General features: G+C 35.5%; 20 protein-coding genes and 2 non-coding genes across 34 annotated transcripts; 9 read left to right on the top strand and 13 right to left on the bottom strand.

Annotated features, from left to right (window-relative positions):
- Positions 1-11,363: 11,363 nt before the first annotated feature.
- Positions 11,364-14,326, top strand: LOC149381962 (UPSTREAM OF FLC protein (DUF966)). The gene is made up of 4 exons (XM_089602110.1): positions 11,364-11,714; positions 11,812-11,881; positions 11,962-12,771; positions 13,759-14,326. Exons 1-4 carry the CDS (start codon positions 11,471-11,473, stop codon positions 13,895-13,897), a joined length of 1,263 nt encoding a protein of 420 aa, XP_089458236.1. The 5' UTR covers positions 11,364-11,470; the 3' UTR covers positions 13,898-14,326.
- A 7,568-nt stretch (positions 14,327-21,894) lies between these two features.
- Positions 21,895-22,745, top strand: LOC149381961 (uncharacterized). Its single transcript, XM_089601782.1, has 2 exons — positions 21,895-22,609; positions 22,717-22,745. Exons 1-2 carry the CDS (start codon positions 21,910-21,912, stop codon positions 22,743-22,745), a joined length of 729 nt encoding a protein of 242 aa, XP_089457908.1. The 5' UTR covers positions 21,895-21,909.
- An 8,064-nt stretch (positions 22,746-30,809) lies between these two features.
- MBD7 (methyl-CPG-binding domain 7) lies at positions 30,810-33,749 on the bottom strand. The gene is made up of 9 exons (XM_089600669.1): positions 33,368-33,749; positions 33,060-33,188; positions 32,858-32,959; positions 32,640-32,726; positions 32,407-32,490; positions 31,787-31,894; positions 31,569-31,700; positions 31,363-31,500; positions 30,810-31,245 (listed from the first exon to the last, which is right to left on the bottom strand). The coding sequence occupies exons 1-9, from the start codon at positions 33,500-33,502 to the stop codon at positions 31,024-31,026; spliced, it is 1,137 nt and encodes a 378-aa protein (XP_089456795.1). The 5' UTR covers positions 33,503-33,749; the 3' UTR covers positions 30,810-31,023.
- Positions 33,750-41,779: 8,030 nt separating this feature from the next.
- On the bottom strand, positions 41,780-42,756 carry LOC149381959 (uncharacterized). Its single transcript, XM_089601722.1, has 2 exons — positions 42,472-42,756; positions 41,780-42,402 (listed from the first exon to the last, which is right to left on the bottom strand). Exons 1-2 carry the CDS (start codon positions 42,754-42,756, stop codon positions 41,839-41,841), a joined length of 849 nt encoding a protein of 282 aa, XP_089457848.1. The 3' UTR covers positions 41,780-41,838.
- A 436-nt stretch (positions 42,757-43,192) lies between these two features.
- Positions 43,193-43,982, top strand: LOC149381958 (uncharacterized). The gene is made up of 2 exons (XM_089601447.1): positions 43,193-43,711; positions 43,956-43,982. Exons 1-2 carry the CDS (start codon positions 43,193-43,195, stop codon positions 43,980-43,982), a joined length of 546 nt encoding a protein of 181 aa, XP_089457573.1.
- Positions 43,983-48,634: 4,652 nt separating this feature from the next.
- Positions 48,635-49,381, top strand: LOC149381957 (zinc finger protein ZAT12-like). Its single transcript, XM_089601723.1, has one exon. It carries the CDS (start codon positions 48,754-48,756, stop codon positions 49,246-49,248), a length of 495 nt encoding a protein of 164 aa, XP_089457849.1. The 5' UTR covers positions 48,635-48,753; the 3' UTR covers positions 49,249-49,381.
- A 6,215-nt stretch (positions 49,382-55,596) lies between these two features.
- LOC149381956 (DNA-binding protein) lies at positions 55,597-58,622 on the top strand. Of its 2 annotated transcripts, none has more exons than XM_089601907.1 (6): positions 55,597-55,832; positions 56,024-56,112; positions 56,798-57,784; positions 57,926-57,991; positions 58,092-58,290; positions 58,378-58,622. In XM_089601907.1, the coding sequence occupies exons 2-6, from the start codon at positions 56,110-56,112 to the stop codon at positions 58,440-58,442; spliced, it is 1,320 nt and encodes a 439-aa protein (XP_089458033.1). In that variant the 5' UTR covers positions 55,597-55,832; positions 56,024-56,109; the 3' UTR covers positions 58,443-58,622. The 2 variants fall into 2 exon arrangements, with proteins under 2 accessions (XP_089458033.1, XP_089458032.1); XM_089601906.1 differs by having other exon boundaries at positions 55,597-55,934.
- Positions 58,623-61,076: 2,454 nt separating this feature from the next.
- LOC149381955 (histone H2B.1) lies at positions 61,077-61,785 on the bottom strand. The gene has a single exon (XM_089629698.1). It carries the CDS (start codon positions 61,675-61,677, stop codon positions 61,237-61,239), a length of 441 nt encoding a protein of 146 aa, XP_089485824.1. The 5' UTR covers positions 61,678-61,785; the 3' UTR covers positions 61,077-61,236.
- Positions 61,786-65,311: 3,526 nt separating this feature from the next.
- Positions 65,312-65,953, bottom strand: LOC149381954 (histone H2B.1). Its single transcript, XM_089629697.1, has one exon. It carries the CDS (start codon positions 65,861-65,863, stop codon positions 65,423-65,425), a length of 441 nt encoding a protein of 146 aa, XP_089485823.1. The 5' UTR covers positions 65,864-65,953; the 3' UTR covers positions 65,312-65,422.
- A 12,051-nt stretch (positions 65,954-78,004) lies between these two features.
- On the bottom strand, positions 78,005-78,675 carry LOC149381953 (histone H2B.1). The gene has a single exon (XM_089630721.1). It carries the CDS (start codon positions 78,570-78,572, stop codon positions 78,132-78,134), a length of 441 nt encoding a protein of 146 aa, XP_089486847.1. The 5' UTR covers positions 78,573-78,675; the 3' UTR covers positions 78,005-78,131.
- A 5,682-nt stretch (positions 78,676-84,357) lies between these two features.
- LOC149381952 (ras-related protein RABE1c-like) lies at positions 84,358-87,233 on the bottom strand. 4 transcript variants are annotated; one of them, XM_089630144.1, is made up of 9 exons: positions 87,212-87,233; positions 86,783-86,887; positions 85,820-85,892; positions 85,627-85,727; positions 85,427-85,492; positions 85,082-85,179; positions 84,915-84,977; positions 84,716-84,808; positions 84,358-84,633 (listed from the first exon to the last, which is right to left on the bottom strand). In XM_089630144.1, the coding sequence occupies exons 2-9, from the start codon at positions 86,853-86,855 to the stop codon at positions 84,556-84,558; spliced, it is 645 nt and encodes a 214-aa protein (XP_089486270.1). In that variant the 5' UTR covers positions 86,856-86,887; positions 87,212-87,233; the 3' UTR covers positions 84,358-84,555. The 4 variants fall into 4 exon arrangements, with proteins under 4 accessions (XP_089486270.1, XP_089486269.1, XP_089486266.1 ...); XM_089630143.1 differs by lacking the exon at positions 87,212-87,233 and adding an exon at positions 87,080-87,183; XM_089630140.1 differs by lacking the exon at positions 87,212-87,233 and adding an exon at positions 87,080-87,179 and having other exon boundaries at positions 86,783-86,918.
- Positions 87,234-93,423: 6,190 nt separating this feature from the next.
- On the bottom strand, positions 93,424-96,471 carry LOC149381951 (glycine-rich RNA-binding protein 4, mitochondrial-like). 8 transcript variants are annotated; one of them, XR_016301985.1, is made up of 6 exons: positions 96,034-96,282; positions 95,512-95,580; positions 95,323-95,429; positions 94,897-94,956; positions 94,599-94,707; positions 93,424-93,817 (listed from the first exon to the last, which is right to left on the bottom strand). XR_016301985.1 is itself a non-coding variant. In XM_089629868.1 (5 exons), the coding sequence occupies exons 1-4, from the start codon at positions 96,188-96,190 to the stop codon at positions 94,909-94,911; spliced, it is 381 nt and encodes a 126-aa protein (XP_089485994.1). In that variant the 5' UTR covers positions 96,191-96,282; the 3' UTR covers positions 93,424-93,817; positions 94,897-94,908. The 8 variants fall into 8 exon arrangements, 5 of the variants coding, with proteins under 5 accessions (XP_089485994.1, XP_089485996.1, XP_089485997.1 ...); XR_016301986.1 differs by having other exon boundaries at positions 94,599-94,655; XR_016301984.1 differs by having other exon boundaries at positions 94,599-94,956.
- A 2,265-nt stretch (positions 96,472-98,736) lies between these two features.
- LOC149381950 (histone H2A) lies at positions 98,737-99,633 on the bottom strand. The gene is made up of 2 exons (XM_089630274.1): positions 99,284-99,633; positions 98,737-99,171 (listed from the first exon to the last, which is right to left on the bottom strand). The coding sequence occupies exons 1-2, from the start codon at positions 99,491-99,493 to the stop codon at positions 98,932-98,934; spliced, it is 450 nt and encodes a 149-aa protein (XP_089486400.1). The 5' UTR covers positions 99,494-99,633; the 3' UTR covers positions 98,737-98,931.
- Positions 99,634-107,053: 7,420 nt separating this feature from the next.
- Positions 107,054-107,721, top strand: LOC149381949 (uncharacterized). The gene has a single exon (XM_089601923.1). The coding sequence runs from the start codon at positions 107,112-107,114 to the stop codon at positions 107,439-107,441; it is 330 nt and encodes a 109-aa protein (XP_089458049.1). The 5' UTR covers positions 107,054-107,111; the 3' UTR covers positions 107,442-107,721.
- Positions 107,722-107,959: 238 nt separating this feature from the next.
- Positions 107,960-108,031, top strand: TRNAC-GCA (transfer RNA cysteine (anticodon GCA)). Its single transcript has one exon. It is a non-coding gene; the product is annotated as a tRNA-Cys (tRNA).
- A 75-nt stretch (positions 108,032-108,106) lies between these two features.
- Positions 108,107-108,180, bottom strand: TRNAV-AAC (transfer RNA valine (anticodon AAC)). Its single transcript has one exon. It is a non-coding gene; the product is annotated as a tRNA-Val (tRNA).
- Positions 108,181-108,256: 76 nt separating this feature from the next.
- On the top strand, positions 108,257-110,501 carry LOC149381946 (RNA-binding (RRM/RBD/RNP motifs) family protein). Its single transcript, XM_089629866.1, has 5 exons — positions 108,257-108,600; positions 108,698-108,847; positions 109,140-109,208; positions 109,318-109,517; positions 110,054-110,501. The coding sequence occupies exons 1-5, from the start codon at positions 108,427-108,429 to the stop codon at positions 110,241-110,243; spliced, it is 783 nt and encodes a 260-aa protein (XP_089485992.1). The 5' UTR covers positions 108,257-108,426; the 3' UTR covers positions 110,244-110,501.
- Positions 110,502-111,969: 1,468 nt separating this feature from the next.
- Positions 111,970-115,451, bottom strand: LOC149381945 (K-stimulated pyrophosphate-energized sodium pump protein). Its single transcript, XM_089629865.1, has 11 exons — positions 115,065-115,451; positions 114,845-114,929; positions 114,426-114,625; positions 114,038-114,120; positions 113,362-113,407; positions 113,230-113,286; positions 113,030-113,084; positions 112,853-112,956; positions 112,718-112,781; positions 112,509-112,642; positions 111,970-112,369 (listed from the first exon to the last, which is right to left on the bottom strand). Exons 1-11 carry the CDS (start codon positions 115,164-115,166, stop codon positions 112,196-112,198), a joined length of 1,104 nt encoding a protein of 367 aa, XP_089485991.1. The 5' UTR covers positions 115,167-115,451; the 3' UTR covers positions 111,970-112,195.
- Positions 115,452-116,324: 873 nt separating this feature from the next.
- On the bottom strand, positions 116,325-119,536 carry LOC149381944 (Pentatricopeptide repeat (PPR) superfamily protein). The gene has a single exon (XM_089601668.1). It carries the CDS (start codon positions 119,157-119,159, stop codon positions 116,472-116,474), a length of 2,688 nt encoding a protein of 895 aa, XP_089457794.1. The 5' UTR covers positions 119,160-119,536; the 3' UTR covers positions 116,325-116,471.
- A 563-nt stretch (positions 119,537-120,099) lies between these two features.
- Positions 120,100-123,319, bottom strand: LOC149381943 (ACT domain-containing protein ACR9-like). The gene is made up of 6 exons (XM_089601984.1): positions 123,037-123,319; positions 122,658-122,873; positions 122,456-122,561; positions 121,153-121,504; positions 120,563-120,844; positions 120,100-120,452 (listed from the first exon to the last, which is right to left on the bottom strand). The coding sequence occupies exons 1-6, from the start codon at positions 123,188-123,190 to the stop codon at positions 120,306-120,308; spliced, it is 1,257 nt and encodes a 418-aa protein (XP_089458110.1). The 5' UTR covers positions 123,191-123,319; the 3' UTR covers positions 120,100-120,305.
- A 4,918-nt stretch (positions 123,320-128,237) lies between these two features.
- Positions 128,238-131,088, top strand: LOC149381942 (ubiquitin-conjugating enzyme E2 7). 2 transcript variants are annotated; one of them, XM_089630799.1, is made up of 6 exons: positions 128,238-128,393; positions 128,485-128,587; positions 129,011-129,108; positions 129,190-129,290; positions 130,342-130,419; positions 130,658-131,088. In XM_089630799.1, exons 1-6 carry the CDS (start codon positions 128,351-128,353, stop codon positions 130,733-130,735), a joined length of 501 nt encoding a protein of 166 aa, XP_089486925.1. In that variant the 5' UTR covers positions 128,238-128,350; the 3' UTR covers positions 130,736-131,088. The 2 variants fall into 2 exon arrangements, with proteins under 2 accessions (XP_089486925.1, XP_089486926.1); XM_089630800.1 differs by having other exon boundaries at positions 128,256-128,393; positions 129,004-129,108.
- A 3-nt stretch (positions 131,089-131,091) lies between these two features.
- Positions 131,092-131,877, bottom strand: DSI-1VOC (dessication-induced 1VOC superfamily protein). Its single transcript, XM_089630801.1, has 3 exons — positions 131,673-131,877; positions 131,427-131,589; positions 131,092-131,341 (listed from the first exon to the last, which is right to left on the bottom strand). The coding sequence occupies exons 1-3, from the start codon at positions 131,798-131,800 to the stop codon at positions 131,204-131,206; spliced, it is 429 nt and encodes a 142-aa protein (XP_089486927.1). The 5' UTR covers positions 131,801-131,877; the 3' UTR covers positions 131,092-131,203.
- Positions 131,878-139,542: the final 7,665 nt, after the last annotated feature.

The following is a 139,542-nucleotide window of genomic DNA, read 5'->3' as shown; positions in this document are numbered from 1 at the left end:
AATGCCGACGGAAATAGTGTTGCATAATTCTTAATATAATAAATAAATTAGTTTCATACACAAACATAATAACTTTAAACTCCAAATTCAAGTTTCCAACACACGTAATAATTTCGTACATCATAAAAAAACCATAAACAAAAGGTCCAAAACACTTAATAAGTTCAAAAACAAAGATAAGTTCAAAACAATACTTAGTTCAACATAGATAAAAAAAGACTCAATTGTAGGTTAAGTGACGGTGGGGTTGATAGTAATCCCCGGTTCGTGCTTGGAGATCACAGTAGTCAGCACATTAAAATAAATTTGGATTCTATCAAAAACAACAAGAAATTCTAACTTTGAAATCTAAATCTCAAACATGAAATAAATTCGGGTTCTATAAAAAACAAAAATAAATTCTAACTTTGAAATCTAAGTCTCAAATATCAAATAAATTTGGATTATATTAAAAAAAATTAGAAAAACATATGTGAACCACACAACATAAATACACATATTTCATTCAGCAAGATTTTTCCAAAAAAATCAAAACGATTCGATTTCATCACAAACTCAAACTGTCGGCACAAAACAGTGGGAATAACACGGGAATTTCGGCGACATTCCTAAGAAATGATGGAAATATTGTTGATTTTGCAAAGAAGGCGTGGAAATAATGTAGGCACGGTCGAAATTCCTGGGGATGTCGATGAAATAAAGTGGCGAAACGACAAAATGTCATTTTTGTGCCGGAATCTCAAAAATAACGAAATTTTCACGCAATTTCTCGAGATACCCCGAAATTTTAAACATTGATGCAAATAAGTCTAAAAACTATCATCTAGCAAAAAAAAAGTATAAAAACTATCATTATAAAATAGGTTTCTTTTTTGTATCAATGACTTTGAATTGTTTGTCGGATAATTGAACTTTAATACGTATCCTATTTTGTTAAATGGTTTTCATATCTACTTAAACTGTTAATTTTCAATTCTAATTAATCCATGGAAAATTTTCATTGATATTTTCATCTAACGGCATGAGATGTTTTAGATTGAGCAAATATTAGATAATTGCGCTTTTTATATACATATATATAGGTCAGTTTTATGGTTTTCAAATCATACTTGGTATCAAGAAAACTATACGGTTCTCTTATACACCAACTATTCACATGTAATATTAAATTGAATTAGTACTGTGGCAGATATTATATTTTTTAAAGAATGTGTGTGAGGTAGTCAAATATATATCCTCGTTATCTAATCATTTAAATATTAAATAATATCCTAGTTCATGTAAACGTCTCTATAGCGTATATATGCATCTTATATTAAGTTTGAGTTATTTTCTTAATTTTTAGGTAATTTGGCTAAATTTTTAATGTAAGAGATTCAAATGAAGTATATATCTAATTTCTCACATATATATATAATATAATATTCCAAACAATAGATATATATATAAAATAATAATAATAATAATATCATAGAATATTCATATTCCGAAAAATAAAAAAATAAACTCTACACACAGTACATAAATTTGTTATAATCGAAAGAAAATTAACTTGAAAGTCACGGTTGAATTTTAATTTGTTCAGTAAAATTAGTTATAATAATCGAAAGAAATTCAACTTTAAACTCACGGTTGAATTTTAATTTGTTGAAATTAATTTTTGTTTGATTCACGGGTAAAATAAATTGATTTATTTTGCTTAATTAATCATGTAACATGAAGAAAAGCTCAAGTAGAAAATATATAATATTTGAACAAATAGTGGATGCCGAATTCCATTCCAAGCTTTCGCGAATATATGGAAAGAAAAAAAGGTTAAGACTGTTATGTCCAAACCATACACACGTCGAATGTCACAGACTCACATCCATCATGGAAACTAGTTGAAAAGTTGTGAGAGATTCGAACTGATCATGAACATGCATATGTATACCCGATTCATGTATGTATGCTTTAGCTTTATAATGCTAATGATATAGAGCCGAATATCCAAATATCTGTCTTCTCGACAGCTCTTTCAATTTCCGCAAATAGAACGCATCTTTGCAACATATATATGTAATCTCACGTCACGCTTGGTTAGGACCACTAAATTAGATTATCGAAGAACCTTCCTCTTCATAATGTGCATAATATATATAGCAATAGCATATATGTGCATTACACATACAATATATTTGTGTGCGCGAGCGCGTTATAGCGTAGCGATAAGGTGCACATACGTGCCTTGCTTTTGCTTCTTAGATGCCAAGTATATCTTACATGCACTTTGTAAATGATATAATATATATATATATATAAGGGGTCAATGGCTTTTGCTTTTAATACCCAATCAGTTACGTCCATATTGGACTGCATGGGGTCCCAATTATTGTCCTCTTCTTGTCATTTACGGACTCCATCTTTAGAGGTAATTTATCGCGCGGGAGTTGAATTATATATTATATACTCTCTTTTTCATAGAGTGTAACGACTACAAAATGAGATCTATAATATATTAGGAGGTGAAAAGTTACTGGTTTTTGTTCTGTGTGCATCCGTTTTAATTTATTCAAGTTGTTATAATGATACGAGATATTTGTAGCCAGAAACAGTATGTTGCTGTTATATTTGAGAGAGAGAGAGCTAGCCTAAATGGTTTATACTTTACAAATTGCGTAAATGGGAGAGAATGAATAGTAAGATTTTTTGTACGTGGAACATGGTTTAGAATCCATATCCTCTATCCTTCTTTTGTTGTCTTTTTTTTTTTGTTCCATAGTTTAGCCTAGCAATTACAACTCGTGATCTTACATTTAGAGGAGTTCACCACTTGAATTACCTAACACATAATTATGAAGAAAGTACTTATAAATAGTAAAAATGAGTCAATTCTTAAAAAAAAAAAAAATGATAAACTCTTATAGTTGTTGAGCAAATGACGAGTAGTATTTTGTATCTCATACATTATGGTATAAAAAAAACAACAACAAAAAAAAACAAAAAAACAAAAACAAACAAAAAACCCTTCGGTTTTATGTTTATGATTTTAAAATCCGTATGATCAAATTTTTTTATACAACCCATAATCTCAAAATTTGTGGACTTTATACGTAAAATAATTTTTAAAATGGCCAAATTAATGGTATAAACCTTATAAATAAGACAAGCACTAGATTTGTCATCATGAATAATTGTAGTACTTATAAAATCAAGCACCTTCTAATTTATCATAATTGCTTATATGTTAAATATATGAGTATAAAAGTTTCAAAGTTGATGGTTGTTAACCACACAAAAATTAAGATTTTTTTTAATGATAAATTGTAAAAAACTATTAAAATTGTACAATATTATACATTTATTATGTTTACTTGTGTTTTCTCTGATCATGAAAATTCAGATATTCTTGATCATAGAAACAATCCGTATCTGCATAATTTCTCTGATCAAATTACACGTATTTACTTATGTTTTCCATTAGTATAACACGTCGTTCAAAATTTAACCCGAAAGTAGTTGTTTAAATTTACAGGAGAAATTTCACAAATATGCAACTGACAAGAATACCTATAACATTTCACATTTTCAAACCTTCTTTAAAATGCATCGTATTTTTTATTTTCAGACGATTTTTCCTATATTATAAATTAAACTATTAAAACAAAACAATATAATTGTAGTAAAATAAACTAATCTAAATAAAACCTCAAATTAAGTTTGACAAGAGGATATTCCGGTTAATTTCCTAAATTGATAGACCATAGGCTGAGCACATGAGGCCCAAAACCTAGTATCTACAAAACGTCCATTGTCATCAATACTTTTTTTTTTTTTTTTTTTTTTTGAATCATTACGGGTTTCTTTGACGCCCGCGCTGAATGAATACTTTTATATTTCATTTGTTTGTAAAATAAAGGGCTAGCTATCTAGCTTATATTTTTTTTTTTTTTAGAATTGCACAAAGCTTTCATTAAAAAACGGGTAGAATACTCATCGATACAGACGAATAACATCTTAGACACGACACAGACTTAGATCGGAATGAATCTAACACTAAGTACAGGTGTTCGCTCATATTGTGCATACTTCCGATAAAAGGAAGAAAAAAGAACACACTCAAAATCGAGCACACATTTGGCTCTTTCGATAAACCCACAATGGTTGATGGAAAGATCCAAACGACCGCGGTCCGATGACCATGAAGAAGATGACTCTTCAACCTGCATAGACACGAATCTAACAGGAGATCCACACTGGGATGGTGAAGGACGACTATTCCGCCGACGGAATAGTCTTAAAAAACAGTAAACTAAACAACCAAAAATACAATTGGAAAACAACTTTGGTATCTCGTGACGACTCTCTCAGTACCACCGACGACAAAAGCATTCCCCGATGGGTGAGCACGAGTCTGTCCCGCTACTCCGAGAGAGAACCCGACCGACCACCGCCTGAGACCGCGACCGCCCGAGAGCTCCCCGACGCGCGACCACTGGAGCCCACTCAGAACAGAGAACACGGCGCTTGGACTTCAGAGAAGTTCAGATCTGAGGCTCGTCCCGACTCCAGAGAGGCCCTACAACCGGAATCCGAGCTTCGTCAAGGTAAGACACCACCGGATCTGAGTCGCGACTGCGCTCGAACAACGCCCTCCCCCCCCCCCCCCCCCCCCGGATATGAGTCCGTTAACGACGTCCGTGACCCAAGGGGGTCGGCGGCGGCGTCCAACTAGGTTTTCTCCAGTAGAGAGAAAAAATAGGGTTTTAGATCTATCTTTTAAAATAACTGCTCAACTATAAGTTTAATCGATTAAATAATTCAAACTCATACCCAACAATATAATATTTCAATTTTACCCTTCATAATTAATCCGATTAACATTCGCAGTTATTCGAATTAACTATTACAATCAATACGCAAAACTCGACTCGCGACGTTTAAACAGTCGGATCGGCGCAGTCGCGGGACTCGCTGATGTTCGAGATTGTTTTTGCAGAAGGATAATCACAGCTAATACGCAGAACTAGACTTGCGACCTTTAAACGGCCAGATCAACGCAACCGCGAGACTCGCCGATGTTCAAAATTGTTTTCAGAAAAAATTTGTCACTGTTAATCGGATTAAATGTCGCCGAACTGTTACGAACGCTGATCCTGAGACACCACTACTTCACCACAATCATCTGTCACGCCTCGCTCTAAAGCGCACTCGCGAGTCTCTTATCCACAAAGCTAAGTAGTCAAACCCTATCAAAAACCGCACTTCACGAGCTCTTCCTCGGCGTCATCTCAGGAGACGAAGGCTCGTTGATCATCGCCGCGTCAAGGGAAGATCTAAAAGTCGCGGCGGAGGAGGTCGATCGAGTCGGCGGCGAAGATGTAGTGATTGGTTCAAACTTGCAGAACTCCGATTTCCTTGATCGTCTGGACCGACCGCTCTGACTCAAGATTCTCGCCCCAAACCTTGTCATGGCGGTGATGCGATGATCGTCTCCGGCGGTGGCAAAGATGTGGGATTCTGATTTGGTCGGTTTTAGAGATGGCGTTAGTGGTCGTTGGCGATCCGGCGGCGACGATTGGGATAACCGGCGGTAAAGCGGTGATCGTTTTCGGCGGCAGCAAGGAAGAGCAAGAAGTTTTATTCCTTCTTGACAGAAGGACCTAATCCCATGTGGACATCGGTCCACATCCTCCGTTGCACTCCAACGTTAGAAAATCTCACAGCCTTCAGTGCCTCCCTTAAGTACGTCTTCTTCTTCGACGATCTCTCTCAGCGTTCACTTTAAAACAACGACGACAACGATCACCATAGTTGTCATCATCTAGATCGCCTAATTCGATCGCCTAGGATCGTTGTTCCGTCGGAGCAGAAGTAACGACAAGGATGAGGAAGAAAAACGCTTCTGATGATAGGGCTTTTTTTCGCAATTGGAAATTTTGATTTTGTTCGGGTAATCGATTCAGCAAAAAGGGCATTGTTGGAGATCTAATTAATGTTGACTATTTGCCTAAATACATTCATAGTTTGGTTAATATTTTAATCTCCCTCATTTAAAAAGGTTAGATACGAACAAATCTCTAAAATAAAATAATTACCAGATAAAAATTAATATAAATTAACAACTAATTCTAAAAAATAAATTAAAAGTTTTCAAAATAATAAATAATTAGAAGAAAAATATTAAATAATATAAGTGGCAATTAGACTAGTAGTTCAATAAGTCACCTTCTTTAAAAAAATTTATAAAATAGTAGATCAGGCCCCCAGTAAATTAATTAATCAAATAATAAATTAAATTTACATTTTAGTTAGTTAATTTACTGCGGTCCCGATGAGTTTTTTTTTTCTTTTTAATAAAATGAAACTTTGCCTAAATCTTAAAAAAAAAAAAGGAAAATGAATAATTGCAATAAGTTCTTGATATTATAAATAGGGTGATGTAGGCATGTAGCTAAATAGCCAATTTAAAGTTATGAATTTATAAAATAACCAAGGTTTGTCTTAATTTAGTGAAATAACCAAAATGTGCAGCAATCTGGTTTCAAAAAAAAAAAAAACTTGACCCCAAAGATTATTTTTTTTTAAGTTATAAATTGCTTATAATAATCGAAAAAAATTTAATTTTGTATGTCAATTTTTTTTTTAAAACGTGAATTTGGCTATTTTGCTGAAAAGTTGAAACTTTGGTTATTTTCCTAATCGATAAATTTCGAATGACTATTTTGTACAAATTTTCCATATAAATAAGAAAATAATTTTAGATATATTGTTCCTTAAAATCCGGAGATGAATTATTACATTGACCTCGCTATTGTAAATAGATTAGAGTTTTCCTATAAATCAACTATACTGCAAAGGTCTCAATTTGGAGATGGTAGAGAATTATATTTTATTTATAATAATAGCTCGAGACTTTGAATGTTTCATAAATAATTGATTTTCTTAATTTTTAAATGATTTTGTTGTTATTTAAAATAAAACGATAAACAACCTAAAAATAGAAGCTGTAAACATCTTAAACATTCAATGAAACTGTGAATAGTGAAAGCAGTCAAATAACAATGCAAAGAACAATAAAAAAAAAAAAAAAATTAAATAAAAAAAAAAAAGTTGTATAACAAAATATATACTCGGAATAGTAATAAAGTTTTACATATTTTCGGATAAACGTTTTAAAAGAGTATAGTCGAGTAATTGTTTTCACGAGCGTCATCTCTGGGCCATAAAAACAATTCTCATAGGCCCAAATCTGAGTCGGTGTTGTGAGTCTCATCACGTGGCAACCATAGTCAACATGCATGGGAAATATAGTTTGAATTTTGTGCGCATTTTGGGAGATTACGTGGACCTACCGGCCATAGTTTGACTCTAGTTGATTTATTGTCTGCTGTTTTCTCTTCTAAATTAATCATACAATTGAAATTGCCCTCTTCGGTTCCCTAAGTTTGACGTATGATAGTTCTTCTACGCAATTTCAAATTTAAGGGCATAGAACTCGAAAATCATTAAACAAAACATTTGAAAATGATGAATTCACACGCACACATATATTAATATATAGGGATATATATAGCTACATTATAAGCTGCTTACATTTCATAGCTATAGCAAGAGAAAACTAGCCAGCTATGTATAAAGCTCACCAACTATTTATCAGAAACATATTCTGATAATTATAAAACCGGCTCACCAAATATTTTGCCAGTGCAAACAAATTATTAATAAAATAAATAAAATAAAGATCACGAGCACTACAAGACAACCCCTGAAAATATTTCACAGCATCCAATTGCAGATCTGACCGTACAGAATTGCGTTTATCGTCTTTCGATCTGAACCGTAAACGTTGCCCAATCCAACGACTATTATTAAAGTTTATACGGAGTTGTTCGCGGATATAACATCAACGACTATGGTTTGATGGATGGGATTTGTGATTATAAGACTATTTAAGTCAACGACTTGCTGTTACTCTAATGATATATTTCCGACGTGTAACGTATTGGGGTCCACTTTTGGTTTTGCTTTTATCATAAAGATTTGTTTTTTTATTCTGATTTTAAACTTCCTATATAAAAGAACTTTGCGAAGGCAACGGATTATGGAACAACCGAGTCAAAGGTTAGGTAAGAAATTACAGCTAAAGAATTATTTATTAGTCAACTCAACTTATATTATTTGAAAAAAAAAAGAAGATCATAAAGTGGGAACAAGCTGAAATAATTTCAAAATATTACCTCTTATTTGAATATTGGTATCCATAACCTGCATGCATTGGTTTGGCAACGATAAACATATTTGACTATTTCGGTTTGTTAATTATTTCCATATGAATAGATGTACGATTGCATAAATTAATTAGTAAATGAGTTTGGATGATAGGTTTCACTCTGTGTATTATTTTATTATTGTTATGTAATTAATTTATCGATGAACACGGACAGGACTGATCGGATGTATTATGTATATGCATGTATTCACATTAGATACTCAATATTGTTTCATTGATGCCGTATTTGTTTATCAGTTGTAACAAACAAACAAAAAAAGTTAAATGAACAAATTTTACAATAATATATAAGTTCATCCATTCCTATAACATGACGGTAGTCTCTTTTATCTAATCCAAGAACTATCTGGCTGCTGAAGTTGGTTTGATAATGATTATTAAGATTTTTGTTTTTGTCAATGAATTTGTTGATTTTGAGACAAAGATTATTTTCCTCTAAATTTTGTGATACTGCTGCCCATAAACTTGGGTTCTATATATGTATTGATGTTTCCGTTGTTTTGGCGAAAATACGTAAACAATGAAATTCTGTGCAGTTGTTTGAGATTCCGCGTGATTTTTTGCAAGCCGTGGAAGTTCTGTAAAACGCGCGCACAAACTATAAAAGTGGGTACAAATCACAAAAATTGTGAAAAAAAACAATTTAATTTATCTACATTACATATATGTATATATATACATGCAAACTTTTTATGCGATACGCAGTTTACAAGTAACATTTTAGTTGCGACGTGGTAAAGTAATCAATTACACTATCGTTGGTGCATACTACGTTTTAAAAATTAAATTTATTCACCCTATTTGTTTATTATTTAAACATTTTTTTTAATTAAGTCAATAGATTTCAAAAGTGATGTATAAGGTATCAAACTATCAATTAATGTTACAAAAGAAAGTGTAAAAAAAACATTTAAAAAAAAAAAAGCATTGTTGACGAAAAACAGGCTTGTGGATGGAAATGCTGATTTAAAAAGATATTGGTGTGTTTTCATTTTAAATTTTTTTCTAGAGACTTAAGTTATAGTAATATTTTTTTATGTATAACTTATAAGATATGTAATCTTTGGTTGTAAATTGTACCCAATGTCTGATTTTGTTAATTTATTAATATTAAAAAATAATGCATCTGATTTGATCTGATAGAACCCTACGAAACATCAGGAATATATTATACTTTTTGTCCACTTAAAGTTGGTATCCCTAAAATTAGCAAACTTTTTTATATTCCTTACTTGCAGATGTAGATAACACGAAAAAAAAATCAGAGATAATAACGTGGGTTTTCAAATCGTATCACGACATAGTAGGACATACCATACCACATATATTGCTAATATTGTAGACGTGTGTTTCTAGTATATATTTTGACGTTAAAACGGTCGAGCAAAACTTATATTCAGATTTGGATACCACATATCCCGATTCACTAAAGATCTAGTTGTTACATTCTATTTTGAAACTAATGTGTTTAGTAGTAAAATTTAACATATATATATAAGCACATGTGCATTCACACACGATCAATACAAAATTATCTCACTTCAATACTAGGTATAGATCCGAGGAAAATTTGCATATGTAATAACATATATCTGTAAGATAAGGAGTGTCCTACATTTCTCTCTCTTTATTCCAAACAGAGCTTTCTAGATCTAGGGTTTCTTACACCTCCCTCAGTCGGCACTCCCCCCGGAGCCGCCGGACTTTTGCCCTGGTCCGACCAGCGGTGAAACTCCGGCCGAGGGGAGACCCATCATTTACCTTTGCTTTTAGCTTACCCGTTTTCCCTCCAATGGCTTTTCTCTTCCCTTGCCTTCCTCCCCTTTTGGTGTTCTTCGGTGAGCTCCGTCGGAGCCTCCACTTCTTGTCTTTTATTTCAAGTCGGCATGGTGGTTCTCCTTCAGATCTTGGGCAGGTTGACGTCGTCCTTTGCGTGTGGACCTCGGCCGTGAGATCCGTAGCCTTTGGAGGAGGTTGCAACCGCGGAATTGCTGTGTGGCTTTTCTCGGTGGTGGTGGTGGTGGTGGTGGACCCCATAGACCTATACTTTGTTTTGTTATCCGGCGGCGCCGTGTGGGTGGTGGTAGTTTGTATGGGGCTGAGAGAGTATAATTTGGATGTTTACCTGTTTTTCGTGTGTTTAGTTTGTTAAATCTTGTTGTCACTGGTTTATTTTCCTGTCTTTTCGTGAGAGGGTATTATGCTTGTTTTATTTTGGTTTGTTTTGGATTCGGATAAGCCGTAGTCTCATCTCCCGTAGTGGATTTCCTGTTAGGTTTTTATCTATGCAGGTTGAAGAGCCACCCTATTCGTGGTTATCGGACCGAGTTTGGTTGGATTTTTCCATCGCCAATCTTTGAGTTTTTTAACGAGCCTCTTGTGTGCTCTATTGATGCTTGTAATTCTTTCTGTTGTCGGAAGTTTGCACATATCGTACTTTTACCGGATTTTAGTGTTAGATTCACCTCGACTTATTAGGTCTTGATAATCCATGTATTATGGTGTTATTCTCCTGTATTGATGGGTTTTTTTACCAAATTTTAATGGAAAATTCGTACTATTCAAAAAATACTAGTATAGATCCATTACTCCGTTTTAATCCTTGATCATCACAACAGAAAATAGACTATTTTAGTCTAACCATTTTGCGCCAACTTGTTTTCTACTATAATCTTTCAGAAAAAAATTGTTTTCTACTGTTAAAACTCCCCAGATTTTTTTATTTTATTTGAATAAAGTATCAGAACACGAGTTTTCTATTTGTTTTGTTTAGTCAGTGCACAGATACTTGTATTCTGTTCCTTACTAAGCCACACCAACATATTTTATTCAGTATAATACCCAAAAATAAATAATAAAAAATAAAATAGCGACAGTAAATAATAGCATTAATTAAAATCTCAAACAGCCTTGGTTTGTTTCGTAGCTGTTTGTCTCAGCATCCCCAATTTGAATATTAGTCCAAACTCTTTCCCTCTCTCTCTCCGAAGTCTTACCTTTCACACACTCCTTTCTCATTTGTTTCCCATTTTACCCTTTCGGAATTAAATAGACATCACAGACTCCTTTCTCCAAAGTCCAAAGACTTTAAGTTCTTTATTTATTATATATATATATAGCTGCCTGTACGTAGTTCTCTTCTTCCATCTATTATCTCTCGCGTATTTTTTGGGTGACAGAGAAGAAAAGGAAAAAGAAATGGCGGTGGTGATGAGAGGACAAGGAACAGAAGTCCAAAACCATCACAAGCGATGGAAAGAGAGAGCGGCAGAGATTAGCCCGGAGAGAGAGAGGACAAGAGTTTGGACCGAACCGGCAAAGCTCAAGCCCAGCGCCGACAGAAAAGTCGCTGTCGTTTACTATCTCGCTCGGAACGGTCAACTCGAACACCCTCACTTCATGGAAGTCCCTCTTTCTTCCTCAGATGGCCTCTTTCTCAAAGGCACGTCAAACCATTCTCTTCTTCTCTTCTTTCTTAAAAAAAAAAAAAAAAACTCAGTTTCTAACGTTTTGGCTCTTCTTTTTTTAATACTGATCAGATGTTATAAATCGTTTGAACGCGCTTCGAGGCAAAGGAATGGCTACCATGTACTCTTGGTCTTCGAAACGGTTAGTCTTATTCTCCGTTTAACGTTTGTTGTTTTTAAATACCTTATGTAACTTAAAAAAAAAAAAAAATTAATGATCAGGAGTTACAAGAATGGGTTTGTTTGGCACGACTTGTCCGAGGACGACTTCATACACCCGGCTCAGGGCAGCGAGTACGTCCTCAAAGGCTCGGAGCTTCTTAATTCCGACCCGGCTTGTTACGACCCGAAGGTTCTAGAATCTTCGTCTTCGCGCTCTCTCAAGCCTCCGCCGGAGCTGCAGAGCCGCGACTTCCCGGAAATTTCGCGGCGGCGTAACCAGTCGTGGAGCTCAATCGACCTCCACGAGTACAAGGTCTACAAAGCGGACTCGATCGGAGACGCCGCCGGAAAATCCTCCGCCTGCTCCGTCGCCGCGGCCGACGCTTCGACTCAGACCGACGACAGACGGAGCCGGAGAAAGCCGGCGAAGGCGAAGGAGGATCCGACGGCGAGCACGGAGCTGAGCCGCGACGAGATCTCGCCTCCGCCGTCGGATTCGAGCCCCGAGACTTTGGAGTCGCTGATGAAGGCCGATCCGAGGCTGGTGATCTGTTCCGGCGCGGACGGAGGGGCTTCGGATCCGACGGTGGAGGTTTGTCCGGTTGGCGGTAGGGCGGGGAGGGCATCGACGGTTCTGATGCAGCTGCTTTCGTGCGGTTCGGTGTCGTTTAAGAACTGTGGGCCCAGTCTGGTGAAGGATCACGGGCTGTCGTTGATCGGGTCGTACGGAAGCAAGGGGAGGCTGACACGTGGCGGAGGAGGGGTGAAATTGGAAGAGAAGGAGTATTTTAGCGGGAGCCTTGTGGAGACTAAGAAAGACGACGGTTTTGCTCCTTCGCTGCAAAGGTCAACTTCTTGCAATGCTGATAGGTCAGTTTGACTTTCTTTTTCCTTCTCTATTTTAAAATATTTATGTTCATCAATGGCACATGTTTATCAGTAATGATTTTTTTACTTGAACCATTAGTATTTAACGAGACTCATACATAGTGGCCGCAAATCATTGAGACATTTGTAGAGAAGTCCATATAACCCTTTATGGGAAATTTATAATATAACTAGGTTCTCAGTTGCAAATGTAATGTGGTCGTGAAATGATTAAAAACTTTGTATATCTGATAAATAAATAAATAAAAAATGGTATATAATATTTTCTTATTTTTTTTCCCGTAGCTTAACTTCATTCTGTTTAGTGTAGACTTTTTTTATTTTTTAGGAATACAGTAAAAAAAAAGTATTAAATGAATATAAACTATAAAGTTACCACGGAGTAATATTTGAAGTACTTTTTAATGACCTGATGGGGTAAATGTTATTCCTACGAAAGCTCAGCATCAGAGTACTTTGGCATCAGAAAGAGAAGAGGAACATGATATATCTCTTTGGTTTTGCCCAGCTGCTCTTCCTCTGGATTTGGGCCAGAAAATAAAAATAAAAACAAAAAAAATTATTTTGATTCACTGATAGCCCTTTTGCCGTAGTATTGATTTGAATGCGAGATTCGTACGAAAGCCAGCTTGTATAATATACAAATACAGCTTTAAATTAAATTCCTACTTTCTCATTGATTATCATATTCATTGCTTCGCCGAGTCCTCAGAAAACCAATCCCCGGAAATAATTTCCTTTCTTATCACGTGGGCCTCCCAGAAATTAATCCTATAAAATTACCGGCAATGGAGTAAAAAAAAAAAAAAAACTAAAAAGGAAAAGGGCGGTAAGTGAAAAGAAAAGAAAAGAAGAAGAGAGTTGACTTGTTCTATAGACAATGATGATATAGATTGCTTTTTGCTTTTAATTATCTTCTTTTTAGGTTAATCTTACACTCGTAAAAGTTAAAAGTGCCTCGATTCGCAGGAGTTCTCGGTTGGAGATGAGCGAGGAAGAACTTGGGGTTCGCACAAAATGCATACCAAGGAAGCCAAAGGGATTGCCAGCCAAGAAAGAGAGCAACATTTTCACAACTTGTGACACTACTTACCAAGGAGCCGCATAAAGTCAAAATATTGTAAATTTTAAGTATTCTATAGTTAATTTGTAGCTGAAAAACACATATGAAGTGACACAAGGAAGAAGAAAAAAAAAAGTATATCTATAATTTATTAGTATGTGGTTCAGTTTCAAGTCACGGCTCTAGAACTAGAAGACAATATGGCACGTAAATTAAGGAGGGCCGGTTTTAGAAGAATGTGGGATGGAATATCATTGTTTAGATGGAATATCATTGTTTAGAGCTCTCTCTCTCCTTTTTGTTGAAACTTGAAACTAGATTTAGACCTTTGACTGATTGTACATTTCATGAGCTTATAAAGTTAGCCGAGTTTTCGGGCCTAATATTTTGGCGTATTGGTGTTAGTGGGGGTTGATTTTCATGTTTTCCTCGCTTAGCGTCTTTCTTCTATAAAATAATAATCACGAGATCTTTATAGCCAAACGCCTTTGACTTTGACTTTTTAAGTACATAAAAAATGGAATAGAAAAGAACTATGTCGTCTCGTCATTGTCATTTTGTAGTATCGTCGTTTTCCCAACTATACACGTGAAGATGCTGGTTTCTGAGCCGGATTGTTATGGAGATTTGGGAATTGGGAGGCACTAATTAAAGGCTAAATTTTTTGTTCTACTTTCGATGTGTTTTCTAGGTCCTCTCAAGTATTTATTTTCGTCTCTAGAATATTGTCTCTATACTAAAGTCTAAACCCTATACCGTCGTACTTATATCCAAAAATATGCATTCTCATCGCTGTATGTATTTATATATAATATCCAATACTGCGCTTGTAAATTGTAATACAAGACGCGTTCCTTTTTGCCAGCGGTGTTATTAAGTTCATTGTTGAACTTCAATCAAATAATTGGTAAAACTAAAATTTCACATGCCTATGTGGTCAACGTCAATTAATATATACTAGAAAAAAAAATCAGACTTGGAAAATATAATCTGAAATTTAATAACGATTAATTATACTATTCGTTAAAAGCATAAATTTCGTTTATAATAAAATTACTCACCAAACACTTGGTGAACATAAGTTAGCCTAAAAATTACTTGCATATATAATTAGGTATCGTTTGTGCGAAAATATGTAAATACATGCATTTATATTGATTTCGAGGGACACATTTGTCTCATTGAAATCAGCCTCTAAATATCAAGGGACTTTTGCAACAGTGTAGTCCTAGCCATTGTCCCTTGAAATAATTGTAAACCATATTTGGTTTTTCAATTCTTTTGCAAGTTCTACGTTCATAGTCTGGATTCTCAGTGTATAGCTTCCAAATATCTACACATTCTTTTATATTGGAATTACAAACACTTACATAATAATTAGTGCATGGAAACTCGAGAAAACAATCAAATAGCGAAGGAATAGATGAATCTTCAGTGTGTATACTCTGTACCAACATACACAACCACCAATATTATTAAGTTCCATTGACTATACATAAGTCAAAACAACCATAGATGCATTTGAGACTTTATTTTCTTTCCATAGCTTCAAAACAAGGTGCAAAAGAGATTACATGATTCAAAATTCCTATTGCAACATATACAATTCAAGTCTTAAAGTTAATTTGTATACCGTAAATTCAGTCGGCGAAATAAAATTCATTGGAAATGAAGACTTAAACGACGAGCAGAGCTTGAATTTTTTACTAAAAAAAAAAAAATCCATTTATATTTCAAAACAATTTCTTTCTCTATCTCTCTCCCCTTAAACATAAACCCTAGAAAATCGAAAACGATAAAGAAATTGGAATGTTGAGTGATCTCGATCGTTAGTATACAAGTTACACAAAATTTTCGTTTAACATGCTAAAGCTGTTTAGACGGTTCCAATAATATATTTGATCGTGGGTGTCTTTTCAATGGTGTGCACTTGCAAACCTTCTTCCATCGACCAAAATGAGATTCTGAATAAAAATCAAAGTTGATTGGGGGGGTTTCATAATCGAACAAAAATAAAAACAACTCAAGAAGAAGAGAAACGAAAAAAAAAAAAAAAAAAAGGAAAGGGAACAAAATTGAAACCAGGTGGGTGGTTCTAAGATGAACAGCCAATAGCACGGGCTATGCCGACGTGAAAACGGAGAAACAAGAAAAATAGTGTTTTTTTTAGATTTATTTGTATCTAGCCTCTATTAAGATGAGAGATTAAAATAATAATCAAATTATCAATTTATTTTATAAGATAATCAACATTGATTAAAGTCTAAAAAATATCATTTTTTCCCATACCCAAACATTCAAACACCATACTCAAACACCCAAACACCACACCCACACCCACACCCACACCCACACCCACATCCAAACACCACACCACAATCTTCCTCTGCGATCCACCGGATCTTCGCCGGAGACTCGCCGTCGTCGGCGCCGAAGAAGGAGCTTCGGACTCGATTGCCACCGCCTCATGTCCCTTCCGGAGAAGCTCGCACCGGTTCTCCTCACCGGTGATTCCGATGTTGTGTCCGACGTGGTTGTCGCTCGGGTCGTCGAATTCAGAGTTAAATCGCGTGTCCAACTTGAAGGCACGGAGGCGGGGCCGACGCACACGGCGGTAGAGGTGCGATTTCAGATTCTAGTATTTTTCGTTCGACAATTAATCAGATTAACCGTCACAGTTAATCAGATTAACTGTCACAAGTTCGAACATCGACAAACTGTTCGAAGGTCGCAAGTTCAGTTACTATGAAGGTTAATTCGATTAACTATGACGATCCTCTTCCGGAAACGATCTCGAACATCAGCGAGTTCTGCGGCTGCACAGATCCGATCGTTTGAAGGTAAGGTTGAGATTTCGTCGTTTGAAACTTTGATGAAAACTCGGATTCCGGCGCCGGAGATGACGGAGATGAAAGTTAATAAGATTTATTGTTGTTCTTATTACAGTTAATATAATTTATTATTGTTCTTGTTACGGGTAATGAGATTTAAGATTTTTCTTGTTACCGTTAATATTATTTACTCTGAAGTTAATAATAATAACTCTTCAAGGTATTATTGAAATATTTGAACGTTATTATAACAAATTGGCTACTTTCTTAAATATATTAATAGTTGGTCTATAATTTTAAAATAAGAGGTTGTTTTGGCTAGATACCTAGTCCATCCATATCTTTATAAATTTATTTGCATGAGATAAGAAAAGTAGAGTCGAATAGAGTAAAAGAACAAAATGCAAGGTTTGATTAAAAAATGGAAGAAAAAAAATATAAAGTGAAAGTATTTAAATTAACTAGCTTTAGATTAGAAACAACTCGGCTAAGAAGCTTTAGAAACCAACATGGCACAAATTTTTATTTTTTATTATTTTGTCTCAAAGATTTTTTTAGTCAAAATAAAAAAAGACAATAGATTTGTTTTATAGTTAGCTGATAAGTACATATAAAAATTTATTATAATGAAATTGAAAAAATATTGGACAATCAAATACTAGATAAAATTTATATTTCTATTTTTAATTGGTTCATAATCATTTATTAATGTTTTTATTAAGTCTAATGATTATTTTATTTTTATGTTTGTCTATTTTTTATTAAACATTATTTTACTTTGTCAAATCAAACACAATAATGTCACATTCTCGTGGTAGCTAGCTTTGTCTAATGGTAATCTCACACATATCTTGACAGAGAGGTCATGACTCAAGCTCCTATGAGATGCAGAAATCCATGCCCCTAAGATTTATTATAAATTATGTAATCTTTAACAATAGTGCCACATGCGCTTTACACTGCTAATATATCATATAATCTTGACCTATAGTGCAATTTCTAAAAAAAAAACGTCACATTTTCATGAATCTACTTAAAATATTAATTTTAGAATCAAATATTATAATCTTACATTTTTGCTTTATTTTCAACCAAACACACCTTTAATATTATTAGAAGGATACCCTCCAAGTAAGCATAGGCGTTTGTATTTTGAAAAATCAATCTGAGAATTATTTTTGTAGTATTTTCTCTTCTTCTTTCTTTCTGTTTTCTGTTGTTACCCCAAACTCTCTCTTGTCTGTTGTATATATACTTAAATTGATCTTTTGCCACCTTTATATCTATTCCTTGCGACGAAAGCATACAAATATGGAAAAGGGTACAATTATGAAACACTTTAGATATTGTAATGTCGCTTTGTAAATATATTATCACTGCGATTTTTTTTTTCTTTTCTTTTTGATAGATCATAGTTTCACTTTGATAATTATATACATGAAATAATATAATGTCATCACGATATGCTCGAATTTTATTGGGTGTAAGTGAATCTGAATATGAATTATCACATAAAGTAATTACATTGACCTTCTCATATCATTGCCTCTCTAACCATATCGCTGCCACTCGACAACAAATACAAGAAAAAAAAATTAGAATTTCAAAGAGAGAGAGAGAGTAAAACGTAACTGAACAGCGAAAGCTCAATCGACTATCCATAATTTTCTTTTTCTTTCAATGTGGACAAGTATGGACCTGGTTCTAGGCCATGTCAAAGCCCCGCTTTTTTCCATGGTTGGGCCTAGAAACAGAGTGCCTTCTCAGTGAAACTTTCCCATGATAACCGTTTTTCGTACTTTATCAAAAATATAGCATATTTAAACTGTTTACTACGAAATTAACTTTTTATAAGTTCTAAACAGTCATGAAATATTTGATGATGTTTAAATTCTTTTTTTACAAATTTATTTATTTAATGGGGGTTACATATAACTTTATTTTTGTTAACTTTTCATAATATTATTTATAAGGAAAATAATTGTTTATCGAGATTAGTTTTAAAATAGTTGTTATTTAAAAAATAGTTAATAGCGATAAAAATACTTTATATTTTCTAAAAATCATACTTATACTTTTTTTTTCAGCGAAAAATATATAATATTACGTATTAGTTGCACCGTAAATACATAGACCGTTAAGTTGGATGAAAACACACGTCTCAGCCTCATATTAATGATATAATTTTATAATACGCCTTTTAGTAGTTCTCTTAAAACTAATTAAATACTAGTTATATCCTTTTATGATATAATTTTTTAATATTTTTTTATAAAATAATTAAACATTAAATTTATCATTTATAATACAAAAATTTAATAATAATTTTTCATTAAAAGAATTAAACATTAATTTTGCATCATTTTATTACACAACATTATTTATCACTACTTTGTCTTAAAAAAATTAAACTTTATTAGTAATTTTATAATTTCTTATATATTATAAAATCTAAATTGATATAATTAATTTTTCTTTACTTTTAATAAAAAAAATTAATGATTTTTGTAAGATAAAGTTTTTTATTTTTTATTTTTTTGTATTATCAAATTATATAATTAATATTTAATTAATTTTTTTGAAAATATTAATTTTTCATTAAATCTGAGACCGTCACGTGTTTTTCTATCGAATTTAACGGTCTAAGTACCTACGGTGCAACTAAAATGTAACATTAATTATTTTTTCTGTAAAAAAAAAAAAGAAATTGAATATATAAATATGATTTTAAAAAAACGTTAAATATTTTTACCGCTATAAATTCTTTAAAAAATATTACATTTAAAAAAACGTTATTTTTATGATTTTCCCGTCCTCTTATCCCTCACTCTTTGAAAACCCCTCTAAAGACTGACGAGCATTGGACCCACTTTGCCGATGACGACTAGGGCTGTTCAAAATCAAGCAATTGATCTTGTAGTTTTTATTTACGATTATGGCCTTCTTTATGTAAAGTCTAGAGCATTGCATATTATGATTTTTCCAGATAATGTTTTTGGTTTCCATCGTCACCAGGCGTCACTCACTCTAGATGTAAAGACAACAATGATCACCGATTAAATAGCTCACGAATATCCTTTTCCACAAAACTTAATTCGTCGTGTAGAAGACTTAAATTTCTACCCAAGCAAAACTAATTGGACAATTCCAGCTAAACATTGGAAGAAAGTAAATGGCCTTTGGAATAGAATCTAATTAATAACATCATTGTAAAATAAAATCGAGTATGCTAATATCATTACATAGAAGTTAATGAATTAACTAAAAATATGTAAGAATTATTTTAAGGGACCTTAAAAATTGATAAATAGCCAGAGTTTTATAAATATTAAGTAAATAGCCAGCAATAATTAATTATCCGTCCAAATTTACTAAAATGCCCAAATTTACACTCATAACCGCTCACCTCCATTATCTCTCGGTTAAGAAAAAAAAAAGCTCTAAAAAAAAAGACATTTGGTCTCTTCCTCGATGAAAACCTGTCCAACATCTCTGACGAACGATTTCGGCGGCAACAAGTATTGTTGGAATAATTTTGGGACTACTAATGTCATTAAATAAATATGTTGGGTCATTATTAATTAAGTCAAAATTGATGTGGTCTAATTTAGAATAAAGTTTGTGACTTAAGGACATATATGTCATGAAGTTATTATGTGGTTACCATAAGTGCTAATCTAATTTGATGAGGGGCCAAATTAGAAATAAACAATAGTTATTAGTAACTGTCTGACAGTTATTCATAACATGGTAGGTCCCTGATTGCAGTACGTACGATAATTTTCTTGTATCCCCATCAACAAGAATTCTCCAGACTCAGGCAAACTGCAATCAGAAGACCATCCAATTCTTTATGTTTACAATCTATGGATTCAGAGCAATTGGCATTAGGATTACTTTTAGGATTTAAAATCCTAACAATTGGCATCAGAGCAAACTAATTTAAATTGTTGACAATTTTGGTTTTGGTTTTCAATTGCGTTGATGTCTGGTGTTGTGATTCGGCATTGATCTGTGCGTAGCATACTTGTGTTTGGCTATTTGCGGTATCTGTTTGGCACTTATTTTTTTTTAATGGCACCGTGGGTTTATGATAATCGCACTATGTGCTTATATCTTTTTTTTTTATTGCGATTCTGGTGTTTGGCGATTTACACAATCTTATTAATGTCAATCTATCGCATGTGATTTAGTGGATTTTGTTACTCTGGTTTCTCTTTGATTGCTATCATTCATGACATTTGGTTATACGTAACAATTATTTTAGTGTATAGCATATTTAAGGAAATATTTTGTTCCTTTGAATATTTGGTGGATTCCAATTTGATCTTTTGCTTCAGTGAGTGCACGCGTGTCGCATATGAACTGCGGCTGTTACTTGACTAATATCAATATTACATTGATATTGAATATGGCATTCTCAGCATATATATATATATATATATATATATATATATATATATATATATATATATATATTTTTTTTTTCTTTTGACCATTCAACCGTGTATCTATACTTAGCCTTTTTTCTATTAGAAATAAGTGCATATTGATACATACATTCTTATGCATGGAAGTAGAACTTCGGTTGTCAGTGCATTATTTTTTTTTTATTCATATATAATTAATGCATATATGACATTAAGCATATTAAGCTTATGTAATTCAAATTAATGGTATATTATACATAAAAGTGTCTATTATTCCTAATAAAGAGTCGAAACAAAAATGTCGCCAAAGTGACCTCTCTTGCCTAGATTATTTATGAAGAATTTTAGATGTTGTGTATGTGTTAATTTATGCGGATACTAGTCGGCCCAAAGGAAGATTAGTGACTGGCCAAATTACATATACATATTTGTGATGATAAACATGTAAAAATTGTAAAGTTTTACTTGTGAATAATTAATCGATCCAAAGATAGGTTACTTTTTTTACGAGTCTTATTGTTAGTGTTTGATCATTACAACAAGATTACCGTTAGCAGTTAATATTATTGTCCAAAGACTTGATATTGATGTTGCATTAGGTATCTTGGGATGAGATTTACCATTATTTGAATTTTATTGCTTATTAAGGTTAAATTTTTGTGTATATATGTTTATGTGATTGTATTGTTCTATTTCAGTTGTTGCTACTGTATCTGCTAATCTCAATTCGGTTCCGGTCCTTAATGGTAACAATTTTAAGGATTGGAAGGAGAACATGATGATTGTTCTTGGCTGCATGGATCTTGACTTATCGCTTAGAATGGATAAACCGGCTTCTCTTACGGATGCTAGTTCCGTCGATGATAGGCGGATCTATGAGAAGTGGGACCGTTCTAACCGAATGAGTCTTATGATCATCAAGCGCGGTATACCTGAAGCTTTTAGGGGTGCGGTGTCTGAACAGATCACCAATGCCAAAGATTTTCTTGCCGAAATCGAAAAGCGCTTTGAAACGAGCGATAAGGCTGAAACGAGCACTCTTTTAAAGAAGCTTATTTCAATGAAGTTCAAGGGCAATGAAAACATATGGGAGTACATTATGGAAATGTCTCATATTGCTTCAAAGTTGAAAGGACTCAAACTTGAGTTATCGGATGACTTGCTTGTCCATTTGGTCCTTATATCTCTCCCTCCTGAATTCAGTCAATTTCAGGTCAGTTATAACTGCCAGAAAGAGAAATGGTCTCTTAACGAGCTCATTTCATTTTGTGTTCAAGAGGAGGAAAGATTGAAGCAAGATAAGACTGAAAGTGCTCATTTCGCAAGTACCTCTAAAAGTAAAAATCTCAAGAAGAAAAATGAGGCTGCTAAAGATAAAGGTCCGGCACTAAAGAATCAATCCCGAGAGGAGCTTCCAGAGGGTTGTTTCTTTTGCAAGAAGCATGGACACGAGAAGAAGGAATGTCCTAAGTATCGCATATGGCGTAAAAAGAAAGGTACATTCCTTGCTTTAGTCTGTTCTAAGGTTAATTTGGCTTCTGTACCTAGAAACACTTGGTGGTTAGATTCTAGTGCTACTTCTAACATAAGTGTTTCGATGCAGGGTTGCCTGAGCTACCGAAGGCCAAGTGATGCCGAAAGACGCATCTATGTTGATGATGGCAAGTCAGTAGATGTGGAAGCAATTAGGCATTTTAGATTGTTATTAAGTACTGGTTATTATTTGGATTTAATAGATACTTTTGTTGTACCGTCGTTTAGATGGAATTTGGTTTCTGTTTCTTATTTGGACAAATTAGGATATTGTTGTTCATTTCAAGACAGTAAGTTCAGTTTATCTATTAATTCTAAAGTTGTTGAGACCGGTTCACTTCTTGTTTATGACAATCTTTATATGCTTGAAACTGTTGCTTCTTATAATGAAACCTTGAATGTGGAATCACGTGGTACTAAGCGCAAATTAAGCAAGGAGAATTCAAGTTCTTTATGGCACAAGCGATTAGGTCACATTTCTAGAAATAGAATTGAAATGCTTGTTTCCGAAGGAATTTTGGATCAAATTGATTTTTCAGACTTTGATGTATGTGTTGCATGTATCAAAGGAAAACAGACTCTTATAGCTTCATCCACCATGGCAGCAGAATTCGTAGCATGTTATGAGGCATTTAACCATGGTATATGGCTGATGAATTTTGTCACGGGGCTGCGTATTGTGGAATGAATTGAAAGGCCGCCTAAGTTATATTGTGACAATAAATCAGCCATAATGTATTCCAACAACAACAGGAGCTCGACGAAGTCGAAATATATCGACATCAAGTTCTTAGTTGTTAAGGAAATAGTACAAAGTGGACAGATTTACATAGAGCATTTAGGAACAAACTCCATGATAGCGGACCCTCTTACAAAGGGTCTACCACCGAAGGTCTTTCACGAACACACTTCTCATATGGGTGTTGTAGAGCTCAGGATATCTAGATTCGGTGGGAGTTTGTTTATTTGTTTTATTTATGTTGTGTGCTTTATGTTTGCTTGTGTTGTTTGTAAACACACATATTTATTGTTTCTGATCAGATTTATGGTATTAGTTTATGACACTTTGCATATTCAAGATATAACTTGATCTCTTTGAAGTAGGATCTGATAAAATTGATATGAATAGATCACCTTGCATATAATTTTATCTACCACATATTCATGATTGATCTAGGTCATTTGATTATATTGATGTATGTGACCATTGACGTGTTTAGTTGTGATTGATACAACGAAAACAACTTTGATCCTATATTGATATAATTGATGGACGAGATTGTAATATGTCACATCATGATAATGACAAACATTTTATGCGCGCTAAGGGTGACACATTTATTTTATACATGTGTAGTCCAGTGGGAGATTGTTGGAATAATTTTGGGACTACTAATGTCATTAAATAAATATGTTGGGTCATTATTAATTAAGTCAAAATTGATGTGGTCTAATTTAGAATAAAGTTTGTGACTTAAGGACATATATGTCATGAAGTTATTATGTGGTTACCATAAGTGCTAATCTAATTTGATGAGGGGCCAAATTAGAAATAAGCAATAGTTATTAGTAACTGCCTGGCAGTTATTAATAACATGGTAGGTCCCTGATTGCAGTACGTACGATAATTTTCTTGTATCCCCATCAACAAGAATTCTCCAGACTCAGGCAAACTGCAATCAGAAGACCATCCAATTCTTTATGTTTACAATCTATGGATTCAGGTACGCTTCCGCTATTAAGATCTATGGTTTGGTTTCTCTTGAATTGAATTAGGATTACTTTTAGGATTTAAAATCCTAACAAGTATATCTGGTATGCAAATGTAGATTTTCTTGCTATTTTAACTAGTGTTTACTAATTTTCAACAAAGATTTACACAAAATGGAAAGATAAATCTGGGTTTTTGGGTTCGATTTTTGGAAAACATGGATTTTGCGTTAGTCATCTTCCTCTGGAATAAAGATTCGTGTATTGTTAATAGTTGTTAATATTCGTGTATAGCTTATTCATAATCCTAGATTTTTGCCTTCAACCCTAGAAATTTTCAGACGAGATTTGAGAGTTCGGGTTTTAAATAGCTTGATGTGTATATCTTGTTATGACGCCTTCATATCAATAATAGATGTATTGTTCAAGGTTTGGTATTGTGTTAGGGTGTTGTGAATGGCGTTGGAAAATTGACGATTTTGATGTGTGTTTGTGTGTGTGTGTGTGTGTGTGTATTTACTGCATAATATGTCAATGACTTGTGTATATTTACTAGTGGACGAGTTATACATGGCTTGTGGTCTAATTAAAAGGAAAAATGTGTGCATGTAGATGTCAATAACTTAGGTGTGATGTTGTTGAAAAGGAATATGATGTCTAGGTATTTTAGATGTTATTGTTTCTTTGTTAAAACATGTATTTACTGCCGAAAATGTCAATTAAAAAGTTGCGACGAAGATATTTTCATGTATTTACTGCTGAATATGTCAAGTTATGAATTTGTTATATCTAATGAAATTGGAATATTAACACGTATTTACTGCAAACAGGGTCAACAAGGCTCAACCATGATGGCGAGAACAAAAATAACTGCCATGAGAAATAAGGCGCTCGCAATAACGCCGTCTACCGAAAATAGTTCGTAAATCATTTTGATTACATTATGTATTTACACCACCTGACAATGGATTATGGTTTTCTAGCCATTGACGCTCAAAAAGCTTAACTGCTACATAACAGTGACAGTAAATATACGTAAATACAATAGTAATTTTATGTAAAACGGTGCAAAATTCCAGACATCTTGTGGATCAGTGATATCTCAGACGTTTGAATAATATATGAGCGCTGAAAAATAAAGATAAAAGAAGATAAATATAATAGTCAAGAAATAATCAAAACAGTAAATAAGAAATAATATAAAAAATATAAGGAAACAAATAACAATACAAAGCCACGTTAAAACAGTTCCTACATATAAGGAAATAATTAACTTCGATTACTCCAGTTCACACTTAAAATCTGGAAATTCAAATTCAAAATTTCAGGTTGGCTAAATAATTCAAATTTCAAATAATTTCATACTCCAAAACTCAAAAAGGACAAATTTCGGAAACGAAAAAAAATAAAATTGGGCCACGTCATCTGAGTGGCTATTTACTTAATAATTACAAAACTTTGGCTATATAGCAAATCCCAACGTTTGAGTTTACTATTTTGTTAACTTTTTGTTCTTTTAATTACAAAAGGGTATAAATTATCTTTTAAGGGCAACACTCAAGAGCACACATATCGATAAGAAGAACTATAAATATCACAAGCACCAAATAATTGTCTATTTATTTTTTGGTACGTAGCCATAAAAGGACGAACAAGAAAAGCCGAGATTGAGAATTTTTAAGAAAGACAATAAAAATAATAGGTGATCAATAAAAATAACTGTATTTACTTAAGTCAAATTTCGTACAAATATACACTCCAACTCTAATGTCTTGGGTTTTAATCCAGCATCACAGCATTGTATTTTAGTTCACCGTATTTTAAAAATATTGGACTACGCATGTAATAAGATTCGAACTATCGACATTTTTATAGTATTTCTATTGTGCTAACACTTACAATGGTACATTTATGCTCTGAGTATTTTATATAATATACAAAATGGATTCGAATTTTAGCAAGCCAGATAATTTATTTTCAATATCGATTTTAAAAACTAGATAATGGTTTTAGAAAATTAGATAACCAAATTTTGGTTATGTACTAAATCTGTCCGGATTTTTGACCGAAAATTTAGATTAAGTTATTAAAAAGGGTCAAATCAAAGAGAATCGATCCAATTTCAACCCTATTTTTTAAACACAAATTGAAAAATAGAACAGATGTTAGTACAGCCCACTCATACTCTTTAAGAATTAGAAGTAAAAGCAAATACATGTACGGTAAAGAAAAAAAATACTTGTATTGACATGAATTTGATTTTTAGGTGGAATTTTACAAGTGACTATAAATCCAAGAAAAGTGTTAACATAATTGAGTAACATCCGTCTTGGATAAGTGTTAACATGCATCGTATCGCATGGGTTTTATTTTATTTCTTAGCAATTCTAAATTAGGAACGCCATTGTTTCTCAGTTTTTCATTTAGACAAAAATCCAAATTAATCAACCGCTTATGCTTCACCACAAAGTGAAGAAAATATATACCAATGCTTGAAATTTAGATAGAGAGGAACCGAATAATATCTAGTTGATAAAAAGCTAATTGCTTTTCATTTAAGTATTTGATATGAACCAATATATATACATGTATATAATATAGTTGAATTAGTACTATATTTGAATCAAAAAGTCTTTTTTTATGTTTTCAGTTTAGATATTTAAAAAAAAAAAAAAAAAAAAAAAAAAAAAAACCTTATGTGTCGTAAACATTCTTTTTTACCTGACACACCAAAACTATCACACTATTTATGGAATAACCCTTGGCACCAAAAATAGTTCAACTACAATGATGAAATATCTGAAACGCACACAACGAGCAAAACGCTTTTATGTTTTTGCTTGATTCTGAGGAAAAGTCCAAATGCTCTCTCTCTCTCTCTATCTCTCTCTCACTCAATCTAAAATGATAGTGAGATAGAGATAATAAGTGCTCGCTAGAGTATATCGATGTTCATATATCTAACTTCAATTTGCCACATTGTCCTAAAAATAAAAATAAAAATAAAAACATCCCAACGAATACACATTCTTTCACTAACCCTCATGGCCTATATGTGTCTATAGTCTATACACCAAACATCTCTTTCCTTTGCATGTTTGAGACACCAAACAAAGCACACCAACGATCTTCTTTTTTCTCTTGCATGTCGTGAGTCACAGACAGCCCTGTTCATTATTCTCTCATGATCTTCATGTCTGTGCTGTAAATTTTAATTAATCATAAATGGGTATTTATTGTCTATGTAATTCTAACACTGTTTTGCTAAACTCTGGTTTTTATTTTATATGAAGCCTTTAGATTGCTGGGTTTTGGCTCGATTGAATTGACTTGACGGTTATGGCTCCATTGAGAGGGACGAGGAAGAAGAGGAAGACTGAGAAGAGGCCTGAAGAGAATGCTTATCGTGATTTCTCTGGGTCTTCGGAGAAAGATGGTCCGCTTGATTGGTGGGAAGAGTTATTAAGAAGAATTAACGGTATGTTTAATTACTGAATATGTTTTTTTTCCGTTGACGTTAGTTATTGCTTTACTTTATGTGGTTTGCATGATTTCGCTGCTTGTTTTTTAGTTTTTGTTAATCTGCTAATGCTTGATTGATGCTCTCTGTGGATGAACTGTCATGTTCTGATAGGTTTTCTGATTCCTTTTTTCTTCTTCTGTATTTGATAAAATTTCTTGTTGATGGGTTGAGTTCAGCTTTGTTTTAATCAAGTAGTTTTTGCTAAATGTTTTCTCATTTAATTTGATTTTATTGGTCAATTTATTGTATACTAGCTTTTGGCTGATAAATACTAGCTTAGCATACATTTATGAGAAATCCCTAATCTTTTATTTTTATGATATTTTTTTAGTTTTTGGCTGATAAATAAAACCTCAAGTTTCTTTGCTTAGAATGATTTAGAAGACAATGACACTATGTCATTGTGTGAGTTTTGGATGAGAATAACTTTTTGATCATCGATAGAATCATGTTACTTCAGAAGAATAAGTTTTTATCATTTCCGTATGATATGCAAAATCCGAATGCGATTTTTTATTCCAAAGAAAGTGAAATTGGAACTAGATTAGAACCTTGTACGGTATAAGTTTTCTTTTAAGCTTTTGGATATAAATCCTATATTATTCAGTTATTTTTTCTGGCATTTGACATTGCTGTAAAACACCATTTAATTCCATGAATGCTATAAAAAGAAACAGAAAAAAAAAAAATCGACGAACTAGCGTCATTTGATTTAGTTTCACAGACCACAAACTTGTGTTACTAGTTCTGATCTGAAGATGCAGAGTAAATGTATGACCTTGTGTAAATGTTTTCGATGTCCTCGGTACTTCTTTTGCGGCTCTGTTCACTTTAACCTGTGATAGGTTTTCAATCACTTCCGAAAAGGATTATTACCCTGTGTATTCTTCGAAGTTTTATTCTTTACTCAAATTTAATGCTAAGATAATATTTTTTTTGCTCTTTCATAATACTGATTTTAGTTTCTGTTTCTCGGTTGGTTCTTTCGGAATGTTTTACTTATTCTAAACATGGTATATCAAGATTTAGGAATTCCTTCTGATATCAAACTTGACGCGTAACATATCTAAGGCTCATTAGCACAGAAATGTATTCATTTGCTTATAATCTCGGTTTCGTAGAAAAAAAAAAACAAACTTTGAGAATCTGAAGCAGGCTGAGAAGATCAAGGACTTCTGTTTATATTATTGTCCTCAATTTGTAACATCTTATGCTTCGAATGCGATATAATATCAATTTTTTTTTTTTTGTAATGTATGGCAGGTGTTCAGTGCCCACCCAAGGGCGTAGATGAGGAGTTCGAGTCGGCTTTCAAGATGTGTCGAAAGACGTTCGAGTACGTCTGCTCGCTGGTGAGGGAAGACTTGGAGGGCAAGTCATCGTCCCACTTGACGTTCACGAGCGGGAAGGCGATGTCGACGGAAGACCAGGTGGCGGTGGCCCTGAGGAGGCTGAGCTCCGGCGACTCCCTGGTGGCGATCGGAGAGCTGTTCGGGGTGAGCCACTCGACGGTCTCGCAGGTGACGTGGCGGTTCGTGGAGTCGATGGAGGTGCGGGCCCTCCACCACCTGCGGTGGCCGGCCTCGGAGGCGGAGATGTCGGAGGTCAAGGCCGGGTTCGAGCGCCTCCGCGGACTCCCCAACTGCTGCGGCGCCCTCGACGCCACCCGCGTCCTCATGTGCCTCCCGGCCGCGGACCCCGCCGGAGACCTCTGGCTCGACGCCCACCACAACCACAGCATGGTCCTCCAGGCCGTGGTCGACCCCGACACCAGGTTCCGCGACGTCGTCACCGGCTGGCCCGGAAACATGAACGACTCCTCCGTCTTCCAGACCTCCAGCCTCAACAGGTAAAATGCTTAAGCGCTTAAACCTTTTAACCATTTGAAATTACCCGTTAGATTCTCGGAATTGCTGGTTAGCCAACCTTCAGTAAATATTAGGTAAATAGCCACGAGTTGTTGTTGCAGTTAAACTTTTTGAACGTGTAGATAATGGCTTATGGCTAAATAGCAAACCAGATATGTAAATAAGACTATATATGTAATGGACCCATATTTTGTATTCATGGTGATGGGTTAAAATGGGCACCTTTATGAACAGGCTGTGCGGGCGGGGAGAGAGGCTGAACGGGAAGAGGGTGGAGATCGGGGAAGAGGTAGAGATCGGAGAGTACATGGTGGGAGACTCGGGCTACCCTCTGCTTCCGTACCTGGTGGTCCCTTACGATGGGAAAGATCTGACGGAGGAATGGAGGGAGGAGTTCAACGAACGGCACTGCGCCACCCGGGCGGTGGCCCACCGGGCCTTGGCCAGGCTCAAGGACACCTGGCGGATCATTCGGGGCTCCATGTGGCGCCCCGATAAGCACAGGCTGCCCAGGATCATCCTCGTCTGCTGTTTGCTTCACAATATTGGAGTCGACGTCGGAGAAGACCAGCTTCGTGGTGGTGGCGGTGATGACGTGGCGCTGTCTCGCGACCACGACTCCGGTTACTGCCAAGAGGTCTGTGGGACCGCCGAGCCCGCCGGCGTGGCTCTCAGGGACACGCTGGCGCTCTACTTGTCTGGGAGACTACCACACTAGAGGGTTGTCAGTCTCAAAGACACAGGTCAAAGAGTAGAAAATTGGATGTGTCTCGTTGACTAGTTCGGAATGAAATTCCGAACTGTTTATCTTTGCATTTTGTTGAACAAAAGAATACATCTGTATTTTGCATGGCCGTGTGGTTTGCATTTATGTAAGGAAAACGATAATTGCTGTTGTTGGGACTCCGATCACATCTTTAATCGTTACTAATTTAGCTCAAGATGACTGGTTGGTTGATTTTTTTTTTCTTTTTCCTTCCTTCTAAAGCAACATCTCTAGCTCATGATCAAATCAAAACCTCAAAGCTATAGCACAACGTGAATTCCACTGTCATTTCCAAATCCAAATAAACATGATGAGGATCTTCATTTCTTGCTCAGAGTTTTACCTAGTTCATTGCTTTCATCAGAAGAAATTATAGGAGACATTAACTTACAAGTACAACTGGATTTAAACCTAATCCCATTAAAACAGATTGAAGCTAGACAACTCGGAATCCGATGGCAAGAGTATATTTCATACATCTTTTTGACAGAGCGTCGAATATTCCAACTTTTACTTGTCCTCTTGGTTGAGAGACGAAATGAACTTTTCTGACCACTTTTGCTTTGTAGATTCGGGTACAACAAGCTCGTCGAGCTGTGGGTTCCACGTATCGCCGGCAGGACCAGCCAGAACCCAGTTCACACTCGATGGCGGGCTTCCAAAATCGTCCTTTGGGCCTTCAGTTTCCTCCACAGTTTCAGTTTTTTCCGGGGTAGAATATTGCTCCAGTGGCTAGTAAAGACACAAATTAAAATCAGAAGAAAAAAAAAACCATAGACTTGCGTTCTTGCTTTGGTCACGAAACAGAAAAAAGAAATTAAAATAATCCACAAGCTCCTAAACTTTTACCCCAGAATCATCGTCTGGTGAGACTTCCTTTGGGGTAGTCGGATTTTCCTCCGATTTTTCAGGGAGGTCATCAGGAATTTCTTGGCAACTCGTCTCCTCAGACGCAGTTGTACTCTTAGAACTCGATCTACTTGAAGTCTGAGAGTAAAGCATATCAGTGTACAGAATCGAATAAGTCATATAATTTGTGCTTCAAATGAACCTACCGAACGGCGTTTTTTGGGACATTTGAAATCCATGAGTCGCATCTCTAACTCATTATCCTCTTTCTGGTTTAGGTGTCTTTCGACAGATACCAAGGAGCGGAATCGCCTACCTGTCTCTGGCTCGATATAGTACTGCAAATTAAGTCAACCTGTAAACTTCACTAGTATCTAGAAGCAAGGTTTGCGTAGGAGCTAAAAATAAATATAGAACAAAATACCTTGTCAATTACGTGGGACTTTTCTCTAGTGTGTTTCTCAACTGCCCAATCATCTGGCAGTACAAAGTTTGCGGAGCAATAGGTGCTGTGAGGAGTATGGCTCTCTACCTGTAACAGGATCGATTTTGTCATTGAAGCTTAAATCGTTTTAAGACAATCAATTGCAACTTGTGTGACTATGTAGAAACCCCGAAATACCTCTCAAGGGCAGTAGATGTTTAAACTTTTCATCGTGTTCCCAAACTACAGATGCCGATATACAGTAAAAATTTCTAGACACTAGTTTATTTTTTTCAAAGTTACTGAACGATAGTTTCTATGGAAATCTCTTGGGTATTGGTTATGTGCATAAAACCTGTGTCGACACAGCAAATTTAAGAGATCGATTCAGAATGTTGCCTGTTATAGAGTTAATGAAATGGTTGAATGATATTAGAAGATATGCAAGCAGATATAGTTAAACCAGTTTAGATTATAGTGTTTAGCATGTAGTGTGATTTTCGTAGAAAGACATCTGTAAGTAAAATAATACAAAGTAACAGAATATAATGCTTTTTTTAATGATTGAATCACTCTAAAAATTCATTGAACTAAATGATAATTCTCAGCTAAATCCTTACAGCAGATATGCTTGCTTCATTTTTGTCGCCCTTGACAGAAACTGCGAAACTTGATTTCCTCCGGGTCTTGGGTTCATTGTCCCTCTTCAAAATAATTTACGAGCAAAAATAAATTGACCAACCCATAAAAACTCGACGACTCAGCAAAAACGTCACAGTAGTTTCATAAAAAAAACAGCCAAATTTTTCTTTCCAACATGGAACCAATTTGAATAATTCCATAACACACTTACAGCATATTCATGGCCTGCTTCACTCAGGTGTCTCTTAACAGCTAGTAGAGAACGAAACTTCTTTCCCGTCTCCGCTTCAATGTAATACTGAATTGAATCAACCAAAGAATTGGCAAAATATATGATCATTTCAGCAATAAATAACAATAATAAGATAAGACCAGAGTTTCATTTTATCTCCATTCCAGATTCATCTTTATTAGTCATATTTCGGAAACCTTGTCGACGGTATCAGAGTTGGATCGCCGATTCGCCTCAACGATCCAACCATCGGGAAGCACAAAGTCCGAGCCACGAGGTGTCGAGGGAGTGATTTGCATCTGAAACATGTAAAGAATTTTCCTTCGATCACTAAACCTAAAAATTCCACACATATAACAGCCAAATTGAAGAACACACAAACCAAATTCGATTCCTTACATTAGGTTTTTTCTCCGGAGTTCGTTTTGGCCGCTTTGGCGAGGAAACAATGCTTTGTTTCCCCTCCAAGTATTGCTCAACAGCTGGGATCGATCGGAAAGTCTTTCCAGTGCTCGATTCAACGTATATCTGCAACAAATTCTCAGCATAAACGCAGAAAAAAATCATCTCTTCTGTTTTTCTAAACCACAATTCAATCCTCAGAAAGACGAATTCATCGAAGCATTTCCACATGCATACAAAATTCGGTCTCAGAAATGGGTTTCAGAAAGATATAGAGAATTCGAGAGAGAGTGAGAAGAACAGACCTTGTCGATTCTGCCAGGCCTGGAAGAGGAATTAGGGCGAGGCTTCTCCTCGACGAACCAGCCCTCCGGAAGCTCCATTGTCGGCGTGGGACCCGCTTCAACGCTGCTTCGCCGTACCGGCAATTTCTCCTTCATCGATCACTGTTCTGTTCCCAAGGTTTTTTTTTTCTTTTTCTTTTTGTTAAATAATATTTGAGCCTTTTTATGAGATAATTCGGCTTAGGTGCGTATAATTCGGAATAATATATAGACTGAATTACATCTTTTAGTTCGGGAATAGATGAGAGATTCCCGGTGAGAGAGAGAGAGAGAGAGAGTGGAGTAGAGCAAAGCTTGCACAAAATGTCACACCAAACCTAACTCCTGTGAGCCAAATGGACCTGGATTTGGAATTAACTCTCACATTATAAAATGAAAAGTTAATAGTAATTTATGGTAATTAAATAAAATAAAAAATTATTTTTTATTATTATTTTTTCATTCATATATTTCATATATTTAATTACATATGAAAAAAAAATTCATAATTTTGGAGTTTTCCTTAACTATGTTTTCAATAAATCAGGAGTTACTGAAAGTTTTATCAACGACAATTGTTTTTTATGCGGAACCAGATAAGTTGTCTGGCAATGTAGCTATAAAATATGAAATTAAATCAAATGCAGCCTAAAATTTATGTAATAAAAGTAAAAATCACAGTTTGAGTTTTTAATTTACGAATTATAAGCTCTCCATGAGAGGAATAAGTAAGCGTACATCAATTCTCTTTTAGAATAAAGCTCATAAGCTAAAGTTATAAAAGAGATAATATGTTTGTACATGAATTCTCGTGTAAAGCTTTCCCTTTAAAATCTTGAAACGCCAATTACGAGACTTTAAAATATGATAATATTTATTAAATAATAATAACTTATCACGAAAGTTTCTAGCTATAGTTCTTTTAGCTATGTATCTTATCTTAAAGGATCATAGTGTTACTGTTACTGTTGCTTTTAGGTCATCACTTAAACCACAAGTGACGATGATAGATTCACCATAAATTTCATGTGTATTGCGTTAATTTTCATTTTCATATAAATTTTCTCAAGAACGTTGGAGTGCTCGATCAATCTATGTTTTCACTTAAGACACTCAAAAAGATATATACTACTTGAGGATCTTATATAGGATGTAACAAGTATCATCAAGAGAGATATTTTACATGGTTGTCCCATTTTTTTCCAGAACATAGCTTTTTTAGATTTTTTCACTTATAAAAGAAAGGAAAACGAGTTATGGCGGTGAGATTTTCTATAATGCAAGCTACGTTGCTCAACATTAATTCGATTAATGTGAATTTGAGAGTTTTTAGTTTGTCTATAGTTTTTAGAGAGAGAGAGAGAGTTTAGAGTTTAGAGAGTCTAACCGACTTTTGAAAAATAGCTTATAATGTATATTACAAAGGATGTGCCTCGGCAGTGAAAATGAGGTATGAATCTTCGGTGGATTGAGGATCAAGGGTTTTAAAAGTCGATAGTTGTGAGGGATCGGAGTCATCTCACCGGGATCTCCTAGAGACACGCACACTATTCTCTTGGTGCCATAGGTGCCAAAACCCATCAATTACTTCTATATGACTATTTATTGACAAAATTATCATTAAATAACTTTGTTTATTGGCAAACATGTCAATAAACAACGTTGTTTATTGACAAGCTTTATCATAATTTTGGAATTAAAAGCAATTGATGGAAATTTTTTTTTAATAATTATAGTTTTGGAATTATCTTTTCCTCTTTTGTAACTAGCTTAATTTTTATTTTTTTGCTTGTAGAAAACTAGCTTTGTAATTGGGCTCCTTACTAGATTCAAGCCCAACTTCTATGAAGAGCGAAGCCTGGTCCGTATTAAAAAAAAAAAAAAAAAAAAAAAAAAAAAAAACCCAGATGTCTTCTTTCTTTTCCTTTTTTTTTTTCCTTGAATGACAATGAACATATTTGAAATTTACTCGCGACAACAAAAGCATGAAATTTGAAGATGCAGAACCTTCGTAAGCAAACCCATTAGCATGAACAATGAAGACGTCATCTTAGAAGTTATTCACTTGTTCATCTTAGACGTCATCTTAGAAGTTGGAACATGTACATTTTTTTTAAGGACACCTGTCGCAACAAGTCACTTGCTAAGCTATATCCATAGTTCACCCATATTTATTATGAGGTTGATATTCAGTCCTTTTTTCAGAGAGAGAAAAGCTTGTGCATTGGAACATGTACATTTTTTTTAAGGACATTCGAAAATGTATATGAATGAGTATTTTGATGGTAAAACACAAAATCATGTATTTTTTTATAGTTCAATTTATTAGGAAAAATTAAAATTAATATAGAAAAAGTACAGGTAACAAACTTAAAAATAACATTAATGTAGCCTAACATAAAAATAATATAAAATATTGTAATACTATAAAATACTAGATGCTTTAATCACTTTTGATTTGGAATGATTTCGTTCTAATTTCAAAAGGATGATTCATTAGATACCTAACTATACAGGGTGTTATAACTAATAGTAGATTTTAAAAAAATTAAGAGTTGTGTTATATTACTAAAATAAAAACTACAAAAATGTCAAATAACAGGTTTCAATAATTGTTTGTCTGTGTGAATTTGTCAATGAAAGTATAAAAAAAACATATATGGCAATATAAATTTCACTAAATTTATAAAATTTGATAGTATTGTGACCTCGCCTTGCTCTCCATGGTTCTCAATGCACTTTTCATCGACCCCGGACGAAAATAGAAAGGTGACTTGTTATGGATTCAATTCGTTGTTCTGGAGAATTAGGAAATGATATTTGATTTTAATTTTTCTTTTATTTATTTGCGATGTTGGATTTTCAATTCTGAGGCGTTTGATGATGTAGGTTGACACCAATGAAATGAAGAGTTTAGTAATCTCAGTAGAGTATAAGAGTCCACAGTTAATTACTATCATGTCAAAATTAATCACTATCATGTCATGTGAAGTTACAACTATATGATTGATATATTTAATTTAGTTAAGACTTAAAATAATTTCTTTAAAATCTCTTTGTTTCTTCTCGAATAAGAGTATTCATTTTTAAATCTAAATGTATAGCGTAGAGGTGTAAATTTATAATAGATGTAAGATAGAGTGGTTTTCTCAAAAGATATCTACCACGTGCGTAGCACGTGGTGCTCCTCCAAGTGTGTATATATATATATACTTTTTTAGAAATCGTGTCGCATAAATTTGCATAAAAAGTTCTGCATTTTATACGATAATATAACGTATGGATTTTACACAATTTGTCACTAGATTACGCCTTTATTTATTTGAAGAGTTCGAAGCCTATCCCAGAAGTGTGATAATTTCTTGTACTGATTATGGATATTTGTTTTAACTTTTAAGTATATCTTGCCACAGGTAGAAGAAAAAAAAAATACAAGTAAGAAGGAAATAAAAAACATTAGAAAGACATTACACATCGAAGAGTAATGTACTTATCTGCTGTCATCTCATATAATCTTCCCGGCAATGATTGAAAAATCTTATTCAACAAGGCAAATTTATTTATTTATGTATTGCATATTCCAATTCCAATGGTCAAGTAGTACTTTCGTATGTTTTGCATGAAAGAAACTAGCCACATCATGCATGACTTGCTTCTTGAGTTCGTCAAAAGAATATGATTTTTTATAAAACCAACAAATCAGCAGTTGGATTAGAGTGCTTGACTTGGCTCGAATCCGGTCGCAAGACTTGTAGAAGTTTCAACATACTTTACGTAACGCCTTTGCCAAGAAGCAAATCTTTTCTATGAAACAAGATTGAAGATCAAAGTCTCTAGTATGGCGTGCACATAAAAGTAACCCCAAAAGTATATATATGTGGGTGTCAGGTGTGAACACAGCCACTTATTTAGAGTAAATCTCCAACATGGATATATAATTAGCGCCACGTTAGATTCAAAAAAAAAAAAAAAAAAAAAAATTAGCGCCACGTTTATCTGATAAAAAAAAATACCGCCGCGTTCAACAAAACTTTGTAACATCCGATAAAAAAAAAAACAAAAAACAAAACTTTGTAACATTTGTGCATCTTAAATAAATATATAATAATTTAAAAACAACATTCAAGGATATACCGTCATAGATAGACTAATAAGCACACAGATATAATACGCCCATGACTCCTTTTAACTATTTAATAAAGGACAATTAAGTCATTAGTCCACTCTATTTAAAAAAATAGTCATAATTTTATTTTATTAAAAAAATAGTTCAACAAACTCGCAGTAAATTAATTAATCAAAGAGTAAATTATATTAACTAAAATAATAAATTAAATTTACTTTTTAGTTAATTAATTTACTGCGAACCTGATGAACTATTTTCTTAATAAAATAAAATTTTGCATAAAATTTTGACTAAACATAAAAAAAAAAAAAAAAAAAAAATTAGGAAACTGGCTAATTGCAACCAATTCTTTCTAAAATAATATTTTCAGTAGAATGAGAAATATAGATGAAAAAATGGCTAAAGTAATTTTCCAGCACTTAAACTAACAAATAAGATAACATATTTGGTTGTACATCTTTTTTATTTAATATCTAGAGCATCTTGCAGATAATCCAAATCAAAGTAATTGCATGTTCAACTCGGATCTTTATGATATGATCGATCATTAAAAATACTCTTGACTCTATACTTTTATCATATATTCAATCTATAACAGGGAAATTAAAGAATCAGTAGATTTGTTTCACCTAAACTAATAAAATGAGTTATGGTTATGAACTTACCATTAATAATTTGAAGATCAAATTGATTCCATGATTATAAGTTCAATCCATGTTGGATATAAGATTATATGCATTCTAATTATGAGAAGGGGTCTTTCAAGCTAAATAGATAAAGCAACTTAAAAGAATAACTAAATATGTGAGAATAAAATTAAATAGTGCAAAGTTGATGATAAAATTAAGAGAAAATGGCGGTCTAAATACTTAATGTTTGCGGATTGTATCACTTATATGTTAAAAAATTGCGGGATATCCACTATTTGTATCTCGTCAAGGTTTGAGTCTCTGGGGTAACCACTATGTTATCGCACAGTGTACCGCTTACCGCCAAATCTCAGTAGCGAAATGTACAAATTTGTGAAATACCCGTAAAACATGGGTTTACCGCACCGCTACCGATAGAGAATCCCGTGATGCAAAAAACGGCATGATCCAGTTAAAAACTTCATAAAAATCGGGGCTTACCACGAGAAAAATGTGATTTACTGCAATTCTAAATAAAAATATAATAAAATAAATTGAAAAAAAAATAAAGGTTATGAAAACTTATTTTGTATTTATTTATTATGAAAAATCTACCGATTTCTTTTCCGAAAAACCCACAGTAAACTCTTACGGTAAATGGTATCTCAAATCTTGATCTCCGTTACTACTTACAGGGTTATATATCAATGTCTTAAAAATGATCGGTCGGGATTTAAATTTGATTTTTAAATGAGCATTTATTGTAGGTAATAATAATAAAATGGAATTTATAAACAATAATAACATGTAAAAAAACATAACAACGTAATATCATTCGAAATCCCTAACCCATTTATCTCCCGTAATCGTTTTCTTCAAAATCCTGAATCCGAGTCTTCTAAATTTCACAGAATCGCAAGTGCACTTCGTCGTGGTGTATTAATCATCTGTGGAAGATGAAAATGCACGAATTTGAGGCAATGGCTAAAGAAGAACCAACTCGTCCACATTGATGATGGTCTGTCGTAAATGAAGTATACAACGAGGGACCTATTGGTGAGAGTGACCTCGAAAGCCTTTGTAGTGACGAAGAAGAGCAAGCCACGAAGAGGAGCAATAACATAAGAATTTATTTTTGAAAAAAAAATGAATTAAACAAGAATAAAATTTCGACTTTCTTACTTGCCTTTCTCTTGTAGCAGCTCACAAATAATCTTTTCCCTGGATTCAAATCAGTCCATGAAGTCCTCTCAACCACATGTACGCTAAAGAAACAGGTACGCACCTTGACTTCGAAAATTCAAACTTCGTACTCAACTCTCCGTTGTTGCTTACCCTCCGTCCTATTATGTTGCTGCAACGATTTACGAAAGATGAGTTTTAATCTTCCATTTCCTCAATTTTAAGCTTTGAAGATGAGCAAGAAAAAAAAATGAGCTCTAGGGTTTTCAATTTTGGGGCTTTTGGTTGAAAAAAGAAGTTGTAATCTCTTATTATGTTCTATTCTTCCAATTTCTAATTTTTTTTTTCTTTAATTATTAACTTAAATAATGGACAATTTTATCAGTTATCATCACGACTTTCCACGTGTAAATGCATCCATATTTAACCCCGCAAGTAGTTACGAAAATACAAAAAGTGGACATAAGTAGTTATCCTGCTACTTTTTTTTAACCAGAAGTATATAAGTGATACAACTCGCAAACATCAAGTATTTATATCGTAATTTTCTCTAAAATTAAATAGTACAAACTTTATATATAACTCAGTCATGGGGAGTTTTGCCACAATTATATTAAGAAGGTACGTGGTTCCTTGAATTTTCTAAACCATTGCCGGTGTATAGAAAGCAAAATTATTATTGTGTAATCATAATTGAGCTCCTTTATTTTATAAATAATGATAAAGAGAGAGTTTTACTTTGAAAGCCATCTCTTCTCGAATAATTTCTACAAAATATTAAAAAGAAAAACGCGTAAATCGATGTCAAGCAAGCAACTGATTAAAGAGTCGTATATCAGATAAAGAAAGCGTGGTTGATTATCAGATCATATATTTCTTGAGCGATATTACTGTGTTATTCGAAGTAAGAACTTAAAAGTTGGCTAATTAGCAAATAGATATGTAAATAAAGCTATATATCTAATAGGCCCATATAATATTTAGTTGTATTATATAATTTGAAAACTAACAACACTTCAATATTAAATTCAAATTTCAAAAGATATTAATAAAACGAATTTTACTTTCTACATTTAAAAAATTCCCAAAATAGTCAATATACTTTTCAGAAATGATCTAACATACTTTCCTCAAATATTTATTCCTACAAAATAAAAAATAAAACATTATATTTCAACCATACACACAATTCAAAAGCTATTATTTTTTTAATTTTCCTAGATTAAAAAAGAGACGCATTTTTCAATTCTATCCTAAGAACCTTAGTGGTGTTCCACTAAAAAAGAAGTACAATGACTAGTCATATATTCATATATATATGTTCAAAAAGTATTACACTTTAAGAATTAAGAGTTTAAAAAAAATGTTACACTCTGAATAAGGACGCGGTACGTACTAAATCCGCCGTACAGCAGGAAAATATTTTCCGTACGACTCTTGAGGTTTACACTTCTCACCAAAAATTTCCGCATACGACAAAAAAAATGTTGCGGAATTGAATGGTAAGCCAAACCAAATAAAGAACCGAACAAAACGGTTTGAATAATGTAATTCGAATTAAATTAATTAAATGGAAGGTAGAACGAAACTGACGTGGACGCAGCTAAAAGCTCACACTAAGAAGGTAGTGCAAAACTAGGACATAATGGAAACATAAATCATCGTTGACTAGTACTATTTCTGTATTTACTATCGTACTAAGCAAGATCCCACGTGTCGAAGCACTTTCCTGGAAGTTTCCACAGGTCTAGAAATTAATAATATTTATATGTTGTAACATTCAGCGAACAGAGATGGAAGGTGTGTAACACGCATGCATGTACGTATGAAATGAAGATAGTAATGTTCAAAAAGTTGACATAACTTTGTCCGAGGTAAAATATTCCAATAATACTATATGAATGGAAACACAAGAAATAATCTGTATTTCCATTGTTGTTTGTTGATCTTGTTGGGAAGATTAGGCTGATCACTGATGACGTAGCAACGAGGAAAACATAAAATCACGCTCCAATTTGAATTTTGGAATAAAAATTATTGAGAAAGCATAAAGTGAAAGAGTATTGAAAGAGAGTATTATTAAGAAAAACTTAGGCCTTCTCCGGTGGAGCGCCAAAACACACGCTAATATAGCGTTGGTGCTCCACTCGAGCGCCATAACCCACGCTAATATAGCGTGGAAAGTTATTTCCCAACAGTGCAGTGCCACTGTTTAAACGCAAATTTTTTTTTTCTCTTTTAGGTTTTAAAATTTACCCAAATTATATATAATTACTTAATATTTACCCCTAAAATTATTTAATTTATATAAAATTTATTATTGTGCATAATTTAAAAGACAACAATATTTTAAAATACAACAATGATATTTGCACATTGCAAGAAAATTATAATATTAAAACGGTCATAATAAACTAATACCAAACACAATTACATTAGCAATTTAAAAAAAACAACAAGAAAACTCAAAAGACATTAAAAACACAATGCAACAAAATAAAATAACAATAGATAAACTAATATTCTGGAAGATTGGTGCCGGATCCCCCGAGACCGGTAAAATATTGAGAATATGAATCAGAAGTCGGAGGTGGTGCATGGGATTGTTGTTGTTCAAGCCTCTTTTGCATAATTTTCGCTTGTTCGGCTTGAACATATGCCCGAACCTGTGGATCTGGTATTGAACTTAAATCTCGGAACAATATTTTATTTTCTTCCTTGATTTCTTTCAATTCCAAGTGGCGTTCCCTGATAACACTTGTCTTCTTCAATTGCTCAAGAAGTTCTTTATTTCCTTCCTCAATACCACTAATTCTAGACATTATTCCATCATCCACTTTTTTTTTTAATTTGGCTTTCTTCACCCCAATCGGCCGCTCAGGAGGAGATGGATGTCTAGCAGATTCAGGAGTTGGATTTTCTGACTCTTGTGGGCAAGATGAACCTCGAGATGTTTGTCTTGCACTTGAGGCTCCATCTTGGAATTTTTCAAAATTCTTAATAATGTTCCACACATGATCAAACTTCCAACCTTTTTTGAATTTTTCATCTTGTGAAAACAATACTTTAGCTTGATCCATCTGAAAGTTGATAAAACAATGGTTAAGTAAAAATCTAATCGTGAGAAAATAATAAACTATAATACTCACAATATCTTCAGTTGAAACACCACTTGGGTGTCTATTCTCAATTTGTCGAATGCATGCATGCATCTTCCTTGTAGCTTTCTCAATCACTTGAATACGACACTGGATTGATCGCGTCGAACGCATCTCTGAATCCGGACTTTTGTCGTTGTTGTAAGCTTCCGCAACACGAGTCCAAAACTGATCGGATGATTGGTATATACCGATGATTGGGTCTTGCGAAATCTCCATGTAAACCCTACAAAGGAGTTTGTCTTCATCTCGAGAGTAATTAGAAGTTCTAGACATTTTATTAGTAAGGTGGGTGATGTGGTGAAATTACAACTTATGAAGGCAATATTTATAGCAAGATTCTCGCATTTCTCAACTCGTTCTGACGCGATTTGACTACTCACTTACAAGATTCTCACGTTTCTCAACTCGTTATGACGCGATTTGACTACTCACTTACAAGATTCTCACGTTTCTCAACTCGTTCTGACGCGATTTGACTACTCACTTACAAGATTCTCACGTTTCTCAACTCCTTCTGACGCGATTTGACTACTCACTTACAAGATTCTCACGTTTCTCAACTCCTTCTGACGCGATTTGACTACTCACTTACAAGATTCCCTCTATCATTAACTTTTTCTCTATAAAATACCAATTCTATCATGAGTTTTAATACACACACTCATTCTATTCTGAATATAATACACGTTCTCTCATTTTATCTCCCAAAATGAATACTAATTGGTCCTCGTCGTCTTCAAGCTCGGATGACGATTTCATTACTAGTTTGGATGAAGAGGAGGAGGCCATAACTCGTGCTATCATCAACAACAATATCTTGATTACAGAGCTTATCCGTCAACATTCCAGCCAAGTAGACATGAGAGCGGGAGGCTCAGTGCCAGGACGTGCTTTCATCAACCGTGATCGACTGAGTGCAGACCGTCGACTATTCAATGATTACTTTTCAGAAACCCCGATGTATGATGAAGCCATGTTCCGTCGGAGATATCGGATGTCTCGTTCATTATTCCTCCGCATAAAGGATGCTGTTCAAGGTCATGACAACTACTTCGAGCAACGGGTGGATCGCGTCGGCAAACTTGGTTTGTCACCCCTTCAAAAGATAACAGCTGCATTTCGAATGTTGGCATACGGTGTTTCGGCAGATGCCACAGACGAGTACGTCAAAATAGGAGAGTCAACGGCGATTGAAAGCATGAAGAAGTTTTGTCGGGCAATCGTTGAGGTATTTTCTGAGCAATATTTAAGATCACCAACAACCAATGATATTGCTAGACTTCTGCATGTTGGTCAACAACGTGGTTTTCCAGGAATGTTAGGAAGTTTAGATTGTATGCACTGGAAATGGAAAAATTGTCCCACTGGATGGGCCGGCCAATACACGGGTCGCGGTGGAAAGCCTACTATTATACTTGAAGCTGTAGCAGATTATGATCTTTGGATATGGCATGCTTATTTTGGTATGCCAGGGAGCAATAATGATATCAATGTGCTAGATTCTTCCCATTTATTTTCCAATCTCACTCAAGGTATCGCTCCTCCTGCCCATTATGTCATACAAGGAATAGAGTATAATATGGGTTACTATTTGGCTGATAGTATATATCCAAAATGGTCAACCATCGTGCAAACTATCCGAGAGCCACGTGGCAAAAAAAAAGTATTTTGCAATGAAGCAAGAAGCGTGCAGAAAAGACGTAGAACGTGCATTCGGGGTTCTCCAACAACGATTTGAAATTGTTGCGGGACCGACACGATTTTGGAGAAAAGACGTCTTACAAGATATAATGACTGCATGCATAATTATGCATAACATGATAATTGAAGATGAACGAGATCTTAGTGCTCCAATAGGAGTTGCGAGAGAAACACCACCAACGAATGTTGAAATGGTGGGGGATGATGGCACAAGATTTGAGCAATTCGTTAATCGTTATAGACAAATAAGAGATAAAGATGCACACATCGCACTTCGGAATGCATTGATTGAGCACTTGTGGGAAGAGTATTCTAATTCCGAGTCATAATTGTTTGTGTTAAAGTTATTTTTATTTGTTGTGTTGTAGTTTGTTTTACTTTATTTTAATTGAGTTGTGTTGTAATTTTTTTTTATTTTAATTGTATTGTGTTGTATTTTATTTTTTGTGTTGTGATTTTTATTAAATAAAATTTTATTTTATTTAATATGTATTTATATTTATAATTATAATTAATTTATAGAGTAATATTTTACTCATTATCATAATTCTTCTAAGTTATCTAATTAGTAATAATAATAAAAAATATAGGGGTATAAGTATAAATAGGAAATAAAGGGGGGAAAAATAGAGTGAAAAATAGAGTGGAAAATAGAGTTCGGTTGGAGAGAAATCACTGTTTACAGAGAAATAGAGTGATCGGTTGGAGATGGCCTTATATACTCATAATTATGTTGATATTCTTTAACTATTCTTTATTTTTACACGGGGTAGGAGGGAAGTAAGGAGGACCTTCAAATTTTATTTCATTAATAATATATTTAATTACATTCTTTTTAATATATATAAAGAAATTTTATATTAGCCCCCAATGTTTTTCTTTTAAAATTAACCCCCTAAAATACGACGTGGCTTCGTTCATGGTTCTACGTATATAATTGATGTTAAAGGGTAAAAATATATTAGTGATGACAACTTGTATAATTAGTGATTGAGAGTGATGTCCTTTTCTTATGGCAGGGAAAATATGAACACATTTAGTTGGAAATTGCAGTGTATCATCCCATACCATCTACCAGAAATTGGATACAGAAAAAATGGCATAACGCTGTTCTTGATCATGACTCATGATCCAATATTGACAAAAATAAGTTTGACTAACTTATAAAGTTTACTCAAACGCGCGACTAGTGCGTTAAGTACCTGTATTACACAAACAAATACTGTTTAATCAAGGCAATCAGCATTTGAGCGACCTGCGATAACAAAACTAGTTAAAGAACTTAGCAGACGAATCTGAAAGCGTTGACTATAAGTTATATATCACGGATATTGCTTAAATGTTTAGTAAGTGGCAATGTGATAACTTCCACGTACGTGTGTAGTTCCTATCCATACTACAAGACTAGATATTATAGTTTATACGTAAATAAATATTATTAATTTACTAATTTTGAATTTCAAATACTACACACATGTTTGATTGATTTCTCACACGATTGCAATATCAGAAATGCTGTACTATTTGGCCGGTGACATTTTTTATGAATTGATTGAGCATATTTTTACCTCTTAAATTATTGTATGCGAAATAAGCCAGGATAATATATGTTGTCATTGTAATATTAGACCACATTATACTTGGTCGCATTCATTTTTAAGATCCAATAAATGATATATTATTGTATGCAGATTTTATTTACAATATTATTACTAATGTGTATAGGTTTCGGTGGTAACTAATTTTTAAAAAATTAAATGCACATTTATAAGAAATGTAGAACAATAATAAAACATATTTGCATATATGTCTAATTTGTAGACATCTAGAAATTATTTTTTTACAAATAAATAAATTTGATTTACAAAATTTAAATTAGCACGTCAAATGCAAATGCTAATTCTATTTAAAAAATATATGCATCAAGTAAAATGATATTTTAAAATCAATAATTCTTATTTCAAAAATATAATTTAAAATAGAGTGAAGGAACTTGTAAAGTCCAACTTAGAGCCAGTAAAATAAATATGGGCATCGGGTGCGACAAAATGAAAGAACCTGCAAAGTTCTACTTAGAGCCACTAGAACAAATATGGGCATTGGGTGCGACAAAAGTCGCACCTGATGCCCACAATGTCGCACCGAAAGTTCTTCGAGTGGCGATAATATATATAATGAAAAAAATTGATATTTAATAGATTATTCTATACCACGGTTCTAAATTTGGGAAAACGGAACAACAACAAAACCGGAGTTCTTTTATGTTATGTCCTAAATATGGAACCACAACAATCCAAAAATTTATGTTTTTTGCCGGTACTATTTGAAAAAAAAAACACAAGTTGGCTCGCATATTATGCATATTTTAAATTTAATTATTAATGAACAATAGCGAAACCATCTATAATAGAGTGTTCTGTTCCGGTTAGATCATAATTCGACACTGTTCGAAACTAAACACTACATCCAATTAGAACCGAAATTTTGATAATTTAGGCCGGATCAAAACATCTGAAAATCGCAAATGTCCATGTCGACTCGTGTTTGCATGCAAGCGTCAATTACATAAGAAAACGAGTAAAATAATAAGAAACCACATGATTTAATTATTATAATTAGGATAGAACCAAAAAAACATTGTTTGAAACCAAACTTTATTATAGGTTTGTTTACTTACTAGAAATTACAATTAAAACGTCAAAACCAAATGTGGTTGGAAGTAAGTTGAATATTATGAAAAATATACAAATACTCGAAGATATACCTCTATGTGTGTAACGTGTACGTGTAGTTAAATATACAAATATGTGGCTGCTTACGTATCACTCCAATAATTCATTTTGTTTTCTTATTTGTGTTGTAACTTTCATACTAGTCCATATTCCCTCTTGCTGATTTGCTGTCGCATAAGCTTTCCTCACTAGCCGATACCAAGCTTTCACATCTAGTTCATCAACTCTCATCAACAAGGGTTTTTATTGTTATTATTTTATTTATATAAAATTTTCCCATCCATCGTCAAGTTGATGCACTATTTTATAATCTCATTCCGTGTTTGATGGCAAAATAAACGGTTATTGGACCCCTCATAAACTACATTCATATAATTCTTTTTCTTTTTTACATTTGATGATGGGATAAACATAAACATATTTTGATTGTGATTATCAATTTATGTGGATGATGGAAGAGTCGTGGTCATTAGATATGTTTACTTAACGATAAAATAAAAATTATACTATAGTAAATATATATATATATATATATATATATATAAACATGTTAACAAAAATTCAATGTTGATTTTGTAGGCCAATATTAAGAAGTGTACATGGTTACAATTTAGGAAAAATTATACAAAACAGTCATTTGAAACTAATTAATTAAAAAAAAAATTGAAGTTTTAAATTTCCAGCAAAGTAATTAAAATTACATTGTCAAATTTTTTTCACACAAACATTAATTTTTTTTACGATTATTATAAATCATTTATTACTTTTAAAAAAATTAATGTTATGATCAATTTTTTTTTTGAAATTTGGTTATTTTATTTTATTAATTTTGGGAAAACTTTGACTATTTGGTATATAGAATAATTTAACTTGGTTATTTAACCAATAGCATATAAAATCTTTTGATAAAAATGAATATGGTATATCCATATCTTCTTACTTGGGTATGAAGTAAGAAAAACGTAATATATCCATACATATAAATTTTTTAAATAGAAGATAATCATCAAAATATATACAATTTAATTGAGGATACAGAATAGTAAAAGCACGTGAGTATTGATTAGTAGATCAATAGACCCTTTCCTGAATTCAAAGTGTTTATTTCCCAATTTGCACCAACGCTTTTATTTCAGTCAGATTTTGTGGTAAAAATAAGGAATGAGAAAGAATAAATATAAATTTCACAAAAATAAAATAAAATAAAAAGGAAACTAATTGCGAATGTGAGATAGCCAGCGCTACTTAAATAACTTAAGTATCAATAACTATTCATTGGCGCGTGAGAGTTACGCAACTAGTGTGAAACAATAAAGATTTTTTTTTTTTTTTTTTTTTTTTTTTTTTTTTTCTAGAATCGTCAAAATGGGTAGCTACTTAAATAATCGTTTCTGGGCGCTGCTCACCGCAAGCGACTTGCTTACCAAGTTTATTTATATTTTGGTTTCCTTTTTTATTTAATTACGCGTCGAACACAAACGCGGTGACGCACGCACCTACATACGAAAGCCGCACAATACCCAAATCCCCCACAAGTGTTCCCCGAAATTACAGGAAAGCCACTACTTCAGTTTTCTTAATAGTCAAGAAAAGCAAGGATATATCCGCCAACGAAATCACACGTCAGCAACAAGTCAAAGTTACCGACTCTAAACAGAAGAGACGTGCTCTTCTCACTACTGCTCGCAGTCCCTATAAATAACCCTCGCTACATATTCTCTCCCATTCCAATTCACACAATACAAACGCAACGCCAAAAAAAAAAAAAAAAACTCTCTCCCAAAACAAACATAAACGGTCGATAAGCTTCACATTCGAATCTCGGAGAAGAACAATCATGTCCATGGTGATCAAGAGAGGAAGGTCAGAGATCGAATCCCCGTTGGGAGGTCTGCAGATCTCCGGCGGCAGAGTCTTTGCCTGCAAAACATGTAACCGCGAATTTCCCTCTTTCCAAGCCCTAGGCGGCCACAGAGCGAGCCACAAGAAGATTCCGAAGCTTTTTCCGTCTTCCTCCCCCAATTCTTCGTCGGACGACTCGGTGACTCCGGCGACGCCGCCGAAGCCGAAGACTCACGAATGCTCGATCTGCGGCCTGGAATTTGCCATTGGACAAGCTCTCGGCGGCCACATGAGGAGGCACAGGCAAGAGATGGCCGGCGCTACCGCCGCGGCCGTAGATTCCCGGCGAACAGAATTTCCGGCCATTGCTCCGGTACCAGTTCTGATGAAATCGAGCAGTAAGCGAGTTTGCTTGGATTTGGACTTGGAACTCCATCTGGGACCTCCCGGAAGTTACAATTTGAGTCTTCAGTTGAAGACTCCTTGTTGATAGCTCTGTTAATATGTAGGTTTTTATTGGTTTGTAGTTGATTTTCTTTTGCCGGATTCTTTTATTGATTTATATCACTATTATACATTATTTTTATTGATTTATGGTGATGATTTATTATCACTATTATATATTCCCTTTCTTGTTTCTTTCATCCTCTTTAACTTTCGTTCTCCTCCGTGTATGCTTGCATGGTATTTCGCCGTACGACTAACGCTCGGTATCCCGTGTTGCCTCCTGTTTCTTGCGGGTATATTTGCAAATTTAAACAAGTAAATAAATATATATATATACGCACACACATGAGTTTTTAAACATAAATCTAAATTATGATTTTACAGAACGAGAAACTGTCATCCTCATTCAACCGACTCTCTGGGTAGAGTTTTCATAAAATTTGCGCGCATCAAATTTTCGTATATAAAGAAAGATAATTCTCAACCATAAGCCACGTCAAAGGTGAGCTTTCACACATAAAATTTCAGATCAACACTATTAACAATATGATCAACATAAAATTACCAATTCTAAATCGACAAACATATTAAAAAAATACAAATCAATCAAACATATTATCAACATAAATTTAAAATCAACAAAACAAATTAAAAACCCAAAACAATATAGTATAACAATACAATTTGCACGTTTTTCAATTTATAAAAATATTCCAAACAAGTTTAAAAAAAAAAATTGTTTACATATTTCATAATAAAAAACTAAATAAAATTAGTTTCATAGTTTACTTTTATTTTCTCAACAATTAAAAAAGAAACTACGTGACAGTGAAGAAAAAGAAAATTTTCCAGATTTTTCTATAGAGATAGAGAATGAGAGGGAGAAAGATCTATGATAATCTTGAATTTATCTATATGTAGTTATGTACGTGTATTGAGATTTTCAACTATTAATCTTTTTAACGCTCTCTCTAAATCATAGCCACCGACCACACAGTCTCTCCCAAAAAAAAAATTTGTTGTCGTCGCCTTCCTTGACTCTGATGGTCTCGATCATTAGAAGACTCTCAATCTAAGGAAATATACTTTTTATTTTTTATTTTCTTTTAATATTTTGTTTTTTTTTTCTTTTTATTATGTTTCAATGGTCAAAATTATCATATCTGACTTTTGTAATGCTCAATTTTTAAATCGGAGTAATTTTGAATATTTTTTCAAATCTGAATCTCATATCTAAGATATGATGTTCTTTGGACGTGGATCTCAGTCAGGCAAGAACCTTAAAATCGCAATCTAAGATATGATGTTTCGTGACTTTGTTGTCACGAAATCCAGATATTCCACGACCATGTTGCCACAAAACAGAGACAATGTCGTCATGAAACATAACAATTTCGTGACGACATGGTCACGAAATTTAAATTCTTTTTTGGCAAATTTTCCCAGAATCACGTATTCTATGATAAATAGTGATTTTCAATCTTGTGTCGAGTGAGGGTTGGAATTAAAAAAAAAATCATAATCTTTCATGAGATTGTGAGATGAAGACTAGTATTATTTTGGTGAGAATGTTATTCTTTAAAAATTCAAGAAAATGATATATTCTAATGGACATGGTAGCAATCTATGTTAATTTTCAAATCTATATGATAAAACATGTCATCATTTTATGATCCAAATGTGTCCATGGCGTATATGATCTTAAGGTTTTATTTTTAGTGTTTTTTTTTTAGGTATCCACCATTCGACACCAGTTTGAAAACCCCTATTTTTCAATGAACCAACTAATTACAAGTGAATTTCTCAAGAAATTCACAATTTTATCACAATGTCGTCAAGAAAAATGTTATGTTTCGTGACTTTGTTATCACAAAATTTTGGAATTTAGTGACAATAAAAGGTCACGAAAGTTCGTGATTGCGTGACAACATGGTCACGAAACAAAGACCATGTCGTCATGAAATATAACAATTCTGTGACAACATGGTCACAGATTTTTATTTATTTATTTGTTGCAAATTCGCCAAGAATCACTTGATTCTTTGACAAATAGTGGTTTTCAACCTGGTATCGAGTGGGAGTTGGAAATAAAAAAAATCACGTAAGAATTATGAATGTAAACTTTACATGAGATCGTGAGATGATGACTTGTATTATTTTGGTGATATATATTTCCTTTCTAATCTTATTCCTTAAAATTCAAGAAAATGATATATTCTAAGGGACATGGAAGCAATCTATGTTAATTTTTAAATTTACATAATAAAACATGCCATCATCTCATGATCAAAATGTGTCCACGGCTTACGTGGTCTTAAGTTTTATTTTTTAATGTTTTCATCTTTTGTTTTTTTAGGTATCCACCACTCAACATCAATTTTGAAACCACTATTTTTCGATGAACCAATTAATTATGGGTTAATTTTTCAAGAAATTCAAAATTTCGTGACAATGTCGTCGAGAAAATGTTATGTTTCGCGACTTTGTTCTCCCAATATTTTCTGGATTTCGTGACAATATGGTCATTAAATCCAGATATTTTGCGACCATGTAATCACGAAACAGAGACTGTGTCGTCGCGAAACATAACAATTTCGTGACAATATGGTCACGGAATTTAATTTTGGAAAATTTGCCAAGAATCACTTGATTCTTAGACAAATAGTGGTTTTCAACATGGTCTCCGGGGGGGGGGGGGGGGGGGGGGGGGACAATATGGTCACGGAATTTAATTTTGGAAAATTTGCCAAGAATTACTTGATTCTTTGACAAATAGTAAAAAAAAAATCATGTAAGAACCATAAATTTCATCCTTACATGAGATAATGACTTGTATTATTTTGTTGAGATATACTTCCTTACTAATGTTATTCTTAAAAAATTCAAGAAAATGATAATAACGGACATTGAAATAATCTATGTTAATTTTCAAATTTATATAATAAAATATATCATCATCTCAAGATCCAAATGTGTCCACGTTATCTAATTTTGTTGAGATATATTTCCTTACGTACTAATGTTCAAAATTTTTTATGTTTATATATTCAATGCGGATAAATGCAAAATACATCGATAGTTTGCAGTCTCTTTTTTTTTGTAACGTCCAAGAATCTACTTATTTTTGATGAATTGGTCTAAAAGATTTCATATTTTGTGACACTATTGTCACAAATTCGAAGTTTTAATGACGACGTCACGAATTCCCATTTTCGTGATAATATGGTCATGATTTTGCAGTTTCGTGACAACATGGTCTCGAAATTTAAACTTAAAGTAAAACATTGTCAAAATCAGTCCTACAAGAAAGTAGTCTTTCAGATCTTCGCATTGATACCAAAATTGTCGAAAACGAAAATCGAAATCAAGAGTTATGGACTTGTAAAATTTGGATTTTATTATTATATTTTTTTTTCTCTCTCGTCCTTTTATTTCTCCGTATTAAAATATATTATAATTATAAGGCATGTAAAAATGGTCATTGCACAATTCAAAATAAGGATAAAATGGAAAAAAATAAATTATTCTTATCAAAGTATATTATATTAAAATAGAGGGGGAAAAATAATATTAAAATGATCTTTACACAATTCCAGAATAAAGGTAAAAAGACAAGAAAATTTTTCTCTTCTTATTTGTGACTTTTTTTGGAAAATACAGAAAAGTGGAAATGCACACTTTTTTTTTAATCTTAGAATAGGAAATATCCTAACTTGAAAGTTGAAATACATAGATTAATCAAAGCAATTGTTTCACGCGGGTAATATTTAATTGCGTAGAAATACGGTATGCGTCATTATAACAAGGATACGATGAGGTCTTGCATAATAAATTCATCGAAGAATATAGAGGATAAAAAAAAGACTTATTGTATAACTTAGGTACAAATTCAACCTAGAAAGCAGAAGCTTCTTCTTTTGTACTCTCTGGATAGATACTTAAAATCTAAAGCCAACCGTAAGTTTACAACAAGAAGTAATCTTACTTTCTGGCACATATTATATATAATATATCAATATCCTTTTCTCATATCGTGTTCAAACTTCAATACAATATTCGTGCAGTTCAACGCTTTTATTGTCAATTATTCATTCCCATTTAATTATTAAAGAAATTGATAATTCGGTGGTTCTATTCTATGTTTTTTGTATCTTCCAAAGTATGAGGCTTTTCTTACACAGTAGACTAGAGTACTGAGTTATATTCCTGAGATATAATTTGTATACGTGTAATATCTTCCGTTCATAAATATAGCTATAGGTTGCGTTTAAATTGGTGTTTATAAAGTCTTCGATGAACTTTCCCTTGAAAGCTCTATATAAACCTAAAAAGGAAAAGAATATCAACAAGAATATCAAGTAATCTACTTTTTTTTTTTTTAGTTATAACTTGTACCGCTCACGTAGTCACCATTTAAATTTGGATATGCATATTCATATTATGTTGATGTTATAAAATAAATACATTAATTGTTTCCACGGTTACACAACATATATCGATTAGACCTGACAATCTGTTAAGTATAAAGATCGGATTGTTCTTATATTAGACGAATATTAATATAAGAATCAACTTTAAAATAGATTCAATATAAATATGAAAATAACAATGGGGATAACAATAGGGAATTGTGCGGCCTCAATGTTCTTTTTCAATGAGTGTACTATTTCTCTTCCGTTGAGCTCTTCTGTTTTTTATATATGGAGGTATAGTGTGAACGTGGGTTGATCATACCCACGTTCTGAGCTGTTATCCGATAACCGCTCTGATCGTGTTGTGTAACTGATCAGGTAACTGTTGTAAGTTATTTTGACGGTATTATCGGTGCTTACGTGATCATTGTATGCTTTTGTTTCACTAGTCTTTTATTATACCGAGAGCTTATTTATCATTCATGATTCTCTTGGTCGATATTTGGAGTTTGGCTTATGCTCCTGCTCGTTTCTTGCATTGTTACACCTCGAACTACATCTTGTTCAGTGTTTTGTGGTTATTTGGTGGTATAAAATTCCGATCACAACCTACTATATAAAAATATAATATTTTATACATTTTGATTCTTTTACTTTAACTGGTTTTTAATATCACCAGTAAAGCTGGCCATATGGAACCCGGGAAATGGGATCCTCTAGTCTCGTCCCATATTTTGCGGGAAATGGGACTCCCGGAACCGTAAAAAATGGTACCGGGAAATTCCGGAACCATTTTCCACGGTACCGGGAATTCCCGGTACCATATTTCGCGGTTCCGGGATTCCCATATTTCTCATATTTTTTTTTTATTTTAATCATGAATACATTTAAAAATAAATAAAAATTCATATATTTTCAATTAAAAAAATACAATTTTAAAAATATGGTGCTAAACGGGGATCTCAGTTCCGTCCCATTTTCCGGATGGTTCTGGGACAAAAGTCCCGGTACCACATTTCCTAATATGGTTTTTTTTCCCATTTCTCATATGATATCAAAAATATGTGAAACGGGATCCCGCGGGATCACATATGGCCACCTTTAATCACCAGTAGAATCTGTTTGCGATTATATTATCGGTTTATACATCGAGGGGGGAAATATAGACAGCAAGATTACAACATGGGCAAACGAGATTTAATTAAATATTCATGCACATTAGATGATTGATATATATTATAGGATCCTATATATTAATTACTTTTGCCTGTACATGAATCAATACATCACTGCAACTCCGAAATTCTGATACATATTACTATAATACGACGGTTTAATCAAAACTAGAAATTAAAGACTAAAATTATAAGATAACGTTATCTATCACAACCCTTTCATGCAACGATACATTCATGCATGACCATCTCGTACATACATGTACTCAGAAGTTGTAACCACAACCTAATTTATTTATCTTCCTCCATTATCGTCATTCTTAATTTATCATGAAAATCTTTTACACTCGGTATGACGTGCCCTCCATAAGTACGTGAACGAACGTTCCTTCACATTCACACAATAAACTAATTTTTTCATCAAATTTAAAAAAAAATGAAGGATTTCAAGATAACTCAAAGCTTGCATTTTGGTCCGAACAAAACATAACATTTTTAAAAGAGGTAGAAAGAAACGACATCCAAGTTATAAGTAGTCCACGTTACTTGAATAGTCACGTGACCAAACTCTTGTCATATCTCATGTGAAGTTGAGGCCCGGTAAGCTGAAATCGGCCCGAGCTTGAAGGCCCATTATTATAATATGACACGACACCTTTTAGATAAGAGATTTGATTTATTTTTCCAATACATTTATATACCACAAGTTTGGGCTTCGCTAAAAAGCAGCTCAGGAATTCAACATGATCAACGGTGATAGGATCGTCTTAAGATGAATACGTGGACGACTAAGATTAAACGTAACCACAACTCTGGGTGTACGGGCACATAGCATTCGTTTTTATTGTTGCCGAGAAAAGATCGAGTGCTCTTCGGCCACCGTATACCCAAATTACTCTCTTCGTGAATTCGCGAATTTAAATATATATGTATATGCAGTCGCCGGTAAATTGACTGAATACTCACCGGCCGTAGTAGGGAAGACGGTAAGGTTTTCGCTCGGTTATGGAGTCAGGATCGTCGATTTAACCTATCCTCAGGTTCTCTTTCCGGCGAGCATTTTGACTATCATTTCGCATTTCCGAGCACTGCGAACTTAGATTTTCAAAGTCTCGCGAGCAATCCAGAAGCTGTTTTCATCAGTTGCGTATAAATTTGCAATAGCAACAAAGAAAAAATCGGATGTTACTTTTGGGGGTTTCTTTTAATTTGTTTCTTTGTATGCGTTCAGGCCCGTTCGGTGCTCTTTGCTGGAGCGAGAAATAGAGTTAGCACAAATAGTCAGAGCGGAGCGAGAAAGGTCTTACGAGCTGCAAAATGGTAAGTGTGTCATTTCGTTGGTGATTGTTGAACTTCGGAATTGGATTATGATTTATGACTTGCATAGTTTTATTACTATTGCTATTGTTATCTTTGTTTGAAAAATTAGATAGGCCTTGTTACGAACAAGAATATTTAGGCTTCGGATTGTATTTGAGAGTAATGTTAAATGTATTTCCGCTTGTGGATAGATGAATTTGACTTGTTGGATACTTGGAACAGTACGGCTAATGCAAATTATGGCCCGTAAGTTCATATTATTTTCATTGAGGTCGAAAGTCTGCATATCTTGTCCATATCCACTCCACGGTGGGTGAAAATACCAATTAATGTGTCCTGTAATATGTCACATTTTTTCCCTGAAGTAGAAGTTTGAAATAGCACATTCAAAATTAGCAGCATATCACTAATGTGTAGCTTAATATACACTTAGCTTGAGAGGAAACAAAAATCATGTGAAAGCGGTTTGCTTTTCAAGTTTGTGACGCCTGAATTTGGGGCAGTTAAGTTTCAAGTACATGACTGCTTAGGATGAAACTTCATTTGTGTGACTTAAAGTCATTAGAATGAAACTAAAGCCGGAAAAGGACTAGAAAAAGTTGAACTCTGTTTATATTCCTGTTTTTCCTTTGGGATGTTTGTGTATATCTGACCCATACTTGTATTCATATGACACACTATCCAGAACAAGGAATTTTGGGTGGAAAAGGGTTCAGCTCAGGCAAATGATGAAGATGAAGATTTCGGTAACGCTGAACGAATCGGACCCAAAAGGCCTCATCAATGGTTTGTAGACACCGCTGAAGCAGATTTGTATCCCAGCAAGAAACAAGAATTGCAGAATTTAGATTGTAAGCCGGCTTCGGAAATGTTATATCCGCCCATTAATCCGTGGGACAACACTTCAAGCCTTCATTCCATTTCAAACCAGTTCATGGACCGCTTATTTGGAAACGAACCACCGAATTCTATGAACTTCGCCGAAAGAAACTTATCTTCTGTCGGAAGAACAGACGACCAAATCGAAAGTAGAAAGGAAAATGACATCCAGTTTAGTGATGGCGTACCGGTCGGTTTGAACATTTCGCATGTCGTGGAAGATTCCGAAACTTGTCTCGGATATGCAGGGATCGGAAAAGTTAAAGTCTGTCAGGTTAAGGAATTTGACTCCGACGTATCTTCTTCAATAGAACCTGCTCATCCATTTAACAGGGAGAGTGAAACTAGTTTTGTTTCTATAGGAGATGGATATTACAATGGAGGTAATGCCTCTGTGGCTCCAAATTATGTTCGGGGAGATGAAAATACTATATCAATGGTTGATCATTTTGCCAAAGTTGATTCCAACATAATATGTTTCGATAGTTATCCTGATGAACAAGATCTTATCCCTGTCGGAAGACCTCTTGGTAGCTATGACCAGTTAAGTCAACCAACTTCGCTGATTTCCGTCACGGCTTGTGAGAAAAAATCGGACGCACTGAAAACGGTTACGGTCTTGAACTCCAGTCATGCAACGAAACCCAGAATCGACTCGGTCTCAAAGAACCATCCAGAGGCCAAAACACTGAGGAAAAGAGCTCCAAATAGCTTCCCTTCAAATGTCAGAAGCTTGATATCGACTGGTATGCTTGATGGGGTTCCTGTAAAGTATGTTTCTCTGGGACGAGAGGTAAAATAAGATAACATAAACATAAAAATACTTTAAAAAAAATGATCCTTTGTGTTTACCTTCCTTTTCTTTTTCTTATACCTGGAATCGTGACTGGTTAATGAGTTGTTGATAATCTCCTATGTTTTCATGTATGTGAAGGAGCTTCGTGGAGTCATAAAAGGTTCGGGATATCTTTGTGGTTGCCAATCATGTGATTACACAGAGGTAAAATATTCACTTTCTTCTTTATCGAAAATTACATATATACTAAGACTATTGGTGTGTAATGGGTAATAAGATGACTTATGATTCGTACGTATTGAAGGTGCTAAATGCTTATGAGTTTGAGCGCCACGCGGGTTGCAAAACAAAGCATCCAAACAACCATGTCTACTTTGAGAATGGGAAGACCATTTATCAGATAGTGCAGGAATTAAGAAATACCCCGACAAGCTTATTGTTCGACACAATCCAAACGGTTTTCGGTGCGCCTATTAATCAGAAGTCGTTCCGGGTTTGGAAAGGTAAACTAAGAACTTATTTCGAAACACCTCTTTTACATGGCAGCAATTCCTCTTTACAAATTCTTGTATATATTTTTGGCCTGTCAGAATCATTTCAAGCGGCAACGCGGGAGCTTCAGCGAATATACGGAAAAGAAGAATTGAACTTGTGACAATTCGTTGATAAGAAATAAAACATCGTCCAAATATTTGTGATGATTTACAGTGCTTTGTACAGTAAGTTTTCTTAAACATAGTGCAATGGATATTAATTACGGTGTAATATTTTACTTGGAAAAAATAGTGAACTGCCTAAACATTAATACACAGTTTAGTTACCAACACATTTTCTACCGGTGATGTCTAACATAGTGTTAATTTTAGGGTTACCAGCTGAATAAATATTCAATGTTTTGGGTTTTTTTTTATACATATGTACACCACTTCCTTTCGTTGGCACAGATACCGACTGTTTAGACTCACTAGAATAGCAATGTAGTTAAACATACGTAGAGGTTAGATTTTAAAGGAGTAAGTATAAAAGTGTATAAATTCATAAATATATTTGGTTTTTATGTCGTAATTCCTCTAATAATAATTATAAATGAGATACTTTTAACTGGAACATTAATGTCATTTCGCAAACTGTTAGGTTTTTATCTATATGTTTAAGGTTGATTATTGATTAATTATGCATGATTATTAAATTAAATATTCTTCATCTTGTATGTGCTCGATATAAATCTAAGCAAGAACGGTATGCGCTCGATATTAATTGTCTCGATGTATAATAACTCAGTAATAATCTTGAAATTCAAAACAAAATTCTAAAACTCGTTAGAGCAAGCAACAATATCTAAATTGTATTATTTTAGTTTTTTAGAATGATTATAGGATATCATTCTCATAGTATGTGATTAAAATTAAGCCATCTCATTTTTGACGCGTTTTTTAACTTTAATTTAGACGATCGGATGAAAGAATGTTTGATTATGTTAAAAGACTAGAATAATAAAATTGTGAGAATGAGCTCAACTTATAACCTAAGTACAAAAATCATGTACAGCATCATTAGAGAAATTGCGAGACACACTCAATATTTTTTTAGTTGATACACTTATACATTCATCATTTTAAAATCAAGTCTCAACGTAACGACATTGTTATTTATTACATACATTAAGAAACTGACGTTATTCTTTGAACACATACTTTTTTTTTTTTTTTGAGGAAACGTGGTCGGAGCCACGGAATATCATAAAAGCCCTCACGTATGGCGGAGGAAAACCGTGGTTACAAAGATAAGAGTGAAACAGGAACCAACGGAAAAGAAAACAGAAATAAGCTCAAACAAACAGGGCCCTAGGAGGCCGTGCGGGACCTCAACTCGCGATCATCGGCCCTAATGGTCTCTTCCGAACAAGGCGGGACTAAACCCAGCCAGGTCGAGGACGAGTGATGGTTAACCGCGTAGCGCGCTAGATTATGCGCAGCAACATTACAAAGGCGAGAAATATGCATAATGCGAAAAACTTCAAGCTCCCTCACCTCTCTGAAGATGCGGTGCAAGATCGTCCCAAGCTCCGTTGCAGGCGTCACGCCCTCATCGATCATCCTCACCACCCCCAAGCAGTCAGACTGGATCTCCGCTCTCCTGTCGCCATTTAAACACATACTAAACACTATGGTTTAATCCCTTACAAAATAAAATCTAATGTTTTGTTTAAAATTTATCTAAAAAAAGAATTCATTTTTAGACTTATTAAACAGCAAAAAATCGTAAATGTACTTAATATTTTATCAATATCAAAATTTTAAATTCACATTTTTGGATAAACGTATCCTTTAAACGTTTTGGAAATACCAGGAGCATCTGAAGTCACCGGAATCAAACGGAATCCATCGAGAGGTAAGAAAAAAAGATTAAAAAATAAATAAATAAAATAAAGAGAGAGATCTTTTGGGTTTCAATGACATTACGTCCAAAAGTGTGACAAAATTCGATTTTGATAAAGCTTTTGATATTTGTGTAAATAACAAGTATACTTGAGATATTTTTGCTACTAACAAAGTTTATAAAATGAAATTTATCTAAACTTACCATGTCACGTGTGGACGATTGAAGAAAATATCATAAATTATGAAAGATATGAATTTATGATGAAGTGGCTCTTCTTTTCTTGGTAACCTAATTTAAAATAATAAAGTTTATAATTATAAACCGAACAAAAACGCGGGCGTTTAAAAGCTCTCAAAAATTTAACTCAAGTTTTGGCGCTCATATGAAAATTTTGATAGCCCGCCAAATCTTCAAAACAAGATTCTCATCAATCTTAATTTCAAACCGCCACGTAATGATACCAGAACTTAATCTTGCTTACGTATCTTTGCAGACAAATTTTTAGCATTCATTATGAAATTAAAAAAAATACTGAACACGCGAGATAAAAAAAAAAAAACAAAAAAAAAAAAAAAACTCTTGATTTATTGAAGGTCATCCAATGAATATCAAAATGTAGAACAAGCGACAAAAGTACAGATGCTAATAGAAAATCGATAATTTTATGACTTCGGGATTTGAACGTCAAGGACATCAACAAATAGAATAAATCGGTTCGATTTTCTCTCCATTTAAATTAAATTAAACTTCTCTATTAAATCAGATGCAAAAATAAATCGAAAGAAATGTGAGCGCGAACATGAAATCGAAATAGATTGAACGCCTGGTTGGATTCTCTACGAAATCTATGATAAAAACTGCTGCAAAAATATTAGTAAAAAAGAAAATAAAACATCTAAATCAAGGGTAACGAAACAGTTGTTCGGATCGTCTTTCATTCAAAAGGTTAAATACACACAAAAAAAAAAACCAGAAATAAGGAGTAAAGATCCTCGACTACTAAAACAAATTTTACAAGCCAAACACTAAAATCTATGATCGACACACAAAAAAAGCAGATAAATCGTCTAAGAGCTGGTGAACTTGGTGACGGCTTTGGTGCCCTCAGAGACGGCGTGCTTGGCCAGCTCTCCGGGCAGAACAAGGCGAACGGCGGTCTGAATCTCCCGGGAAGTGATTGTGGGCTTCTTGTTGTAGCGAGCGAGTTTGGAAGACTCCTGAGCGAGCTTCTCGAAGATGTCGTTGATAAAGCTGTTCATGATCCCCATGGCCTTGCTGGAGATTCCGATGTCTGGGTGGACTTGCTTCAGGACCTTGAAGATGTAGATCTTGTACGTCTCCACGCTCTTCTTGTGTCTCTTCTTCTTCTTGTCTCCGGCCGCCGCGGCTCCGCCGTCCTTCGGCAATTTCTTCCCGGCCTTGGGCTTCTTCTCCGCCGGAACCTTCTCGGCCTTCTTCTCCTCCACGGGCTTCTTCTCCGCTGGCTTCTTCTCTGCCTTGGGCGCCATTGATGAAGATTTTAAGGTGTCGAATGAATTGGCGTGCTAATTTGTTTGGGAAAGAGAGCGGAGAGAATAGGGGATTTTAGTTTTGATTGATATTCTGAAATATGATTTGGTTTCGATTTTATAGAGAAAGAAAGTCTGATTCTATTGGATGTTGGTTTTCTGTGAGGATTGATGACTTGGCATAATAGACTCCGTTGGATCTTCTTTTGTGCTGAGATTCTAAAAGAAAGGGCCTAAATCGGATCCAAATAAGCGTAAGTCGTTGATGTAGCGTAGTCGAAATATGAAATGAACGGTTGAGATGTTAATTAAATGCTTGTATATAAAAATAAGAAATACGCCATATTTGAGACTATTCGATCATACAACTGTATCAAAATCAAATTGTTTGAATTTTAATTGCCAGATGTAGCATAGGTGACAAATTCTCCTACCGGATGGCTCAAACTTCAAACAACACAAAACATACAAATTCATATGTTATGTTGAAGATTAAACTTGAATATGCAATGCAATTGAATTGATTCGATGTTATATATTTGTATAATATAACGATTACATCAACACCTCTCGACTTATAGATCAATTCACAAATCATCCCCTCGATTTCATTCTACTATAAAATTAACTCTGAACTCTCATTTAACTGCAACGTTGCTTATTCCATCTATTTGTTTCTCACTCCATTAAAAGTTTACATGGATTCACATGTGATTTAAAACATGTGCAATTATCAAAGGGGTCTATTACGTATATAGTTATATTTACAATTATATATTTCTATATAGCCAACGATTCGTAAATCTTAGAAAAAAAACCACGTCCATGTATTTACACATGTAAATTGACGTAAGTACATCACCATTTTATTTTAATCAAATTGAAAAAATCAGCTTTATAACTACTTACCCAAACTTTACAAAATATTGGCTATATCGCAATCTCAAACGTTGGCTATTCACTTTCTTCAAGTTTACAAAATTTATATGTCTCCACTTTTGAGATCCACAACATGAAATTTCTCAACTCAAAAGAACAAAAATAAATTTAGAAATCAGACGAAGTAGAAGAGAAAAATATGTAAATATGCGAAAATTGTGAGCCAAACCAGGAGGTGGACTTAATTTCCAACCTAGGACAAAGCCCCTAGTTGGATCGGACTCATGCCTATTGTGTCCTCTAAAAAAACAAAAATATTTTAACTAAGAAAATAATTCAAATAAAATAATTATACTATTGTTTCGTGAGAAAACAATGTTTTAATGGGAAGGCAATTGGTTGGTGGCAAGGGCGGATCTATGTTGGGCCTAGGGGGGTCCAAAGCCCCTCTCAACTTTAGAAAATTACATGTTTTACCCTAATTTTTTATAAAATTTTATAATTTTAGCGCAAATTTATATAAATTTTCTAAATTTGCCCCGCCTCAATATTTTTTTTCAAATTTGCACCACCCTCTCATTGAAATTCCTAGCTCTGCCAATGGTTGGCGGCCCGACCATTTTGACACCTTCAACGAGATAGACTTGAGAGTTAACAACGAGCTGATGTTGGTCATAGCAGCATCAGATTAATAATGTTGAGTGCTAGTTCTTGGGAGCGATTGGTGAGATAAATGACAAGAAGAAGAAATTAAAAGAAGAATTTGGAGGACAAAGAACATAAAAGTTGCGGTAAAGGCTCTCTCGTGATGGTTTAGGTCACATATGTTAACTTGTAATTGTTACATTTTGACTTTGGTACGGATATTTTAAGGTTCATTTTGACACTAGCACGGCCGCTCCTTCTTACACCCAAAGAAGAATTGATTGTCTACATCGGCAACGATTTGTCCACCGTGTTAATGGAATGTATTTTTAATGCGACCTGAATCTGAAGAGAAATTTCATTTTGTAGACTCAAAAGTTATGAAAATATCTCAATTAGACTCACTAGTTCAGAAATATCTAAAATTAGACTTTTGTACCAATTTCGGACAAAAATACCCTTTCAAGGTAGTATAACCATTTTTCATCTCTCATTCTCTCTCATTTCCTCTCGTTCTCTCTCATTTCCTCTTGTTTTCATCTTTTTCGAGTAACCAATTCATTCAATCCCGTCGAAATGGGTTAGTATGCTCATTCATTCATCTTTTATAGTTATATTGATATAGTTTGTGTAGGAAAAAAAAAGTTGGTTGATTTAGGTCAAAGAACCCGGAATTTAACGTTATTTCCGATGAAATCCGATAGTCTAGGATGAAATTTAAGTACTATTTCCGATGAAATTCAAGCTGAAATTCCGACAGGATCTGGCAAGATCTGGCAGGATCTGGCAAGATCTGGCAAGATCCAGAATCCGACAGGATCTGGCAAGATCTGGCAGGATCCGACCGGATCCGACCAGATCTGACGGGATCTGGCGGGATCCGACAGGTTGCCAGAAAAATGAAAAAATCCGGTATTTTTTTATTTAATGTATTCATGTTCAACAAAAAATTTTCAGAAAATTTGACAACCCTAAAACTTAGTTTTACCTCTAAATCACATATAAATCAACTTAAATAATTACTTATCTTGTATTATATCATCCTACACAACTAAAACCTTGAAAAAAACATAAAAAAAAAACTAACCTTTTTTGACACATTTATGGTGGTGGTTGAGTTCTTGAGTTCATGAAGATGATGGTGGTTGAAGATGATGGTTGGAGACGGTCGGGTTTGTGGATGTGGTGGTTGGGTTTCGTCGGATTTCGAGAGGAGAGGGGGGGCGGTTTTTTTTTTTTTTAGAGTGAGAATAAGAAAGAGAGAGGTTTTAATGGGTTGGGGGTATTTTTGTCCGAAATTGGTACAAAAGTCTAATTTTAGATATTTCTGAACTAGTGAGTCTAATTGAGATATTTTCATAACTTTTAGGTCTACAAAATGAAATTTCTCAATCTGAACGACTTGAGGAACTAATCCTGGCTATCCCCGAGATGAGTGACATTTAGGCGAAAGAATTGATGTTGAGGGCAAAGGCCGGGTTTCTTTCCATAAGAGTGAACCTTCGACAAAAGCAACGCTTATGAAACTGAGGTGTGTCTGGTTTGCTTGGGTGAACCAGAATAAATCTCACATATTTTTATTAATATTGTGGGTTTGAGAGTGATGCCTGGAGATCAGGAAGTGGGAGGATAGAGGAGTTTGGCAGAATGAAGAATTCCGAAAAAAAACACACACGCGAGTTATCACATTCTACAGTACTATACATCAATTTCATACCACTCCTGCTCGGAAAATAGTTTGGATTCAGACTAGCCTTCCTACGAAAAAATTCTCCCTGATTATTAGAGCATTTTTTCGTAGCAAAATTCATTTTCTTCTGACCCCGTGGTTGGCCAAAAGTTTATATAAGATAATATATTTATAAGCTAAAGTTAATCTTTTACCTCAGCATTTCCCTTTTTGGATCTCATACTACTCAATTTGAATCACGCGAACGTGACTGGTGTAATGTTTCCGAGCTTCTTCATTTCTTTACATTCGTTAGATAAATGAAGCAGCGAATAAATACCCATTGATTGTCGATACAATAATTTTAGTTCAATACATATAGATCCAACAGAATCTATTTTAAGATTAAATTAATAATAATCAGTTGCTCACAGTGCGAAATAGATAAATAGAAAGTTCATTTCAATATTTTCAGGTAAACCAAACAGAAACTAATCTAAACAGTTTCAGTACAATCAAGAACACAAAAAAAAAGACAAAAAATCATAACGCTTAAGAGCTTGTGAACTTGGTGACGGCCTTGGTGCCCTCAGAGACAGCGTGCTTGGCGAGCTCTCCGGGGAGAACGAGACGAACGGCGGTCTGAATCTCCCGGGAAGTGATTGTGGGCTTCTTGTTGTAGCGAGCGAGCTTGGAAGACTCCTGAGCGAGCTTCTCGAAGATGTCGTTGATGAAGCTGTTCATGATCCCCATGGCCTTGCTGGAGATTCCGATGTCTGGGTGGACTTGCTTCAGGACCTTGAAGATGTAGATCTTGTACGTCTCAACGCTCTTCTTGTGCCTCTTCTTCTTCTTGTCTCCGGCCGCCGCGGCTCCGCCGTCCTTCGGCAACTTCTTCCCGGCCTTGGGCTTCTTCTCCGCCGGAACCTTCTCGGCCTTCTTCTCCTCCACGGGCTTCTTCTCCGCTGGCTTCTTCTCTGCCTTGGGTGCCATTGATGAAGATTTTAAGGTATCGAACGAAATTGAGTGCGTATAGAATTGCTAAAGAGAGCAGAAGATATTTGGGGATTTTAGGTTTGATTGATATGAGTTTGGGGGTTTGGTTTCGCTTTTATAGAGGAACGAAAATAAGATGGCATTGGCTGTTTATGTTTCGGCGAGGATTGCTGACTTGGCTTAATATCAAACGTTGGATCTATTTCGCGCCTATACATGAATGGACTGTTTAAGATGGACTTGAAACTTTTTGACCCGGATCTTAAAACTGGATTGTTTGAGCCGTTGGATAGAGTCAAAATTGAATAACGGCTGAGATTATTTTATTCAAAAGCTTCTATTGGTTTTTTTTCTTTTCATTTTACTTTTTCTTTTTTCTTTGAAATATATGCTTCTTGTTTATTAATAATTATTTTACGGCTTCTATCCAAGGATTGAAATCTCGCATCTCGCGACCGTACCGCACTTTTAATTTTGAGGGTATCTCGTCTCGTACCGTGGTATTCCGCGGTATTTGATGAACGTTCGGGGTATCTCGTACCGCATGGTAAACCGCATTTCGCGGGGTATACCGCAAAAAGAAAGGTATTCCGCGGGGTATTTGAACAATAAATAAACTTTAAAAAAATACTTTTTAATTTTCATGCATACATAGAAAATTAAACATAAATTTTTTATACATAGAGGTAATTCTTAAATATAAATTTAAAATCTTAGAGTATCGAACACATAAAACAAAATTCAGTCATGAAGTTATAAGTAAAAAAAAGTGTTTATATTTACACTATGTATTATTATAATACAAATCCAAAATTAAATTAATTACATAAAATAAAACATACATTTACCCTTTTTTTTCTTAATAATGATAAAAAAAAAATTAAATGACAATTGTAGGAAAATAAATTTGCAGGATGTATATATATATATATGTTTTTAAGAAAAGCATGTATATATATATATATATATATATATATTTGCCGGATGTATACAAAGTTAAGAAAAGCATATATACAAAGTTATTGGTCGGATGTTTTTAAGAAAAGCATATATACAAAGTTATTTGTCAGATGTATATATATATATATATATATATATATATATATATATTATATATGTTTTTAAAGTTTAATTATATAAGGAACTCCATGTTTGACCAGGAAAAAAAAAGCAAGTAACTTTTGTATTAGAAACATGACAACAACGCATATGTGTACAAAAATTGTGTGGCAATCTATCACACAGTGCAAAAAAATCCCACATCGAAAGTAAATTGTACATTTTAACAATGAAACAGCTATAAATAGCTTGAGTGTGTAGGGTAAACTTACTTCAAAAAATTTGACTATATTTGTTAAGTCAATTGGACTATATTATGTCAACAAATCATGTCATTTGTGGACCTATATATGCGTACAAAGAAATAAACATGAAAATTATGTCAATAAATCTTATCATTTGTTGACATATATGTCAACAAATTTTGTCATTTGTTGACATGTCAGCAAATTATATCGTTTTTTGACATGTCAACAAATTATATCGTTTTTTGACATGTCAGCAAATTATGTCGTTTGTTGACATATATATGTCAACAAATCGTCAAACAAACTCATATTTGCTGAGATATATAAGACTTAGAGAGAAAAAAAATTGAGGAAAAAGCAAAGAAAAAAAGAAGAGGCTAAAATTGTATACCATACATTCTCTGTCTCCTATTTTTACAAATAAAATTGGCCAAATTATCATTTTGATTGATTATGCAAAAGGAGTTATCGAATAGTAATAAGTCGGTCCATTTCCCTTGTTATAATGTTATAGTAATTACAATCTCTCTTCTATAACGTGATCACAACACGTTTCAAATTTTTAAAATGAGAGTCGGTATGTTCTTTCTCTTCGTCACGTGCCTCATAAATCGGATGATCTATTTTTTCTGTGGGCATTAAAGGAATCAAGTCTGCTAGGAAAAAAAAAAAATCACTTAAAACAGTGCCAAATAATTTTTTTTTTTTAAATATTGTGTGCACAATTGAATTCAACAAAGCAGACCAAACAAGCCAACACAAAGCAGAGCGAATAATAAACAATAGCCAACAAAATGAATTTTAATGTGGAAATTGTTACACCGAGATTGAGCCTCAACAATCACGAGTAAAATATATGGAAAAATTTATTTCCTTTTAGATTTAATATAAGCGGATTTCAATAAACCGTCCTATAGGAATATAAATAAACTCGTCATATAAACGTGATGAAGTAAATCTGAAATGAACACAACTTTAACTCGTCATATAAACGTGATGAAGTAAATCTGAAGTGAACACAATTTTATTGAAGGATCGATCTCGATTACAATAGGTCAAACTCGACAATTATGTATATATGAAAGGTTGAACTCAAATTATATAATCTATAATTTTAGGTAATAATAAATAAGAAAAAGAATGTGCGTTTCTTCTTTAGGTCGAGGTGCGCAATCTTCGAGGACATGCGTTGGTGACTTCGTCCTTAATCTTCTCTCGTGATGCTAATCGCGTTAGCTGGTTGAATGATTAAGAGTAATTGTCAACAGCTCCGAATCTTTAGGCGTATGACATGCTTTCCTATGAATAGGGATTGTGGTCGCTGCTTGAAGATGAATATGCCGAGTTCGACCGAGGAAATGAGTTGGGCCAAACATGGTGCTCTAAGGTCGGTCCATGTTCAATTATGAGTAATAAACGATAAAAGTATTGTCGTTCATGGCGTTTTACGTACGTTGGGGCATATGGGCACGCTTTAATCATTCGGCTTGTGCCTAAATGTTGTTCATACTGAGGTGGTCAAACTCTACATCCACAGATACTCAAGACACGAGCAACCGCGAGACCCATAAGCCACTTAGGAAACTCTCCACTAACAATATAATGGGTACACAAAAGTCATCTATATCAAATAAAGGTTTAATATCTTCATCTAAATAAAGATGACATAAAAGATGAACAATCTCATCAAATGATGTAATACCTAAATTGAATATCTAGATAGCAAATAAGAAATAGCAATACCATTAGAAATAACGAGCAAAACCTCCCTTTATAAAATGGACATCATTCAACCAGTGGCGGACCCAGATTTTAGAAAAAAAAAAAAAAAAAAAAGGGGGGGGGGGGGGGGGGGGGGGGGGGGGTCCAGGCTTCTTGAAGGCTCCACCTGGGTCCGCCCCTGCATTCAACTACCAAACCTCGTACAGAATCTGACTTTCTTCTTTCTCTTCGACCTCTTTATCTTTCTTTTGTATGTCAATTGTTCACTCCGCCAAAAGTGCACGCTTCACTTTTTTTTCGCTCGCACTTAGGCCTTGAGCACTTATTCGCTCAACCGACTCTTGGACCGAACTCAACAAAGTCCTTGTCATAGAAATCAGTTCGGGTTGAATTAGCAAATAGCATTTGCGGCTGAAGTCACAACTTCAGCCATTTCTTGCATTTGTGTCACTTATTTGCTAAAATTGCATCCGTATCACTTATTTGCATTTTTGTCACCTATAGAAAGTCTAAATTACCCTCACCTACAAAAGAAGCTGATTCTGGCGGCCGAGTCGCGCCGGAGCGTCCAGGGGTGCGAGCGAAGGCGGCGGCGGTCGGAGATGGAGTGGATCTGCAGAACCATGCGACCTCGTCGAGCGTGAACCCGGAATCCGGCGCGATTCTAAGATCTAGATCTAAGAATCGCGAGGAGGAGGCGGCGACGAAGCCGTGCTCGGCCGTGAAGGCGTCCCTGAGGGACGTCGGAGTGGCGGCGGCGGCGGCGAGCGTGATGCTGGCCGGGAACGCGATGGCGATGGACGTCCTGCTCGGAAGCAGCGACGGCGGTCTCGTGTTCGAAATGAGTCTACTTTTTTTTTTGAAATATTTGACTGCGAGTCTACTTTTTGTAATTTGTTATGTGAGTCTTTTTTTTTCGAAATATTGACTGCGAGTCTACTTTTTGTAATTTCTTCTGTGAGTCTAATTTTTTTTCGAAATATTTAACTGCGAGTCTACTTTGAAATATGCGTAAGGGTATTTTGGTCCTATTTTTTATCAAAGTGACATCTATGCAACACCTTTTTTCGTCGTGACTCATTTGCAATTTGGAGCCGAATTTGTGACTTTGATGCAAATCTCTTATATTTGTCTATGATAATGACTTTGGAGATATGAATTTTTCGAATAATCTTCATAAAAAATTGTTTTATTTTATTTTCATTTAATTTCTTAATAATTTATTTAAATTTTTACGTAATATTTTATTTAACACATTTAATATTTCAACCATCATTTTTCACTTTCTTTTTTTTTTCTTCATCACAACCGTACCCCTTCTTCCTCCTTATGTCCATCACACTAGTTAGAGGCCAACCTGGCTATTGGAAGGAAATGGAAATTCCATTTCCAATAAGCCACCTTCCATTGCTTATTGGAAATAGTATTTCCATTAGCCATTTAGGTGCCTTCCATTGTTTATTGGAAATGGAATTTCCGTTCCACTTAATGGAAATCCATATTTCCATTAACTTCCAATAATGAATTAAAAAATAAAAAAAAAATCAAATTTAAATGAATCTTACGGCTGAGAATGCTTGAGATTAAATAATAAAAAAAAAACAAACAAACATCAACGCATACACAAACAACAGCATTCTCCAACGGCACAAATAGCCTGACACGCCATCCGAGTGCCCTCTCCCATTTCCGCCATGTGTCGGAAGGAAAATTTCCGTGCCAACATCACACGGTACTTGGCACACCCGTGAGGCACACACACCATACGGAATGCGTTCCTTCCGTGTGTCTTCCAACCGAGAAGCCAGGATTAGTTAGAGGCAAAGGTTGGGTTCATTTTAATTCTTCATATTCATTTATTCTTGATAACTTCATTCTTCAGTTTTTGGACTTTACTTGCTTTAAATATACGTTTTATGCAAAATCATGTGGTTAGTTAAACTAAAATATGATTTAAAGGTGTTTCTTTAATTTAGGTTTTTTTATTTAGAATTTTTGTATTTGATGATTTATTGATATGTTTGTCATAATTTCTTAAATGTCAATAAATTTTTAAAGAATCTAAGAATTTTTTTTGAAGATTTATTGAAATGATTTTCGATAACTTTTTGGAAGTCAATATATCTGCAAAGAATATGAAATTTTTCTTTTAAGATTTGTCGTTTTGTTTGTCAATAAATTTATGAATGTCAACAAATATTGTACTTTTTATTGAAAAAAATATATAATTTAAAATATGTAAAAAAAAATTAAATAGATTTTACATTTTTTTTAAAACTAGTTTTGATTCAATGAGGAGAGAGGTAAAAGAAGTATAAAAAGAGATGAAAAATATAAAAAAAAACTGGGTTAAACACATTATTTTACAAAATGAGTAGTCATACTTTTGGGATATAATGCAATTAATTATTTTTTTCCCAATATTTTTTAAATGGTCATAGTTTTAGTTTTATCCCTTAGGAAATATCATCTCTAGCATAGTTTTACCTGAAACATTACAATTTGTTTAATGAATTACCGGTTTTTAAAATGTTTGTTCGTTTTTCTAAAACACCGGTTTTGATTTAATGAGATAGATAAATTAAATAAGAAAATAGATGGAAAAGAAAAATAGAATAAACATGTCATTTTACAAAATGAGTAGTCATAATTTTTTAAATAAAATATAATTAATAGTTTTTGTGCAATTTTTTTAAATGGTCATAGTTTTGGTATTATCCCATAGGAGATATCATCTCAATCATAGTATTGCCTAAAACGTAAAAATAAAAAAAAAATCTGATTTACTACAAACAAAACACTTAAACAAATTTTTTAATTTTAAATACCACTGGAAGAAAAAGATGATGAAAATGACTTGAAATAAAGGCTGCGTTTGGTTGAGATTAAAAAGCCCTGTTTTTGTTTTGAGAAAAAAACTAAACTGCTTATTCGGTGTTTGGTAAAACTGTTTTTACAAAAAACTTCAAACGATTTTAGATTTTGTACATGAGATGGAAAAGCTAGGATTCTTAGATTTTAGAAAAAGTGTTTTTAAGTTTGCTATATAAATTACTGTAATATCCGGGTATAAAATATTATTCATATATATGTATATAAATAAGCATATTAATAATTATTATTTAATTATTAAGAGCATGTCTATTTTCGTCTTTTTACTATAATATATTTATTTTACCAAACGGTAAATCAGTTTTTGCTACCAGCAACAACTGTTTTATAAACAGTTTAACAAACTCCTTGTCAGTTTTTGAAAAAAACGGTTTTTTTTTAACTGCACTTTTTTAAAAAACAAAGCTATGCCAAACGGTGCCAAAGCCTATTTCTTGTCCAACGTAAAAAAAGACTCCATAAATTATGAATATCAATATATAAGAGAAGAGATGAACTTTACACAACAGGTAACTTATAAATTTAAACATACATACGCTATATGGAAATTTAAACACACACTCTATAACGTTCTATTTATTCTTCCGTAAAAGAACACGATGCACGTCCACCATCATCAAATAAACTAATGTCTCTTGTTAGACCAACTACACCCGATAACACCATTTTATACTCTATTTTACAGTACATGTCACATCAAACACTACCTCATCTCCAACCGAACTCTATCTTTTACACCAAATTGAAATATTAATTTTATATTCAACTTTCTCTTATTTATTTCTATACCCTTATATTTATTTAATATCTTTTAATTATACCACTTATTCATTATTTAATAATGAAGTATTACTCCATAAAATTATTCAAAATACAAATTAACACGAAGTAAACTTAATATTTATTAAACACAAAATACAATACGTAACAAATAACATAAAATAAAATAAAATAAAAGTACAATTACACATCTGAATTAGAATATCTCTCCCACAAATGGTCGATCAATGCATTTCGGAACGTGATATGTGCATCTTTGTCTCTTATTTGTCTGTAGCGACTGAAAAACTCTTGAAATCGTGTATCATCATTCTCCGCTAATTCAACCATCAATGGTGACGTTTCTATGTTAACTTCAATGGGCACGTTGAGATCACGCTCATCTTCTATTATCATGTTATGCATAATTATGCATGTAGTCATTATATATTTTAAGACATCTTTTCTCCAAAATCTTGACGGTCCCGCCACAATTGCAAACCGTTCTTGGAGAACTCCAAAAGCACGTTCTACGTCTTTTCTACAGGATTCTTGCTTCATTGCAAAATATTGTTTTTTTCGGCCACGAGGTTCTCGAATAGTTTGAACAATAGTAGACCATTTTGGATATATACTATCAGCCAAATAATAACCCATATTATACTCATTTCCCTGAATGATATAATGAGCGGGAGGAGCAATACATTGAGTGAGATTGGAAAATAGGTGAGAAGACTCTAACACGTTGATGTCATTGTTGCTTCCCGGCATGCCAAAATAAGCGTGCTATATCCAAAGATCAAAATCAGCCACAGCTTCTAGAATAATTGTAGGTTTTCCGCTACGACCCGTATATTGTCCGGCCCACGCGGTATGGCAATTTTTCCATTTCCAATGCATACAATCCAAACTACCCAACATTCCCGGAAAGCCACGTTGTTGACCTATATGGAGAAGTCTAGCAACGTCATCAGGAGTTGGTGATCTTAAATATTGCTCAGAAAATACCTCCACCATTGCTCAGCAAAACCTCTTCAGGCTTTCAATTGTCGTGGACTCTGCTATTTTGCAGTACTCGTCTGTGGCATCTTCCGGAAGACCGTAGGCCAGCATCCGAAAGACAGCAGTTATTTTTTGAAGTGGTGACAACCCAAGTCTGCCAGCACGATCCAACCGTTGTACAAAATAGTTGTCGTGACTTTTAACGGCATCCACTATTCGGAGGAATAAAGAGCGAGACATTCGATACCTCCGACGAAACATGGTCTCGTTGTAGAGCGGAGATTTGAGAAGTAATCATTGAAAAGTCGCCGGTCTGCACTCTCTCGATCCCGATTGATGAAAACATGTCCTGGAATCAAGCCTCCTACGTTGCGCTCAATGGTTTGGTCGGCGGCATGTTCGTTGATAATTTGCATGATCGTGATATTATTTTGGATAATTTAATGACATATAGCATCCTCCTGCTCATCAATTTGAGCCATTTGAAGATGAAAATCATTATCAGAGGAAGAAGATGATGAATTAAAACTCATTTTGAGAGATGAATGATGAAAGATGAAGTGTGTTAGAGAATGTGAATTCAAATTTATTTGAACTGAGACTATTTATAGGGCGTTGAGTGTAGATGTCGGTTTGGGAAGCGTGACATTCTTGATGGGTGATGGCATTGAGTGGTCACATCACGTCAGAACCCGGGAAGCGTGAGAGCTTTGATGAGTAGTGGCATTGAGTGGTCACATCACGTCAGAACCCGGGAAGCGTGAGATTCTTGATGATTAGTGGCATTGAGTGGTCACATCACTTCAGAACCCGGGACGCGTGAGATTCTTGATAAGTAGTGGCATTGAGTGGTCACATCACGTCAGAACCCGGGACGCGTGAGATTCTTGATAAGTAGTGGCATTGAGTGGTCACATCACGTCAGAACCCGGGACGCATGAGAGCTTTGATGAGTAATGGCATTGAGTGGTCACATCACGTCAGAACCCGGGACGCGTGAGAGCTTTGATGAGTAATGGCATTGAGTTGTCACATCACGTCAGAACCCGGGAAGCGTGAGAGCTTTGATGAGTAGTGACATTGAGTGGTCACATCACGTCAGAACCCGGGAATCGTGAGAGCTTTGGGTGAGAAAATATTATATAAATAGTATCTTCCATAAGTTGTGTTTTCATCCAAAAAATTACTGAGCCTTGAGTACGATACATTACAAGAAAATGACAAGTCGAGCTTCTGGATACTCTCATGAAGAAGACCGACTTCTTTGTCAAGTTTACATGGAGATTTCTCAAGACCCTATCATTGGTATATACCAATCATCTGATAGGTTTTGGAGCCGTGTTGAAGACAGCTATAACAATGCAAAAAAACCAACTTCGGAGATGCGTTCGAAGCGATCAATTCAGGCCCGAATCCAAGTAATTGAGAAAGCTACAAGGAAAATGCATGCATGCATGCATTCGGAAAATTGAGAATAGACACCCGAGCGGTGCTTCAACTGAAGATATTGTGAGTATTTTAACTATTTTTATCTTTTTTTTATATTATGTTATTGTAATTGGTTATATATCGACTTGCAGATGGATCAAGCTAAAGTGTTGCTTGCAGATGATGAAAAATTAAAGAAAGGTTGGAAGTTTGATCATGTGTGGAACATCATCAAGAATTTTGAAAAATTTCAAGACGGAGCCTCAAGTGCGAGACAAACATCTCGAGGTTCGTGTTCTTTTTCGGAGTCCGAACAACAAACTCCTGAGTCGGTTAGACAACCATCTCCTTCTGAGCGACCGATTGGAGTGAAAAAAGCCAAAACTAAAAATGAAAACGGATGACAAAGTAGCTTCCTCCATCTGCAAGCTTGATGAAGGAAATAAACTACTTCTTGAGCAGATGAATAAGTCAGGTGATATGAGAGAACGCCTCTTAGAAAGTATAGATAATGCTAATAATTTGAAAACAATCAGAGAAGAAAATAAAATAATGAAAATGAATTTAAATAAAATATCAGATCCTCAGGTTCGTGCATTTTGGGAAGCTGAACAAGCTAAAGTTTTACAAAAGAGAGCCGAACAACAACAATCTCAAACACCTCCAATTCTGATTCATACTCACAATATTTCACCGGTCTTGGACGATCCGGCGCTAATCTTCCTGACTACTAGTTTATGTATTGTAAATTTATGTTTAATTTTATTTTGTTGTATTTTGTTTTTTTTTTTTTTTTTACATTTCGATGTCGTTGTAATGTTATTTTATTTCTCTTTTAATATTAATGTCATTTTAGTTTTTTCCAAACTCTAAATATTAATGTTGTATTTGAAAATAAATTTAATGAATAATTTAAGGATAAATATGATATAATTTTATAAATCAATACAAATATATAAATTATAAACTTTATAGGGAAAAAAAAATATTTTGGAGTAGTGAATAGTGTCACGCCATATTTGGCGTGACACCAAATTGAAAAAGTATCTCACGCTATAATGGCGTAAAATAAAGACTGCGGCTGGAGTCAATAGGATCGAAATACCGTTACCGTTACCGTTCCGAGCTTTCGAATTTACTGGTAACCCCCCGTACCGTAAAGGAATACCAGGGGAAGCAGGAAAAAAAAAGGAAACCGGTACCGTTGAACTTACCGTTACCGTAGAGGAATACCGTCAAATACCGTATTTACCGAGGGGAATTCAGAAAAGAAATATACAAAAAAACATATAAAGTACGTAGGATACTATCTTTTAAATATCTTGAAAAAAAAAAAATATTTAAGGTCGACGAAATTTCGGAATAAGGATATTCGAGTAACTCGATATTATTTTCCGAATAAAATTATACGGAACATACTCGAAGATTTAAAAATCTCAAGAGTTAAAATAAATTCCGAGATCCCTTAAATATATTCAGGATAACGGGAAATAATAATAATTTTATCGGTTATTTTTCATGATTATTTTTAATCAATTAAGGACAATATTGTGAGATTTTATTTGAAAAGGACTTATGTGCAACGTTTTGAAGGACGAGATTGAAAGAAAAGAGTATAAGGGGGTCGTTTTGTGAGAAACGTGTCAGTTGTGGAGTGGGCCATTTGTCCCCTGTGTGGCTTAGTGAGGGATTGCCACGTGGATCTCTTTTTCTCTCCTTCCTCTCGGCCACCTCACCTTTTCTTTCTCTTTCTTCTTCTTTTCTTTTCTTCTTCTCTTCTCCTTCTCTTCACCTGCGCGACCTGCAGAGCACACAGAGAAAAAAAAAATTCGCCCCAGCCGCTCCCTCTCTTCTCCTCTCCTGCGCGAGCGCCGAGAGCCCAGCCGCGCGAGCACCGAGCGCCTCGACCCCGCGCGCGCGCGCCTCCGCTGGTTCGCGCGACCAGCCGCAGCCGCCACCGCTCCCTCTCTCCCTCTCACCTGGTTTCTCTGAGCCGCTCTGACCCGCACGAGCCGCGCTGACCCGGACCGGGAAGTGGGAACCGGGTTCCTACCCGATTCCCGGTCCGGTTCCCCCGGAACCACCGGAAACTTCCGGTTTTGGTGGTTTCGGTGCCGGGGAGCTCTGGTATTTAAATCCTACTCAATACACACGCTATTACCACCTTATATAGTCCGGGTGGAGATGCTCTTACATCTTCAAATCAAAAAGCACTTACACACTAGTTAAGGGAGAAAAAATGGTAACAAAATTGTTACATGCCAAAGCTTCTTTAAATTTTGGCATCGGTATCTTTAACTTTTCAATGCAATGTTGAAATATATAAGGTTGTGGGAAATGTCCGACACGGAGATGGTTGTCGAACTCGAAGCGATGCCTTGTCTGATCAACGGAGCCAAAAGGGTCATTGATTCAACACTGGGCAACGGAGATAACTCTCGAAACCCTCTTCCGTAAAATTATTGGGATTAGTCGGGAAATTCCACAAGTTCTATCTCAGACAAAATTCTGATCTGCTTCGTAAGAAAAATTATTTGAAAGGAATACTTTCCTGCGGTAGCTCCGATATAACAATTCCATTAACACAACAAAAGCAAAGTGCAGACCTAACAGAAATGGATCAAATCTAGAGCCCGGCAAAGATGGTATGCTCTGAATCTGTAAAATTCATCATCAGCGAAGATGAATTTGGCTGTCATCGCATGACGCCTATAATAATCTTTGAATTAAATAACTGGATTATTGTCTTCGTACAGTTGGTCAATCTAGTAATGGTTTAGTGTCTGCAAGGATATATTAGACTACGAGAAGTCTGTATGAAAATAGGGAATACAGATGTTTCAGTTTTTGCTCTCTGACGAACCTGATCTACAAGCCACTTTCAATTCTATGGAGATCCTTTGAACGACGTATGCTAGTACAAGAAATGAAACTCCTTTATCTAAATCTACAAATGATATCTGTTAGGTTATATTACTTCTGTTAGATAAAATTCGAATTTAATTCCATTTGAAAAAGATGCACAAAATTACTAAACTGAAATATCGTTCCCATAAACATTCATCTTCTTTACACGCTTACAAAACAAAAGTAAGATTCAAAATAAAACGTGACCTAACAATCTCGATCCAACCTAAAACAGTGACCAGCGAAACCTAAGAGCTTGTGAACTTGGTGACGGCCTTGGTGCCCTCAGAGACGGCGTGCTTGGCCAGCTCTCCGGGGAGGACGAGACGAACGGCGGTCTGAATCTCCCGGGAAGTGATTGTGGGCTTCTTGTTGTAGCGAGCGAGCTTGGAAGACTCCTGAGCGAGCTTCTCGAAGATGTCGTTGATGAAGCTGTTCATGATCCCCATGGCTTTGCTGGAGATTCCGATGTCTGGGTGGACTTGCTTCAGGACCTTGAAGATGTAGATCTTGTACGTCTCAACGCTCTTCTTGTGCCTCTTCTTCTTCTTGTCTCCGGCCGCCGCGGCTCCGCCGTCCTTCGGCAACTTCTTTCCGGCCTTGGGCTTCTTCTCCGCCGGAACCTTCTCGGCCTTCTTCTCCTCCACGGGCTTCTTCTCCGCTGGCTTCTTCTCTGCCTTGGGTGCCATTGATGAAGATTTTAAGGTATCGAATGAAATTGCGTGCGTATAGAATTGCTAAAGAGAGCAGAAGATATTTGGGGATTTTAGGTTTGATTGATAATCAGGGTTTGGTTTCGCTTTTATAGAGGAACGAAAATAAGATTGTATTGGCTGTCTAGTTTCGGCGAGGATTGCTGACTTGGCTGGATATTATACGTTGGATTTCTTTCGTGACTTTACATGAATGGGCGGTCTAAGATGGGCTTGAAACTTCATGACCAGGATCTTCAATCTGAAAATTGTCTAAGCCGTTGGATGGATGGAGTACAATTAAATTACGGCTCAGATTGTTTTATTTAATATCTTCTATGGGTTTTTTCTTTTCTTTTGATATACGTTTCTATGATGTATGATTTTAAAAAAATAAAATAAAATAAAATAAAATTTTCAGCTACGTCTTGGCTTTACACTTTAGAGCGTGTTTGACGTGATATTAATAGATCATTATCATTAAAAAAAAATTAGTTAAATAATTTTTTATGTGTTTTTAAGCAAAAAAAATTAAAAATCATTCAAGTCATTCAAAGTGGAAATGGGTTTTTTTTACTATTATTTTTAATTATAGTAGATGGATGAATTAAACTCATTTATAATGTCAAGCAATTCAAATACATTAGTTTGTTGTATATTTGTTCATATAAATATAAATGAATTATATATAAATATTCAATTTTAATTTAAATGCACGAACTATAGATTCTATTTATTATTAATCATAGTAGCTAAACAAAAAAAAAAACATCTTCTTTAAACAAAACAACTAAAAAAGTTAGGATTTCTAGTTTAATAAAATATCAATACATATTGATTTTATAACTTTTACAAATAAAAGTTAGGAATGTGTAGCAATTTAAAATTGGCCAACATTTCGTTAATATGTTGTAAATAGTCATATTGCTTACGTGGCAGCTTATTAATTAAATTAGGTTTACACTTTTGCCCTTATTTAACTCGCAGAAACCGAATAGGGAAGTTTTCAAATTTAAAATTTCCTGCAGATTTTGAAAATTAATAGCCATTTATTGTTATGTTTTTTGAAGTTTTTAGCGTTGACTTTATGTAATTAGTATCTATTTTCGTGGTTAAACTCTGTAAATATATTCTTCATTTATTGATATTATTTTGTCTTCCATATATTCATAATTTTCGTGCTCAAAATATTTTCAGAATTTGTTTTCAGTTCAAATATATTGTAAATAAGCTTCTTATTTACAATTAATATACTGTAAATATGCTTTGTATTTACAATGAATGTATAGTAAATATGCTTCGTATTTACACAAATATACTGTAAATATGTTTTCTATGAACAACAACAACAAAAAAAACTGTTCATCGCGGTGTCGCATATCGGGACCTTAGACGCAGATCGCGGAGAGGAGGACGAAGTGACGCTTTGACGGCGGTGGTGACGTGGTGGTGGTTGTGATTATTAGTGGTGGCGGCGGCCTGAAGTTTTCCGGTGTCTCCTCTCGGTCTGGCATCCATGGCGGCTGTCCTCGTTTTCTCGGCTGGAACACGCGCGGGTGGTGCTCGGTCTCGGCCATTGATGGCGCGCAAGGAATGAAAAAGAAGATGGGAGAAGGAGATGAATGAGACGATTTTCGTTCAAGTTTACCTTGGCCATAAGCTGACGAGCTCGACGCGGAAGGGCGAGCTGACGAGCTCGATTTCAACACATATAAGAGATATAGAACCATTAACGAAAAATTTAGGAAAATAACATTTTAAGGGTTAAACAATTTTAAAACAACGACTTTAAAATTTTTTCAAAAAATAGAATGTTAAACATCTAGTTTGTGTGACACTACTAAAGACCGGTACGGTGAGTACATCTCGGGCTAAGATGGATAAGATCGAAAATTGTGCTTGATGCATCTTCCACGAATTAAGCAAGTTAAGGTTGACTCGTTGAATGTCAATGAATTGCGTGTTGATGTACAGGTTCAATTCGTTAGTATTGGTTGGAGCAGTTAGTGACGTAGAGGTTATGGATGAAGATGCATCAGCTCGGTAACGGTTGAAATCAGTCAAACTCTTCCCAACCGGTGAATTTGAAAACTTTGGTATCTCTTGTACCGGTCATCCATACTTGTTTTCGTAATAACTGTAACATTGAACAATACTCTCACAGACATCATCATAACTAGAATTATAATCAAATCCTATATCATTGCTAAGCATTTGAAACCATAATTTAAGTTCTCTAAACCTAATGCGTGGATCTGAAATGAATGCATAACAATATAAGTTTGACATGAGAACAAAATATTTTTTTCATACTTCCTTCATTTTTGCGACGACGGGGCCTAACAGCTCATCTACTTCGTATTTTTTTAAAAATGACACTCATCTCGTACAGTTTGTGTATAGCAAGATAAGACGTAAGATGTTCATAAGCGGAGAGGTAATATGCGGCATCAAAAAAATCATTTTAAAAATTCACAAATAACCTTAGCTACATCCCAATCATCGTTTGTGATCACTTGACGTCCGATCTCGGCATGATAAAACGAAGTGACAAAATCTTTGTATGAAATGGCTCTTTCCGACATCACATACGTCGAATATTATTGGACGGGCATGTCTTGCGCAATGATGCATGACTCGACATCATAACCTTTGCAATATGTCTTCCATCGGTCACATCGTCTGTTTGGATTGTTCATTTCCGCCACGGCTTCTCGAATACGTGAAATGTGCGGCTTGAGAAGGGCGAGACCGGCTTGTACCATCAAGTTGATAATACGAGTCGCACATCTTTGGTGGAGAATTACTCTTCCGGCATGGTTCCCAAGATGATTCTTCAACTCCGTTATTACCGTGGTATTGGCCGAGGCATTGTCCATCGTAATAGCAACAATACGGTTCACGAGACCCCACTCTTCCAATTCCTCGATGATGTGATCGCTAATATTTTTTCCGGTATGGCGTATGTTCACATGCTCAAATCCTATCATTTTTTTATGCAAATACCAATCTCTTTCGACATAATGAATGACAACACTCAAATAATCATTTTTGTTATATGAGTTCCATATATCACTAGTGCATGCAATGTTGTTTTCGGGCATACTAGCTAATGTTGCCATATATATTTTCCTATCATGTTCATATAAATTCATTAAATCTAAAGTAGTCGTAGGACGAGACACAGGTTTGTAATTAGCATTGAAACCGTCTCTAATCATTTGTACAAGGTGGGGGTTAGAACCTATCCCTAGTGGTTGATCGGTAGATGCAATAAATTTAGCTATAGCTCGTCTACCATTTCTTCATCATATGAAATTGTACATACTTGATGGATTGACTCTCCTCGCTTCTCATGTGAATTGATATGGTAGCATAGTGACGACGTGCCTCCACCGAAGTAAGCAAGGGTATGCGTACAAATTTTGCACTTCACTTCATGGACATATGAAGAACCATCCGGGTATGTCGTGACGATCTTCTCAAGGACTTCCAAAACACCGGACCGTTGACTTCCGCTAATTTTACTCTTTTTACGGCGAGAGCTTATTGGAGGGGTGGTTACGATTTGATGAGATCCCGATGAAGAGGGTGGTGTGTGTTGTTCTTGAAGTTGTTGTTGAGATGATTGTTGTCGAAGAGAATGTTGTGGTTCCGACGTCAAGGTTGGTTGTGATACCAGAGTGGAGATTGGTGGAAACAATTGTGCCATTGCCCTTCGAGAACGACTACGTTGGAATATGCCTTGTGCCAATGCTTCTTGGTCTTGGGTACTACCAAGGTGAGGAAAATTTTGCTTAGTGGTATTGATATTATCAACGGTGTTCATAAATTGTAAAAGGTATTGGAAAATAGGAGCACTGACATCAAAATTATCAACATCATAGTCATCGGGTGGCTGAGTTTCAGAATCGGAATGGTAAGACATATTTAGGTATTGTGTAAAAGAGGAAGAAAATAATGGATTATATTTGGCTTTGTGTACAATGGATATGTGTGTATTTATAGATATGTGTATGTGTGATGTTGTAAAAAAATGGACTGTTTGATACGTTGAACGGTAATATTACTGTTTTTATTTGTTGTTCAAAGGCTCACTGACAATTAAAAAAAACAAAGACTTTTGGAATAAAAAAAATTGAAAAAAAATTTGTTTGTGGCATACTAAAGTCACTAACCGTACAAAGGCTGTGCATGTGGCAGACTAAAGTCACTAACTGTACAAAAGTCACATCGGCAGACTAAGGTTTTGTTTGATAAGAGGGATTATTGGATGGATGGATTAAGTTGGAGGGATTTGAAGTGATGGATTATACATTTCCTTTGTTTGGTATGAATAGAAAAAGATGGAGGGAAGAATTTATTTCCGTGGGACCCACCAAAAAATTTTCCTCTCCATTTTGGAAGGATTGTAGAAATCCATAGCATTTTATTTATGAAAATTACATTTATAATATTTATTGATGCAATTTCATAGTATCTAATTATTTTATACACAATTTATTTTTTAAATTATTTTGGATGTGAAACAAAAATGAGTAAAAATTAAACATAATTTTAAAATTAATGTTATATACTTTTATTTATGTACCTTGAAAATATAATTATTTTTGTTTGGGTAATTTATAATTATAATTTCTTGTGCATTATTTGATATGTTTTTGGTAGATAATATATTTACTTTGCATGTTTTATATCACATATATATTTGCATACGTGAGTGATATTTTTTTTTTTTTTTTTTTGTTATCAGAGTGAGTGATATGTTTATGTATAGATGTATTTACTCATATATTTTTTTGGGGTGAAAATAGGCAGTTATTTGGTATTTTATAAGAGTAAAAAATGGAATTTAATATATAAATGTTATTTATTCTTTTTATATTTTTTTTTATACCAAACAACAAATGAATGGATAATAATATTTCCTGTCATCATACCAATCAACTTTTGAAAAAACCACAATCCATCACTTTCCTTTCTTTTCTCTTCCATCCTAAATAATCCATCCACCTTACTTTCCCTCCTTCTTACCAAACAATCACTAAAGAATGTTGTAAGTTTTTAAATATTTAAAAAATATTTTTTATTCCAGTTAACGTAAGTTCACTTAAAATTTAATCAGTTAAATTAACTGTACAGTTAATTTTAACCAAAATTTCGGTTAATTTTAACCGAGTATTTCCAGTTAAAAAGTAAATCAAAATTATATAATTAACCGAAATTTCAGCTTTTAGACACTACTCATGAGTGGTGCGTGTGAGGTCTCATCTTGCGTGAAGGCATGAGTTCAATCAACGAGATAGCGATTTGCCTCTATTATTTTGAAGTTAATTTTTTTGTTTGTTTGTAATATGAGTTTAAATGTTCCATACTAGTATGAATGGAAAAATACTTACAAACAAACAAATCTTAAAACATAGCGTTTTTTCAAATGATAAACATTTATTTTTTATAATAAAAATTGTGAATATTAAATAAAGTTAAATACAACCCAATTACAGTAAATAATATATAACTTAAAGAAAAATTATTGTTTACAACTTAAAAAATGTTCTTTTATTCGAACCCAATAAAATCTAGGCGTAGATCCGACCCATGCTTTTTTATATGAGGATCGGGTCGAACGGGCCTGAGTAATGACACCTTTACCTCCAAATTCGAGAGTCATATTGTAATCGAAGCATGTGACCTTTCCTCCCAAGAAATTTTGTTTAATAACAGTGTTAGGTTTGTAACAAACAATTCAAATAAAACAAAGCTATAAATGAAAAAAAAAAAATTGCAGAACACTTTAATGGTTCACTTGCCACAATACGAATTCCAACATAAAAATAAAAAGCATAATCTCACATATACTTGAACAAGTTCAAAGAATGAAAAATAGTACAAAACATCCATCAAATTATCATACAGATAGGCTCTTTAATTTTCTCTTTTCCAATAACAAATATTCTTTATCATGGAAGCTCTAGTCATCCTAAGAACCACAACATGCAGGTTTTTGCGTTGCTAAAGTAGACCCACGAGCATGTTCATTGATCTTGATTGTTGTAGGCTGAGACGACATAAACATCGGGTTAAGATCAAATCTCAACCAAAACCATACGGTAATTTTTTTTAAAACAATTAGAATATACCTCGGCCTTTGAGTCGGTATTAGTGAGCCTTTGTTTTATGTCTCTTGCTATTGAAAAGAAAACTTGTTCGACATTTAGATTGGTTTTTGCACTCTGCAAGAAGCAAAGTTTCAAATATTCAATGCAAACCCACTTTACCGATCCTCGAGGGTGATCAAGTTTATATGTACTAATTTTTCTTCTACTCTCTTTTACTCACAGTTTCAAAAAACTTGATACCATGCTCATCTGCAAGTGCTTGACCCTTGGAGGTAGAGACAACCTAGAGATAGCATGTCATGGTCAATGACAAAGCAAATACAAGTAGACTTAGAAGATGATCAATTTAAAGCATTTTGAGAGATCATGATAAGTGACTTGACTTACCCTTTTGCTTTCATCCATATCAGCTTTGTTCCCAACCAATATCTTGTTAACATTATCTGAAGCATGTTGTTCAACGTTGCGAATCCAGTTCCTAATGTCTATATTAAATATAAAGGTTAGTGTTTTGAGCAAAAATAAAATAAAATAAAGGTTAGTGAACGTGACGATCAATACGACCAACCAAACCGATAAGTTTCAATCAAAAGATGCATAATAGACAAAGGAGAATTGATATGCGTCAACGCTACTCACAAGTGTGGGTCCCACCTATTGTGAGTGTATCAGGGCGCTGATACGTATCATTTTTGTAGACAACGCGATAATAAGAGAAAAACAAGTACTTACTGTTGAACGATGACTCGTCAGTGACGTCATAGACCAACAATATCCCCATGGCTCCTCGATAGTAAGCTGAAGGTTTGAAAAATACAAAAAAAATTAAAAAAATAAGCTGCCACAAATATTACATTGCATGATATCTTGGCAACAATATTCATTTCAAACAAGTTGAACCATAACATGAAACAAATCATCAGAAAAATTACCAGTTGTTATAGTACGAAACCGCTCTTGACCAGCTGTATCCCAGATTTGAAGTTTTATCCGTTTGCTATCGAGCTCAATGGTTCTTATCTTGAAGTCAATCCTATAAACAAGCAAGAGTAAAGCTATGGATGTAACAAAATTTTATTTATGACGAAACACTACTCTTAAGAATATTATGAGATATAATATTACCCAATGGTTGTGATGAAGCTGGTGGTGAAAGAACCGTCTGAGAAACGCAAAAGAAGACAGCTCTTACCAACACCTGCAAGAACAGCAATGTTAAACAAGGTTGTAAGGCTGTGACAATCAAACTAATTTGTGATTAATGACCATTCAAAGTTATTTCGTAATGCAATAGAGGTGATTTTGAATTATAGAACAGAGTCATGATTATTTAAATCGTAATTCAATCTTCTTGGAACGTCAGAAAAGTCTGTCGTTTTTCTTATTTGTTCTGATTTCCTGCTTTGTTCTGTTTCTTTTCTTAGGTGTCGTTTAATAGCTTTTAGTAGTTTCTTTTGTATGCAAACGGTGTGTCGTTTTGTTTAGTCTGTTTCACAGCTATATATAAGCTGATATCATGTACTGATTTGATTCATTCGAATAAATTGAGGTTCAATCTAAAGTTCTCATCTTCCCCAAATTCGTTTATGTAAAAACCTTGAATTCCAACAAATCTCAACAAATTGCAACAGGATAAACAGCTAGATAATCACGGTATAAGTGTCTACACCGTTATTTATATATATTGTACACAAAAAACATATACCAATCATCTAGATCAAACACCTTATATATGCATGATTTCGGAAATCTGCATGAACAGTTCATGCAGTAAAAAAAAAAAACTAGAGCTATATAAATTGTAAGTCAATACATTAAGCAAAATCTTCTTTTAATTTATTTAATTTATAAGCCAATCATATTAGGCGCCCTAATTTATGGGGGAAAAAAATGCAAAGAAAATGTTGTAGCTATATTTGAGACTTAATTTGATTAGGTAAAAGAAGCTTAGAATTTATTCAACAAGAAGTTAAACTTCACAAAAGAGCAATCATAACCGATACAAATATTTGAGCATTCCCAACAAATATTATCAATTTGAAACGAATCAGCGCAATTAAAAAAAAACAGGAATTCAAAATTACGTACCACTATCACCGATCAAGAGAAGCTTGACAAGGTAGTCGTAATCGGCTCGAGTCCTTGCCGGTGGAGCAGCCATTGCTGAACTTGAAACACTTCTCGTCTCTTTTTCTGGAATAGAACACACATTTTACATTGAAATCTGCCCAAAAAAAAAAAAAAAAAAAATCAAAATCATAAGCCACTAAAGAGAGGCACAAATACCAGATCGGAGAAGAAGAGAGAAAGAAAAAGAAAAAAAAAATCAAAATCACTAGACACTAAAAAGAGACACAATATCTCCCACTACCAACAACCACTCACATCATTCTCTGTGTTGGCCATCTTTACTTACTTTGCCTCCAACTTCCACCTTCAAATTTAACTAATCACAACTTTCCACATAATTGCACATAAACAGGTAGGTCTTACAATTTGATTTGACACCTTACTTACTATGTAAATAAGCCCTTGATGTGATAATGGAATCTTATGGTGGGCCTTTGAGAATATTTGTTTCTGTTACATTGATCTCATCTTCATCAAATTCACTCACCATTATTAAATATCTCTTCAGATAAACATTCGACCTAGCTGAGCTGGGTATGTGCATGTCTCGTGTACAGCTCTCGTGACCTGTAAATGACAGAAAAAAGGATAACATTTTTTTTTTCTTTTGTCGAATTGTGGCTACAAGATATTGCTATTTTGCAAAGGAAATCTAATTTGGACTATTGTTAGACTACTAATTAAGTGCTTCTTCAAATAATGTGCATGTTTAAATTAAAATATGATTGGTGGATCAACTTTAATTAATCTAGTCCAGTACAGCCCAAGTTGAACTAAAAATCATAATTGGTGCATTTTATATTTATTATCGTCACATATATATTTAATTTATTTTTATGATTTAGTACTCTTAAAAGCTTTCACGTTCTAAATTGGGTTTTTTTTTTTTCAAGAAGCACTCCGAAACTCTGCTTTATTAATTTATTAACAGAAGCCGTACATATATTATAAGATAAAAATATTCTTTCTTTCTTTTTTTTTTTCCTGAACGTAAATTTTATTTCTCAAACACAAGACTGATATGTTTTAATATTTTTACCACACATATTATGTTCGTTTTATCGATACTAACTTTCCCTTACAAATTTAGTTCTTTGACAGATTAAGATCGCGTGACATTTTAAAAAATTTCTCATATATAAATCTCATCGTACGACAACTCAATATTTCAAAAACGACACTTATTTGGCTGTAAAACCGTTTCTCGTTTAATCTAACACAGCAAAAGAAAACAAGCACGGATGTTTATTTGTTTATTTATTTTTAGAAATTTGAGTAAAGATTCGTTAGGGTTTAGCTAATCTACGTATTATGGAGTGCTTTTATGCTTTAAAAAATGAGCTTAACACGTGTAGAGACAAAAAATCACGCAGTCCAAAAGAGACTGACGGTGACAAATGCAATCAAAAGCATAAAATATTTGACACAAGTGCAAATCTAATTAATACCCATAACTTTATTTTCTTTTAATCCCTTTTTACCTTTTTATTTATGGCTACACTACACATCCCATGTTCTCAGACCGAAAAAACAATAACCTGCTAAAGTGGGAAATAAGGGGCCATCTCAAAACTTAATGCTCTGAGCATATGCTTAGAAGATACTCTCCCCACAAACTAAAAAATAATTAAATTAATATTTCTTTTCCCTCCTTTAAATTTCTGAAATCATTCCATTCGCTCTCCCTCTCTACCTCCCTCTTTATTGCAAAAAAAAAAAAAAATGGAAGTATAATAATTCCAGTTCCGTGGTGAAAAATTTCATGGCGCGCAGCGAGATCGACGGTGAAGACGATGAAGATGGAGAAGAAAGCACGTGATTAATTAGCCAAAAGATCATATGATGATCTCAGGCATGTTTTTTATCACGTTGGTTTGGGCAACTAAGTCCCTTTGGCAGATCGAGTTCACAGGATGAGATATATTATATTCGCGTAGTTTGATATATATATATATATATATATATATATATATATATATATATTACGGCTCTTCAACCAATCAGTCAAGTTCTGTGTTTGTTTTTACAGAAAGGAAAAAATAAAATTGTATTGTCTATCTTTTTGCTGTAAATTGTATACTGTTTTGATCGTTATGCGTTGACGAGACAGTGTATAATTGGTGAGACTTATTTATAATATATAATGATTATATATATACCAGGTTCTTTTGTGTTTTAAAAGAAACTGGTTGTACTGGACCAATATATCTTTTTGGAAGTATATATACATATATATATATATATATATATATATATATGTGTGTGTGTCAGTGTGTGTATATCCTATGTTAGAACATCTTTAATGGTTTAACTAAATCTATTAGTTCTATTTGTCACATAGATTTTTCTAGAGCTAAATAATTAAGCAATTAGCTTAATAGAGTCAATTTGCTTAGATTTACTTAGCTAAATCAATAGCTAATATGCAAAACAATGATTAATCAACTAGCTAAATATTTTTGATATTTACAAGCAAATCCCTACAATTATTAAGCAAGAAATCATTAAAGATACTCTTATGTCGGATAAGTCTAATTCATATATCTTATCAGCCCGTTAATTTTATTATTTTATTTTGCTTGGAGATTAACCCGCTAGATAGTTGGACTAAAATTTAATACTATAACAGTTAAGAAACACAATATGGACGTTGATGCAAACATTTGATGTTGTTTGGAGTTGTTCTGATTAATATAAACAACATAAATACAATAAGAAAAATAATTTATGATGGGTATGTCGCATATGGACATATATATTGCATAACAAATAATGAATTGCACGTAAATAAAAATGATAAGGGGATATAAATATCGGTAGTCATACAACTTAGATCAAACCTTATTATATATCTAAAATAATATAAACGCATATATATGGGCACTATAGCCAAACGCAAACTTAGTTTTAGAATCTAGCCAATGTTTACTTAATTTTGCAAATTAACCATTTTACCAAAATAAACGAGACTCGATGGATAAGGTGTACTTGTATCTCAAAGCCCCGTTTCCAAATAAAATAAATCAAGAAATAAACATTAATCAATGAGTCAATCGTGAGATACATTCAATATTCAATTCGCGGACTTTCCAATTAAAAAAAAAGTTACCAATAATCGCAAAAATCACTACTCAAATGATTTAATTGCAAATTCTTAGAGGGAAATAAACATCTAATAAGGAATGTTGCGTGAATGTTGAATATGGTTTATTTATTAAACTTTGAATGTTTTGATCAACTTTCCTGTTAATATTTGTTGAATGAAGATCATTCGTTAAATTTTGAATGTTTGTAGAAACTTCTTGTTTATTTGTATTTATTTATACAAAGTTTATTTTTGAAAATTTTGTTTATGTCTGTTATTTTAGGTTTAATGTGAGTTAGTAGTAATCTGGATTGGTTTTTTTTTTTTAAATTAATTTCCCGGAATGTAAATAAAAAATATCTCGTCTTTGTGTAAATAAAAAGCAACATATGTAAATAAAAAAATATCTCGTCTTTTGTGTGCATGTAAGAATGGTAATGGTTAATAATAAAACGTGGGCATCTTAAGGAGCTAACGAATATGTTATGCTGCAACAAACTCTAGAACATGGAGATTTAGCTAGGTAGATGAAATAAGTTTCTATAAATGACGGCAAAAATCCCTAAAATTTTCAGAAACAGCTAAGTTAGTCTCTATTTTTTTTTTCACGGTAAAAGTCTTTAATGTTTAGTTTTCCTAATTCCGTAGATCCCTAACCCCATTTTTGCGTTAATATGTAACGAAGTTAGGTAAAAAAAAGTTAGTTTGACTAAATACATATTTTAAGTCATAAATTAAACAAATAAAAGAAATAAAAACAAATTATTGACTTTTTTGAACCAAGGTGTAAAATTATCGACATCCCACTTCTTCTCTTTCGTTGGTTTTACTGAACCAAGGGGTAAAATCGACTTTTCTGAGTTCTTCCAACTCTCCTCTCCTCTCCCGTCTGGTTTCTTCAACCCAGGAACAATCTTTGGGGTTGGAAGTTGCGCTCGGTCGGGGGTCATCTTCGTCGGGCTTGGTGGAGAACGCCATCCTAAGCCCATCGGAGCTTCTTTATTTCGGCGGTGGACGCGCAGGCTCCTCCGACCAGGCGCGGGTTCCTCGGGTTTCTTCGGTTTCGACGACGCTCCTCAACTCCGGTGCTTCGTGCGCGGAAGGACTGTTTATCACACGTTTTTATTTCTTTTATTTGTTTAATTTTTGACTTAAAATATATTTTGTCAAAACTAACATTTTTTTTACCTAACATCGTTATATATTAACGCCAAAATGAGGTTAGAGACCTACAGAATTAGGAAAACTAAACATTAAGGACTTTTACCGTAAAAAAAAATATGGACTAACTTAACTGTTTTTGAAAATTTTATGGACTTTTGCCGTCGTTTCATCTTTATTTTACTATCTAAGTTAGGACAGGTATATAACATCTTCCAAATAATAATAATTAAAAAAAATTGAAATTCATTATAAGTGCATCAAAAAGTAACTACACGTCAATTCAGCTTTGTAACAATTGGCAGTGTATTTCCACGGGCAAAATGACATTTGTTACATTGGGGCAACCAAGAAGATAAAACATGATAAATTAACAACAATATAGAATCATAAAAAAATGTTGTACAGAAATAAAATGATTAAACCATTGAAGAAGAAAACGTTACAAGTATTGCAGCCACGTGGTGTGCATTAGTTGGGAGAAAAGATTACTATTTGCTAACCTCATTTTAGTATATATAAAATGGGTGGACATGGAACTTGATTACAAGTCTAAATGCTGTGATGTTAGAAAAAGGAGTCACAAATCACGTTAAGCTGATTAAGACGTATATTAAATTATTAATCAACTTTGATGTCTAGTGGAGGTAGACTTCAATTATAATGCCTAAAATAAATAATGGAAATTATACCAAATCAATATTTGTATGCCCTATTTGTTAAAGGGAAGAGTTTAAAGCCATGTTTACATCAGTTTTATGAAAGAGAAGCAGCAATTCAATGATAAAAGTATGCATTGATAAAATAAAATTAAAAATAAATAAATAAATAAAAAACAACAACAAAAACAAAGAGGAAACAAAACACGACTAAGAGCTTCATCCACCATTTGAAAGAGGTCGTTGTACTTGTAGATACACGGAAATGCCAACAAATTTAAGGGTCAACAGTAAGTTAAAGCTTCCCCTGAATGTAAAAATAAGGCTCAATCAAAGAATCCCTTCTAGGAATTACAGATAAGCCACAATAGCTTTTTAGGTTCAAAAGCACATATTGCCCCTACAAAAGCACACTTAATACAAATGATAATAAAAATGGATAAATTACACTCATGCCCCCTAAACTTTTGACCATTTAACAACGTGATCTTTACTTTTATTTTTCTTACAGCGTCGCCTTTAAACTTTCATATTCTTACAAACTTAGTCATTCCGTCAAATTTTTTCTATATTCCGTCTATTTTAACTTGTGTAATCGACATATTACAACTTCAATATTTAAAATTACCTATATATCCTTTATTTAATTATTTTATAAATTAAAATTAAAAAATTTCATTTTTCATTTTGTTTGTTGTCTTTTTTTAATACTTTATTTTTATACATTTCCATTATACTTTTTTTTTTCTCACGATAATAGAAAATTAATAATAAATAATAATTCATTTTTCCAATTCATTTTTATTAAAAATTCATATTTTACATAATTATTTTATTTTTATTTATTTTTTTATATAATAAATAATAATTTTTAATAATATTAAATAATTACAAAATCAATATTTTTTTGTTATTTTACAATTTTGTCCCTGTTTAAATAGTCACATGCCAATCACATGGGCAAAAATGGATGGATTGTTGAGAAAAATAGACGGAAGGACTAAGTTTGTAAGATTGTCAAAGTTCAAGGGTGACATTGTAAGAAAAATAAAATTAAGGATCACGTTGTTAAATGGATAAAAGTTCAGGGGACATTTATGTAAAATTCATGGATTTGAAATAGTACAAATGAAAGGGGAAAAAAATGACAATGCTTGTAAATATGTATTTTCTTCATTTCGTTAGATCAAGTATCAGCCCCATGAGGGATAGCGTTGGAGTGGGGTTGGTGATGAAAGTGGTTAGAGAAGTTGTAGTATTTTCACTCGTTTTTTTAGTTATGGTGTTTTTCTTTGGTGGTTGTTTTTGTTCTGTTTTGTGTATTCTAATTTTAGCTTGTCAACTGAGTTTTCACCTCAATGGTCCGAAATTTTTTGGAATAATATCGAGATAGGGAGACGCTTCGGCGATTCCCGAGTAGGTTTATTCCTGCGTTTTAGGTCTCGATGGTTCTCAAGTGACACCTTGTTCGGTTACCTTAATTGGTTTAATTTTCTTTTCTTTTTTTTGTCTTCAATTTTTTTGTGAGCTGCGCGTTAGTAGCGTTATACGTTGGATGGAAGTTCAGGATTAAAAAAAAAAAGGTATCAGCCCCATGAATCGATCTCAATGTATGAACCTGAAATTGAGACCTTACAACGAAAACAAATGATTTCATGAACTGCAAGAGACAACGTATATTTCCACACACGCCGATATTTTATTGAAATTGAACACAAGTCAATATACCAAAGAGTTTAATCTAACTTTAGAGCTCCAAAATCAATAGACTGACGCAAGCTATTAACAATGAATTTAATCAATTAATCAGAAATAACAGTTACAGAGCACCCAAAAAAACCCATATTTGTATTCATTAGAATCAAAACCCAACAAAAAAAACTCCAAAGAATCGGTGAAGACAGTGACGAGTTAAAGTGAAGACGGTGAGGCAGAGAAGACCCACTGTGCGCAGCGAAGACAGGACTCTGACTCCGAACGATGCGAGAAAGACCCACGGAGGTGCGACATGAGAATGGAGAGAAGAGCTCGGAGATTTCAGAAAAGGCAATCGAAATGACTACAATCCAAGCTTACTTTCACCGATGTCTGTGATCAAGCCAACAAGGAGTTCGATAGGCAGAACAACGAAAAAGAAAAAGTGGAGATGGAGTGATGATTTTCGTTTCTAATCAAGCGGCGGGATTATAATTTTTTTTATTTTATATCAAAGCTAGGAATTACTTACAACTGTATTTTAATTTTTTTCCCTCCAAACTTACATCTGCAAGACGTTTAGATTCAAATTGGTTCATATGAAGAGTAAAAATTTATAAATACTTATTATATTAAGGGAGATATATACCTTTTTTACGAAATACTATATGTTTGTTGAAGAAAATACAACCTAAGCATTCATTGGAACTTTCATTCCAAAAAGTGTCATTAAGCTAAGCACCTCGTATTGTCGATACATTGACGATTGCAAATCAAATATTTTCAATTTTATACTTAAAGCTCAAATAAAGCTATTGAGTCATCAAGTTTTTAACAGATGTTTTTCTCCGTTGTCTCTTGCATTTTACAAAGGGCATTAAAAATTAAAACGTTCGACATCTAGTTGCAGAAGAGTGTGTGTGGTTATATATATGTATATATATATATCCTTGAGAAGAATTATATATACGACCATGAAACCACTCATGAACAAATATATGATTATTTGACTCTGAATAAGCATATACTTGTGCATATGGTTTATTCAAGAGCTTTCTCTTTTTGATACAGCCATAGCTATAATTTGATCAAATGGATATTCTATTTTCCCTCTAATTTTTTATTCGCCACTCTCACTTACTCTCTTCCTAATTTCTACAGAGCCGAAACTCACTCAAAGAGTAATATTCGATATGATCTCCGGTGAGCTGGGTCGTATCACTCTTCCCATCTGTTTTCATGTATATTTTTTCGGTAGCATTAACAGACATTACATCATCAATCTGCTTCGCATAACATCAACAGTTCAGCATATCATAATCGTGTCTCTTGATTCAACTCTATTCTCAATGGAAACAGCTATACAGCACTATATACCAGGTACCAGGATTTGATCAAGCGTTGAAGATAATCAAAATAAGCACAAAATTGTACTATAAATATATTATAAAACTAAAATAGAAAAACTATACCGGAGATTATATTTATCCATTGTGGGCAAATTGCACGCTGATATTCCTTCCGTCGAGCAACTGATTACAAAAAGAGAAATTGCTTAATCTGTCACCAATTTCATAACATTTTCCCACTTTCTACCAAAATGCTAATTTTTCCCAAAATGTCACCATCTATGTCAACAATGTTGACATCTATGTTTTCCCTTCACTTTTAGATGTCAACATTGTTGACATAGATATCAACATTGTTGACATAGAGGTGGCATTTTGGGAAAAATTAGTTTTTTGGTGGAAAGTGGGAAAATGTTATAAAATTAGTGACAAATTAAGCAATTTCTCTTAAAAAAAATTATCCGAGGTTGGTTTTTCTGTCTGTCCTTACAAAGACATAAAAAATCTTGAAAAAAAAAACGAATAAAGTTCGATACTTTTGAAAATTACCTGACCGTCCATTTCTTTAAGAGACTTACGAGCTGCACTATCGGAAGTGAATTGAACGAAGCCATATTGTTTCGATTTCCCACTCGTATGATCGCAAATTACTTTGACTGCCATCCATATAACAGAGTTTTTCCATTTGAGAAAACAAGACCTTAGTATAGAATGTCAAAAGCATATTTCATTTTTTACCTTCAATTATTTCGCCGTGCTGTTCGAAAGCCTTTTTTAATATGGTTTCATTGGTGTCATGCGATAGACCTACATCTCCAAACAGAAATACGAGCAAACTAATTACAACACAATCAACCGTAATAACTAATATAAAGAATTTAGGCTACTAAAGAGAAAATGAACTCAGAAATCTTAGTATTGCATAAAAGATCAAAATGCTCAAACATTGCAAAAGACAAATGAAGCTATGCAAGTTTTATGAAATTTAAAAGATAGTAAGTAACTCTTGAGGCTGCCAATAACTAGTTTTTAAGGTCAAACTTATAAATGTTCTAAAACTTGTATGTCAAAGCAAGAAGATCAATGGTATGCCAACAAAGAGTCATTTCCAAGTTTGAAGCTAATTCTTTAAAGTTCAAACTTCAAACAATCAATATCAACTATAAAAATTAATGGTATCAGCTTACATAATTAGGAAAAACAAAATCTAAATGCATCGAATCGAAGGAAAAGGAAAAAAGCGCACTGAATCGAAAATACCTGCAACGAACAATTTGCTACAAGAAAAACGTCTCCACATCTTTGTTGCCAGTGGAAAATTGGCTGGAAGAAGAAGCTCGCTATTTAGGAGTCTCATACTCGAAGAACCTAAATTCACACCAATAGAAAATTGCAGACTATAAAATCGCATATACATAACTATCAGAAGATTATAAAAAATTTGGTTTGAGCTTTATGGAATCGATGCGAAAGTCGAACAAGGCAAAGAGAAATGAAAAGGCTTCCGAATTTTCTATGTGGGCAAACCTGGCGATGAGTTTTCAAAACCTGAAACAACAATGGGTTTCGGCAGGGATGTATATATACCCTTTTCTTTAACTAGTCCGGTGAATAGTCGTGGCGGAAATTTTGTTTTTTCCTACGTAAATAGGACTTCTTGGGTAGTGTTTGGCCGAGCGAGGTTTTTTTTCCCTCGGCCATGGTGTTTGTAAAGGCAATTTTTTACCTTACGGATATTGATATTTTTTTATAGGTATAATGAAAATATAAATTTTCAATAATGATAAAGAAAAATATTTTTGGGCTTTTGATTCAGTACGGTTGTTTGATCATAAAATCCATATTTAAAATAAATATAAATAAATTAAAAAATCATCAAAAAATTGGAAGGTGTCGGAAGTCACCTGACCCACTCTCACTTGTCAAGTGTCGAAAGTCACCTTGCCAATTTCCATGGTGATGCGCAAATGGTGACGCGGAATCGGTACTGTCATTAGGTACTGTTCCGAACGCCCGACATGAGTTTGTATGCACTTTAGATTGCAGAAAATTAAATTTATAAAAAAAACAAACAAAATTGGTGGGAAATTTTTTTTACAAGGAGGGAGATTTCATTATCGTCAAAAATCGGAAAATAAAATTCATCTAAATTTTTAAATATAAGGTTTATGTGTGTTTCTCTTTTCTCATTTTATGTTAGAAAAATTACAAACATAGTAAGGGTTATATTTTTTAAGATACATGTTGTAAATCATTTTAAATATATCGTTTTTTCCGTAGATAATTGATCAAAGAAAAAAAATGTAAAAAATTATGCGAGATTATTTTCCTTGTAAATGAAACGTTCAATGGAATCTAAAATAGTAAACAATTATTTTTTAAAATATGAGATAATAATTGTTCACATCTTCAAAAATACTATTTTCGCAATTTTCACTTTTTATATATTTATATTTCTCTCATAATTTTCATGACTTTCAAGCACAATATATTATTATTATTTTTCCTCTTATTTTTTATTTCATTTTCTTATTTTCACTTTCTCTCACCTTTTCGGGACACTATAAACTAAGTGTGGCTAAGTTCTCCGTTGTTTGTCATTCCGGTGACAATTTAAATATCATTCATTTTTTTAAGAAATAAAAATTCATTACATATGATTGCAAGCACTTTCTTGATATGATTGTGAATGAGTCTTTCGCTAACGCTCAGTAAAGTACATACTATGAGGGCTTATGTATGCCTCAAAGGGTGTAATGGCAATTTACACCCTATTTGGCATGAGTGGAACATCAATTATCGATATTCTTGTAATGATTATATCAATGGACTCTCCGATATAAAGTTAACTTGTTCTAATAACATCAATACTTAATATCATAATTTTCTGTAGAATAACACTTGAATTAGTCAAGTGAACAATCAAGCAAGGATAGAGTTTTTCGTTTATATCCATATCTTTATTGAAACTATAGTTAGTAGGTTAGTAGTCTTAAAGTTGACTTTGGTGATTAGGAATACTTTGTGATTAATGTTGATTGGTTTATAATGCGTGCTTAAGGAAGTTTATGAACAAGAGCTTGAGATTGACAAGTTTGATTGCTTATTTTCTCCATAATTTCTATTTTGAGTTTAGCCTAATAAACGTAAGATTCCGTGTAAGAAGAAATTTTGTTTTCTTTAATCGTTATTGAGTTGACATCAACGTGTGTTCTTTGCCATCTTGTGACTGTATTGTTGCCCCAATACCCAACCAAAGAGCAACCGTTGTCAATAAGCTCGGAACCGTTGTCGCTACTGGACGCCGAAAAGGGTTTTGAGGCACACTCTTAGGTCCATCTTAGGACCCATATTTTACTAGGAGGCATGGCTCGGAACATGAGTTGATAAGACGGATGGTCGAAAAGCTCACGACTAATATCACTCATATAACTTAGGCTCGGGGACTCGTCAAGTCCAGTGCTTCACGCGAGCAGATCAAGATATGCGCTTCAACATGCAAGTAGATACTTTATTCTAAAGTCCTTTGCTTCATACTTTTTGATTCGCAAGTCTACCGTGATAAACTAGATTTGGATGGTTGTTTACGGTTTGCTAAAAAATGTATCCATGTCTAACACCATTCCATAACACTATAATCTTGAAGACCAAAGAATTGGTCATTGAAAGGTACGACTCCAAAACGGAATAGACTGAAGAATGGCTAACGGGAATAAAAATCAAACTGACCATAAATTATTTGCATAGTATTGGTATTTTTAGAAATAGCAACCGTCGGAACTATTTTCAAAATAATACAACACTTGAAAATAGTGTTGCGTTTAGTCCACAATTGTACAGTTTTGTTTGGGCTGGCAACGAAACAATGCAATGGGTTTTCAGTGCCAAAGATCTAACAGCGGTGGATTCATGTGGCTCTGCAACAGCTAAACTACACAAACAATAAAGAACACAATTCGAAGATAAACAGAAACAAGTCTTCTCCATCCATTGAATTCAAGCACAAAGGACAGCAAATCGCTGTCCAAAACCCTAAAATACAAAAACTTGCACCATTCTTTCTTAACTACACAAACAACAAGATCATCGCTAAGGAAAGGAAAAAAAAAAAAAACAAGGCAGATATAGATACAGCGCGAGTCATCGTTAATTAGTCAACTAAGCCTTCTTGGGAGACTTTGTGGCCTTCGACGGAGACTTGGGCTCCTTCGCCGCCTTATCTGTCTTCTTCGGCAGCAGAATCGGGTTGATGTTCGGAAGAACACCGCCGTGCGCGATGGTCACTCCGGCGAGCAATTTTCCGAGCTCCTCGTCGTTCCTCACCGCGAGAAGAAGGTGTCTCGGAATGATTCTGGTCTTCTTGTTGTCCCTCGCGGCATTACCGGCCAACTCTAGAACCTGAACGAACCACAAATCAGAATCATTGATTTCACGCTATTTTTAACAAATTCGCAATTCAATCACATTCATCCGAAAGGATTCATTATAAACCCTAAGGACGAGGAGTCACCTCAGCAGCGAGGTACTCGAGGACGGCGGCGAGGTAGACCGGAGCTCCGGTGCCGACGCGCTGGGCATATCGTCCTTTCTTCAAATACCGGCCGATCCTTCCGACCGGAAATTGCAGACCGGCCTTCACGGACCTCGAGACTGGCTTCTTCTTTGGCCCTCCGCCTTTCCTTCCTCCGGCTCCTTTCTTCATCTTTCCACCGGTTTCCATGGCGAACTAGGGAAGAAGACAAAAGATGAGACGAGCTTTGATTGCGTTGAGGTTATGGAGAGTGAGATCGGAAAATATTAAGCGGTTGATTTTGGTAGAAGCGTTGTAAAGTGTTCTTATAGGAGTGGGAATCTGAGATTGTGAAACCGAGACCGAGTGTGTGTGTGGGAGAGAGAAGAGAGAGGGATGATGAAGAAATGGGATCGAGCGATATGGACCCTTGGATTGGACATCCATCGACGGATGTGATTTGTTTACTATGCGATCCGCGTGGTTTGAAACTGACCAATAGGACATCATTTTTGTTTTTTGGTTTTTCTTCTCGTTTTTCAAACTTTGGTAAGTTAATGCTTTGTTTTTTTACATTTCCCGCTGCAAATCCTATTTTACCAAACGTTCTTTTTAAAATTAGGCGAAAACTGGTGGTCGTAACGTTTTTAAAATTAAATAGCACTAGAATTCATCTATTTGTATGTATATCACATTTTTTTTTTATCATTACACATATTAAATCAAAAGAAGTTTCTTAATTTTTTAAATATCTAAACCATAATTAATTTTTTAATAAGAAACCGTTGTCTTACTAAAGCAATAACTACTTACTGTACATATAAATAATCTTATTTACTGTGTAAAACCCTTAATAAAAATGACTTCTCTGTATTCCTTTTTATTTTATTTCTCGTTTGAAATGTTAAAAATAAAAGACTCTTTGAAATTTTTTATGAGAATCTATACTAGATTATCTCGTGGACGTCAAATTTTTCATCGATAAGTATAATCTGTTCAATCTAGAATGTCATCTACTCATAGTTAGACCAGTGGTCTTGAACCCAGACATGATTGTTTCCAAGATAGATAGATGCCACCAAGTTGTGATCATTACAAGCTCAATATCGATGCATCAATTATAAAATCGTCAAATTGCATTGGTATCGGAGCCTTCATTCGCAACTCTTCTGGTTTGGTAATGGTTGCATTGGCTTAAAGTCTTTCGGACAAAGTCACGATCAAAGAAGCTGAACCTCTCGCTCTCCACCTCGGCTTATAATGGACTTTGGAAGTGTTTTCCCTTTTTGCTTTTGTGGAGTCTACTGCTAAGAAAGTTGTTCAAACTTTTGAGAAAACACTATATTTTCAAAATGAGTTTGGTTCCATTTTGTCGGATGTATCTAATTTATCGTCTAATGTTCATAAGTAAAGTTGTCGTACAATGTGGCTAACATGTTGGCCTCTAATTTGTTCTTTAGCTTGATTTATAATATCCTTTTGAATGCTCGGGACAGCAAGAAACACTACTACAAATACAACTTTTCGGTGCAGATAACTTTTGGGTGCGACTTTTCGCACCTAAAAGTCGCACAAAAAAAGACTTTCGGGTGCGAAATGTCGCATCCAAAAGACATTGAAGCTTTAAAACAAATTCACTGATTTTTTTAAATTTGGGTGCGAAAAGTCGCACCCAAAAGTTCATTAATATCTTTGGGTGCGACAAAGTCGCATCTAAAAATCAAGGTTACCTTTTGGGTGCGACTTTATCGCACCCAAAAGTCCAAAAGTTTTAAGCGGTCTTTTTCCCCATTTTTGTATAAAATTTTGACCGGTCAAAACATTGGGTGCGAATTTTCGCACTCAAAAGGTCCATTGGGTGCGACTTTTCGCACCCAAAAGGTCTATTGGGTGCGACAAAGTCGTACCCAAATTCTAGGTCATGTTATAAAAAAAAATTCAGTCTTAGCTTTTTCTATCTCTCTCACGCTCTCACTCTCGATTTCTCTGGTCCTCTTCGCCGCCTAAGCTCGCCCGTCGTTCCGCCCTGGTCCGACAGCCTCTCCGGCCGATAAGTCTTCTCTCATTCTCTCTCTCTCTCTCTATCCTACTCTATCTCTCTCACATTATCTCTCTCTCCAGCTCACTATATATATCTCTCATCTTCTCCGGTCCTCACTGCTGTTAACCTCAATCGGAACGAAGAAGAGACAGAGCGAGAGTCGGACGGAGAATCCCAATCGAGAGAAAGAGAGAGAGAGAGGGAGAGAGACTTATCCAAGGTAAGTAATCAAATTAGGGTTTGGCCTTTAAATCGATTCCGAATTGGGGTTTTCTTTATGTCTCGAGATCTTAATTAGGGTTTCAATAATGTTAACACAACGACGAAGAAGAAGAAGTGTTCACCTCAATTCCGAAGAAGAGGGATCGAGCAAGAGAAAGGCTGAGAAGGAGAGCGAGGTGAGCTCGCAGAGGAATAGCTCGGCTACCACCACAACCCGAGCGAGCCCCGAACTCTACCGCGCACGCTCCGGATGTGACGAAGAGAACCACCGCGAGTCACCGGAGCACGCCGACCGAGGACGAGCGCCGGAAATCGAAGTCACTTTTAAATCATGTGACAACTAAAGCACTGCTAATAATTACGTTTTTCAAAGATTTAAAGTCACTTTATAATAGAGCGACATCTTAAGCATTATTTCTCTTGACCCACAAATGACTATCGGGTGCGAAAAGTCGCACCCAATGGTCATGGCGGGAAAATATCGGGTGCGACAAAGTCGCACCCAATGCTCTTTTACCCGCCTTTTCCATGGATTTTGATGACTTTTTAGGTGCGAAAAGTCGCACCTAAATGTCGCACCCGAAAGTCAAGACTTTTGGGTGCGACTTTTCGCACCCAAGACTTTTAGGTGCGGAAAAATCGCACTTAAAGATATCTTTGGGTGCGAAAATTGACTTTTGGATGCGAAAAAAGTCGCACCCAAAAGTCTTTTTTGTACTAGTGAAAAATGCTCAATCGCCATTTGTTATTATAGCACGATTGAGCATTTATTATATATGTTTGAACATATTAGCATATCATTTCGAGCATACCAAACAATATTATAAATGAAGACAAAAAACGAAAACTTTGAAAACAATAGATATCATAAAAAAAAACATATAGGCGGTGCATATTTTTTTTTATTTCATTGGAGGAATCTTGTGATATTTCAATGAAAGAATAAATGGATATGGTATTGAGGTGGGTGAGTAAAAACAATCCAGTTTTTAGCGTTCTATCGATACTGCACACAGTATTAATACAATAGTTCTTTCGCTTAAGATGAAATTGGAAGTTTTATCTATACATTACTTGAGCATTACTAGGTTGCATGGACAAGATTACGATGTAGCTAGTAATATACAAAGAAATATCAATGGATTTAAAATACTTATTTTGATTGAGAATTTGCTTGCTTTTTTATATTCACTGTTTTGCTCACTAACTCTAGCTTTGCCATCGTCGCGATAGCTAGAAAACACATTAGACTTGCAAGTCTATTTATCAATATTGCTAGTGTCATTAATGTTGTTCAAGCATCAACAAAATGTTGTGATATGTTTCATCAACTACAAGCAACTAATATTGTTGGCTTGTTCTATTATGTTAGCGATATGCAACTTCAAGAGTTGAATGATCGTTTCACCAGGGCAAATACTGAGCTTCTTTTGTGTAGCATGTTTGTGTCCTATGATTCTTTCTCTGATATTTATAACTAAAAGTTGACCCGTCTCGCTTAATTTTATATAAAGTGTTTTCTCTTATTGAGCTCTTGAAACTTGAAGATAAACTTGAAAATGTATTCCTGATGTGCGTTTGTTGCAAAATATCGACGCAAGTGCACTAGTAATATAGATTTATAAGTAAGGATGTCGAACCCACGAGGACTAGTTAACACTAGCATATTAATCTAACTTATATTGCGAATTGATTAAAAGGTAATTGACTATTGAATATTATGGAAAACTTAAATAAAATTAAAGACAACAAGCAATAATTAAAAAAAGTGTAATCAAAGCGAAAAACAGGTCATGACTTCACCACATACAGACTACGATGAGCATCCCTATTTTATCTACAGTTGCCTCGTTTCCTATGTTACCAATCTCATTCTCTCTAAAATATTTGATTTTATCTTTCGAGCGCTTTGTAAAACCTATGCAATTGATATATATTATTCTCTCGACTTCTAGTCCTATTAAACAATCACATGCAATGAGAACGATAATTCAAAAGAGTGTACTATCGCATAGACTTTTATACTAACCCAGACGAACAATGATGGTTATAGTAAAATCACGATTATTTACCTATCTCGGAAAGTAAACAATCTTATATAAAAATTCAAAGGTAGCTATCAATGAACACGATATATAGCACGACTTAAAATCAAGCAAACACGAATGCAAATAAGACGATAGATAAATTGACTAGATAATCATCAAAGTATTTACATTGGTCCGGGCTACATCGTCGTTCCAATTAAAATCTAGTGCATAATTCAAAAACATGAAAACAAAAGCATAAACAAAAACATAATCAAAGGAGTTAATGGACGGAGAATAGAATAAACTAGTTGAAGATGAAGAATAAGCACCAAGTTGTCAAAAAATCCAAACAAAATTAAAAATAAGGAAAAATTGTGTTTGTTAGATGCTAAACTCATTTATGTAGGATCTAGGGTGATTTCCGGAGTACTATGGACCCTTGGCTAATGGCTGATGAAGAAACATGGTTAGAAATCAAAGAAAAAAAAAACTTTCGATTTTGCCATGTCACTCGCGTTCATAGGAAGACCAGAGCTGCTACTACTCTATCTCGAGATCAGAGTAGTGGGTGGTTCATGGCGCAAGAAAGGTTTTGTAGTGAAGGGATAAACGGCGTTATCAGGACCAAATTGTTGTTCGTGGCACTCGAAAAATAGGGATGAGAGTTTTGTGGCGAAGATTTTAAAAGTGGTTATGGTTTTTTTTTTTTTTTTTGCTATTGCTCTTATTGTCTTCGGGGTCATCAAGAGAAGCGACTTCATTCATGTTTTCCCATGGATAATGCATGGCTCAAAGGTAAGCTCGCCACGCTTGTTGATCAACAAGCCGCATGATGTCGGAATATTTTGGGGACGACGCGTAACGATTTTGAATTGACCGCAACTTCTTGCTCCAATGTCTAACTCTAAAAGATAAATAAACGTTAAAAGCTAAAAGAAACCTATATTGAATGGTGGAAAGATTTAATATATTATTGCCAATTCAAAATCTCAAAATTACGGAGAAGAGATCGCCGTGTTTCTTATTTCGCACTAGCTCATTCGAAAGGTCTTCAAATCACCACAAATTGCTCAGACTTTGTTCCACTATGCCCCAAAGGCTAAAACCTTGCCATAAAATAAGAAAACTATTATAAAAATATCAAAAACGAGCTCTTTTTGATTCAAGCTTAAAGGACATGATAAGTAGGGATGACAATTTAAACTGTTACCCGTTACCCGATATAAACGGGTAAGACCTATTAAGATTTTAGCGAGTCCGGATAATGGAATAGGTGGACCTGTACCCGTCTACCCAGGACCCGCCTTTAAACAACTTAACACTTAAAAAAATTGTTTTTACTATGAATTGATCCCTTGCCCATTAAACTTTTAATTATGTTTATGATTTGAAAGATTAATTAAACCAAAAAACAATAATTAGCTAACTAATTGACCACTATTATTTAACTATCTCTTATCTTTTATAATAGTTGTGTTTAGAATATCATATAATCTTGCTATAATGATTTTATTTTTGTAAGATGCAACATTGTCAAGGGTTATGACGGAGTAGCCATGAAGATGAACTCGATTTTCAACTATTTCCATTAAAAAATTTAAAGCATGATCACATACATAGTTTTGTAATTTGTGAACTTTAAATTTCAAATTTATTTTAATTGTTTGGATGGTATTAAGATTTTTTATTTTTTTATATATATATATATATATATTTTTATAAATATTGCTGTTTTTTTTTAAGATTGTTGGTTGATTTTTTTTAATAAGATTGTTGATTGTGTGTGTGTGTGTTTTTTTTTTTTGGTAATTCGAACGAGTAAACGGGTTTACTGAGTCTATTGTCTACCTGACCCGAAAATTTTAACCGGATAAACGGGTAACGAGTCCGACACTTTTCTACCCGTTTACCTAGCGGGTATACATGTTATCCGGTCCGTTCTAAAAATTGGGTAAACGGGTCCAAATAACGAGTCTATTTTTAAACCAAGTCCGGAGAACTATAAAAGTGGACCCGGCCGGACCCGGACCCATACCGTTACCATTCATAATGATAAGTGTATATGAAATGTATTTATCAACGTTTCAACGGAGAATTTGATAGATTGAAAAAGATTAAAGATATTGCTAATAAAATTGTTGACAAAAGAAGTATAAAGTGTATCCGGTGATATTTTTGCTTATAACGTTTGCATTAATATTTTCGATTGCTAAAACAACAATTGAAAGAGTATTATTTGACATGAATATTGTGAAAAGTCGCTTATTCAATCGAGTGAGAGTTATATATTAATTTATGAATGACAACATCAGTAACTATGCAACAGTTTTTAACTACGAGACTTTGTTGGCGACAATTATAATTTGTAAGTTGTTTTCTAACTTTGTATTTTTTTTATCTTCAATATTTATGTCTTTTTTGTGTCCCTCTTCCGGCTTTTGATATATGGACGCACAGGGATGAAGCCAGGATTTCCATTTAGGGGGGGCTAATTTGTAAAAAAAAATTCAGGGGGTCTAATTTGTAAATTTTAAGAGTAAAGAATTGTAAAAAAAAATGAAAAGTGGGTAAAAAATGCAAAAAAAAAAAATAATTTGAAGGGGGGTTAAAGCCCCCCCTCAATTACAGCTGGCTTCGTGCCTGTGGACGCATATATCCATGACCATGAGCAATAAATTTATTAACACATGGCATTTGAGGATTTTTTAAAAACTCAGACTATTTTACTAGTTTTATGCAAATTAAAACTATTTTGGAAATATATTAATTTCAAATTAAAACTATTGTGCAAATATATTAATTTCAAATTAAAACTCCCAATACGTAATAGCTTACGTGATATTTGTCTTCCCACTAGGAATGGCAACGGGTACGGGTTTTAACGGGTACACCAATACCGGTACCCGTATCCGCCTATTAAAATACCCGTTAACCCGTACCCGTTAACCCGGTTTTCCCAACGGGGCGGGTAATGGGTATACCCGTCGGGTGACAGGTGCCAAAATTGAACACCCGCTAACCCGTTTTAAAAAAAAAATATATATATAATTTTTAATAAGAATCAAAACAACAACCTACTCATTATGATGTAATCTAATGTTTTCTTAAAAAAAATATCTAGTTTTTTCCATAAAAATAATTAACGGGCGGGTTAGCGGGTTTAACATTTTCGCTACCCGACCCGTACCCGCTAAAATACTAACGGGTAATACCCGTTAACCCGTTAACTCATTTTAAACGGGTATTACCCGACCCGTTAAGATCGGGTAACAGACGGGCTAACGGGTTTCGGGTAAAAATGCCATCCCTACTTCCCACCAACAATCTTATGTATAAATTTTCAACACTAAAATGAAAGAGAAAAAAAAAACGACACGAGGGCTATTTCGTAAATTGGCAGCGTCTAAGTAGTTCAATGCCCGCAAGAAAACTGAGCAAACAAACATATACGTGCTTCCACTTTCCCTCAGTACGACTACGAGAGAGTCTCCTATTCGTCTCTCATCCAAACACCGAAATCCACTCTCACAAGACAATGTCTCTGCGCGCCGTCGGATCTTTCGTGGCGGAGAGGAGGGTGGCTCTGCTCCACGCGGCGTCGTGGACGGCTCTTCTGACGGCGACGGTGGCGGTGGCGTCGTTGGCTCCGGAGATGGCGTTTGTGGCGGCGATATCTCCGTCGATCAGGCCGTGCAACAACGCCAAGGGATTGGTTCGGATACCGCTGAGCGATCCGAGAGAGGTCCTCTGTTTCCCGGCTCGTATGGTCAGACGCTCCGCCGTGGATTTTATCGTCCCTACCGTCTTCGCCGCTCTCGTCGTCGCCGCCTCAGCCGTCGTCGTTAGGTCGTGCTGTGCTCAATAGAAGTCTGCGTTGTAGACGAAATGTTCTGTTTTCGCAGAGCCAGTAACATTGTGCCACGTCGTGTAGACCTGGCAATGAACATTTTTGGTGTGCCGGTATTTGTGGAAAACGCCTATATGCGTTGAATAGTGGAATACTATGGGCCTTAAATTTGAATTTATGTTGCGTGGGCTTCTCTTTTAAAAGCCCATTGAAATGAATACATTCTTGAAGCCCATACTTGGCAAACCTACCTACGTAATTATTAAAATGAAATAATTTAATCTTTCTAATTTGTTTCTATTTTTACCTCAGAATAAAACTCATATATCCTCATAAATTACAGGGCATCAGAATAATTTCGCGAAATATGTGCATATTTGATTAAAATTGAAATTGCTAAACACGCTTAATGTAAGTTCATTCAGTAGTTGTTGAAGCTGATATAGTGTGATAGAACATAGAAAGAATGAATCGAGATTGTTGTTGCGATATTTAAAAAGATACTTTTAATTACTAACACAATAGTAAGCATCCAAGGGTCCATAGCTCAGTGGTAGAGCATTTGACTGCAGATCAAGAGGTCACCGGTTCGAACCCGGTTGGGCCCTTATATGTGCTTTCTTTTTTCCTTCGTAATATTTTGAAAATTTTATGAAAAAAAAAAGAAAAAACAAAAGAATTAATGGCTTCGCCCGGGTTCGAACCGGAGACCTTCAGTGTGTTAGACTGACGTGATAACCAACTACACCACGAAACCGTTTTGTTTGCTCTCCTCAAAAATGAATTTTTAAAAAATAAAAGTCATGTCGCCCTTATAAAATATCTCCGCGTGAAAGGATTAGTTTTCCCTCTCGTCAGCTAATCGCGTAAAAGAGAAGCTGTTTTTCTCACGCGCGCTGCTATCTCCCACTTCCTCTCCATACCCTCTCCTCTTCTCTTCTCGGCGACAAACAAACCCTAGTTCTCATCATCTTCTTCGTCTTCGTCGTCGCTTTCCCTAGAAATGGCAGATCCGTTGAGCATGTCGTTGGAAGACATCATCAAGACGAACAAGAAGTCCGGATCCGCAAACCCTAGAGGCGGCGCCAGAACTCGCCCCTCAGGTCCCGGCCCGGCTCGCCGACTTCCCAACCGCGGCCTGAATCGATCCGCTCCTTACTCCGCCGCGCCGTCCAGGGTACGGATCGATCGACCAATGAATCTTCGGTTTTTTTGTTCTCTCTATTGATTCGTCGCTGATTTCGATTGTTTGATTTTTTTTTTTGTTTTTTTAGGCACCGGAGACATCGTGGCAACACGACATGTTTGTGGATCAAGGTTCGGCTTTTGGGGCGGCGCAGCCTGGGCGACCCTCCGCGATCGAGACCGGGACTAAGCTCTACATATCCAACCTCGATTACGGCGTTTCCAACGAGGACGTTAAGGTTTGTTTTGTCTCTAGGATTTTTGAGTTCCCAGGTCTCTTTAGTTTTTTAATTGTCATCGTCGATGTCTAGGCCGTAATTGTTTGATGAGTCTTGATATGATATATGAGAGTTCGTCTGGTTTCCTTTTTTTGCGAGTGGGTTGAAGGTATCAGTAAATATTAAGTCTTTAGTATTTAGTTTTCTCCATATTGTCAGCGAGTCTGTGGGACTCTTAGGATCGAGTTTCCCTTCTATTGTTTGTGAGCGGAAATGCTAATCGTTTTCCCTTTTCCTTTTACCTCTTGTGCAGGAGCTATTTGCAGAAGTTGGCGACCTGAAACGTTTTTCGATTCATTACGATAGAAGTGGCAGATCGAAGGTACCTAGTCAAGCTTGCCATGAACTCCGTCATTCTGATGATTCTTTCTATGCCTGTGGTTTAGAGAAAAAAAAGAAAACAGACAAAACAAAAACGCTATTTTTCTTAGGGAACGGCGGAAGTAGTCTATTCACGACGTTCAGATGCTGTGGCAGCGGTCAAAAGATACAACAATGTCCAACTGGACGGGAAGCCGATGAAGATTGAAATTGTGGGAACTAACATAGTCACACCTGCCTTACCTATGGCTATGCCGCCTCTGCTACCGTTCAACCCTCCTTATGGAAACCCTAACGGATTCCAGAGAGGGTATGTTTTCTGATCATTGTTCATTAGTAGTTTTTTTTCAGCTTCTCATTATTGAAAGTTCGAACTTTGAAGCTCATGATCTTTGTAGTGATGACAATGTTTGGGGTCGTAGTTTTAAGTTTTGTGTCATATGACCTCATGACCGTACATGGATATGTTTGTCACGGCGCGTATATGTCCCAAGGACGTACGAGGATATATAAGGACCACCTATTACCATAGTTAATGATGAATACTGTACGATGCTTGATAAAACAGCCAACAATTTGATGGTTCTGATGCTACTCATATTTTTTTATCTGGTTGTTGCCATTTATGTCTCATTGGCCCTTCGTTTTTAAAGTCCTTTAATATGTCTGGGGGAATTTATGTTGGCTTATTTTCTTTTTAATTTTGAGATACGAATGCCTTGTATGGCCACTCTAATGTTTATGTGGCTGCATACTATTCAGAAGGGCGTTCACAGCGTTTGTTGCATATATTCTAAGATGTAGAACAGCATTTCTGATTGTTTGTCTCTTTTGGTATTTAAACAGTGGGCAGGGTGGTCGGGGTGGTTTCCAGGGACGGCCACGCGGTGGAGGCGGTGGCGGTGGGGGCCGTGGCCGAGGAAGAGGAGGCCGCGGACGAGGAAGAGGAGGCCGTGGTGAAACCGAAAAGGTATCCGCGGACGACCTTGATGCTGATTTGGAGAAGTACCACTCTGAAGCCATGCAAGAGACCTGAACGCAGATCTTGGTCTCGTGTTTATTGAGTGCTATTTTGTCTTCTTATGCCTGTTTTAAGTAGTGGATGGATTGAAACCCTGTCTAGTTTGTGTACTTCTTACCAAAATCCAACTTCTAGAGTAAAAAAAAAACAGTGAACTCACGCTTTAAAAGACTTAGATCTTTGCTTTATGGAGTTTCGGCATTTGTTTGTTGATTCTACTTTGACATTGGGTATGAAATATGTGGGATCTGGACTGCTGTCAGTTTGTAATCAGCGCCGGCACTTTTTGGTTTTGTTTCATCCGCTTTTATTTGGTTCTTCGAGTTGGAAGTATGGAGGCGGGAACTTTGTCTCTGCTCTCCCATTTTCAAAGAAAGCATTGGCTGCAAGGTGTGAAAGGATTGAGCTTTAAAGAAATCCCACACTGCTGCAATGCCTTCTGGTAATCAACAGCTCATATATTGGGGACTTCAATAAGGTAGATTTCTTTGCCGCCCTTTTGTATACTTTGTCTTCAATTAAGTTCTCCCCATCTTGATTATTGGTGCTGGCTATTTGTTGTTGCTGTTGTGCTATATTAGCTCTCTATTTAGTATATTCTCCTAGGAAATATTAGCTCCCTGTATACATGATGTGTTATTGGTGACGTTTCCATAGAATCTCTCTGCTTTAGTTCGAGGTCCAGATGAACGAATGCATGTTTGAAATTGGAGAAAGAGGACAGGAACATGTCTCCCAGTATTTGTAGTAAAGAGAAGTTAAAACGGTAATGACGACGGGAATGCTCAATGCCTACATGGTATTGGAAAGGAATGCCTGACCAGCCTGTTAAGGAAAGAGTTCTATAAACGAATGACGACGGGTCTGAGTTTATGCGAGGCTTGCCGTAAAGAATAAAACAAATGGTAACCCTACACATCATTTAGGTTTCCTATGAATCGGACCTCATTGCTGTTTCATTTCAGAGCATTTACAGTAATAGGTTATAGAAAGTCATATGCTGTTTTGAGTCGGTTCTTTGATGTGTGCAAACAGATATAATTTTGGCACACTTGTTTTGTGGTAATCGTTGTCCAATTGTTTTATTCCTATCAGAAACGGATTATGACAAAAAAAATTCGGGTAATTTACTGTTTATAAAGCTGTTTTTGAGTCACAATTGGTAACCCTACACATCATTTAGGTTTCCTATGAATCGGACCTCAGCATTTACAGTAATAGGTTATAGAAAGTCATATGCTGTTTTGAGTCGGTTCTTTGATGTGTGCAAACAGATATAATTTTGGCACACTTGTTTTGTGGTAATCGTGTCATTTTGAGCACTCTTTGAATTTGTTAGGCCCATCATGGATCAGGTGGAAATTTTGCTGGATAATATTATCTTAATCTATTGCTGATAATCACTCCCGTTTGTTTTCTCTGTACACATGAAATGATTTTCTTCCTTAGCAAATAGTTTTGTCATGTACGGGTCTCTTTTGATCCGGTGCTCAAATAACGGAGATTCCAGCCGAATGAGAATTGTTTTTTTTCTCTACGTATGTTTAACATGGTTTTCAATTTTTGATGGGTGGAATTGTATGCTATAGATGTCACCGGTATAAGCTGAACGAACGGATAGAAGGGTAAAATCCTATTCGATTACACGATGCTATTATCGGCGGACCAGTTTGCTTTTGCTCTTGCAAGTTGTCCAATTGTTTTATTCCTATCAGAAACGGATTATGACAAAAAAAAAAAATTCGGGTAATTTACTGTTTATAAAGCTGTTTTTGAGTCACAATTGGTAACCCGCTAAAAAGTATAAAAACATCTTCAAATGTTGCAATTCACTCTCCCCCATGTGCGTCGAAGTAGGAAAAAAAAAGGGGCGTGAAAGATGTGGAAGTTGAATGAGATACGACATATGATACACTAATTACAATATATAGTTCAGAACACCAAAAGTGCGTGCTGGCGTTTTGAGTTTAGTATCTCTTGGGCTTCGTCACCTTATTCCAACAAGAAAATACGAGCCCCAACAAAGAAAATAATATTGCCTTTATGCATGATATCACGAAGTTCCAACACGAAGAAGGCCAATACCAAGGGTATAGCAGTCGGAAAAACAGGCTTATAACGTGCCTCGGGTAACGACCAACCTGGAACACAACACAACACAACATCAATAATTCATTTTGTGTACACACTCGAACCTTCGCTTGCAACGAGACAGTAACAGAAATGAGGTCACATATAGCTCTCGGCATGCCTCAAGAAGGAATATTATGTAAAACTCACCGGGAAGAGAAAATCCAAAGCCTCCCAAGCGGCGTGGCGGACAGCCCTGGTCGGGTACATTGGACCTCCCGGAGAAGTGAAGCTATATAAACAACTTTTCAACCTCGTACTTGTCGTCATTCTCAGTTCCATGCCTATAGCATTTTCAACAAAAAATGACCGTTAATACTCGCCATAGTTTAGTGTTCTTCTATTTGCGTGTCGATTACCTTGGAGACATCTGATTTGTAAAAGGTAATGCAGTAGCACTGGTTCAACCTTTAACTTTTGGAGCTGCACAAGAAAATTGACCGCGTTATATATTATTGAATTGGTTTTTGCTACTTGAATTTAATCGAGCTTACATGATCAGCAAGTTCTGTAACAAAAAAATCTGCCCCGCCACCGATTAAAAAAGCATTTGGGAAAGCAACAGCAGGGAATTGTTCTATGAAGTCTTCTAGTTTGTCTACAGCATAAACAACGGAAATCATTTTAGACAGCTAGTGATTAGCGAATGAATTACTAGGTGCCAAACTTACCTGAGCTATAAAACAAAATAAACCTTGACAGTAAAAGGTACAAATCTCGCTGGGCCTGAAATAGATGAAAAATTCTAAATTAATTACTACGCCAGCGCGCGGTAGCTGAAAACACTTGTGTGCGCTTAATTTAAAACGGGGTGGTGTTTAGCTCTAATCATCAGAGGTGTAAAACTTATAAGTGTGGCGTGAAAACTGACCTGTTTTGGAATTTTTTTTATTCGGGATGACTTCAACACCACTTCCTCGAGAAGATACTAAACCAAAGGAACACTTGTAAGGAAAGGAAAGTGAAATCTACAGTGAATGTATTTGAGAAGAAGGCTACTTACAAGAAATAAAGATCTAAAACGTGTTGCATTTGTTTGGATGTCAAGCCTACAATGGTAAAATAGAGCTATGGTTAGAGGAGTAAATCTATTACCAGCAGCAATGTAGATACCAAAGACCGGTTTTTGGACATTAACCACCCAACACCACATGATAAAATATGAACGGTTAAAATCCATTTGGCACAAGTCTAAAGAGAGAACATATATGATGAATGGGATTCATGTGTTTGTCTTTGTTTATATCTTTTTCGGTTGCGCTATAGATAAATAGACACATTAGCCATGTAAAAGGGGACTTGACATTTTGAAATATAATAAGGTTGTTTTCTCTCATTTATAGTAGATCGTGGTAAATCCGATCTCCAGTCTGAGTTAATCTGATCAAATTCCATCGCTATCATATTCCGATCTGTGGCGTCAATAGGAAAAGAAAAGAGAAGAGGCCCTATATATATTGACACAAACGTCATCTATTTATCAGGAAAAGTGAGTACTGGTTTTTTTCTTTTTAAAGATATCAGTACTAATTATAATACAAATTGCCAGTTTCCAGATTAAGATCAAACTAGCAGTTGATTCTGTAATTTCTCGCATATCTTTTACGGAGTTTGGAGGGGCTTCCAAGGCGATCATTAACCAACTAAATAAACTACAATCTCATACTAAGATATCATACCAGAAAACATTTGTAGCACCTTGAACAAGAGCGGATGAGTATCGGAGGAGGACTTCAGCATTTTCTAGTTCTACTTCAAACAACTGTACAAAATATAAAAAATAAAATAAAATGATAAGATCACCGCGGATTGTACACATCACAAACCACCCACTGTTTCTCGGTCCAGTATTAACTCGAATCATCCCATCCTCCATATTTAACAAACTACATAAAGTTTTATATAGGAATATGATAAAATTTCAAACCATGGCAATGTAGCTTAAAGCGATAAGATACCAATAATTCATGACACATAGTTCTAATTTAGGAAAAAAGAAAATCGGAATCGCATGAGCATTATAAGTTCAAATATCAAAGAGAAACATAGCACATAGGCTAAGCATACCCATTTGTGGAAGAGCAGTGCGAATATATGGGAAGCAAAGGACTGACTCCATAGTTGGACAAACAAATCCAGGATGGACTTTCCACTCTCGGGTTCTCGAACGTAATAATCAGCAAGAACGTCGTAAAAACAGAGACCACCATCGCCGAAATCATGCACAGGAGAGATCGCATCTTCTTCTTCTCGGCTTAGAATTACATCTATCAATACCCCCATAAAAACAATTTGAACGCCAATTTCATCAATCGAAAAACTGGTAATGTACTATAACAATGGGAGCTCAATAATTACAATACTTGAATTCAATAGAGATACTATAACAGAATCTTATCCGCAGCCCAATTTCAATCAATGTTAGCATGAATCGAAATGTCAAAGACTGAATGGGAAAAAAATGGAAATTGACAATCACGTCCCACCTTTGGCTCGATCATCGACCTCCAAAGCTATATCAGCAAACAGCGCTTGCAACAAGTTTAGCCTCTGCGTCGGAGAAGTCAGCGCCTGCAAATAAAATTTGATCCACAATTACATAAACTCCGTTTTTTTTTACCCAAATTAAGACACTTGATAACCGAATCAGAGTGTGATCGCCGAGGATTCGACTCAAACCAAGAACGAATGAAGTCACATACTCACCCTTTGGAGCTTCTTGTGGATTTCCTGAGTGAGAGCGCTCAGATAGGCAGAGCTTCGAGGCGTAGAAGAAGAAGAAGAAGTCATTGGCGCTGTGACATGCATACGAGTTCAGCGAAAACCCTAAGTTATGATCCGAACACGCTTTTGGTGCCTTTTCTTTACTCGCGGACAAGACTGGTCAACAGTGACGAAGCTGTTCGATAGCGATCGTATTCGTCTCAATCGTCGCCGACGATAAGACAAACCGTTCACTGCTAAAAAAAAATGTCAAATACAAAAGTAGTTTGGTGAGAAGCGAATTTTTTTTTTTTTTTTTTTTTTTTTTTTTTTTTTTTTTACTTTTGTGTTTAATAAAAAAAAAAAAGGAAATTCCTTGATCTGGCGTCACGTCAAAGCTACACGAATATCGTATATGTATGTGTAGGTTATATCTATCTACTGAAGCTACTCGAAGTTTGGTGCTTTATTGGGGCTGTGTTTGACTGTGTGACACGTCAGCGTGCTCGCTGGTACACGTGTAAGCTTTTGTTTTTGGATCAGACTGGATTGGGACTAATTGGTTGGGAATGGGATTATTTCCTCTTTGGAATATATCAAAAAAAATTTTGAACTTATTCTTTCTTAAATTATTTTTTTCCTTACTGATTTTCAATTTTATCTGTCATGTATATCAGACGTTACAAATTAATCATTCTCAATGATAAATGGAGAATTTCCGTCAGACGTGTTCATCGACGGCTAATCAACTAACAGCAGAGATACCCAACCTAATCAACGTATTTACTATTTACTATATTAACATTTTTTTTGTAATTAAAAAAAACATCAGCGGATTTTTAATTTTTTTTTTTTACGTAAAAGATATATTCAGTCGATAAATATATTTTTTTATCTAAAATAAATAAGCAAACGCGTGCCATTTTCATTTTCATTTTCTTTTTTTAATAAGTTAACTGCCAACTCTAAAATTTATTAGAAATCTCTAGTTATTCAAATCTCTAGATAAAAGTCCAACTGATTAAAACGAAGTCGTTTGAGTCTTTTTTTTTTTTTTTAATAAGTTAGCTGCCAACTCTAAAAATTATTTGAAATCTCTAGATATTCAAATCAAGTTGATTGTCATAGCAAAAAAAAAAAAAAAAAAAAAAAAAAAAACAGGTTGATAGGCAGCTGATTTGTAATCTTTAAATTATCCAAATTTAGTAACTAAATCTAGATTACTTAAAAATGACGATAAAAACGTATGAATCAGAGTGACATTATTCAACCGAGTTTACATTTGTATCATTTCTCTATTTTTTTTTTTTTGAAACGTATCATTTCTCTATTCTCCTTCCTAAAATTTCACTCCCTAAAAAGAAAACGCAAAAAAAAAAAAAAAAAAAAAATTGTAAATCAATTAATGAATCAGATGAGATTGACATTGTGCAACAACAATCCTCTTCTGGCCATATCATCACGCAACTCAAACGCTTTGTCTAACAGACCAGCAACACAACAGGCACGAATGAGAAACCCATAGGCCATCGAATCCGGTTTCAACCCTCGATCGAGCATAACGTTCCACAGCCTTAGGGCTTCCTCGAGATTTCCCCTCTTACAGTGCTCGTATATGAACGTCGAATACGTAACACAATCCGGAAAAACACCGTTGTTTGTCATCCCGGCCAAGATCTCGTAAGCCTCCTCGAACCTGCCCGCTCTGCAGAACCCCCGTATGAGTATGCTGTACGTCACCGCGTTGGATAAAAACCCCTCCCCCATCGCCTCGTGTAGCCGTTGGGCCTCTTCCATGTTTCCTTGCTCGCTAAGGTAGTCCAGGAGACAGCCGTACGTCACGTGGTTCGGCCGGCAATCGCGGCTCAACATCTCTTTGCACAGAAGCTCGGCTCGGTTTGTGTCGCCGGATTTGTACAAGCCGTGTATCAGAGCCGTGTAGGTCACCACGTTGGGGCCGAATCCTTCGCTGATCATCAAATCCCAGACCCCGAACGCCGACTCGAAATCCCCCGATTTCCCGTACGCGTCGATCATGCTCGTGTAGATCACGCCGTCGGGGCTGAGCCTCCGATCGCGCATCTCGTTGAAGAGATCGAAGAGCTTTGTCGAGTCTCGGCGTTTCAAGGCTCCGTTGACGAGCACGGCGTAGCAGACGAGGTCCATGTCGAGACCTCGCTCGATCATCTCGCGGGAGGCGATCAGCGCGTCGTCTAATCTTCCTTCGTTGCAGAGCCCGTGTAGCAGAGCGGCGTAGCACATCTCGTTCAAGTCGCGTTCCTTGCCGTGCAAGTCGTCCACGAACCGTTTGGCCTCGGTTACCCTGCCCGTGGAACACAAGCCGGTTATCAGGGATCGGTGGGTATAGGTGTCGGGTTTCAGACCCTTCTCGACCATCTCGTCGAACAGCTCGAAGGCTCTCGCGACGTCCCCGTCGCTGCAATGCCCGTCGATCATGATGTTGTAAGTCACCTCGTTGGGGATCACGTTCCGTGCCGCCATTTCGTCGAAAGTTTTGCTCGCTTCGGACATCCTGTTCGCGCGGCAGAGGCCGTGGATGAGCGCGGAGAATGTGTACACGTTCGGAGCGATGCCCTTTTCAGTCATTTCGCGATACAGACGGAACGCCTTTTCGAGCTCTCCGGCTTTGCAATATCCCCTTATCATCGCCGTGTAGGTCGAATCGGTCGGCTTCAATCCTCGATCGATCATCTCGTCGAAGAAAGACTCTGCGACGACCACGCTCCCGAACTTGGATTCCCCGTTTATCAAGGAATTGTAGGGATACAGTGTCGCCCTAATCCCGTCCTCTTTCATCTTATCGAAATAACGCACGGCCTTATCCAAATCTCCCGCTCTACAGAGAGAATCTATCAAGATTGAATAAGTCGCATCATTCGGAAACAGACCCTTCTTACCCATGTTATTGAAAAGAAGCTCGGCTTTGTCTCTTTCCCCGTCCTTGCATAAAGAATCGATCAGCGAATTGTAAGCAAACAAGTTGACCGTTACACCAACTTTGCTCATTCTACTCGATATTTCGAAAGCCTCGCTGATCTTCCCTTTCTTCCTCAGCCCGTCCACCACGCCCGTGAGAGCGCCTTCGCTCGGGACGAACCCTAGTCTCTCCATTTCGTTCATCGTCTCTACGCCGAGCTCGTACTCTTGGACTCTGCAGAACCCGAGGACCAACGTGCAATACGTGATCGTGTCCGGTTCCAATCCCTTCGGACCCAACGAGTTCTTGATCTCGACGGCCTCTCGAACCCTATGGCTCTTGCAGAGCCCGTGGATCAACACATTATACGTAACGACGCTGAGCTCAAAGCCGTTCGATTCGGCGCTCGCGACCAATTCCTTGGCACGGGCACAGTTCTTCGATTCACACAGAGCTCGAACCACAACCGTGTACGTGTAAACATCGGGATTCACACCAGCGTCCACGAACTCACTGAAAAGCTCCGGAACCAGATTGAATTGTCTGATTCTCACGAGGCCATTGAATAGGGCATTCAAAGTTCTAGCCTCGGGCAGGATTTTTCTCTCCCTCATGAGCCTCAGCACGGAGATTCCATCGAAAAGCCTATTACTTTGCGCGTAGTTATGGACCAACATATCGAACCCTAAGGTCGATGAGAATTTGTGATTCATGAAAGTTGTGAGAAAACAGTCATACACTTCATTTGGGCGCAAACCTCGGAGGAGAAGAGACTGAACGAGCGAATTGGCCGGCCAGTGGAGACCGGACTGGACGAGAGCGTGAATCAGGATGCAAAACGACGCCGTGGAGTGATCGAAGCGCTTGTGAAGGCCCAAGAAGTTGAAGAACCTCAGAGCCAGCCTGGCATCGCTCAGATTCTGGATCAGAACCTTCTCAACGTGGCGTGGCTTCAACGCAGTGGCTACGGAGACACTGTCGAGAGCCGATTTCCAGCTCTGGCTTCCTCGCACGATGGCGTTTAACTTCGACACAAAGCTCGAGTCCGAGTCGTTTTCAATTTCTTCAGCGTCTTTGGAATATGCGAAGACTTCTCTGTGGTTTCGATGGAAGCGAATGTTCGCTATGACGCGGCGAGGGCGAGTTGTCGTGATCCTCATTATCGGTTCGGAGACGGAGACGGCGACGGAGAACTACGTCTCAGCCATGTTCGGGAAAGCTTCTTCGAGCTTCAAGCTCAGAGAGAGACATTGGGCCTCTATAATGGGTCGAGTGTAAAGGCCCAACATTCCATATGGCCCAATAACGTTGTGGCTGAGATTGAGGCGGAGAGGTTGAGGAATCGGAGCTGGTCGAGTCCACCGCCGCGGAGGTACATATTGTTGTGCATTTGAGACTTATATTGAGAATTATAAGTGTGTATTATAAATTTATTTTCATGTCTCGTGGGATTTTGTAGGTGCGTCGTGTAGAAATTCCCTGAGAAAATGAAAGGTTTGGTCTTTAGATGAGAGGTTTTTATTGACACTCTGTAAATGTTCAATCTTTTGTTTGGTCAACTAAGATGTTTCTTGATATAGTGCGTATTGTTCTGCTTTTTACACGGCAGCTCTAACAGGCACGAGAGCTTGACTTCCTATTTTATTCAGATTTTCTTCTTCTTCTGTGGGCTGTAAAATTGCGGTTCAGTTTTTCATGATTGGCTTTGTATGTTGTTGATCCTGCAATTACTATAACTCATCTGGATTTTGTGCTGTTTTCAGCCTTAGTCTAGTGATGTGTATCCATAGCCCATGCTTATATTTCCTTTGATTAGTCTAAAAAGCTTTTATGACTCAGTTGGATTATTTAGCTTTACACAAAAAAAAAAAAAAAAAAAAAACCTTATTTAGATTGTAGTGAATTTTTAGGAAGATATCATCACCATAATTTATTACTGGTCATAAAATATACGATGTTACGATGATAACGTCATAAAATCTTTGACACCCAACTTTTGGGGCCGTTTCTTTTTGTCATCTCTGCTTCCTGTTTTAAACTTGACATTAGAACTTTTTTTTTCCTTCATGAAATTTCACTTAAATAATAATTGGGAAAGCATTTGATATATACAAGGTTTTCTATACACGGCCAACATTTTACTACGTATACAGAGCTAAGAAACTTTCACAAGAGATCAGAGTGACATCGATAGTCTTAAAATACAACACTGTAATGAAACCCATGTACACGCAATGAACATGCGACGTTATTACTTTTTTGTTTTTACTTTGTTTTTTTATTTATCATCACTCAAAAGCCAAAACTCACCAACCCATCAATGTTCTTCTAACTCTATCTACAATCTGATTCCTAACCACCATGTTTGATAATTGAAACCTAGAGCTCTCTTCCAACAGAAATCGGTAAACTTCCCATTCGCGATCCGTAGCCGAATACCTCCCGATTTCAGCCTGTAAAATTCATGAGAAATCGATTTTCTTTCTTTCAACTTTGGCCCTACTTTAAAAAATGACGACAAAACAGCAAATACCAAGTAAAAATTTCAATGCATTTATCGTACCGAGAAAATGCAGATCCCGAGAGTCTTGAGGGCAAGCGTGACGTCGTAGAAAACCCGAGGCCTTCCCCGGCCGGTGAGCTCAACAGGGTTTGCAATCAAGAGCTCAGTGTCTGGTCCTCGATTTGCAATGATCACACGCAAAGGATGAAGCATTTCGACCTTCAAGCGTGAACACACCGCGGTTTGCTTTTCAAGATCGACCAACTTTTTCCCATCCTTGAGAACAAAAAGGTCCAGATCCCGATAGCCTTTCGAAATCAGCGAGAATCGACCATAAGCTATCTGAATAAGGAAAATAAAATGAGCAACAAAAGTACAAACTTTTATTCCATGTAGTACGAGATAATTCGAACCGTGACCCATTTAAAGTTATTCAAAGTACTATCTTCTGGTTTGGAAAAAAGAGCTGAAACATAGGCAATTAGCTCACAAAAGATTGTACTCTGAATGAAGACACAAAAAGTGCTGAAACATAGGCAATTAGATCACAAAGCATGGATAGGAAAAACATTTGGATCAATAAAACTCAGATGCAATGACCACCAACCCAAACCCTATTTTTCTACTAACCAAAGACAAAACAGCTTTACCTGGATATTGCAATCTTTCAGAGTTCGCATAATATCGTAAAGTAGACCCTTCTGGTCAGCACAGTGAATCTGAAGCAATGTATGAGCCGGGCTGAGCGAGTTGTCCACTGTTACGTTGGCTTTCTTCAGCTTCGTCATGTCCGCACTCAAAGCTTGAGAGTGAGTCTCCGTGTCCCTTAAGTCGAACCTGAAAAGCTCTTCGGCCACGGTGGGAGACAAAGAGGTCATGCCTTGCTGGCGCTCGTACTCCGGGCCAGCCAGCTGTAATTCGCAGCTGATGCACGATTCACCCAGTACTGCGTTTAACTGTTCGAAAGTCTCGTTTTGTCGCTCTTTTGTGTGAAGAAGTTCCCTGGATACATGATAGAATGATAATTATTATTATAGGTTAGCCAAAGTACTAGTCAATCAGAGATTCGTATTAGACAATGGAAAATTTGAGAGCCCGTACTAGCAGCGACACTATTATTATTCGGTATGTGTGAAAACATGATTTTTATTCGGATTTTGTTATGATTCAGAGAAAAACTCTCTGAATTACTATTCAATCAGAGATACATGACATGCAGCCAAAAAAAAAAAAACCCAAAAGGCCTTTATTTAAATAATCATCAGACTCCAAGGGCATAAATGAAATGCCAAAAACATCCAAACAATGCCACATCACCATAATGACTATTTACTTCAAATTTACAAAAGGTTGGCTATTTAGCAAATCTCCAAATTTTGATGGCATAGTTGCTCAATTAATTGCTTTATTTATCATTTTTTTAAAAGAAATACTTAGTTCTGATCCCGAACAAAATTTGAGTAAACGATAACGGCAATCTTTCTTCATCGTTATCCCTTTATTTATCAGCAGCACAATTTGATCAAGTGCGTTTAGAAAACAGCATTTTGAGTCCTTTTTTTCATGGATCCGAATAGAAGTTCCCTGAAGTATACTAATTCATCTGAAATACACTATAGACAGCAAAATTCACAGCATGTACTTAGTCCTTAGCAGCGACACTATATGATCAAGTGTAATGTTTAAAACGGCATTTTTCGTGAGTCCTAGAAGAAGTTCCCTGAAGCACTAATCTAATCTATCAGTAGATAAAAATATTGACAGCGAAAACGGCATTTATACAGTTATACTCCTTTCTCATCCATGAGAAGAAAGCACTAACCAAGGACAAGGATAAAATAACAAAATGGCTATGAAAAAGAAAAGAGCATATCAAGGTAATTTACGACTACAACACAAGAAAATAAGATCAAAGGAAAACAATATCACGAAGCTTTTAGAGCGAGAGAGAACCTGTTATCTGTGATGAAGAAGAGGTCCAAGACACTATCATCTGGGGTAGTTGTAACCTTCACCCTCTGAATCGTAAGCTCAAGCTGGCACAAGACCTGTGTAACATCTAAAGAAAAGACAAAGAAAAACCACCACGGATATTCACATCATATCAAAACTGGCAAAACTCAATCCGAGACTAAAGCGCCGACAGGATTTTCACCGTGCAACAAGCCTCTCCGGTCGAGGCACAGGAACTTCAACAGATACACTCGAGACGTTGAACGCGTGGATTGCTCGTAGAAAAAATAGGTCGGCGAACAGGACGGACATTCCGATTGGAGTCTGTTCTTCAGGCTTGACCAGTCAACGGCGTAAGAGCTTGAATGAGGAAGCACCCATAGCACCACGTAGCACCATATCCCATCGGTTGAAACGTCTACATGAGCAATAAAATAAAAATAAAAAAATAAAAAATCTGTGGCTATAACTGATCTGTCTCGCGTCACAGAAGATTCAATTTTTTTTGTTGTTGTTGTTGGTATCTGATTCGATTTGCAGGCTTTAGAGAGGTTCAAATTGAGTATATATATATATAATACCTCCTTTGGTGATGTAGAGATCGAAATCGAGGATGATTCTGCAGATATCGCAACCGAGACCGGTCTTATCAGGGCAATTGACAGTGATGATGGAAGGCTCTCCGGTGATCTTTCCTCTCTGGATCAATACGACGTCGTCGCTCGGAACTCCCATTACCCGGAGACTAGCTCCGAACGCCGCCGATTTGCCTTTGCTCGCAATTGAGCTCAGTCCGCCGACTTTACTAGGATTGTAGAGAGAGAGAGAGAGAGAGAGCTAGTGATTTTATTTTATTTTTTATTAGCCGATAACTTTTTTTATAATAAAAAAAAGATGATAATGCTAATAAAAAATATACAAGTTGGTTCGGGGAGGAATTTTTGGACTCATTATGCAGGCTTGAAATCATCAGGGTGTGCCACGTCATTGTTTATGACGACGTGGCAATGGCCACGTGGAATTTTCATTTAGGTTGTATTTGCTTTGGATTTTGTTGTTGTGTATTTTTAGGTGATGGGAGTACATGATGATGCTGCAACCGCATCATTTTTGAAAGGCGGTTTTCAATTGAAAATTAATGTACCTTGAATAGCTCTTCGGTTTACTTTCAAGTTTCAACTGAATTTTGAATTTTGTGCTTTGGGAATAATCAATAAAAAGTTTATTAGATTCATAAATAAATAAAGATCGATAGATAACTAAATCACTTGACACGTTAAATTTAATTTTTAGTCAATGTTTTATTTTTTTTTTTTAAATTAATCATTATAATGATGGCCTTCTTTATTGCGTTGGGAAATCTGGTTTTCGTTTTTTTCGTACTACACGATTTTAGAAAATTTTAAAAACAAAATATTTCATTAAGTATTTTTTTTTTTGATAAAAGGATTTCCATTAAATAGGGGAAAAATACCCACAAATACTAGAGAAGTACATCTTAATACGAGGAACACTATCGACCTAAATCGAAGTGAATCTAACACTAAAATCAGATAAACGTCCAAAATCTTGTGCATGCTTCCAATAAGAGGAAGAATACCGAGCACAAAAGAAATCGAGCCCACGTATAGCTCTTTCAAAATATCCATAACGGATAATGGAGAAATCCAATCAACCTTGATCCAGTGACCAAGTAGAAGATGATTCTTCAGTCTGCATAGAGAAAATTCTAACATGAAATCCATACCGGGGAGGACGGCTATTCCGCCTCCATAGTAAACCAAAACAACAAAAACATAAAATTTTCAGTCTGGAGAGGACAGCTAATCCATTACCAAAAAAACTTAATACAACCAAAATGCAAAAACTAAAAGACTTAATAGACAACTGAAAAAACGAACCCAAACAAAAAATCCAGATTTGCACACCAGCTTCGCACAAACAAGAATCCATGTACCATTCTTAAGCTCCAACAGAACCGACGGTCCGAAGTCGGGAACCGGAGGATAAGAGTGGCGCTCATCTAGGCTAACGTATATCTCACCGGATAGAGAGGTTGAATAGGGATCGGGGGGAGGGGGCATCGATCTAAAATGAAATAACCCAGTGAGAACTGAAGCCAAGAATGAGGTTTGATTTCATCGGAGCGCTTCATCGAGGAGCAGCGGAGGCTTGGAGCAACGTCAGTGAGGAGTGATGGATCGGGGGAGACCGGAGCTGAGGGAACACCCAAAATCGCCCGTGGGTGAGACGAGATCGAGATCCACTGCACCTCCAAAAATAGCCCACCGACAACACCAAGAAACGCCATCCAAAGAGAAGTGCCGGACTCCTAGAGGCACTGTTCGGCGTTGAAGAAGACCGCCGGAGAACCCCGTCCGCAGCAAAGGCAGATCTGGACGCAAAAACCAAAAAGAAAAAAAACAAAAAGCTTTTAGGTAAATTAAGAAATAGGCCTCCCCCTAAGTCTCAGCCTTGCCACCGTTGGACGGACGGCCGGCGCTTGGGGGGAGTAGTGGCTGAGAAGGAAACTGGGTTTTGAAACCCTGGTTTCAAAGAGAGGAAACAAAGAGAGGCTATTTCATTAAGTATTAATAATTGTGTTTTTTTATTTGTCTATAATTTACAACGAAATAAATACTTAGATAGGCAGCGAAATCCAAATAGGTGAGTATGGTATGTCGTACCGGGGTTGGTTGGTTGAATAATTCTTTATCGTCCAACAATATGATAATATTTTGAAAGGTATTCTATCAATTTGGTTTGAGGTTTACATTAATGATTTTTAATGGAGAATTTCCTTAGCCAGAAAAACTCACATGACGCAAGAGCATGTGTCGTCAAGTAATAAAGTGTGTATTAATACGGATATCAATTTCATGACAAATTTGTCTATTTTTCGATATTAATTAATTATAAAATCTATAAAAAAAAATATGAAAATGTAAAATGTGGGGGTTTTGATGATTTTTAGAGTGAAAAGAAATTAAAATATGCAAAATTGACAAAAGCAACAAAATAAAGACTTGACAAATTGTATGGAAAGTGAAGGGTGTAACTTCGTTGGGTTTTTCGATTAGACCGGCTCTAAAGACTCTAGTAACGGCTATTATAATACATATTAATATCTCTTGAGTATAACAGGCTTAATTGGTTGACGAACTTACACCTCTCGGCTTTGGTCCTATTAAACAAACAATTGCATTCGCTATGAGAATTCAAACAACTACACAAACACACTAGTCTTTCTATAGATCTAAGTAGGCAGATGAAATACCATATTTGGAACACTCGATTATCACCTCTCGGCGTATAAACAGGTCTAGAGATTCATTACCTAGTTAGTTAAGCCAAACAATGATATTAACCACTCCAATTCTCTTGATCACCACAAACAAATCACATTTAAGCGCAATCCTAACATAATCTACTAACCAAATCATACCACCCAACTACATCACACCCCTCTATATGCTTAGCTACTCGTGATTATGATTAAGCGAAACAAAATTGAAATGAGCAATAGCATAAATACAAGGATAGACATAATGATTCAATAATCAATTCCCACAATTAATATCCAATTCAATGAAATCCAAACTCTAAATCATGATCCACAAATATTATCTCAAAAGACTAACAAGATTCAACTAAGAAATGGAAAAGATAAACAAAAATAGAGTTCAAGAGAAACAGATAAAGAGAGTAAAGGATAAGAAGATAAAACTATGGATTGATGTTGATGATGAATTTGATTGGAGAAAGTGTCACAAGCTCTTTTCATTCTTCATCTTCTATTCTCCAAAAGTTTCAATCTCTTTCAATGGTTTATTCCTCACTCTCCAAGCTCTCCCTATCTATAGGTTTTCTCTCCAAAATGAAGTCTAGCCCCAAATGAACATAAAACCAAAGTTAATGGGTGTTTTCAGAGCATTCTAGACCTTTGGATATGATCCAGTGCTCAAGATCCGCTCAAAACGCAAAATGTAAGTTATAGGTGGCATCGATTTGACGCGATGTTCGCAAGAAACACCATTTTATTCGCTGTTTAGTCGAGGCGTCGCGTCGTGTCCAAATCTGAGCTGCGTGCAATAAATTTGCATTTGCCATAGCTTTTTGCTCCGATGCCCAAATTTCGAAAATAAAGAAGCGTTGGAAATCTAAGAAAAAGATCCAATCAATTTTGGAAAGAACTCATCCAAAATCAAACAATTAAGAATCTCCAAATCGCGTAGAAGAAGGCGCTACGTTTCTTGTTATGCTCAAACTTGTTCGAAAGTATTGGAATCACTCTAAAATTACTCCATTAAGCTCTAAATGTTCTCTATGGCTCAACAACATGAAATTCACAAAAAAAAAACTTAAAAATAACATCTGAAACCTCAAGAAAAAGTCTCAATTCACTATCGGAAAACATTGATAAGTGTGAATGAATTGCACTTACATTCTTGTTCCAAATTTACCAACGAATGACAACTAGGAGACTTGTATTCTGCAAAGTGCAACCGCTTTGAAGAACACATCGAGAAGACTGGAATGTGGATTCTTCTCCCGAATATCCTCGAAAGGCGTGGTGGCCCACCATTTTCCACCACGTGCAAAAAAAGTAGTGCATGTGCACTTGACTTTATTGAGCACTCGCATAATAGGCAATGAAGTGTGACCAAGATGTGTCGACATGCAAGATTTTCCTTGTAGAAATGGTGTTTTGTCTTATATACCTTGTTCCAAATTTTGTTCATTCCACTCGAGGGAGAGATTATCGTTAAAATTCATAGCCACTACTTTTCACCGTGTAACAACATCTTTCCCTGTAGTGTCATATTAACGAATTCGCCCTCGTACCAATCGATCTAACCACAAAGATAATGATCTTCACCTCGAAGGGAAATAAAACATCTCGAATAAGTTCAAAATTCCAATCCCCCTAAGCTAATACGAGCTCACTACCCGTAGCGATGGTGTTTAACTTACATGGAGATTGGATATAGAAACTTGATCGAGAGGGAAGCCATCTTACAAATATTATCTTTGTAGATCAAAATATTTTCGCCGTACCCTACTCTTCATCTCCTCCTTTTCCAAAGTTCTGCCACACGAACGAACATCTCGTCTTTTCTTTACCATCAAGAATAGAACCATCAAGTTAGTATTTGCTGGTCATCACTAAAGAATCCGAATCTCGAGAAGCCGCCATACATGCTTCGCTAATAAGGGTCGATTGAACTTACGAAGGCTTCGAAAACTTAAACCTTCTTTGCTTTTCGGTCAACACAATGTCTTCCAATTTTTTCCAATGGAATCTATTCCTCTTGTTCTTTGAGGTCCACCAGAAATCTGTACATACCTTCTCAATTTTTTCACAAATCTCGACTGGGACTTTAAAAGTACTCGCCGTATAAATTGAGATATCCGAAGCTAATATTTTTCGGTCGCAGTGAGAACGTAAACAGTCCCACTCCCATATAGAGTCCATATAGTACAAAAGGTCATGATTTTGATTATAAGAAAGTTTGTTTCTCCAAAAAATAAAATAAAAGAGAGAGGAGAGTGTGTGTGGTCCCGCCAAAGGCCCAAAAGATGATTCTGCTTTCTTAAAATGTGAAACCGCCGTAAATAAAAGTTAAAACCCAATAGTGGATGCGAAAGTACTAGAACGTTTTGCCTTCACCTAGTGGCCTGACGTGGCGATAAACGATTGGGGGGGTAAAAACCAGCTCCAATATCCAAATCTACAGAGGATTATCAAGGAGTCCACGTTCATGACCATTGTCTCTATATAAATACACCAACGTGTCATCATTTATCGATCTCTCTCTCTCTTCCATCGCCGATTGGAGCGAGCTTCGAGCTCCGAAATTATCTCTGAAACTCTCTCTCCGTCTCTCTCTAGAAATGGCATCTCAAGCAAGCCTTCTTCTCCAGAAACAGCTTAAAGGTATTAGTGATTTCTCCGGTTTTTTTTTCCGTTCTTTTTCTTGGATAGGGGTTTTTCGAAGTAATGTTTATTCTCGTTCGTGTGTGTACAGATCTTTGCAAGAACCCGGTCGATGGCTTCTCGGCCGGCCTGGTGGACGAGAGCAACATCTTTGAATGGAGCGTCACGATCATTGGACCTCCCGATACGCTTTAGTACGCGTTTCTTTCTCTTTTCGCTATTCCAAAGGATTATTGGCTTTGAAATATTGCGGTTTCGTGAAATTTTGTTGATTTCTTTGTGTTGATTTTGCGGATTATAGTGTCGTTTCCGTTGATTGGTTGTGGAAAAATTGGATCGAGTGGCGACATAGTGGAATTTGTTTGTGCTCTATTGGAATTGGGATTGTCTTGTGTTTTTTGTTCTGTGGAAGTTGCTTCTTAGTTGGTGCTGTGTGATAATTAGCTTGAGCGTTATACAGCCAGATTGTCTATTACCGCTTGATTTTCCCTTTTGGATTACGATTAGGTTATTCTATATGTTCATGCCAAATGCGTCGGTTACTAGATATTATTTAGCTCACAAAGAATCGGCACTTTTTGTACTATTGTTCCTAATTATAATTTATCAGAGTGCAGTGAAGGAGGATTTTTCAATGCAGTCATGAGCTTTCCTCAGAACTACCCGAACAGTCCTCCATCAATAAGGTTTACTTCAGATGTATGGCATCCAAATGGTTTGTTACTCTCCCAATCCCATCCGCTTCATATTAATTGTACACACACGATGGAGAATAATCTATTTTTTTACATTGCAGTTTATCCCGATGGGCGTGTTTGCATATCAATTCTTCATCCTCCGGGTGATGATCCAAATGGTTATGAGCTTGCAAGCGAGCGTTGGACACCCGTTCACACGGTATGCAATTCTTGCAAGCTGCCTCTGTTTCTTTGTTAATTGAGGGATTCAAACGGTACCTGAAGGAATATCTAAGCAACCTGTGGTTCATAGTTTTAACACTTTTCCACAAAATGAACCCACAGATCATCTTTAAAGATAGGAGAAGGGTTTTCCTAAGTTCTAGGTTAATGATTATCTTTCATGTTTATTTCCTGAAGGCATAATAAAATACGAATGTTACCATTAAGATCTTCAGCTTAAAAGGTTAGTACTGTAGTAGCAATAATCCATTGAAGCAAACAGTTATACTCTCGCTCAATAAGAGACTCAATGTTGAGAGAATCAAAATTCCGGAAGTGTATATATATATAATATATATATATATATATATTCCTTTTAACATAAGTAGCGTAGAGTATATATTCCCTGTTCGATTTCTTTCCTATTAGGGTTCCCAAACTTGCATTGAAACAGGCTTTGAGCAAATCCACCCAAAGTACTTGGGACATTTCCAAGTTTGGAGATGTACTTGTTCATTTTTTCAATAGGTATTTGGACAGTATGTTTCTAGCTTGAAAGATTCTTCCACCATTTCTTCTCTAGATCTAGTGGTCTTGGCTGCTTAGAGGAATATTATTTATTTATCTATTTTATATATTTTTTTAATCTTGCTCAGTCTCTTTTGGCGCTGGACTAGCTTTAAAAGATCCATCATATTTGAGCCGAGTTGCTGCATAGTGTTGAACTAATCTAATAGTTATCTGATGAAGTCATATAACAAATTGGCAATATACCGTCTTCTAGTTTTGATATGGTTTAGCGAATAGAGATAATCGTGTTAAGTTTGGGTTTTCTACATTGGCCAAGATCCAATCATGGAACTGTTAATCCTCCCATATTTCGCACTTGTCGTCACATTTAGAATCAAATAATTATTAATAGCTCCCCTTAACATGTTATCAGCATATTGATATCATCTGTAGAAGAGCCTACCTTACACGGAAAACTTTTAACTTTACCACGTAGCAGAATCATATTTTGACATTGTAAATAAATTATTGTTTTGCAGGTGGAAAGCATAGTTCTGAGTATAATATCGATGCTTTCGAGTCCGAACGATGAATCGCCGGCCAATGTTGAAGCAGGCGTAAGTAAATGTTGATCTTCTTATGTGTGTTTCTGAGGGGCAGATTTATGAATTCAACACACTCTTTACAAATGAGTGTTTAGATGCTTGCTCATTGTTTTCTTACTCTGCTGAATTTCGAAGAGATTCTTCTGTCGTACCATTAATCGTATTCATTTAAGAAACAGAAAGTGTGTACATGATCAAAATCGTATTGAGATTTCACAGACTGACACAATATCCTGTTTTGTGGTTGCAGAAAGAATGGAGAGATAAGAGAGACGAGTTCAAGAAAAAAGTGGGGCGTTGTGTGAGAAAATCGCAGGAAATGTTTTGAGCCCGTCTTATATCTTCACGAAACACAACTTTCCAACAAATTCTATCATCTCAACGGAGCAGAAAGCAAAAGTGTCGTCGTCTAGACTGTTCTTGTGAAATGAACTGCTCGTGTTAGATTGGGAATTGTCCCTCGTCGTTGAATGTGTCACGGATCAAAGCTTTTTCTATACTCTTATTCTTTTTTTGTTTTGTTTTGTTTGCGTTTTCTGTTTTTCTAATATTGTGTGCCACTCCATGTCTTGGTATTTTGTTATTGTTATGTGACCGTCGCTTGGACATCTTTTGTATCGAAAACGTTTTCCATCGCTTTTTTGATTTCTTGTTTCAAGGAAAGCCTACGATTAGCCATTACCGAAGCGTAAGAGTGCAACGGTGTTGCTTCTTATTATGATTTACAACAGAAACATGTTACAAGCTGTCTTAGGTATATAGGAAGTGGACGGAAAATGGAAGGTCGATGACGTCATCAGTGATGTGTGTGTGGACGAACATGGCTTCCCAGCCTGACCACGATCCCGTTGATGTCACGAACGTAGCCCACTTTCTGGCCCCACTCCTTCTCCTCCGGCTCACTAACCGCCACCGCTCCGTTCGCCACCGCGCTCTGGTTACCAAGTGACACGTCATCATCGTCCAATACGTTATACATACTATATATATATATATATATATATATATGGAGAGTATACCTTGAACGCAGCGTCGACGTCGTCGTAGGTGAAGCAGACCTCGAGAGGAGCTCTCTGGCGGCCGGAATCGGCCTTCTGAACGACTCCGGTGAGATCCTCCGTCTCGTGCTGATGCAGCGGCGTGAACGCTATCGTCGTCTCGCCACTCTCCAGCTCACCCCACCTGAACAGCAACAACTTATTATACAAGAAGATTATTAAAACAATAAATATATGGTTGTATTTCGTATATATATATATATATACCTGTGGGATTTATCCAAGCGACGGACGGTGAAACCGAAAGCTCTCTCGTAGAACTCTACCGATCTGTCCACGTTCTCCACGTACACCACCGTGTAACCGAATCTTGGCTTCTCGCTTGACTTTTCCATTTCCTTTTGTTGTGAAATGTGATATCGATCGATTCCTCGGCTCTAGTTATATGGCTTTGGTGGTGTGTGTACGTACGTGCCCTGTAGACCCTTAAATTGTGAAGCATAGCTTTACGGGTTTTATGTCACCGTGCCACGTGGATTTATTGCATGAGGTCAATTATTCGTACGTGGCACCCGCGCACGCGAAAAGCAGGACGATTCTATTTCAGAAGTACCCATGTGTAATATTAACTAAAATGGGTATAGTATATACCTGAATGAAGATTGCTTCAATGAGATCCGCTGTCATTTATAAACATAAGTATTAGAAAAATGAATCCGAATTTTCTGTCGTGTTTATGTGTGTCTATTCTTGTCCCCAAATAAAATTTAACATGTCATTCACTATTAAATGAATTAAATATGGCAGTTTGTAACTATGTTAACTTTTCATTCATAACGTTAAAATTCGGAAAGGATATTTAAATTTTAAACAACCTTTTCTTTATATGCGTGTGCGTCAAATGGATTTCAGCCTTTTTATTATTTATTATATTTTTTAAAAAGCCTTTTTTTTATCTTGTTTACTCGGACTTTTTTTTTTGGTTAAAGACTTTATATGCTCAGATTTTTTTTTTCTTTCTAAAATTTTTAAATGCGCTTCTACATCTTCAATTGCTTTATTAATACCAAATGTTGCAATGTTGTAGGTTTCTTCAGTCTTGGATACCTTTGTGGATAACATATTTTGTAGGCGCGCAACACAATTCTCTATATCGATTTGTCACACATGTGGATTGATATGTGACCGTGGTTTTTCCGGATGTTTCCCAAATATGTCACTGAGTTGCTTCGCTGCGTTTTGATATATATGTCAAATACACAAATACATCACCAATGTATTCATAGTTTGTCATATTCCCATATGCCCAAAAAATGTTACTTAGCATGCCATCATCATTTACTTTCAAGTTGTAGATTGCATAGTTTGCAAATACTTCAAAATTGCACTTGCTTCTCCGGATTCCATTTGAACGGCCCGCTTGGTGCACAAATAGTTCTTATAATCATCAAGAGTAAGTGCAACCGACGGTGTAATTGAAAGCTCTCGACATTTTCTCAAACTGCATCAGAGCGTCGTTGAACTCCGAGGGTAGCGAATCTCGAATTTCCTCTTCCTTCTCTCTTCTCAGATTCATGCCGAAATTCTAAAAATGACAGAACAAACCCAATCACAAACCCTAAAAAATTGAATGCTCAAATTCGAAAAAGAGGAAGGAGATGACTCGATTCTTCTCTCTTTCTCTCGGATTCTTCTCTCTCTTCATGTTTCTTCTCCGATGACTTAGAAAGGGACGGAGTAAGAGAAGGATTGAGAGAGAGAGAGAGAGAGAGGGTCGGAGAAGAAAATACTTAGAATTTTTGAAGTTTTTTTTAGCGAAAGTTCAAATCTGCTACACGCACCTCGGTAGGGTTAAAGTTCGCCGCCGTGGAAAAAAAAAAAATTACACATAGCCTAAAATAATAAAAATTGCGATCTCCCGCCACGGCTAGTGATATTAAGGCCACGGCGTGTGAGAGATTGAGGAAAGTCTTCGATCATCGAGAGAAAGGAAATCGAAAGAGAAAAAATGAAAACTGTATTTCTTAATTTGAATTTGGGGAAAGTACACGCTATATAACAACACCATTAGAGGAGCTGTTAAAAGACTAAAACAGCCTCACTAACAATATGTTAAGTGAGGGTAAAAAGGTAAAAACCTAAACTAATCAAAACACATAAACACGCTGAAGAATAGCGTGGAATGTAAAAAAACCCAGAAACCATCTAAATACAAACTGAAACCTCCAATACTCCCCCTCAAGGTGGACGAAAAATGTCCTTGAGAGCCAGCTTGGACATGATGGTACGCAAAGCAGGAGATGGTAGAGGTTTTGTGAATGCATCAGCAAGTTGGTGATGGGTCCGGATAGGCAACAACTTCACTTCTCCACGTTGCACATGTCCGCGTACAAAATGGAGATCAATCTCAATGTGTTTTGTATGTTCATGGAACGCTGGATTGGTGGCAATGTGTACAGCAGCCTGATTGTCGCAGAACAAAACTGTTGGGGTGTCCAGATTGACTTGGAAATCACGTAACAGTTGTCTCAACCATATCAGCTCGCTGGTGGTAGATGCTAAAGCGCGGTACTCCGATTCTGCAGACGATCTTGATACAGTGCTTTGCTTCTTCGACCTCCAAGCGACCAAGCTATCTCCAATAAGAACGCAAAATCCCGTGACAGACCGTCGTGAGTCAGAACAAGTGCCCCAATCTGCATCTGAGAAGGCCTTCAACTGAGTTGATGAATTGGATGAGAAGAACAAGCCCTGACCAGGTGATCCTTTGATATAACGTAGCAGGTGATGAGCTGCCTGCAAATGAGGACCACGAGGTGATTGTAAAAACTGACTTAAGGCATGAACAGAAAAAGTTATATCAGGACGTGTTATGGTAAGATATAGAAGCCTGCCAATCAAGCTTCTATAATGTGTGACATCATCAAGTAAATGTCCATCATCAGAGTTTAAAGAAACTCTGGGATTCATTGGTGTAGTCACTGGCTTAGAGTCAAGAAAACCATAATCATCTAAGATTTGTAAAGCATATTGACGTTGGCTGATCATAATGCCAGACTTAGATCTTGCTATTTCAATGCCAAGAAAAAATTTCAAAGGACCTAAATCCTTTAATTTAAACTGAGAATGAAGGAAGCGTTTGACATCGTCAATAATCACACTGCTGGGACCTGCAATAATAATGTCATCGACATACAATAAAATGGCAACAAACTTATTTCCAGTTCCACGAGTGAACAGGGAATAATCAGATTGCGATTGAGTAAAACCAGCTGAGATAATAGCCTGTGTAAAAGTAATGTTCCATTGCCGAGAAGCTTGCTTCAAACCATATATCGATTTGTGTAATTTACAAACACGCTTAGGTAAGCCTTTTGAGAACTCCCCCTGTTTTGCATAACCTGGAGGTATATCCATATAAACCTCTTCAAAAAGTTCACCATTCAAAAAAGCGTTATTGATATCTAACTGAGCTAATAGCCAATTATGAGAAGCAGCAAGGGCTAAAAGAACTTTAACAGTAGTGAGTTTAGCTACCGGAGAGAAAGTGTCAATGAAATCGACACCTTCCCTCTGGTTGTAACCTTTGGCCACCAACCGGGCTTTATGTCGTGCTAGTGTGCCATCGGAATTGAGCTTGTTGGTGTAGATCCATCTACAGCCAATGCTCTTTTTATTTGGTGGTAACTCTACAATAGACCAGGTACAATTATCGTCCATGGCATTAAGTTCTTCTTGCATTGCCTTCCTCCAATGCTCAAACTTGCAGGCTTGGTGGTAAAACTGTGGCTCAGAATGTTGTGAGACTGAAAGGGCATAACACTTAAAAGAGCTTGATAAGTTTTGGTAAGAGCAAAAGTTGGAAATATGGTGAGGCAAGGAAGTGTGTACACCTGATAATGTAGTAATAACATTGCAATGATAATCAGTGAGTTTAGTGGGAGGAACTCGTTGTCTTTCAGAGCGTCGGATAGCTAATGACTGCAGAGGTTGGTCTTCATGACTGGAAGTAGGGTGATCCTCTTGGTCATGATCTCTTGGTTGATCAGCAACAGGTAAGTTAACTAACGCATTATCCTCCTGAAAGTGAGTTGGTGAAGTTGGACAATGACCTGTGCTTGGTATGTCATGGATATCTGGAAAGGCAGCAGGCAGTACAACACTAGGAAATGGGTCAATGGTCATAGATTGAACAGTCATACTATGAAAAGGAAAAACTTGTTCATGGAAGACAACATCACGTGAAATAAAAACTTCACGAGTACGAAGATCTAAGACCCTGTAGCCCTTGACTCCTGGTGGATATCCAAGAAAAATACATTTCCTTGCACGGGGTTGAAATTTTGTCCTGTGAGATTGCAATGTAGAAGCAAACACCAAGCAACCAAAAACTCGCATAAAATTGTAATCAACATCTTTGTCATAAAGAATGTTGTAAGGACATTTGTTATCTAAAAGTGGACTCGGTGTCCTGTTAATCAGATAAACAGAGGTTAGTATACACTCAGACCAAAAAATGATGGGAATTTGAGATTGAAAGAACAAAGCTCTCGCCACATTCAGGATGTGTTGGTGTTTTCGTTCAACCACTGAATTCTGTTGTGGAGTCTCAACACAAGAGTATTGATGAATCACTCCAAGCTTAGAAAAAAAATCTGCAAAAACTAATTCCTTTGCATTATCAGAACGAAACTGTTTAATTGTGCAAGAAAACTGAGTAGAAACCATGGCACAAAATTTAGGAATAATATTGTGAACTTCAGTTTTATTGCGCATGAGATAAATCCAACAAAAGCGGCTACAATCATCAACTAGAGTCAAGAAATATCTATATCCTGAATGTGAGGTCACAGTATAAGGACCCCAAACATCACAGTGAATGAGATCAAAGATTTTTCCTGACAGATGATTATGAGATACAAAAGGTAATCTGCGTTGTTTAGCTAGAGGACAAACATGACAAGGAGTATGTTTATTAGAGGAAGGATAAGACAACTTAGCCCGTAAAGACTCTAGCCTTTTAAAGGATAGGTGTCCAAGCCTATTATGCCAAATCTGAGCCGTAACTAGATTAATCTTGAAAGGTGGTTGATGTTTGAGTACATATAGACCTCATTCCTTGTCACCCTTGCCAATCATCCTCTTGTTCCTGATATCCTGTATGTCAAAGCATGTGTGTGAAAAAGAAACTCTAATAAAGGGATCAAGGGTTAGATAGTTCACAAATAACAAGTTAAATTTGAAACCAGGCACAAAAAGGACATCAGTTAGAACAAGGTTTGTGTTAACCACAATATCACCATAAAAATAAACAGGGATCTCAGTGTGGTTAGGCAAGGTAACAGATGAATTCTGTAAGGGTTTTAGGCTGTGAAACAAGGATTTATGAGCACAGATATGACGAGAGGCACCAGAATCCATTATCAAATTATGATCAAAATTAGAGGTACAACCTGGACCATTACTGAAACAACAAGAACCTGCATGAAACGAGGTCATGTTGATGTCATTTTGACCTTCTGGTGCAGATGGTACTGTGAGTTGATTGGACAACATGTTGATGATCTGGTGAATCTGGTCATTTGTGAGATTTGGTGTAGTGCTGATTTCTTGTTTTCCATCCACTGTTCCCTCAGCTATGTTGGCTTGATTTTTGGATCTTGGCTTGTAACCAGTGGGATAGCCGTTGAGCTTGTAGCATTTGTCTGCAGTGTGTCCACTCATCTTGCAGTGAGTACAGATAGCCCGATCTTTCTTGTTGTTCGGTTTCTTCTGATCATTTATTGCCATTGCAACAGAGCTCATCTGATCTTGAGTTGTGAGATTGTTGGAGCTGACAGATCTTTGCCTTTCATCTTGACAGACCATAGAAAACACTTTGTTGATGGGAGGTAAAGGATCTAGGAGAAGAATTTGACCTCTGACCGTGTTGAATGAGTCATTGAGTCCCATCAAGAACTTCATGACGTACTCATTCTGAATGAAGTTGAGTAATTCTTTAGATCCTCCACAAGAACACGCGCATGGTGGCTTGTAAACACTCAATTCCTCCCAAAGAATCTTCAATTTCGTGTAATACACGCCAACAGGTTTCTGGTCTTGAACAAGATTCATGATCTCCTGTCGCAGTTCAAAGATCCTTGGTCCATTGCTCTGCTCGTATCTCTCCTGTAGATCTTCCCAAATTTCTTTCGCCGAGTCGCCATAGACCACGCTAGATGCGATCTCTTTGGTGCAGCAATTCAGGATCCAGGTGATAACGATGTTATTGTTTCTTCTCCAGGAATTGAGAAGAATTGGATTGGATTCATCTGGTTTCACAATGGAACCATCGATGAATCCGAGCTTGTTCTTGATCGAGAGCGCCATTCTCATTGATCTACGCCATGAGTGATAGTTCTCGCCATTCATCGGTTGATTCACCAGGACCATTCCCGGCGAATCTGTATGATGCAGAAAATACGGATCAATTGCTTCATCCACTGAAGTTTTTCTTGAGTTGATTTCCATCGCAGATCTCTCTCCAATTCCGGTTTCTTCAGTAGCCATCAGAGAAGAAAGAAAGAGATATCGGAGAAGAGATTCAGATCTTCGATGATGAACAGATCAATCTTTGAGTAGCGGAGAGTCGCTCTGATACCATGTGAGAGATTGAGGAAAGTCTTCGATCATCGAGAGAAAGGAAATCGAAAGAGAAAAAATGAAAACTGTATTTCTTAATTTGAATTTGGGGAAAGTACACGCTATATAACAACACCATTAGAGGAGCTGTTAAAAGACTAAAACAGCCTCACTAACAATATGTTAAGTGAGGGTAAAAAGGTAAAAACCTAAACTAATCAAAACACATAAACACGCTGAAGAATAGCGTGGAATGTAAAAAAACCCAGAAACCATCTAAATACAAACTGAAACCTCCAATACGGCGTGAGCATGTTTTCAAGGACCTAGCCATGACGTCTTATGTTCCCGCTGCGGCGCACGCACGAAACACTGAAATGATTTTAGTATTCAGTGTATGGTTGCATGACAGTAAAATTACTATCGTGCAAGTCGTTCCAAGCCGCGGCTGAGCATATTCTCTTCGCGGCTCGGGGGGTATAAAAGCTTGTACGACAGTCTAAAACTATCGTGCAATCTTAACATTACTCAATAGCTTGTATGACAGTTGAAAATTGTTGTGCAAAGGTTTAAAATTTTAACAGTGGACGACACAAAGAAAAACTATCATGCAAAGTGTGTCGTGTATTCCACTAATTGTACTAGTGAGTTCATATGATGAGCATATAAAAAAAAAAGAATACAGAGGCTAAGGTTGGTACGAATTATAAAAATATGGGTGGATGAATTGTTTACAATGGAAAAGATAAAAAAGGAAATGAGTGGATTGTAACTTTTTTAAAAGTTGATTGGCATAATGAAAGTAAAGATTAATATCAATCCGCCCTGTTGTTTGGTATGAATTGCGATCATTTTTGTTTACATTATCACATTATCGTTCATGCATTTGGAACTAATTTAATATTCTGTTATCTTTCCATATATACCATCTTTGTCAAAGATGCTGAATGACATTGGATGCATTACTTAGCATTTGTATATATAAAATACATATGGAGAGAGAGGATAAAATTGAATTTACCAAATGCAAAATCCGTACAAACAATCAACCGAGTCTTCAACCATAGCATTAGACTCGTTCGTTCCCTAGCACGTACCAATCTGATATAGTAGAATATTTTAAAAAAAACATATATATGATTATTGAAAAGCTTGGGAATAGTAAAGTTAGGTGAATAAACAAATCACTTTATCATCGGCCAAACAAACCATTTATTTACATTTCGGAGAAATTTTCTCCCATGTGCATAATAAGCTTTCTATTTACTATTATGACAAAAGTATTATTACGCCGTCAGTCGAGAAAATTTCAGTAACCATTTTGTGTTTGTATTTTGACTGTTTGAATGAACAATCATAACTATCATTCTCATAGATATATTAGCATACAGTAATTGCTCTTTCAAAAGAAAAAAAAATTTGCTAGAGCATTCATTGGATGATATATATATATATATATATATATATATATATATAAATCAAATGGAAAACACCATTACTATATTTATCTAATGTG

This window comes from Urtica dioica, chromosome 11 (genome assembly GCF_054948205.1).
Source record: "Urtica dioica subsp. dioica isolate 48M chromosome 11, U.dioica_male_clone48M_v1_H2, whole genome shotgun sequence".
Taxonomy (NCBI): Eukaryota; Viridiplantae; Streptophyta; class Magnoliopsida; order Rosales; family Urticaceae; genus Urtica; species Urtica dioica.
The sequence above is the reverse complement of the archived record's forward strand: the minus strand, read 5'-3'. Positions and strand labels throughout refer to the sequence as shown.

What these genes read in the sequence shown, in the direction of transcription:
- DSI-1VOC (XM_089630801.1), bottom strand. Translation starts at nt 131,800, where the DNA reads ATGGAAAAGTCAAGCGAGAAGCCAAGATTCGGTTACACGGTGGTGTAC. An exon ending in CGCTTGGATAAATCCCACAG is followed by an intron (nt 131,590 to 131,672) that starts GTATATATATAT and finishes GTTGCTGTTCAG; the next exon opens with GTGGGGTGAGCTGGAGAGTG. An exon ending in ACGTCGACGCTGCGTTCAAG is followed by an intron (nt 131,342 to 131,426) that starts GTATACTCTCCA and finishes CTTGGTAACCAG; the next exon opens with AGCGCGGTGGCGAACGGAGC.
- LOC149381943 (XM_089601984.1), bottom strand. Translation starts at nt 123,190, where the DNA reads ATGGGAGTTCCGAGCGACGACGTCGTATTGATCCAGAGAGGAAAGATC. An exon ending in TCTCTACATCACCAAAGGAG is followed by an intron (nt 122,874 to 123,036) that starts GTATTATATATA and finishes TTGCTCATGTAG; the next exon opens with ACGTTTCAACCGATGGGATA. An exon ending in TGAAAGATTGCAATATCCAG is followed by an intron (nt 120,845 to 121,152) that starts GTAAAGCTGTTT and finishes TTCCTTATTCAG; the next exon opens with ATAGCTTATGGTCGATTCTC.
- LOC149381949 (XM_089601923.1), top strand. Translation starts at nt 107,112, where the DNA reads ATGTCTCTGCGCGCCGTCGGATCTTTCGTGGCGGAGAGGAGGGTGGCT.
- LOC149381954 (XM_089629697.1), bottom strand. Translation starts at nt 65,863, where the DNA reads ATGGCACCCAAGGCAGAGAAGAAGCCAGCGGAGAAGAAGCCCGTGGAG.
- LOC149381956 (XM_089601907.1), top strand. An exon ending in AATCATGTGATTACACAGAG is followed by an intron (nt 57,992 to 58,091) that starts GTAAAATATTCA and finishes TACGTATTGAAG; the next exon opens with GTGCTAAATGCTTATGAGTT. An exon ending in GTCGTTCCGGGTTTGGAAAG is followed by an intron (nt 58,291 to 58,377) that starts GTAAACTAAGAA and finishes TTGGCCTGTCAG; the next exon opens with AATCATTTCAAGCGGCAACG.
- LOC149381945 (XM_089629865.1), bottom strand. Translation starts at nt 115,166, where the DNA reads ATGCATGTCACAGCGCCAATGACTTCTTCTTCTTCTTCTACGCCTCGA. An exon ending in GGTCGATGATCGAGCCAAAG is followed by an intron (nt 114,626 to 114,844) that starts GTGGGACGTGAT and finishes GGGTATTGATAG; the next exon opens with ATGTAATTCTAAGCCGAGAA. An exon ending in ACAAATCAGATGTCTCCAAG is followed by an intron (nt 112,643 to 112,717) that starts GTAATCGACACG and finishes AAAATGCTATAG; the next exon opens with GCATGGAACTGAGAATGACG.
- LOC149381942 (XM_089630799.1), top strand. Translation starts at nt 128,351, where the DNA reads ATGGCATCTCAAGCAAGCCTTCTTCTCCAGAAACAGCTTAAAG. An exon ending in GGACCTCCCGATACGCTTTA is followed by an intron (nt 128,588 to 129,010) that starts GTACGCGTTTCT and finishes ATCAGAGTGCAG; the next exon opens with TGAAGGAGGATTTTTCAATG. An exon ending in AGATGTATGGCATCCAAATG is followed by an intron (nt 129,109 to 129,189) that starts GTTTGTTACTCT and finishes TTTACATTGCAG; the next exon opens with TTTATCCCGATGGGCGTGTT.
- LOC149381946 (XM_089629866.1), top strand. Translation starts at nt 108,427, where the DNA reads ATGGCAGATCCGTTGAGCATGTCGTTGGAAGACATCATCAAGACGAAC. An exon ending in TTTCCAACGAGGACGTTAAG is followed by an intron (nt 108,848 to 109,139) that starts GTTTGTTTTGTC and finishes CCTCTTGTGCAG; the next exon opens with GAGCTATTTGCAGAAGTTGG. An exon ending in ATAGAAGTGGCAGATCGAAG is followed by an intron (nt 109,209 to 109,317) that starts GTACCTAGTCAA and finishes TATTTTTCTTAG; the next exon opens with GGAACGGCGGAAGTAGTCTA.
- LOC149381959 (XM_089601722.1), bottom strand. Translation starts at nt 42,756, where the DNA reads ATGTCTAGAACTTCTAATTACTCTCGAGATGAAGACAAACTCCTTTGT. An exon ending in GTGTTTCAACTGAAGATATT is followed by an intron (nt 42,403 to 42,471) that starts GTGAGTATTATA and finishes ATCAACTTTCAG; the next exon opens with ATGGATCAAGCTAAAGTATT.
- LOC149381952 (XM_089630144.1), bottom strand. Translation starts at nt 86,855, where the DNA reads ATGGCTGCTCCACCGGCAAGGACTCGAGCCGATTACGACTACCTTGTC. An exon ending in TCTCTTGATCGGTGATAGTG is followed by an intron (nt 85,893 to 86,782) that starts GTACGTAATTTT and finishes CTGTTCTTGCAG; the next exon opens with GTGTTGGTAAGAGCTGTCTT. An exon ending in ATATGGATGAAAGCAAAAGG is followed by an intron (nt 84,978 to 85,081) that starts GTAAGTCAAGTC and finishes TGCTATCTCTAG; the next exon opens with GTTGTCTCTACCTCCAAGGG.
- LOC149381962 (XM_089602110.1), top strand. Translation starts at nt 11,471, where the DNA reads ATGGCGGTGGTGATGAGAGGACAAGGAACAGAAGTCCAAAACCATCAC. An exon ending in TACTCTTGGTCTTCGAAACG is followed by an intron (nt 11,882 to 11,961) that starts GTTAGTCTTATT and finishes ATTAATGATCAG; the next exon opens with GAGTTACAAGAATGGGTTTG. An exon ending in ACTTCTTGCAATGCTGATAG is followed by an intron (nt 12,772 to 13,758) that starts GTCAGTTTGACT and finishes CTCGATTCGCAG; the next exon opens with GAGTTCTCGGTTGGAGATGA.
- LOC149381953 (XM_089630721.1), bottom strand. Translation starts at nt 78,572, where the DNA reads ATGGCACCCAAGGCAGAGAAGAAGCCAGCGGAGAAGAAGCCCGTGGAG.
- LOC149381957 (XM_089601723.1), top strand. Translation starts at nt 48,754, where the DNA reads ATGTCCATGGTGATCAAGAGAGGAAGGTCAGAGATCGAATCCCCGTTG.
- LOC149381951 (XM_089629868.1), bottom strand. Translation starts at nt 96,190, where the DNA reads ATGTATATGCGATTTTATAGTCTGCAATTTTCTATTGGTGTGAATTTA. An exon ending in TAGCAAATTGTTCGTTGCAG is followed by an intron (nt 95,581 to 96,033) that starts GTATTTTCGATT and finishes TTGGAGATGTAG; the next exon opens with GTCTATCGCATGACACCAAT. An exon ending in GCACGGCGAAATAATTGAAG is followed by an intron (nt 95,430 to 95,511) that starts GTAAAAAATGAA and finishes TATGGATGGCAG; the next exon opens with TCAAAGTAATTTGCGATCAT.
- LOC149381950 (XM_089630274.1), bottom strand. Translation starts at nt 99,493, where the DNA reads ATGGAAACCGGTGGAAAGATGAAGAAAGGAGCCGGAGGAAGGAAAGGC. An exon ending in TCGAGTACCTCGCTGCTGAG is followed by an intron (nt 99,172 to 99,283) that starts GTGACTCCTCGT and finishes TGGTTCGTTCAG; the next exon opens with GTTCTAGAGTTGGCCGGTAA.
- LOC149381944 (XM_089601668.1), bottom strand. Translation starts at nt 119,159, where the DNA reads ATGAGGATCACGACAACTCGCCCTCGCCGCGTCATAGCGAACATTCGC.
- LOC149381958 (XM_089601447.1), top strand. Translation starts at nt 43,193, where the DNA reads ATGAATACTAATTGGTCCTCGTCGTCTTCAAGCTCGGATGACGATTTC. An exon ending in TTTGTCGGGCAATCGTTGAG is followed by an intron (nt 43,712 to 43,955) that starts GTATTTTCTGAG and finishes TTGGTATGCCAG; the next exon opens with GGAGCAATAATGATATCAAT.
- LOC149381961 (XM_089601782.1), top strand. Translation starts at nt 21,910, where the DNA reads ATGGATCTTGACTTATCGCTTAGAATGGATAAACCGGCTTCTCTTACG. An exon ending in CATATGGCGTAAAAAGAAAG is followed by an intron (nt 22,610 to 22,716) that starts GTACATTCCTTG and finishes GTTTCGATGCAG; the next exon opens with GGTTGCCTGAGCTACCGAAG.
- MBD7 (XM_089600669.1), bottom strand. Translation starts at nt 33,502, where the DNA reads ATGAAGGAGAAATTGCCGGTACGGCGAAGCAGCGTTGAAGCGGGTCCC. An exon ending in GGCCTGGCAGAATCGACAAG is followed by an intron (nt 33,189 to 33,367) that starts GTCTGTTCTTCT and finishes AATTTGTTGCAG; the next exon opens with ATATACGTTGAATCGAGCAC. An exon ending in ATGAAGCAAGCATATCTGCT is followed by an intron (nt 31,895 to 32,406) that starts GTAAGGATTTAG and finishes ATCCTGTTACAG; the next exon opens with GTAGAGAGCCATACTCCTCA.
- LOC149381955 (XM_089629698.1), bottom strand. Translation starts at nt 61,677, where the DNA reads ATGGCGCCCAAGGCAGAGAAGAAGCCAGCGGAGAAGAAGCCCGTGGAG.